General features: G+C 50.5%; 2 protein-coding genes across 5 annotated transcripts; one reads left to right on the top strand and one right to left on the bottom strand.

Moving 5' to 3' along the window:
- Positions 1–2,217: 2,217 nt before the first annotated feature.
- On the top strand, positions 2,218–45,079 carry LOC128587948 (beta-galactosidase-1-like protein 2). 2 transcript variants are annotated; one of them, XM_053594481.1, is made up of 19 exons: positions 2,218–2,424; positions 13,887–14,084; positions 15,506–15,574; positions 16,127–16,222; positions 19,884–19,992; positions 23,886–23,978; positions 27,893–27,974; positions 30,581–30,651; positions 33,662–33,746; positions 34,943–35,080; positions 35,626–35,706; positions 36,088–36,197; positions 36,751–36,891; positions 37,162–37,233; positions 37,505–37,583; positions 39,273–39,360; positions 39,665–39,767; positions 40,091–40,207; positions 40,493–45,079. In XM_053594481.1, the coding sequence occupies exons 1-19, from the start codon at positions 2,339–2,341 to the stop codon at positions 40,577–40,579; spliced, it is 1,905 nt and encodes a 634-aa protein (XP_053450456.1). In that variant the 5' UTR covers positions 2,218–2,338; the 3' UTR covers positions 40,580–45,079. The 2 variants fall into 2 exon arrangements, with proteins under 2 accessions (XP_053450456.1, XP_053450457.1); XM_053594482.1 differs by having other exon boundaries at positions 2,271–2,424; positions 36,091–36,197.
- A 32-nt stretch (positions 45,080–45,111) lies between these two features.
- Positions 45,112–71,585, bottom strand: B3GAT1 (beta-1,3-glucuronyltransferase 1). Of its 3 annotated transcripts, none has more exons than XM_053594478.1 (7): positions 71,158–71,585; positions 52,819–52,931; positions 52,539–52,685; positions 48,815–49,323; positions 47,882–48,178; positions 47,278–47,378; positions 45,112–45,830 (listed from the first exon to the last, which is right to left on the bottom strand). In XM_053594478.1, the coding sequence occupies exons 1-6, from the start codon at positions 71,262–71,264 to the stop codon at positions 47,292–47,294; spliced, it is 1,260 nt and encodes a 419-aa protein (XP_053450453.1). In that variant the 5' UTR covers positions 71,265–71,585; the 3' UTR covers positions 45,112–45,830; positions 47,278–47,291. The 3 variants fall into 3 exon arrangements, with proteins under 3 accessions (XP_053450453.1, XP_053450454.1, XP_053450455.1); XM_053594479.1 differs by lacking the exon at positions 71,158–71,585 and adding an exon at positions 70,108–70,834 and having other exon boundaries at positions 52,836–52,931; XM_053594480.1 differs by lacking the exon at positions 71,158–71,585 and adding an exon at positions 70,108–70,248.
- Between the last annotated feature and the right edge of the window lie 32,899 nt (positions 71,586–104,484).

The raw sequence follows: 104,484 nt of genomic DNA, 5'->3' as shown, positions 1-104,484 counted from the left end.
AAATCTGTCAAAAGTCAGATATAGTATATTTAAAGCACTAACACCGTGCCCTGAAAAAATGTTATGTGAATGACTGCAAAACTGATCTATTAACATGTGAACAACCAATGAGATTAGCGATTTTTCTTGCAGGACTCCACAGTGCTGATTCAGAATGACTGTGGCTTTTACTCCCCCGTGTGCCTCTTTGTGTATCCCGCCCACTATTTGGAAGAAATGAATTCTCAAGGAAGGAACCATGCCTTCGGAGTCAGTTTGAGCTTCCCCTTAGAACGGCGGGTTGAGGCTAGCATAGAATGTCATTTCTTCAAAAAGTATCTCTTGTATTTTCCAAGCCCTTGGCACCAGAGGCGGGAAGATGGTGATTCTTGTGTGTCCAGGATTCATTACCAGGTCAAGCACCTCCCAAAGCACTTTGTTTACGTTGTTCTCATGCCTGTTCATTGAAGCTATAGCTTCTGTTCTCAGGGATTTGAGTATCTTCATTGTCTGCTTTGGGCTAAGATCATTTTGGAAAGGGAAACTAGAGTATCTTGCTAATATTTCAAAGAATGGAAATCAGCCTCTTAGCAAATTGCATCTTCGTAGTGCATCTTTGTAGCCCTCCGTGGTATCATTAAGCTTTGATAAAGTAAAGTTTTTCTTTAACTATGAAGTTAGTTAGTTAGAAGTTAGTTCTGGACTTCCCAGAAGGCTAAAAAGGTGATTTTTTTGGGCACTAAAGTATATATATTTTTCTCATACAAATAAAAATGAGGGACACAAGAGAGGCTAAGGAGTTTGGGGTTATTATAGCTGATGCTTTTACTAATATCTGAAAAAAATGGAGATGCTAGTGTTGCTAAGCAACTTGAGAATAACCTGATGTTGAATAGATTCTGAACTTGCTCAGCAACATGCCCAGAGGTGGGGGGTGAATGTGGGGGTGTGTGTCTTTGGAATGGTCTTCTACAGGCAGAAGGGGCTAAATTGTGACACTTTCTCCACCCATCTTATGGGCTAGCTTTTATCCCAGTTAAACCAGAACTTTTTCATCAGAGACTTAGCAAACATCAAGCAATCATATGCCTTAAAAAGTGGAGAAAAAGATACTGATTTTGGTGAGTGTGTTCAGGGGAGCTACTTCTCTCTCTGCAAGCCTTGGGAATGTTTCTGGCCCTGCTGTCAAAAACTTGTACTGTACAAAACCTCAGCTTACCCTTTCTAATTCTGGCAGGTTTTTTTCCTCCTGTTTGTTTTTGCCTCTTTTTGGTTTAACTTTTGCTACTCGAATAAATATTTGCTTAATGCTAGACGAAGGACGCTTCACACCAAACTCTGAATGTTTTTGCTCCAAGAACTAAAATGTCCTTTTGCTCCTGTAGCTTTAAAAGTCTGAAACTATGTACACATAAAGGAAATGGCTTTAAAACATGCAATGAGGGAGAGAGTCCAGAAACTCTGAAAAAAACATTTGCTTTCCTATAGTTTCTTTCACTTTGATATTGAGCTTTGATACTGAGAGGAGGTGGGTTTGTGATTGCTACAGAATTTAAGTTTCACCAAATATTACATAACGTCCTTTGAGATAAAGCTCTGTGCCAGAATAAGACTTATATTTGTCTATTAGTAAAAATGAGGGTTTCATCTCGACTTTTTAAAAATAAAATATTGAAAGTGCTTGGAATCAGGGCCAGAATAAGACCTGTGGAAACTAAAGACAGAAAATATTTTGTTTTCCCTTCCACCCTTTTAGACATGAACCACACTAAAATATGTCTACAGAATATTCTTTAAAATACTAACTTTTTATACGATGAGTTATTTCAAATATTTTTTTCTTTAACATTTGTTTTAAAAAACTGGGGTGAATGCCCTTGCTTTGTAGCTGCCTTTCAACGTGCTCCCTAAAGTAGCGCTGTTGGGGCTGACCTCACCCCAGCGTCCAAGGAGTGTGCAAGGACTGGACAACACGTGCCCAATATTCGTGCACCTGCAGGATCACGTGCAGGAAAATACCTTTTGAAACCTAGAGCATAGCACATCGCTTCTGTCTGGCCAACCGCCTTGCCGGTCAGCGGCTCCGCCCAGCCCCACCCCTGCCCCGCGAGGCCCCACCCCTTCTCCGCAAGGCCCCACCCCTGCTCCGCGAGGCCCCACCCCTGCCCCGCGAGGCCCCACCCCTTCCATAAAGAGGCCCAGCAGACGGAGGCGGGGCGACGAGCCGCAGTCAATGAGCGCCGGCGGGCCGGTTGCCTGGGCGACCGGCGCGCGGCCCCGCCCCCCGCGCGGAGGCTCCGGAGCGCAGCTGAGTGCGGGCTGGAGTGGGAACCAGGTCCCTGCGCGCCGCGAACGCGCGATGGCCACGTGCAACCTCCGGCGGAGGCCGGGCCGGACCCTCGGACTCCTGCTGCTGCTCATCTTGGGCTTCCTGGTGTTCCGCAGGTGAGAGAGAGAGTCCCGCGGGGCACCCACCGGCCTTCCACAACTCGGGCTTTCGCCTCCCTCGATCCGCGAATCCTAAGTTCCCACGGGGAAGAGGCCCAGCCTCTTCTTGGAGCTTCCCAACACCGCGGAGCGCCCCTGCGCCTGCAGGCACTTTGCTTTTCTGCCTGGAGACCCAGGCGTCTGGCTGACACCAGGCGCTGCCCCCAGAGACCGTGGGCTTCTGCCCTGAGCGTCCCGGTCCTGTGCAGCCTCCCGGGCCCCCGGGCGGGTCGGCAGAACTGGCCTTCACATCCTCTCATGAGCCCGGTCCCCAGTACTCCGCGGGGAGAGGAGCCCCCTTCTGCTCTTCTCCTAGGCCTGCACGTTTCCTCCCCAGCCTGCAGGGAGGCTTCTTATTCCCAGAGGCCAGCGCTCTAGGCTCACGCGATGGTGATTTAGCTTGCCCAGCACGGTCAGAAGAACACTGCCCCAGGGGCCTCCAAGGTCCTCGCCAGGTTTCGTTTGCACAGTCCTGGAACTGACATGTGGTCTCTCTCCACTTTCCCACCATTCACCGGTTACCAGGTCACGCCTCTTTATCCCCCGTTCACAAAATGCTGTTGACAGCAAGTGATTGGGTTCAGAGGTGGAAGGATTTACTCACAACCTGGGTGAAAGTTTTCTGGGTGCCCTAGCCTAGAATTTTTCTAACCTGTATCTATTTATAGCATCCTGCTCCCGTGTTTCAGGCCAATGCCTGGTACTTTCCATATTCAAAACCTCCAGTGGGAAGCAGACCAGGGGTATGGGATGGTTGGCACTGGGAGTTGCTGGGGAGCTGAAGGCTGAGCCACTGGAGCTGGTGGCAGGCACACCACTCCTTTTCCTCATTTGCTTCTTCTCTGTCCCTCTTCTTAGTTTTTCCAAACTTACCCTGGGAGATAGGGACGTCTTTCGATGATGATAAAGATCTGGATGTTTCTCCTGCTGCAAGAACACATTGGAAGCACTTTACATTTATACCCTTTTTGTTGTTGTTTATATACGTTCATATGGTCGTCTCCTTGTTTGTAAGCTAGCGAAGCGTGTTATGATATTGTTCGAGAGAAGGAAGTGGTTCTCTTCTCACTTTGGTGCCCAGAAAACCTAAGAGGTATTTCATTTCCCTAGTTGTTCCCAAGACTTTTTCCATCCTGTCTGATCTCTAACCTACTCCTCTTTGAAGACTGGTCCTGGTTCTTGTGAGCAGGTTCAGCTTTCCGCTCTGTGCAAGGGTGATGCAAACCCCAGAAGAATTACTCAAAGCCTCCTGTACACAGCGGGTGTCAAGGAGCCTGAGCTCCAGAGAGAAGGCCTGGATGTGTGCAGGTAGCATGCTTTTTGTCTGTTATTAATGTAAGGACCCAGGTGGGTCACTGTGAGGGACAGTACCGAGGGCTTGAGGTGGGCCCCTTGGCGGCACACCTGAATGATCACGAGATAAAGGTACAGGAAGGAGGCTGGGTGTTTGCTGTCTGGCAGGACAGAGATGAGGCGTCAGCAGCTGACTTAGCTGTGAAGAAGCCTGCACCTCTCTCAGGTGAGTTAACTGTGTCCCCACACAGTGGCATGGCCATAGTGGGAGTGACATGAAAATGGCAGCAGAGAATCAGAGCTGGGACTCATGACTATGGACATAGTTGGACATGCTCAGGAAAGTCGTTGTTTTTCCCGTCATCCCTTCTTTCTCAGCAGGTAGGACAGAGGCCAGAGAGGCTCTGAACCATCTCTTAGGATCCTATGACATATGCGTCTTTTTGGTGTCTTTTTAATTTCATCACCCTCAGGTTCGCTTTCTGCACAATTCCTTCTGTTCAACTTGGGCTGGACACTAATGATTCTGTGCTGCCTGTATACCTCAGGAGGCCAGAGGAGAATGGACTCTTTGTCTTCCCTTGCTCCTCCCTTGCTCCAGCTGTGATTGGGTCATTGAGTGGGAGGTGGGAGCGTCTCCCAGTGGTTGTTGGTGAATGTTGATGTGGCCCGTGGAATATAGGTCACATGGAAACTGGCTATTCAGCTCTCAGGTTTGTGGAGCTGCACTGCCAGGATTAGCTCTTTCCCTGTACCCCAAAAGGCATGTATTTGGACTGCAGTAGGTGTGGGGTGGGGGTGATTTGCTATAACTTTTCTTTTTTCCATCTTTGTTTCCTCAGGTGGGTTTATGGGCAATCACAGCCTTTGGGTTACATCATATCTAAGAGCTAGGATGACCAGGTTGACATTTGGGGAGGATTTCAACCTTAGTTGTGTGTGTGTATGTTTAACTTAAACCATGGTCTTTCTTAAAAATTTCATTGAAGTATCATTTCATGCAACAAACTTCACATCTTTAAGGTGTACAGTTTGCTAAGCTTTGACCATATAGTGACCTGTGAAACTTCCATCATAAGACAGTGAAAATATCCATCAGCCCTAGGTTTCCTTGTGCCTGACTTGGCATCTCTCCTTCCAAGCTTCCCTACTCCCCACCTCCAAGCGACCTCTGACCTATTGCTTCCTGCCGCCATATATTGGTTAGTATTGTCTAGAAGCTTATATAGAAATGTAGCCCTAAAGTGTACACTTTTTTTAGTTTTCTTCTTTCACGCAGCACATGATATTTTGAAATGTATGATGCGTGTATCAGTGTGAACTCTGTCTTTGAGATAGTCGCCTTTATTTTCTTTCTTCCTCCCACTCCGTGATCATAAGAATGTTTGCTTGATATTATCAAAAGCCTTGGTTCTCATGACTTTTCCCCTTAATATAAATGCACCACTGAGAAAAAATGCAATCAGCGCTATATCTCTCATGGCTGAAATTTTAGCTGGCCAAAGGTGGTTAGCCAGCATTCTGCTTCTAACAGGCAAGTTCATTTCTTCTCTCAGCTCTGTCCCTCCCTGTTCTTGCTCTGCCATTATCTGGATTCCAAAAGGAAGAGAAATTATCAAGCCCCTTCTCCTGAGTAGAGGTGGATAATAGGGTTATCCACTTTCTTTGACCCACATCCTGGCTAGTCAAGGGTATGTGGACAAATTGTACTTCTCTTCCTGTGTGTCTGGGTGGTAATTGCTTTTATGAGCTTTGCCTATTCTAGGAGGCGTGCTTGAGGTATGTGTCATAGGCCCTGGAATGTTCACACCTGAACGGTATCCCTTTCATCTTCTTTCTACTAGTAAAGTTTTCAGCATCTGGGAAGTATTTCTTTTGACAATAATCACCTGTCTGATACAGGTGGTGAGGCAAGGTTACCTGGGCAGTGGCTCATAGTCAGGAAGAGGTGGGATGTCTGAGCCACCTTGTGCTAAGAAGATGGAGTTGGCACTGGAATTTTTACAGGATTATTCTCGCCAAGAAGCACAGGAGATCAGAGTTGTCTTGGAGCATTAACAGTATTGGTGTGATTGTGAGTTAAAGGACTGAGATACCCAGATGATTGAGGACAAAGAGCCTTGGCATAGCCGTGGTGGCAGAAATATCAGAAAGTTGGCCAAAGAGTTCTTGCCACCTTAAGTCAGGGAAGTGGCAAGTGAAATAAAAGCACTTAGTCTTGGATGGAATGATACAGATTTCGGTTAGGTCACCTCTCATGTTCTTCTGTAGAAAAATTGAGAAGATGCTGGAGCTTGGGGAGAAAGACATTTTAGCCTGTTGGGAACCTGAAAAGGACTCTGGAGCCCAGGTACTACATCCTTCCTTTCTTGCCCGCCATCATCTGGTAGAGGCAAAGTTCCTTTGGGGTGGGGAATCTTTGCTGCTTTTTTTTCCGCTCAGTTTTTACTTTTGCTTAAATCTATTGCTCTGGATATTAAAGACCACACTGAAAAAGAATTCTCATTGCATGGGAAGACTCCTGGGATAGAAGCCAGGGGGTCTTTTTAGAGGCTCATGGTAATGAAGCGGGTATTACTTGACTCATGTCTGCCCATTAGAGACTCTGACACTCAGCAAACAGTGAATGGTCTTATTCCTCTCATGAACAAATTGTGTTTTTCTTTAAAAATTTACGTTATGAGTAGGTAATATAGGAGCGCAATGAGATATTCAGACTTTAGGGAATGTTGTGGGAAAAAAATTGCCTGCTCTAGGCAACCTCTCTCGAAAAGAGGCAATGCTGATGATGGTTTCTTTTGAAGAATTCTGCACATGTTCAGGAAGATAGCTATTCATTTCTTCCCATTTGAGCATTAGACACATAATTAATTCGAACAGTCCTTTATTGAGGGGCAATGACGGCTGGTAATCTTTTAGCTACTGTGAACAAAGATGCAATGAATAACTGTTGGATATGTTTCTATACCCAAAATTGATGACCATAAGTGATATTCATTTTAAATCATGATAGACATTTCCAACATACCGCATTCTATTTCTGTTGGCTCAATGTAAAGGAGATTCTGAGCTTAACTTTATAGGGGTAGTATCGATTCTTTGTGTCTTTTAAGAATTAGCTTATATCTGGGCGGCGCCTGTGGCTCAGTGAGTAGGGCGCCGGCCCCATATGCCGAGGGTGGCGGGTTCAAACCCAGCCCCGGCCAAAAACTGCAACAAAAAGAAAAAATAGCCGGGCGTTGTGGCGGGCGCCTGTAGTCCCAGCTACTCGGGAGGCTGAGGCAAGAGAATTGCGTAAGCCCAAGAGTTAGAGGTTGCTATGAGCCGTGTGACGCCACGGCACTCTACCCAAGGGTGGTACAGTGAGACTCTGTCTCTACAAAAAAAAAAAAAAAAAAAGAATTAGCTTGTATCTTATATATCTTTGTACCTAAGTCCCATGTGATCAATTAAAAAAAAATATTTAACATAGCTGTTCTCTATTTCATAAGATTGTTTCATTTAGGCTCTATAAGCATATCCAAGACCAGAGGCTTGTTATGCAGAGTAGAGCCCTTTAAAGTTACTATAATAGAGTTTTCACATCTCTCTACGTTGATATAATACTTTTTCTACTTATGATACCATCCTAAGCAGATTTCCCCAAAGTATTATAAAAGTAGAGCATCGCATGACGTCGGGACACTTTCTGTTGTTACTGTTGTCATATGGTTGATTACTAATGAGGAGTTCTGTTGTTTCATTATTGACTCTCAAGGTTTTGGTCTAGAAAATTCTCTTTCAGGTATTCACTTCCTACCATATTTAGAAAGTGTTGCTCTCTGAACAACCATTGTTGTCCTTGGGTCAGAGCCTGGGTATTAGGCCAGGGTCTCTGGCTCACCTGGGAGGCTTTTGGAGGGAGGGGCTGAGATGCTAGGATGGCGGGAGAGCTGTGGCCCTTTTGCTGGGAGGCTTGGATCTCTGCAAAATAGTTGAATTTGCTTTGGAAGTGGAAGTCCCAAGCTGTTTGGGAGTATTTTAGTGACTCTCACAGCAAAACAGGAGCCCACAGCATTGGGCCTAGACCAAGGAGCAGACCCAGGAAGCACAGGGACTAAGTTCCATTTCCTTGAGATTGAAGTTCTTGGGGCCTAAAGATTCCTAGAAGCAATATTTTGGAGTAGAGTGTTCAGGGCACCAGACTGGGCTTCTTCTTTAGGCCTTGAAGTACCATGCTGAGGGCAGAGAGAATGGGGCTGCAGGCTTGTGGGGTTGAAATATCCCCAAATGGACAGTTTAAGGCAGCAGAAATTGGAATCTTGAGAATGTCAAGAGAATTTTGCATTTTAGACCCAAGTGAGTTGGCTCAGTGCCTGTAGCACAGTGGTTGCGGTGCCAGCCACATACATCACGGCTGGAGGGTTCGAACCTGGCCCGGGCCAGCTAAACAACAATGACAACTGCAACAAAAAAATAGCTGGGTGTTGTGGGCGCCTATAGTCTCAGCTACTTGGAAGGCTGAGGCAAGAGAATTGCTTAAGCCCAAGAATTTGAGGTTGGTGTGAGCCGTGATGCCATGCTACTCTACCAAGGGCAACAAAATGAGACTCTGTCTCACAAAAAAGAAAAAAAAAATAGACCCAAGTGAGGAAATTTCTATGTGTGAAGATGTCTCACGGGCAGTGAGACATATCTATCATCATATCAACATATCTCTCATCTAAACAATGGTCTCTACTTGGACTTTTGCCTAACAAGTGCAGACCTATGTAACCTAGTTATTTATACCCATATATTAATCTGAAATTAAAAAAATGAATAATGGTCTCTTGCATGGCCACTTGGATATAGAGGCGAGTGTTTAATTTGTCAGCATCTTATTATGATGCCCTGGATCATATCCAGTTGAAGCTTAGCTTAGGGAGGCCCTGGTAGGGTCACAGTGTACCTGGAAATTGAATTCGTAAGCTGTCATCTAAGATATACAAGTATGTATTATGTACACGTGTAGTGCCAGAATAGCCAGCCCTCAGGACCAGCAAGGACTTATGTTCTTGGAATTGAAGGGCTGTCACTGCAGACCCTATCTCAGGTCCCCTGCTGGCCTGCACCCCTGGCCAGCGTCAGATTGCCCGAGTGCTCCAGGTGCTGTGTCACTGCTGGATCCTGGCCCATCTGGTCATACTCTGCATGGTAGAACAGACCATTGACCAGAGATGACTGTGCCCTAGGGAGGCCTCCCAGCCCCACCGATTACTGATGGGTATTTGCAGAATCTACAGGTGAGGCGAGTGTGCCTGCAGGAATGGCAAGAGGCATTTCAGGGCTGTCCTGATCGGCACAGTTCACTCAAGGAGATCCTTCAAGGAGGAGACTGGGACTGGCTCTCCTCCCACCCAGCTGCCCTGCAAGACCCTCTCTGAAGCTTTACAGTCAATCCCTGTAGAAGAGATAGTGACCTTGCACCTTGCATCTGCCTTTTTCCATCCACACACGTCCACCCCGGGGCATCCTGCCCACTGGAACCTGCCCTGTACCCTCTGTCCTCATGCTCCACGTCAGTGATCAAGAATAAAATACCATAGGTGGCTGCAGCCTCTGTCCTTCCTTACCAGCCACAGCCGGTTGGCAGTTCTTCACCGCAGGTGCAGCAGAAGTCAGGACCTGCGTCTTCATTGCAGTTGACATTTTTCTATCTGTATCTTGCACAGCCTCCTCCACCATGTGCCCCATTTCCACTTGCCTAAAGGAATTGGTGGGGATGAGTGTAGCGGGCTTGTTTCATTGTGTGAAGCCCCATCAGAAGTCGTGACACACATGCCTTCTTCAGCAACATGACCTCAGACGGTGACATGGCCGCTTTCGTCACCTGGTGGAGGAGCAGAGCAAACCTGGGCACTGAATTCAGGTCCGTGGTCTGGGGCCTGCTGTCGAACACCAAGAAGTCTCCCTAAAACGCAGCCCAGATGCAAAGGCAACAGAATTCCATAAGCTCCCACTTGAAAGAACACAGGTGTCCCTGGTTTCACAAGGAATGAGCCGCTCACTAGGAAACGCGACAGAAACACAGCTGACTTCCTTGGGATTTGATTGGCTTTCTGGTGTCAAGCCAAAATGAGGAGTCAACTCTTTCTGACCTTTAAACTAACCAGATACAACCACACAGTTGATACTGCCTTTATTATGACTGAGTTGCTCAGAAAATTATGGGAGTTATTCTTAATATTCTGATCATTAGTGTTAATGATGATTATTAGTTTTAATAACCCTTTGCATGGTGCTTTGTTGTTTGTGAAGTTCTCACTTAAATCATCTCATTTTCTCACCGTGAATTCCTTGGAGAAACCCAGTATTTCTCAACCTCATTTTCTTAGTGAGTTTATCCCTTTTATTATTGGATTAACAACGTGTCTAGTAATCTACCAGAAAATTTCCAGGAAGGAAGCAGTTGAATTTTTTGAGAATTTTGAATTTGGTAAAAGCTAGACTTTTTTTTTTTGTTTTGTTTTCAGTGTTTATTTCATGCCACTTGATAAACATTGAGAAAAAAATTGGTGTCAAAAATTTAGAAAATGGTATCAAAGGGAAGGCTCTACCTCAGGACAGACTGTGTACACGCATTGGAGGAGAAGATACAGATTGGCTTTTCTCGAGCTTTAACTTTGGGATCTGGTTGAAATGCACATTTTGATTCAGGAGGTCTCCAGGAAGGCTGGAGTTTCTACATTTCTAATAAATTGCAGATGAAGATACTTGTGTTTGTAGCTGCCCCTGGAGAAGCCACCCTAGGGGCAGGTTTCCTGATGATTACTCAGGGACAAGGGACCAGATGAAGAGTGTTGGTTACTAGCAGGGACTATATTGGAATCGGGGTCCTGGAGACTCCATCCTGCCTGCACCTCTGCACTTAGCAGGTGAGGGGGGGCTATCACACACAGGGAGAGAAATTGGGATCAGAGATGTGCACTTTGGTAATTGGAGATCGTGCTGATGAAGTTTGGGGCAGAAAACAAGGATTGCTGCCCAGTGCAATAATCACTAAATTCTATTAATACTGTCATAAAAACAATAAGAGGGATTGTGTGTGTGTGTATTTTCACAAGATTGTCAAAAGGCCCCTATTGTTAAGAAAAGAATCTGTCTATCGAGTCCTTGCTCGTACTAGCCTGGGGTGAGCCCTGCAAGTACGTCAGAGAGCCTCAGGAACGCGGGCAGGGGAGCTGGTGAGTGCTAGGGCAGGAAGGACTGTGCAGGAGGCAGAGTGTTCTTAGGAGCGGGTGTGGTCAACATCAGGGGAGGCACAAACTTTCCTGTGTCTGAGGTGTGGGGAACTTGAGACAAAGCCAGGACAGTCAGGAGCTTATGGACAAAGGGAAGAGCTGGATCAGACCAACTCAGAAGAGTCAAGAATTTATAGAGAAAGGAAAGAGCCAGGTAAGGGAGGAGTGTAAGGGTAAGGAAGGCCCAGCGAGAGGCCCAGAGAGTGGCCCAGAGAGGACCAAGCAATCCAGGGCTTCATCTGCGACAATGGGGGTGTTTTTTTTTTTTGAGACAGAGTCTCACTATGTTGCCCTTGATAGAGTGCTGTGGTGTAACAGCTCACAGCAACCTCAAACTCTTGGGCTTAAGCGATTCTCTTGCCTCAGCCTCCGAAATAGCTGGGATCACACACCCACTACAACGCCTGGCTATCTTTTAGTTGCAGTTGTCATTGTTGTTTAGCTGGCCTGGGCAGGGTTTGAACCCACCAGCCTTGGTGTATGTGGCCGGCGCCAAAACCACTGTGCCACAGGCACCAAGGTGTTTTCAGCTTTGCAGCTGTACGGTCCCTGTTGCAAACCATTTACCCACGCCCCGGTGCAACTGCAGGTCAACATGTGGGCGGTAGCATGCCAATAAAACCCAACACTGAGCTGTGAAGTTCATATAATGTTTTGTATCCTGCATATTGTTCTTCTTATTTTTTTTTTTTTTTTTAACCCCTTAAAAATGTGAAAAGCATTTTTTTGCAGGCTGCACAAAGACAGAAGGCAGCCTGGATTTGCCCACCCCTGGCCTAGGGGCTGGGTTAGTCTGATAGCATGCCAGTGTACAGATTCTTTCATTGTAAAATTTTAGAAAAGGCAATAAGCTGACTTGGCATAAAGTTTAGCCTGTAAAATGTAGGTTGAAAATGAAGGAACTGGAAGGGCCAGGATCATTCCATATTCAAATAAATGTATTTTGAATACTGATAAGATGCTTTCATCGTGCATCATGGGGTATTTTGTTTCTTCCTGGACCTCACGACAGCCTTTCTGAGAAGTTGGGAAAGGCATTAGCCCTTCTGCCCTCAGAACTGATGTCATTAATCCAAGGTGACAGTGCTACCAAGGGTGGGCTGGGACTCACACCCAGAACTCCCTCTACCAGATACTGTTTTTGTATTCTTCCCATATAGGTCATCTTGTGGAAGAACTGTGTCCTAAAATGTCATTTGTAAGTCACACATTGGAACATGATCCCTTTTTTTTTTTTTTGAGACAGAGTCTCATTATGTCACCCTCAGCAGAGTGCTGTGATGTCACAGCTCATAGCAACCTTGGGTTTAAACCTCGTGGGTTTAAGCGATTCTCTTGCATCAGCCTCCCAAGTAGTTAGGACTACAGGTGCCCGCCACAATGCCCAGATATTTTTTGTTGTTGTTGATGTTGTTTAGCAGGTTTGGGCCGAGTTTGAACCCACCAGCCCTGGTGCATGTGGCTGGTGCCCTAACCACTGAGCTACAGGTGCTGACCTGATCCTTTTTTCTTTATAGAAGGAAAAGCATGCCAATTGGGTTCCACGGATGACCCTTCCATCTATAAAGTAGAACTTTGGTTCTATAGATTCAGTGTGAGCTATAAAACCCAAGGGCTGTCTATGAAGAGTAGGAAGGTGTAGGTAAAAAATAATTTTCTTGGGGTGGCCCCTGTGGCTCAAAGGAGTAGGGCACCAGCCCCATATACTGGAGGTGACGGGTTCAAAACCCAGCCCTGGCCAAAAACTGCAAAAAATAAAGAAATAAAATAAAATAAATAATAATTTTCTTTGTCCGTGAGTGGCCCTAGACAGAGCTCCTAAATGGTCACTGAAATCTGTGCCATTTGCCCTGTTGGCACCCTGCTCTTCCGTCTCTGGCCATCTGGGCCCTCAAACTCACCCCAGTCCCTCCTGCAACACTCAGGGTGGGGGGCTGCTTGTGCAACGCCCTCTAGTGTCAGGAGCTGTACGGGGAACGGGTGGGGCACCACTGCCACCCCACACTCATTAACACTCTTATTTTCTGTCTCCAACTTTCCTAAACTTTCTAGCTGGAAATTTCCACAGGCCCAGGTCCTCTCGCTTTCTCTCACGGCCATCAGGGTATTAGGTGGGAAAGAGGGAGAAATTCTGTGGGCACCGAGTCTTTGGGATCAAAGTGGGGGGCTCCCCTCAGCCAGCCCGTGAGATGCCTGGAAGTGCTTTTTCATGGACTCACACTTTCTGGTGGCCTTCCTGGGTGGGGACTGTCTGTCCCGTTGGGTCATCTCTGGGACGATGCTTGACCTTCTGAAAATAATTCAGACGTAGAAATCTGACCGATGAGTAGATGTGGTTTAACCCAGATGCCTCTTTCCAGATATCTTCACCTTGAGTCTGCGTTGGGCAGCTGTGGCCGCGAGGGGGCTCGGAGGTACTGTCCCGAGTAGGCGCTGCCTTCCTGTTTAGTTCAGTGGCCGGGCAGAGCTGGCCGTGGTAGCCTGTGCAGCACCTGCCCCCCAGCCCGCTAGACAGAGCCTCCCAGCTGTCTGAGAACACCCTTCCCGCGCAGTGTGACCCGCCTCGTCCTCTCTCCTCTTAGCGCACCCGTCTCCATGTTGAGTCTTGTATTTCTCTTGTCCCTGGCTGTGGCGTCCTCTTGTCCTTCCCCTGCAGCGGGGCGCAGTCGAGGGTACCGCGCTGAAGGGACACCCCTGCCCAGGTTTGCGAGTCGGAGGGTGGGCGCCTTCCTGGACACCCTGGCAGCAGGCCTTCCTTAGAAAGAAACGCTGAGGGCCTGCGAGGGAAGCCCGGCTCCTCCCTGGGCCTCCAGCCTCTGCTGCTGGGGAGCCCCAACGCCCCAGAAATGCCTTGTCTCCTTCCAGGTTGAACTGGAGCTCTCTGATCCCTCCATGGCTCCGACAGCGGCAGCTGGGGCTGCAGGCAAAAGGCCAGAACTTTATACTGGAGGACGCCCCCTTCTGGATCTTCGGGGGCTCCATCCACTACTTCCGGGTGCCCAAGGAATACTGGAGGGACCGCCTGCTGAAGATGAAGGCCTGCGGCTTGAACACCCTCACCACGTGCGTGCCCTGCCCCGACCAGGCGCCAGGCCTGGTTACCAAGTTGGGTGCTTGGTGTCTGCGAGTGGTAGGAGGAGGGAGCCCAGCCCTCTGCTTAGAGCTGAAGGAGCAGGGTCCTCCTCCTTCCTCGCCCCCACAGAACTCCCTAGTCATGGGCATGAGGGGACATGGAATAGACACGGGGTCTCTAGAGGGACCACAGAAGCAGTGTATGAAAGGAGGGGGTGATTCAATGACAGCGACTAATGTTTTTCTTTTTCAACAAGCAAACTCCCCCACCCCCAATTCATATACAGCGTTTGAGTGTAGCCTTCTTCAGAATAGCTACCTGGGAACTCTGTGCATAATTTTCAGCACTTCTTTCCTGGAATAGTCTTCAAAAAGCGATAGTTTACGTGCCAGCCCCTGGCATGGGGGTGGGCATGTGGCAGGCACCCCCTGAAATGTCGGTGTGCATCATTTAAAACAATATGCTCAGTTGTGAATGATCAGGATATTTTTATGGATTTTCTTTCTTTCCCAAATTGCCAACAGATACTTGGTTCTAAGTCTGTAAATTAAAGTGGGTTACCAGGGTGGGTTATTCTATTCTTGTGCAAAAATATGTGATTACAAATCAGGGAAATGGATTTTCTTGGGTGGTCTGTGAACTGATTTTGAAGACAGTTCCTAAAAGAGTTACGGGAATGTTTTGAGTATTGTTGGGACCGATGTGTGTGACTTCCCAAAAGGGCTTGTGAAGGTGTAGGGATAGGGCAGGGGAAGCATAGCTTTCTGCCTTACAAAAGCAGGCCGGCCTGTGTTTGCTTAAATACAGAACTCTTGCTTCTGAATTGGAGGCCAGACAGTGGCCCCCTGCTCTACCTGTGAATGTTAGGACAGTTGGAGGGGGCACCAGCAGAAGCCAGCAGTGGGTGGGGAGAAGAGCTGCTGTCATCACTGTTAATCCCTTGAGGGGTCATCCCTCCTGCCTCAGTTTGGGCCCTTCCAGAGCTTAGTTCATCTCCTCATTGTCTCTTTAGAGTTAGACCCTCCATTCTGTTGCAAGTTTTGAAATTTTGGATGCCTCGGTAATGATAGGGATAACTAAGCTTTCCTTTCACCTACTTTGAGCTGTTTTTCTAAAAATTTCTAAATAAAATTATTTTTTCTTCTCTGATAGGGGGTGGGGATGGCAGGCAGGCCTCTTACAAAGCACATCTTCCTTCACCTTCCTTCAACCTTGTTGAACTTCTCCCCTTCTCCTAAGGGACATTAGCTTACCAGGGCTGGCCTAGACTGTTCGGTAGGCTCCAGTCCGGAAGTCATTGAGAAACACATTGGCAGCCACCATAGTGGGTTTTAAGGATGAAGAAGGCCATTTGGGAGGTGAAGTGGAAAGAATGACAAGCTCTTGCCTCTAATTGTCTCTTCTGTTCCAGCTATGTTCCCTGGAACCTGCACGAGCCCCAGAGAGGCAAATTCGACTTCTCTGGGAACCTGGACCTGGAGTGCGTGGTGCTGCTGCTCTGTGACCCGGCCTGGGGAGGGCAGAGAGGAGGCTACTCGGGTGGATTAGGAGCCAGAGAGAACCCGAGAGGGACCTGGGTCGGGAGCCTTGTTCTCAGATGCTGTGAGGCCCTGCAGCCAGGACCCAGATGCTCTCCAGACATGGCCTGTCACCTGCGGGGCTGGGCCTGCAGCCTCTTGGGCCCCACTCTCTGTGGCAGCCCAGAGGGGCTGAAGACCCCAGGTGCCGCCCACTCTGCAGGGGAGTCCTGCATCTGGGCTGAGACTGGGGATGCCCCTCTAGGGGAGCAAGGTCGCTGGGTTCATGTGCACTGTCTAGACCCCTGTGCCCTGATTGACACACTTCCTCCTCAGGCCCCAAGAGGCTGTGTGGATGGTCTGGGGCTGGGAGCAGCTCTAGCCTCAGGCCTGGTGTGGGATTCCCTGCTGTGCTGGGGGGGCCTCCCTCACCCCAGTCTGCCTGGTTGGGAGAGGGAGGTGCAGAGCCTCTGCCCTGGACAGTCCTGACAGGTATTGACTTGTTTACTCCCCAGGGCCTTTGTCCTGTTGGCTGCGGAGATCGGGCTGTGGGTGATTCTGCGTCCAGGCCCCTACATCTGCAGTGAGATTGACCTCGGGGGCTTGCCCAGGTACATGGGATGTGAGGGGCTCCAGTGTGGCTTGAGGGACCCGTGTAAAATGCTCACAGACATAGATCTACTTTTGCTTTTAAATGACACTTTCCATTCTGTACTGAATTTCCCTTTCAGAATGAGTGGTACCCCAAGGGGGTCATTTTGGATGACGTGGCAGTTACTGCCCTCGTAAAGTCTGCTCAGATTTGGGATTTCGTTATGTGGCAGGCAGGAGGGAAGGGCCGTCCTGTGACATTTCATTCTTCCTGGCTCTGCTGGGGCTGGGACCTTGGGCGGGTCAGCTGTCTGCTTTGGACTTCACTTTTCCTCTCTTTACAAGGGGAGAAACCTGACCTGCTTTGTGTATTTGTTAGGGTTGTTATTAAGAATACTTGAAAAGTCCAAGTATTTAGAGATTATTGCTTTATCTTTATATCCCAGGCCCATATTCTCTTGCTGGGTATAGTCTTGGCTGATGTTGGAGTAGAAATCTGGTCAGGGGTCAACTTGGGCCCAGTCACTCCTCACCCTCCTCATTACTGTCATGAAGATTTTCCTGTTGACAGGCATAATCTTTCCTAGTCTCAGGCTGTTAGACCAGGCTCCCCACCCCATGCTGCCCCAAGCGGGGAGAAGGCTAATCCCGTGGGCTTCTGGGACTGTGTTTTCCTCCTTATTTCCAAAGTGACCTGTCCTTTCCTGGGGGGCACAGCCTCTGCCTGTACGTCCTCCATACCCAGGGCTAGTTCTTAGTGCATGAAGCCCATGTCCCCTCCCTTCCCGGATTAGGAATCTTTGTGCCATGGTCAGCAATTTCCTCAGGCTCAGCTGGAGCCGGGCACAGGAGGATGACAGGGTTTAACAGTCTTAACTTAGAAGCAGAGGGGAGCTCTGTCACTCAGACACCCCGCACACACCTGCCCATTCTTGAGTACCTGGGGAGAAACCTGCCCCCTTTGATGGGAAGTGAAAGGTGGAGGTGTCAGTCTGGAGGAAATAGCTCTCTCCTCATCCATTGTTTTACCAACATAAATCGGATAATTCCCTGACCCTGTTAAGGATTCCCAGATCAGGACCAGAGTGTTTTCTTGAACTTCAAATGAGCAGGGTAGGAGGGGCACACCTTGATTCCAGCTTGGGAGCTGCTCCATGGTGTTTGTTCCTCTGGGGAGTTTGGGAATCACAACAACAGGTTGGAGAAAGAATTCGTCCTCTTGCTCCCAGGCTGCTCCCAGGCTGAGCTCTGCATAGCTGACGGGGCTAATGCCATGTGTCAGTAGCACAGAAGCTGGACCCTTGTCAGCCACTTGTAGTCTCTACATCAGGCGTGTGTTTGTGGGTGACACTGGAAGGTTGTGTCCATGTCTGTCTCCAGCCCCAGTGATTCCTAACCCTTTTAACTTCACCCCTTTATGATGGGATCAAAACATAAATGATTGCAAATTAGGCCTGTGAAGAGCTTTTCTCACTGCCTGGCAGCCAGGAACTGTACCTGTGAAGCTGGAAATGAGCTTCCCCCAGGGCTATGTCTTTGGGAAAGAAAGCCTGAAAGCTGCAGGAGTGCCGTGGGAGTGCATGTGGGAATGAAAATGAGAGTGTGCAGGTGGGAGTGAAGGTGGGGGTGCAGGTGAGAGTGTGCAGGTGGGAGTGTGCAGGTGAGAGTGAAGGTGAGTGTGCAGGTGAGAGTGTGTAGGTGGGAGTGCAGGTGAGAGTGTGTAGGTGGGATTGTGTAAGTAGGAGTGCAGGTGGGAGTGCATGTGGGAGTGAAGGTGAGAGTGTGCAGGTGGGAGTGTATAGGTGGGAGGGCATGTGGGAGTGTGCAGGGGGCAGAGTGCAGGTGGAGTGTGCAGGTGGGAGTGTGTAGGTGGGAGTGTGTAGGTGGGAGTGTGCAGGTGGGAGTGTGCAAGTGGGAGTGTGTAGGTGGGAGTGTGCAGGTGGCAGGGTGCAGGTGGGAGTGTGCAGGTGGGAGTGTTCAGGTGGGAGTGTGCAGGTGGGAGTGTGCACGTGGGAGTGTGCAGGTGGGAGTGTGCAGGTGGGAGTGTGCAAGTGGGAGTGTGCAGGTGGGAGTGTGCAGGTGGCAGGGTGCAGGTGGGAGTGTGCAGGTGGCAGGGTGCAGGTGGAGTGTGCAGGTGGGAGGGTGCAGGTGGGAGTGTTCAGGTGGGAGTGTGTAGGTGGGAGTGTTCAGGTGGTAGTGTGTAGGTGGTAGTGTGCAGGTGGGAGTGTGCAGGTGGGACTGTGTAGGTGAGAGTGTGTAGGTGAGAGTGTGCAGGTGGGAATGCAGGTGGTAGTGTGTAGGTGGGAATGAAGGTGGGAGTGTGCAGGTGGCAGGGTGCAGGTGGGAGTGTGCAGGTGGCAGGGTGCAGGTGGAGTGTGCAGGTGGGAGGGTGCAGGTGGAGTGTTCAGGTGGGAGTGTTCAGGTGGTAGTGTGTAGGTGGTAGTGTGCAGGTGGGAGTGTGCAGGTGGGACTGTGTAGGTGAGAGTGTGTAGGTGAGAGTGTGCAGGTGGGAATGCAGGTGGTAGTGTGTAGGTGGGAATGAAGGTGGGAGTGTGCAGGTGGGAGTGCAGGTGGGAGCACAGATGGGAGTGCTGGGCATCGGCTTGTGCATCTTGAAGCTTCCAGGCTTGCAGGCAGAATGGGGAACAAAGACCCCATTTGTGGCAAGGGAAAACACCCCCAGAAAAAGGGAAAAACAGAGAAATAAGCTTAGCAAGGTGGAATAAAAACAGGTTAGCAAGTTTACTTTTAAATCAGCTGCAAAATTTCTCACCTGAGCAGTTCCTGCTTTTCCTAGAAGCCTGGCCTGTAGGGTATTCAGCTTACAAACACCCGGGTCTGTAAACCCTCTGAAGAAACAATGGCCGCAGAGAAAGCTACCTGCAAGGCCTGGCAAGAAGCATTAACTAAGCTTTTTCCCGTCCAGTCAACAGCCAAAGCAAATACCCATTGTGGGGATTTGTGTTATGGCTGGGGCAGAGATCAAGGGAACAGCTCCAGCCCTGAAGTGTGGGCAGGAGAACTTTTGTATCCTTATTAACAGAGGAAAAAGCCTCTTGCTTGGAGATGAGAGGAAAGTTCCTCTTTCCCACCGATTCTTCAGAGGAGACTGACGCCAGTGGCGTTTTACTGCACAGTGAGCTAGTGGTGAATCTGTGTGTGTGACCAAAGACAGGAGGCTGCCCCCACATAAGGCTCAGGTTTCGGATTTCTCAAGGCTATTCAGACCCTTAAAGTTAATGATTATAGAAATAATAGGAGCTGACACGCTCACTAGAGAAACTGCTGATGTTTTTGTTCCCTTCCTCAGCTTACCCTCTGGGCTAATGAGGAACTAGCCTTTAATAAAAGCTGAATGGAACAAACACTTGGGGCCATTCGCTGGAACCCCACTAGTGGTGATGGCCCCTGTGTTTCCCACCTTTGAAAATTCTATTCTGCGTGTCCTGTCTTTTTATCTCTTGCTGTTTCTAACTTTACTTTTCTTCACTCGACCTCCTCCAGCTCCACAGGTCTTAAAGGACCCTGCCCCTGGGGCGGGACCCCAGCACAGGCTGAGGGAGGTGGGGGTGGATGAGAGGTGCCCTGAGCCCTCTGAAGCACCCCCTTGTCACTCCTCCTGAGCCATATAGACCCTCTGACAGTGACTTTGCATCCTCCTTCCCCTCTTTTCACTTCAAGCTGGCTACTCCAAGACCCTGGCATGAGGCTCAGAACGACCTACAAGGGCTTCACCGAAGCAGTGGACCTCTATTTTGATCACCTGATGTCCAGGGTGGTGCCGCTCCAGGTACAAGCAGCCTGACTCTTCCTGGATCTTCACCTTTCTTCCTACTAGGGTTCTCCTTTCTTTTCATCCTAGGAACACACTTCCCCATGGACTGAGATTTATAATTGGTGAGGGGCTTGCAGTAGTTGTCTTTGAAAGACCTGTATGTTTCAATGTCTCAGGCGGGCTCAGGGCTGATAAGGACAGACAGGTGGAGCCTGTGGCTTTATGCAGTGCTGGAGCTGAAATTGTGATGGGCAGGCAGGGATGTCTTGATAGCCAGGAATACCTGTCTATTACTGTCCCTTTTATCAGTGGACACTTGGGCTGCTTCCATGTTTTGGCACTTAGATGTAAGCGCTGTGGTTTACAGCAGCAAAGTGGCTCAGTTTTTCACAGAGAGGGCCACAGGTAGATCAGTTGTTGTCTACAAGACACAGGACTTTGTGTAAATTCTTCTAACAAATTATAAAATTCCAGTAGATGACTTTTCAGGGTGTTTTCCTCTGCTACCCAAAGGGTGCTGCCTGGTACACATTTGCTATTCAAAGAATATGTGTTAAAATAAATTTTAGGGGGAAGTATTTTAACATTTTGTGTCATAATTGGAAGCAATAATAAAACCGGCATGTAAAAAATCAACCCAATTGCTTATGTAAAAATATGAAGAATGACTTTGAGAAATTGGTACATCAATAAAAAATTTGTGCATTGGTACAAATTTCTCTGAAGCCAGTGGTTTGGGATATTCACAGGACACATACATCAGAGGGAAGTGCCAGGTAAAACACAGGATACCCAGTTAAATTTGAATTGCAGAGAAGCAAGGATTAATTTAATCCTCATACTGGGGGTAGGGAGAAGCTTCGGTAGTCTATTCCCATGTTTGGTATTCTATACCCCAAGTATTGTATGGGCCATACTTATACTAAAAAATTATGCAGTGTTTATATAAAAAGTTATTCATTGGAAATTTAAATTTAACTGGGTGTCCTGTATTATTATTAAATCTCGCAGCCCTAATTGGGAAAGAATCAAGAAGCTGGGAAGTAACTAGCCAAGGTTGTGCAGGGGAGGTGGGGTTGCTCACACGATTCCGCAGGCTGTGTTGCCAAAGGTGGGTGGGGAACAGTGGGCAAGACCACCCCGGGAGGAGGCTCAGTAGACGTGGGAATAGAATATCAAAACTTCCCCCACCCCAGTATGACATACTAATTTAATTTAATTTTTTTATTGTAGTAAAGACTATATCACATAAACTTTGACATTTTAACCATTTTTAAGTATACAGTTGAGTGGGATTAGGTATTTCACACTGTTGTGCAACTATCACCACAATCTTAGTTTGGGCTACTCTAATGAGGCGCTGTGGTTTACAAATAACAGACATTTATTTCTCACAGTTCCGGATGCCGAGAGTCCAGATCAAGGCACTGGCAGATGGGGTGTGTGGGGAGGGCTCTCTTCCAAGGTGCGGATTGCTATCTTCTTGCTGTTTCTTCTTCTCATGACAGAAGCAAGAGCTCTCTGGGGTCTCCTTTTTAAGGGCGCTAATTCCATTCATGGAGGCTCCACCCCCATGATCACTTCCCAAAGGCTCCACAAATTAATACCATCATCTTGGGGGTGAGGATTTCCATATATGAATTTGGGGAGGAACACTGACATTCACTTTATTGTAACCACTGTCCATCTCCAGACCTTTTTTTATCTTCCCCAGTTGAAACTCTATACTCATTTAAACTCATTTTTTCTCTTTTTGTAGATTCTGGCAACGACCATTCTACTGACTATCTGTATGAATTTGACTGTTTTAGCTGCCTCGTATAAATGGAATCACAGTATTTTGACTGGCTTATTTCACTTAGCATAGTGTTCTCAGGGTTTATCTATGTTGTAGTATGTATCAGAATTTTCTTCCTTTTTGAGGTTGAATAATATTCCCCTGCGTGTGTACACCCCACTTTGTTCATCCATTTCATCTATCTGTGGACACTTTGGCTGCTTCCATATTTTGGCTACTTTGAAGGATGCTGCTGTGAACATGGATGTAAAAATACCTTTTCGAGTATCTGCTTTCACTTCTTTTGCACGTACACTTAAAAGTGAAATTGCTGGATCAAATTGTAATTTTATATTTAATTTTTGAGGAATTATCCTACTGTTTACCACAGAAGTTACACCATATTACATTCCCACCAGCAGTGCGCAATTCTACTAGGCGCTTATCAATCCTCGTTATTTTCTGTTTATTTGATAAGAACCGTCCTAATAGGTGTAAAGTAGTATCTCACCGTGGTTTTGTTTTGTGTTTCCCTGATGGCTGTTGATGTTGAGCATCTTTTCATGTGATTATTAGCCATTGTATATCTTTGGAGAAAAATTTATTCAAATCCTTTACCCATTTTTGAACATTTTTTTGCTGTTGTTCAGTGTTAGGCATTGTTTATATATTCTGGGCATCAACTTCTTATCAGGTTTATTATTTGCAAGTATTTTCTCTCATCCCATGGGTTGCCTTCTCTGTTGGTAGTGCCCTTTTATGCACAAAATTTTTTAATTTTCATTAAGTCCAACATATTTATCTTTCGTTGTTGTTTCGCTGGTGGTGCCATGTCCAAGAAATCATTGTCAAATCCAGCATCACTTAGTCTTTCTTTTGCCTTTTTGAGTCTACAGTTGGACTCCTCTAGTAGATTAGCAAATTTAGATGTTATGATTTTCAGCCCTGGATTTTCTGTTTGGTTCTTTTTTTTTTTACAATTTCTGTTTCTTTGTTGATATTCTCATTCTGTTCATATATAGTTTTTCTGATTCCCTTTAGTTCTTGTTGGTTTTTGTTCTTTAGCTCTTTGAGCATATTTACAACAATTGCTATAAAGTCTTTTTCTAGTAGGTTTAGTGTTTGTTTCCTCAGAGACTGTTTTTGGAGGTTGAGTTTGCTCATTTGATTGAGTCATGTTTCTCTGTTTCTTTGTATGTCTTTTTTTGTTGTTGTTATTGAATGTTGGGCATTTGAAAAACAAAAATGGAAACAGCTCTTTTAGTCTTTGTAGACTGGCAGGGAAGACTTTCACTAATTAAAGGGTGCCTGAGCCTGGAGATCAACCTAGTGTAAAGACTTCAGATCTCAGATCTTTTATAGGCGTGCATCCTGTCTCTACCTGTGTATATAATTTTTTTTTTTTTTTTTAGCTCCTGTATGCTTTTAAATGACTTCAGTTTCCCAAAGAATCTCACCCTCGCTTCTTGTTGGGTTCTTAGATAGATGTTCATCATATTTTTATGCACGTAATTCCTTGCCCCCAGCCTTCTTCAAGTTCATGGACCCCAAGCAGTTACCCCAAGTTGTGGTCTCTGCCACTGCCTTTGCAACTTCCAGCCTGATGTCCAAATTATGCTGCTGTTTCCTGTCTGAGCTCCAAGTCAGGCAAGACATAGAGCTGTCACAGACAAGCCGGAACATTGTAAACAAGTTCCATTTTGTGCTTTACATCCTGAGGGAGGGAGTTGGGAATTGGGACACTTCCTCCTAGCTACACCTGCCTGCTATACCAAGGGGGGGGGGGTGGGGCAAGGGCGAGTAAAAACCACCATAAAGTTTCCCACTGTTTTTTGCATGTGATTTTTGTTTTGATTGGGTATTCGCCTGTTTAGTTAGATCTATGACTGGTTGCCAGAGCTCTTATAAAATTATTTTGGTGTGTCTGTAGTTGTTTCTTTGCTCTTTCCATGGGAGAATGAGGCCTGCTGCTTCCTACTGCACTGTCTTACTGATGTCATTGTCAGTTATATACCACACCTTTTGAGACTTTTGTTTTCAAATGGGATATTCTGTAGTAATTGGTGATAGGTATGGTGAAGTTAGATCATACCTCAAACTCAGCTTCTGATTGCTTATCTCTTCTGCCCAGTACAAGCATGGGGGACCCATCATTGCTGTGCAAGTGGAGAATGAGTATGGTTCCTATAACAAAGACCCCGCGTACATGCCTTACGTCAAGAAGGTAAGAGTCAGCTCGGACTGTTGGTTTATATTCCTTTCTCTGGAGTATATCACGGGCTATATGGTGACATGTGGGTCTAATATTTTTCTCATATTAATAGCACATCTTCTAACAACGTATGTTGATCACTGAAGTTTTCTCCATTATCTTATTTCAACAGGGTTATAACTTATTTACCCCTTATTGACTGTGTTTAGTTTGGTAATATCGTGTACACTTGGTGTTTCAGGGGCCAAGAATAAAGGAATTGGCTTGACTGAGCAGTGGTGGTTAGGGAAGGCGTCCTGAAAAGGCCGTCCTCGTTCCAGCATTTAAAGCATAGTTTCCCAGCTGTGGCTGCTCTTTGGCTGTACCTGGAGAGCTTCAAAGTTCCCTGTACTGCGGCCACATACCACCCCAATTAAATAAGAACCTCTGGGGTGGCCTTAGACATCCAATTCCAATGAGTGAGGGAAGTTGAGAACCAACGGTTTAATATACAACAGATCAGGGAAGGGCAGAGTAACACTTAAAAAAAAAAAAAAAACAGACTAATACTTAGATCTGGTTTCTGTCACTTAGTAGCTGAGACCTTGAAAAAAATGCCTTGATTTTTCTAAACCTCTTTTTTAAAGTGGGACTAATGAGAGTATCTGCCTCTGTGAATTGGAGTATTATGTGGGATCAGGCAGCTCTACTGTTTTAGGTACACAGTAAGCTGTCAATAGATAAGCCTTTGATAGAATCAGTGACATTAGTTTAGCACACTTTGGAGGTCTGGCAGTGGTGTGAGTTGAGGACACATTAAGTAGCCTTGGTGAGATTGAAGGCTGGACGGCTTTGTCCCTTGATGGCCTGAGCAACATCTCTTATGCTGTCACATGAGGATTCACTTTCCATTCAGAAGCTATTTTGTTTTTATGGACAATACCAAGGCTCAAACACTCCAGCTTGCAGGTCCTTATCCTTCTTATCACCGGCAGAAGGCCCTCTCAGTGGGGAGTGAGGCTGTGTCCAGAAGGGTGGCATTCCTGAAGCTGGGAAGGGCAGCAAGTTCAGTCCTGATGGCCAAGCCCAACCAGAGCTGGAAGGATGGCACACCCCCAGCTTCCTTTTGTCTTTGAATTAGCTAGAAAGATCCTACCCTGGGCTTGGAAGTCAGAGCTTCTCTTGCTGTACCTAGTTCCCGCAGACTATCTCTTGGGCCCTGGGGCTTCTGCAGCAGTTGTCAATTACTTAGCTGCAGAGAAGGAGAGCTCCACTGAGCAGACAGAAAGGAGAGGTGGCCCCTTCAGGGACCTGGTCTGCTCGGTCATGCTTCCCTGGTGTCGGGGCAGTGGTCCCCATGTGATACAGGTAGAAAAAGAGAAGCAGCAGTGGCAGCCTCTGTCACCCTGAACTGCTGTGCCCCTTTTCTGGGGACATCAGTATTGGATGGCCTTGGGCATGTCATGCCCTCTTTCTGAGTCTTAGTTCATCATGTGCACAGACAGGACAAGAATGCATTTGTCTAAGGCTGTGTGAGGACAGTGCGAGGTAACAGAGCCCCCGAGGGCTGGGCAGACTGGTGTACTCAGGAAATAGTGTTATCCCTTACGGAGTAGATTCAGTGAGTGCGTGCCAGGAGAGGTCAAGTGCACCGCATATAGCAGGAACCTGTGTGAATGTGTGTTAAGTGTCACTATCAGATTAGTGTAGTGACCAAGGCCCTTTGCCCCTGACAGGTTTGCCAAAAAAATCACTGACATAAGGCAGGTTGATGAATAGGAAAAAAGCCATACAAATTTATGTGTGTACGTGGGAGTCTTTGGAATGAAGACCAAAAGATACAGGGGAGATTGTCCATTTTTATTCGTAGATTCAACAAAGTATGGGCATCTGTGTTTTCTATGTATTTCTTATGATTGGGCAAAAAGAGCACGTAGGACTTATTGCTAACGGACTAAGTGGGGAAGCCCAGTGAGGCCTGTCTGTCTGCGTTCTTCTTGGCCTCTCTGAGCAGCACTTCTTCCTTCTGGGTGTGGGGTAGGGCCCTCTTGGGAATGGGGGTCAAGCAAGGTAGGTATAGTGGTTTTTACAGCGCAGAAGAATTTTACATTTTATGGTGAGGAAAGGGGTTCTGACTTCTACGGTCCACCATGGGGAAGAGGGATTCTAGTTTCTATGGCCTTGGGGGAGAATAGGACTGAGAGGCAGGAAGGCAGGTCAGAGAAAAACTTTTGCTTCTGAGGCCTTCATCCTGGAGTATTGTTTTCTGAGCCCCAAAACTTAGTGAGATAGTGGCAAGGCAGCAGATAGATCTAGGGCTTTTGATAAAAACCTCACCTGGCTTCACAGTTAAACTCTGCCCCTAGTGTCATGCCCGAGAACTGCAGCTAACCCTTTTTTTTTTTATTATTTCACACCAGTTTGTAGAATTAGACATGAGTTTTGTTCACCCACCAGACCACCAGATTATCTCTCTTCCTCCATAATTTCCAAAGAATTCAGTCTTGTTATGTATCTGGAGAGAAGATTGTAGAGGGATCCCCTTTGTTGGCTTTTCTGCCGCAAAAGAGCCCAGAACCCCAGAGTGGAGCCTTTGGCGGGGGGAGGGTGGATTTGGGGTTCAGGCCCATGGTCTCTCATCAGCTCTGTAGCCTGTGATACCTGATTCAGCCTCCCTGAGCTTCTTCTGCTGTGTTATTATGATACTAATGAAGACTGAATAGGACGGTCCGTGTAAAGTGCTCAGCAGAAGGCCTGGCATGGTAGGACATTCTCCATAAATGTTAGCAGTTATTCTGAGTGGTAACAGTTTGCTAGGGCTGGCTAGGTGTGGACGATCCCCAGTTCTTGGCTCCCACTGCTGAAGAATGAGGACCAGTGCCCAGCTGATGACAGAATGATCACAAATCCAAAGCAATCACATACGTGCACATTTACTGCAGAAGAAAGTAAAGTACAGGGAAAATACATCTCAAAGAGTGAGAGGGGTCCTTCCGTCACTGAAGTCTGAGCACACACTGTCTTTTATATCCTCACTAGTTTGTCCTGTCCTTTCCTTGGCAGGATTGGCTGTCATTGCCTGCTCTTGGGGTGACAGACAGGTTGAGATTCTATAACAAACGCCTTTTATGCCCGGGCCTTCCCCAACCATTCTGAAGAACCCATGCGGGAGCGGTTGAAATCTGCAATGTTAATTGCATGGTCAGGAGTCCCAGGTCAGCTGGAGCTCCACTGTTTGTTCCTACTAGGAACAGTTCCTAGCCACAATTTTGGCTCCTCGCTGTAATTCAGTTCCTGCTCTTTGTCATTACCCATTTCTGGGCCACCTGTTTACCCTCCACCAGATCTAACAAATTGTCATTAATGCTTAAGCATGGTGTGTTTTTCCCACTTCTTTGTCCTCTGATTTACAGCCTCCAAGGAATGCTTTCTGCCGTGCTGGGTTTGGGCAGCACTCCTGGGCATGGGCAGCACCCCTGGGCACACGAGGGCATGACCATTGACTAAGCCCATGCTGGCTCGTCATGGGGTATGGACAGGCTGCTTACTCATGATGTGGGTCAAGGGAGGATGTGAATGTTGTCCCAGAGGCCTGATCCCTTGCTGGAGCCCAGCAGGTGCTCGGGGATAGTATATTAGTAGGCTTCTCTGAGCCACCTTTGGAGTGGGCCTGTTGAGGAACAGCAAGCCTCGCCAGATAGGGAGCCATCAAGCCAGAGCTTGTCAGCCCTCTCCCCTGGTGTGGCTGGAATTCAATCTATTTTGGGTTTTGATGAGAATAGTGGGCATGGATGCGGTGGGTTTTTCTGTTTTCCACAGAGGAATAAATGCCTTATTTAGAATCTCTCCTCCTTCCTCTTCAGACTTCCCCGTCCCCAGCTGTGTGACACTGCAGAAGCTCTGAAGAATGAGAGCACATGTTGACTTCTCTTATTTCTTCCCTGCAGGCCTTGGAGGACCGCGGCATTGTGGAGCTGCTCTTCACTTCAGACAACAAGGATGGCCTGCGCAAGGGCGTCATCCGCGGAGGTACCTGCGTGGAGGCTGTGCGGGCAGATGGCTGCTGCGGGTGGATTGCTGTTCTGGCCTGGCTGTGTCTGTTCCTCCAGGCAGGGTTTGAGGCACATGCAGGACTTTCTCTGGTGCTCTGGGCCGCAGAAGGTTGGAGGTCCATGCCAGAAATTGAGGTGGCCTCACCAGCCCTGCAGCTGGGCCCCCACCCTGCTGAGCACTCGGGGCGCTTGCTAACAGCCTCTGCAGATGGCTGCCCTGCTCTCGGGCTTCCTTCAGTTAGAATAGGACAGCTGCTTTCCCCATCTGCGCTGGCCCCAAACCTTGTAGTCTCAGCCTTCCGCTGCCGTGTGCCCAGCACACCCGCTGTCAGCACCTCCTTTTCATCTTGAGCTTTAACTTCCACGTACATCTGGAATCCAAACATGTCTCTCCACCTCACTGGTGACATTGTCCCCACTTGCATCACTGCAGTAGCATTTGGGTTGACCTCCCTTTTTTTTTTTGTGGTTTTTGGCCGGGGGTGGGTTTGAACCCGCCACCTCTGGCATATGGGACCGGCGCCCTACTCCTTGAGCCAGAGGTGCCGCCCGGGTTGACCTCCCTTTGATTCAAGGACTCCTCTGCCTCTGCCTCCCAGAGTCCAATACAACAACAACCTGTGTGTTGTCATCGGGATTGTGGTATCCCCAGCTCACAGTGAAGTGTGAGTTCTGAGAATGAACTGGATGGGCCTCCTTTCTGGCCAGGAGAGCTCACCTTCTGCTTCTCCCCCTTTACTCACTCTGTTCCACCCTCCCAGCCTCCCTGCTGTTCCCGGCATACATGGGACTCCGCACTCCTTCCAGAGAGCAGTGTGGTGCTCTCAGAGGTCATTTAGTTCACAGCAAGGCTTTCCCTGAGCGCCCCGTTTGTCATAGCACCTCCCCCTGGGGCTCCCCTGGTCTTCTTACCTGCTTGCCTTTTGCCTTCTCATACTCGAGGTAGCTTGTTTATTGTCTGCCTCACTGCAGTAGTGATCCCTGCGGGGGCTGGGGTGTGCCTGTCCGGTTGCACTCTCACACATGGCCCCAGTTTGTGGTCTGAAGGACGATGCACCTGCCTGGCGGTGTCAGCAGCACGCTCCTGACGACTCCGCACCTGTGCCATGGCGCTTTGTTGGGCTCCTTTGCATTTCCCTCCATGGCCTGAGCTGCTCGAAGGCAGAGACTTCTACGTCTCCATCCCTTCAGCAGTGCCTGGCATGGGCTCAGGCATTAACTGTTGGAAGAAAGGGGAAAAGGCTCTTGTCCTCAGACAGCACAAGTTAGTCAAGAACCCAGACCCTGCGTCTAAGGGCCGGACAAGGACCAGCTGCGATTCCCACTCTGACCACACGGTGGCACTGCTTCCCCGTGGCTGCTTCCACAGCCCGCCCAGGTTGGAGCCACTAAGGCCATGCCCGGGGAGACACCTGTGATGAAGGGGAGACACCTGTGATGCTGGTGCACGGTTTTAGCACTTGGCAGTCCCCTGATTACAAGCCCTGTGAGGAGGAGGATGCTGGTATCTCCTGGAGCTGGCTGCTTTCTGTGTGTCCTCTGCCTCTCTGCAGGCACTGCCCTGTGCCCCTGGTGCCCCCTGCTGCCTGAAAGTTTTTCATTAAAAAAATGAATTAAAGCCAGATACTGTGGCTCACACCTGTAATCTCAGCACTCTGGGAGGCAGAGGCAGGTAGATTGCTTGAGCTTGGGAGTTTGAGACTAGCCTGAACAAGAGTGAGACCCAGTCTCTACTAAAAATAGAAAAACTAGCTGGGCGACGTGGTGGGCACTTGTAGTCCCAGCTACTTGGGAGGCTGAGGCAAGAGGATTCCTTGAGCCCAAGAGTTTGAGGTTGCTGTGAGCCATAATGCAACAGCACTCTACCCAGGGTGATAGAGTGAGGCTCTGTCTCAAAAAAAAAAAAAACAAATGCATCCACATGGGCTAAAAATTAATAATAGAAAATACAGAGAAACACAGCATTGCCTGCTTCGCATCCAATTCCCAGAAATGCCCATTTTCAAGCTTCCTGACTCCTTAGGTATCTTCTTTCATATTTCTAAACAATGTGCACACAGAACTCAGCATTCCTTGCTTTCAAATTCTGCCTGTTGACTTCTTGTTCCAGAGGATGACTCAGTTTCCTTGGCTGCTCTCACCCCTCTTTCCCGCCAGCATAGCTGTTCACAGGTTTGATTGGTTCAGGCATCCTGGACACGCTCAGATCTTTGCCCCAGGCCACTGCTGTTGTTACCCTGTCCTGGCTGCTTGGGGTGCTATGTATAGATTAGGCTCTAGTTCCCACAGAAGAACAATCAACAGAAGCCCACACTCTGCTTGTGAAACCACAGTCCATCAGGGCCAGGTGCTTACGGAGTGGCTGCTAGGTCTGCTCTGTGCTGAGTGGTGGCATTGCCAAGATGAGAGAGATACGTCTCCTGGCCTCAGAGGCACGTCTCCTGGCCTCAGAGGCACACTGACCTCTAGTTGGAGAGGGGACGGTGTCCAGGCCATGGTGCGGGTGCCCTGAGAGGGGCCCGGGCTGACAGTCACTGGCTGCCAGACAACACTCAGTCTCTCTCTCCTCCTTTTCCCGGCCAGTGCTGGCCACCATCAACTTACAGTCACCCCAGGAGCTGCAGCTGCTGACCACCCTGCTCGTGAGCATCCAGGTAAGTCAGGCCTAAGGGCAGCTGTTGGCCCTGCTCAGCTCGTGTGCAGCAATTCCTAGTGCCTGGGCTCAGGGCTCCCCTGAGAAGCCCCTCCAGGGTGCTGCTGGGTGGCCTGATGCAACAGCACAAGATTGACGAGGTGGGGCCTGGGGGGAGTCTTGATGGGAGGTGGGGGGAATCTCAACTAGGTTTTTGGACCCCACTAGCCCCAGACTTGCTACCAGGGACTGGAGGGGAACAGAAACACTTCTCCGTACTGTGCCACACGGGGGTCTGATCTCAGCCTATAGGGCCCCTCCGATCCTAGAAAGATTATTGTCATTAGCAAGACAGGAAGCCTGGTCCCCTCAGGTCAGGAGAGAGAGAAGAGTTTCTGGATGTGTGTCTGTGGCTGTTGGGTTGATGGGCACTCACAGAGCCCCTGTTCTCACTGACCTTTCTTGAGTATGTATGTGTCTCTTATGGAGATGGATGTGATCTGGGCTAAGCTGCAGCCTTCCCACAGAACTGAGAGGCCCCACCTGTCACCCTGGGCCTCTGAAGGCTGTGGATCCCCCCAGATCCACCCCCACCTGTTGCATGTCCACATTGTTCCCCAGACCTAGAGGGGAACTGTTAGGGAGCCCGTGTTGACAGAGCACAGATGCCCGTGGAGGTTCTGGGCTGTTTTTTCCATTCTAGCTGATGGCCCCTCTGAGAGCTGGGGTTATGTCTTTGGGGACCCACGGGGAGTCACCATGTCAGTGTGAGCCCATGTAGGAGGAGGGCCATGTGTGTTGATGTCACCACCACTGCAGTGCAGATGACATAGGGGACAGCTAGGATGGGCGGGACGGGACCCAGGAGAAGGTGGCACGGGGTGGGACCTGCTGCCAGTGGACTTCTGAGCGACAGACCAGGCAAGCATCAGGGGGTCCAGATCGGATCCCGTCCTCTGTCCTTCCTTCTTCCAGTGCTCCCTGAGTGCCCCCCTCATGTTTGCAGTGGTGGTGGGACCTCTTGCGCTTCATCACTGGGGTGACAGAGATGACAGGGCTTCTGTCCTCATGGGGGGTATGACATATTTGGAAACAGAGAGATGTATGATACACAATTGTCCCATAACTAAGTTGAAATGAGCCCGAGCATGGCCAAAGTCCAGGATGCCGTGAGCTGCCCCTGTAGCCACCTGGCCGGGCTGCAGCATGTGGCGGGGGCAGCTACGTAAGCTCTGTTTGTCTCTTCTGCTGGGGCGGGTGGTGAGAGTACCAGCTCACAGCACCCACTCAGAGCGTTGCTCGGGGCTGTGAGGAGGTGACATTGGAAAGTGCCCAGTACAGCAGTGGGTGCAGCTGGCCGCACATGAGCCACATGTGAGCTTTCCCAGGCTGGCTGTCCTGTTAACGGAAGGCGTCTGTGTGCAGTCCCAAGGCGTCTGTGTTTTGTGAGGAAGGGGACCTGGATACTTCCTTGTTTAAATCAAGGGCTCTTCAGTGTACAACTCAGGCCCCAGGCCGGCTGACTCTGGGCTGTCCACTAGCACCTTGCTAGTCCGGAATGTCCCCACCCAGTGTTGGAGAGAATTACCCTGGTGTCTCTTGGGTGCTTCCTACCTGCAGGCACCATGTGCTAAGGGCTTTGTGGGCCCCATCTCATTCCGCTGTCCCCTCACCAGGTGGGCTGGCTACTGTTATTACTATTGGATGGTGAGGGAGACAGTCAGGAAAGGGGTTAGGAATTCTAGCCCCATGTACTTGCAGAGCTCAATCCCTTAACGTTACTGTGCAGTGAGCTGGGCCACAGAGAGCATCCACTTTTTTTGGCCCTGGCACACTTGAGCCAAGGAGCCCACTTCTGGCCCTGGAGACTCCTGAGATGTGGGACTCAGAATCTGCTTCTCCCTTCTTAGTGACTTAAATGTGGCACAGTCTGCACCCCTCTTCTTGGGAGGTAGATGGCTTGGAAAGAAAATCCCAAGCCACTAGTCTTGTTAAAAAATTATCGGGACCGGGCAGCACCTGTGGCTCAAGGAGTAGGGCGCTGGTCCCATATGCCAGAGGTGGTGGGTTCAAACCCAGCCCCGGCCAAAAAACCACAAAAAAAAAAAAAAAAAAAAAAAAAAAAAAATTATCCGGACCACTTTAGTTTTTTTACCCAGGTGTGGCTTATCTACCCAGCAGATCATAAGTTCACCCCCTCACTCTGGAGCAAGTTTGGTTGCTGTGCATACAGCTGCCTTGTAAGTGTGAGGCCATTACTGATAGGCGTGGACTTGGTACAGTTACTGAGGGAACGAGGGAGGCTCTCCAGTGCAGGGCGTCTTAGTCCTCACACCTCCCCACGTGCCCTGGGCCCTTGGCAGACACGGTGGAGCAGGGCACGATCCCAGGAATCATCTCTGCCTCTTTGGGGCCATCCTGTGCCAAAGTCGGAGTTCTAAAATGACACTTGTTGAGTGTCCCAGCCAAGGGATGAGTCCAAATGGGGCCTGCAGAACTTGTGCAGTGAATGGCTGTGCTATAAGGCCCTGATTTTTTTCCGTTCAGAAAATTGCTGTAAACTACAAGTAAGCCAGACCTCGGGGAGGGCCCACTGTGGAGCCTCTGACTCTTCTGGCTGAAGTCAAGCATCCCCGGAAGGGTCTGTGTCCCTGGCGGGCCTCTCGGCGTCTCTGAGTTATCCTCAGAGTTATCCTGGGTAGAACATCCTCCTTCCCTGGAAGGGGATAGGCAAAGCCTGGCTTGATCTGGAAAGCAAACCAATGTCTTCTTCCTAGCATGCAAGCAACACTAAAACCACATCAAGCCACAAAGTCTGTCGCATTGACTTTGGTAGGTGCTGCTGCTCCGTGCCTGCAGGTGCGGAGGCCACACAGGGTGGGTGAGCTGGTACAGGTAGACTGACTGTCGTCTGTGCTTCTGAAGGTCTCTAAGCAAGGGGCGTGCAGCTGGGGAAGAGTCGGGGGGTCTTGGGGCATTCTTTTTCTCTTTTGGTCAGCCTGCCCTCCTAACTATCACTTTGTGGTGCCCAGGGGGTTCAGCCCAAGATGGTGACGGAGTACTGGACCGGGTGGTTTGACTCATGGGGAGGCCCTCACAATATCCTGGATTCTTCTGGTGAGTATTCTGCAGTGCCCACATCCAGTGTGTGTGTCGGCCTGAGAGGGAAGAGGACGTTTCAAGCAACCTGCTAGTGGATGAGACTCGGCTGTAGGGCGTAGTAATCAGCTCTGATATTCCCCAGTCATTTGTCGTCATACTTAAAATGGTAGGATTTTTAACATTGCTTTTTAAATGTTTTTGTAATGAGAAAAGTGATGCTCACCCTATCGCTAATGTTCAGAACACGTGAAAAAATGAATAAAGAAGAAGAAATACAAATCTTAGAGCACAGGGGAATCATTTGCCTGTAAGCCAGTGGTTCTCAACCTTCCTAATGCCGCGGCCCTTTAGGTTGAGAACTGCTGCTGTAAGCCATGCGGACAGTTGTCTATACCTCCCTACCTATATGCACCTACAGGTGTGGTCCCGCTGTGCCGCGTGCCAGCTAATGACACCTATGGACGGCTTTCTGTACTACTAAGTGTAGATTTAACCACTGTTTAGAGAACACAAAGAACCCTATTCTAAACCACAACGTATTGGCCCAGCGTCCTAGATTGTTTCCAGGGGTTTTGTTAATTGAAAGCCAGTTCCGGGGGACCTTGACGGTGTGGTTTTGCACACTTGGCATATCATTTCCCTGTGATAAGCAGTCGACTCACTCTGTTAGTGCAGTTCTGGTGTATTTACCAGGCTGCTCTCCAGAGAGACTGTAGCAATGTTTACTCACCATCATCCAATGAGAAAACCACTTCCCACACTTGTCAACACTGATCGTTCAGATAATGTGTAATATTGGCCTGTTTGCTATGTCATCTTGAGTTTGCGTTTCTTTGATTTATATTCTTGAGACATGTACTTATTAGCCATCCATTTTTCTCCTTTGATATTATCTTTTCATATCATGGTTAATTTCCTAGTAAAGGAGGGGTGTTGGTCAGAATTTGATCTCTGCTGATGAACCCCATCTCTTGGTGTTTGTTCTAAGGGAGATGCGAGGGGGAGCTGGGTGCCAGCTGGGCAGTCCGGGGCGGCCAGGGCCTGTGACTCTGGCCCATCTCTTCCTTCCCCCTCCTCGTCTGCAATTGGGGTTTTACTAAGTGAATGAAGATGGGGGCCTTCAGGCTGGAGGGGGATTTGGGAGGACGAGAGCAGCAGGGGTCAGTGGCTCGCTCAGATACTAAGTTCTCGTGTGCCCTTCTGTCCTGTAGAGGTTTTAAAGACCGTATCTGCCATCGTGAATGCTGGCTCCTCCATCAACCTCTACATGTTCCATGGAGGCACCAATTTTGGCTTCATAAATGGAGCCATGCACTTCCACGAGTACAAGTCTGATATCACCAGCTACGGCAAGTACCTCTCAGTGCCACCTCCCAGCCCTGCCCCAGCGTGTGCAGAGTGGCCTTTAGGGATCACTTCCTGCACCCTGAATGTCACTGGCTCTAAAGTACGCGGGAAGATACAGGCCTGCTTTGTCACTTCAGATGTCCCGGGCACTGAGAGGTTTAGGCCGGTCGCTGCTCCAGGAGCCGGTGACTCTGCCGAGAGTCCTCTTGGAAGTGACAGAAGGCTACCCAGGGTGGCAGGAGGGATGCAGCCTCCTCCCCTCTCCCCGAGCCCTTGAGGTGGTGTGACCCTACCCACCTTTAGGATGACAGTCCCCAGAAAGTAGAAATTCTACTGGCCGCTAGAAATGTAGTCCTGCTGGGATCTTGGGCAGTTTTTGTCGCGTTGGGTGGTGTTTGGCATTTAGAGTATTCGGACTGAATGGCTATTTTGCCGCCCACGCTCCTGAGACGAGGCTGCTGCCCTCCCCCAGCCTCTCCCCCTCCTGTGGGCTGCATAGGACCTCCTGGGGACAGGCATGACCTTGGCAGGGCCTGGTGTCTTGCAGACTATGATGCAGTGCTGACAGAGGCTGGAGATTACACGCCCAAGTACATCAAGCTTCGGGACTTCTTTGATTCCCTCTCAGGTACCCAGCAGACCCTGGCTTCTGCTCCAAGACCCCTAACGAGTTCCTTCCTTCCTTGCCATCCCGCCTCAACCCTGGCCAGTCTGTGTGCAGGAACGTCCTGGAGGAGGACAGGAGGGTCTGAGAGACTCACTGTCCCATCTCAGTGTGTCCTTCCAGCTCCCCCTCTGTACTTGTGGGTGTCCAGCCTCCTTCTTTCACCTGGAGGGTATGAGCCCTCCCCCTGCCCCTGCCTTCCAGCGGAGGCCTAGGTGTGTGCTCACACCTGCCTGTTTTACCTGTTGGTACGAGGAGGGGGCACATGGGGCCGTGGGTGGGTGGGTGGCGGGTCAAGTGGGCAGCAGCAACCTTGGCCACTTGCCTCACTGTGTGTCTCTGTAGCAGGTGGCCCTCTCCCTCTCCCGCCTGACCCTCTTCCCAAGACTGTGTATGAACCGATGGTGCCGGTTTTCTACTTGTCCCTGTGGGATGCTCTCCAGTACATGGGGGAGGTGAGTGCTGTGGGGCAGTCAAGGGGTGCTGGGAAGAGGGAAGCCAACCCTTGGTAGCTTTCAGGTTCACTCTCCATTTTAGAATCACAGGGAAGGGGAGTAGTTTATGCGAGAGTGTGAAGTGGAGAGAGCAAAGGAAGTGGGAGAGGAAAGGACAGGTGCGGGTGGGGGCATGGGCTTCTCCCTTCTCCAGCCTCAGAGAGGGGGGCAGGGGAGCAGATTTTTGGCTTCCTCCCCTGTGGAGGAGGGATCGGCTACAGCGGGCTCACGGGGTATCCTGGTGCAGAAACAACGGTGGCTCCAAGAGCTGCAAGGCCGTTTGATTGCAGCTGTCTACCCTGCGTCCTGTCGCTCATGCCTGTGACCCTGGAGAGCCATGGGCTTAGAGGGATGAGAAGTCAGAGCCCCCTGCCTCCTGCCCCGTGTGTCAGCCCCTGGGCAGGGCCTGCCTCCACGCTGCACCCCGGAAGACGCGGGAGGGGGCTGCTGCCTCTGCCTTCCCGAGCCTGGCCCCGAGCTCCTGTCTCTGAGCTCCTGTCTCTTCTGTCCGTAGCCAATCAAGTCTGAAAAGCCCATCAACATGGAGAACCTGCCAGTCAACGAGGGGAACGGCCAGTCCTTTGGGTATGTTCTGTACGAGACCACCATTACCTCGTCTGGCATCCTCAGCGGTCTTGTGCGTGACCGGGGGCAGGTAGGAGCACCTCTTCTTAGCTCCTGTGACCTCCTAATTATCAGCTCTGCAATGTACATCTGCTTCCCCATTAGAATCAGTGGTTCCCAGGCCTGTTGGCTGTGCGATCCTTCTCAGCTGTGCGCGTGCGTGTGTTGGTACTCTCCCTGGCTGACCCCTCCTTGGCCTGCACGCACTCTGTGCTGTCCCCTTCTTGGCTTAGCAGAGGTCAGTCACTCTCACCTCCCCTCCTGCTGACCCTGCGTTCTCTTCCTCTGTTCCCTCTGGCAGGTATTTGTGAACACAGTATCCATAGGATTCTTGGACTATAAAAACACAAAGATCGTCATCCCCCTGGTCCAGGTTTGTTATCCTAGGAGGGGGTGATGGCTGGCCCCAGTTATTTCTGAGGGAGTTTGGTGGGAGCCACATAGAAAGGGCTGGAAGACAGGAGGCTGCTCAGCCACAAGCTGCAGATGGAGAGGGGTGAGGGTTGCTGTCTGAGCAGCTGGGTGCTCACTCGCACCCTTGGAGTGCAGGCGAGAACTGGGCTCCACAAACAAGTCCCGAGGTGCAGCTGGGACCATCTGGTGAATAATCGGGCCATCATCGTGGGCCACTGTGTTCCTGGCAGGGTCACACCGTGCTGAGGATCTTGGTGGAGAATTGTGGGCGAGTCAACTATGGATATAATATTGATGAGCAGCGCAAAGGTGGGTCCTGGCACACACAGAGGAAAGGGCAGCCAGTGTGCATGCTGCTCCTGTGGCCGTCCTGTTTCCGTGCCAGTAAGCCAACAGGCCACGGCGGCCTGTGGCAGGAGGTGGAGGCTGTTTGTCCTGTACTTGAGGCCAGGTCTGAGTGGGCCAGAGAAGCCCAGGGGGGTCTGGCCTCTTTCCCTCCAGCACTCTGCACGCACACTGTCCAGACCTCCCGGTGAACGTGTGTGAATATGGCGAACCCATGTGAACACGTTGCTGCTGCTCCCTCTCTCCCTGTGTAGCAGTCGGCTTCATCAAGGATGTCTGCTCGGGGGTGGTGGTGAGCAGTCAGGAGCGGGACTTTCAGGAATCCAACGCAGGGCCTGGGACGCCTGCGTTCTTGTCTTTCCTGGATCCACAATGGGGAACCCTAGATTATCTCGGGTGTGGTGGAGAGGAGGGAGGAAGACACAGCCAAGGGGATGCCTTTGGACAGCCCCCCCCAGGGATGTCCCCCCAGTTCACTGTGTTTCCTCTGGCCAACAAAATCTTTTATGCCTTAATTTAGTTCTCCCTTTTAATAAATCTGGGTGAGTGGTTTTCAGGTAAGTTATAAAAAAAACTCTCTCAGACAAAATAAATCCTACTTTGGGGAACAGAATAATGACCTCCCAGTTCTCTTACGGGTGTTTGTCTTTGTAATGGAGGAAACTGGCAAAGCTCTTTGGTTAGAATTTCAGCCCAGAGCCTCTGGTAGCCTGTCAGGGAAGCAGTGCTGCTCAGATTTGGGGCCTTCTGCTGGGTTCTAGGGGATAGACTATTCTCTCCAGGTGGGCTCAGAGGGTCTCAGAGGGCTCTCTAGGTGCCTCCCTGCCCTCAACCCTGTCCCGTACTCCTCTCTGGATCTCTCTGCCTTCCCGTGAGCCCCCACCCTGGGCCCATCCTCAGGTCCTTCCTTTGTTCTCCTGGGTTGGAAGGAACTGCTGGCCTCACCCTTGTTTCTGCCTTTGTGTCCTCACACCCTCATCAAGAGTGCCCTGGACCCTCACCGGAGGGTCCTGTCCTGTCATTCACTGTCACACACTTCTAAGCCTTGTGAAGCCTCTTCATGTTCCCCAGTCTCCAGATTCCCACTGTAGCAAATCAGCAGCTCCATGAGCAAGAGGGCCGTGGGGGCAACTCTGGGAGCAGCACAGCTGGCCCAGTCCTCAGGGCAATAATCAGTCACTAGTCAGTGGCACAGGACCTCGGTGTTGGCTACCAGTAGTGCCATCCGCTCACAACACTTTAAAATACGTCTTCAATCCTAGGTGGTGTAGAGGATTTCTGGCTGACCTGTTATGTCTATTGAGAATTGACCCCATCAACTGAAACTGACCCTACAGTTAGGCCAGAATCCCTGTGACCTCTTGGTCATCTGGAGCATCCCTGGGGACTGGGGACTGTCCTCGCCCTGTGACACTTCTGCTCTGTCACTGACCTCATGTCCTTCCTCCCAGCAAGCCCTAAGGTCTTTACTTTCATCCCCTTTGGGCCTTCTGGGAAGGTTTGCCCCAAGTGAAGAGCTTCTTGGCCAGTGGACGTGTCAGCCTGTACTTCAGTACCTGAATTTCCTGAGAACTTTCCAGGTGGCCTGGGCCTGGCCAGGACAGCTGCCCCTGCCTTAGGGCTTGCTGGTGTCTCCTTGCCTCCCTTTCACAGGCTTAATTGGAAATCTTTATCTGGATGATTCTCCCCTGAAAAAATTCAGAATCTACAGCCTGGATATGAAAAAGAGCATCTTTCAGAGGTAGGCTCCCGCCTTGCCCATGTGTGAGCGCACAGTTGACGTGCAGCTGGACGGCTCCTTCCACCCCCGGGGCCCTGCTGTGTGTGAACAGACCCACAGGCCAGAGCAGTGTGCCCAAGGGGAGGGGTGACACCAGTCCTAGAACCCCCGCAAGCAGATTAGGCACCCCCATCATCCCACGTTGCTGCCTTCCTGGACCCTGAGTAAGAGGCAGGAGGCCTTGGAAGGGCAGAGACATGCTTTGGGAATCAGGGGTAGGGCTGGGAGCAGATCTAAGATCTGCTGTCCCTTGGGCTGTTCTCAGGTTTGGATGGAATTCTCTCCCAGAAGTGCCTGTGTTTCCTGCTTTCTTCTTGGGTGGCTTGTCAGTTGGCCCCTCGCCTGCCGACACCTTCCTGAAACTGGAGGTTTGTAGGTCCCCCCTCTTACCTGCCAGGTTCTCCCCTCTCCCTCGCTGAGGGCCCTGAGCTGAGAGCCACCTGTGCACCCCGGGAAAGGGCTCAGAGCAGAAGAAGCACCTGGTGTCTCTCAGGACCTGGCTTCCAACATTGGTCTGAGCCTGGGCACCCTCCCTGGGAGGCTGGGAACTAGGGGGACAGGTGACAGACACCCTACCCTTAGTCCTCCCGGTTTGTGTGAGGGCGAGTGTGTGTGTTTCTCTGCCGTCCTGTGTGCCTGTGTCTTTGGTGACTCTGGTGGTAGACTGATTCCCTTCCTACTGTCTTTGAAGGGCTGGGAGAAGGGGGTTGTATTCATCAATGGCCAAAACCTTGGACGCTATTGGAGCATCGGACCTCAGAAGACCCTCTACCTCCCAGGGCCCTGGTTGGACAGAGGAATCAACCAGGTGGGAACATGCTCAGCCTCCTTCCCTTTGCCCCCGAGACTCCCTGCCCATCCCTGCCCTCCCTGGCATCAGAGGGTCTCCCCAGGAGCCTTTGGTGGGGGCCGGGGGAGGCAGAGCTTTACAGAGCCTCTTCCTCCCTCTTTCTTGGTACTCATGTTGGTCCTGGGTCCTTCCAGCCTCAAGCCTAAACCCCTCGCTTCCCATCCTGCCACCTCAAGACAAGTGGCCTTGTCTGGCTCTGGGGACCACCTCAGCTGTTCTCACACCCAGCCCTTCTCTACTCAGGTCATCGTTTTCGAGGAGATGATGGCAGGCTCCATGATACAATCCACTGAAACCCCCCACCTAGGCAGGAACCAGTACGTTAAGTGAGCAGTGCCGTCCAGTACCTCCTGCACCTTGCCTGGGGACACAGGAGAGTGCCACCTGCGCGAGGTGGCCTAAGCCCTGGTAGGCTGCCCCCTTGCACGCTCCCCTGCAGGAGCAGCTCCTTAAGTAGCAACCTCAGGGATCAAGGGGCTCCTGTCTGCCCCGCCTCAGTTCAAAACCCCGAACCTGAAGAGAAACGTGGGGCGGCACAGAGGGCCCCCCTCACGCCCAGATGGTTTCTCAGCCTGGCTTTTGTTCATGGTACTTCTCCTACTTCCCTGCTCCTCTGGGAGAGGGATGTCTCCATGGGGGTGGGAGCGTTTAATCAGATTGTCAAGGGCTCCGTGCCTGGGCCCCTCAGAAAAGGGGCTGAAACTGGCTGGGCATCTCCCCCTGGCCCACTCACCCCAGCCCCGCCCGGCACTCAGGTGAGCGCTCTGAACGCACTCAGCAGGCCTGGCCCACATCTTTCCCAGCCCCTTGGTGTTCCTGAAGTCTTGAGTTTGTCACCGTTTGTAGAGGATAGGAAAGAGGGGTGTCTCACCTGAGTTGACTTTGTTCTTTCTTCACAACCTTCCCTGAGCCGCCTTTGGCATTCTCAAAGAAATGCCATTTGAGAAACATGTGATTTCCTCTCCGTTCCTACTCTTGCTGCATTTGACAGGATGACAAGCTGAGCTTGAGGACCAGAAATACTCAGCTGCTTCTTTTCCTGAATTAGGGAGTATTTCCAGTTTTACTCACTGAAGACAGGCATCAGTGCAGGAGTAAAGGTGGAGCCCAGCAGAGTGTCTGGGGAGGGAGGGGACAGAGGCCCAGCTCAGTGCTGTTGGGCAGGTGGCCCCAGGAATGCTGGGGTGGCCACAGGACCACAGGCCTTGCCTCCAGCTCAGCCTCCCACTCTCTGCACCCCCATGTCCCCCATATCCATGCAGCAGGGAGGTGAGGCAGCCCTCCTTTAGAGCTGTTTTCATGCCCAAATTTGAAACTGTCGTTCTGGAGATCAAGCGTAATGTTTTGCCTCCTCTCCCTGTCCTTGATTGCAATAAAGCAAAGTTACATGAAACCCTCGTCTCTGGTTTTGTCTGTGCTGCCCTAAACCAGAGGAGAGGGCAGTGTGTGGGTCAGGCTCATGTGGTTGAGGGTGCAGATGTTGATTGGCCCCAGTGGAGGATGCTGTGCACCCCTGACTTCCTGCCACCCCTCCTCAACTCGCTGGATTCCCCTTGAAATGTCACTGGATTGGAAGTGCCCTGGAGAGGAGAGGTCAAATAGAAACCCATTCTTGTGCTGGTGGGCAGGGATAAGAATCTGCCAGGCAGCCAAGGGTGCTACAGGTAAGTTAGCTAGTGGAGGGGAGGTGGTGGTGGTGAGCTTTACTCCGCAAACTGCACAGACATCTAGTGCCCCAAATGAACCATCTTCCATCATAGCCAGCATCAAACAGCACCCACCTCTCCAGCACGGTGCACACGCTGGCAGCCCAGCAAAGGCTGGAGAGGGATGCTGGCTGTGGGGCTCACAGAGCCAACAGGCTTGCATCCTGTGTGTGGCTGTGCTGGGGGGCCACCTGTGGTGTGCAGCCACAGGGTCTAGGGCTGAGCAAATTAAGGGCAGATGGTCATGCTGGGGGGACCCATGTGCCCCACTTGGCACAGAGATGATCTTATCAGAGTAGAGCTTGTGGACAGTGTCCCTGATTTTTCCCAATCTTTCCAGCTTTTCCAGATCTGCCCCGAACAGTAAGTGTTGAGCTAAGATGTGGATGGGCCCAGGGTTACATGGGTGTGGCCCGAGCCAGGGAGCAATGAAAATGTACTTCTGCGAAGCTATGCGTGAAGTTGGATTCTGTTGGAAAACGTGACAGGGCGCTGGAATTTAAGGGCATCTTACTGTGAATCCTTTTGTAAAGCCGAGAATCCCATTGAATTACACTTTTATGCAAACCTGAGCAGGAAGGCCCTTTCTTAGGATGAGGCCTTCCCTCACCAACTTCTTATTCTTATCCTTATCTGACAGTTAACCCTATGGCCTCTCCAGCAAAGCACTTCTTGGCGGAGTTTATTCTCCAGGGTTGACTAGATTTGCCCGTAGCTTCTGCACTGTGTGGCCTCTTCTGGTCCTCCTCATACGCCAGCCTCTGAATGCTGGGGGCCTCTGCCTACACTCATGCATGGGGGTCTTACCTGGGACACCTGTGACTTTGTAAACAGCCTTGACACTAATGCCCCCGATGCTGGTCCACATCTGAGCTCCAGGTGTGCAGGCAGCTGTCCCCTCACCTGCTCTCCTGCACATGTCTAGCAGGCATCTGCAACAGATTTTCTCCATGTCACCCCTCCTGTCCCACCCTCAGGCAGTTTTGTTCTGTGTCTCAGACTATCCTTACCTGCCACGTCCAACCAACTGGCAAGTCCTCCTGGCTCTACCCCTTAAACACATCTAGAATTTGACCATTTCTCTGTGCCCCAAAGCTTGCACGCTCACCCGCCTACTGCCGCTCAGTGCCAGGAACATTGCAGATACCACCTCCCCATCCCGCCTGTGTCTGCGCTTGGAGCTGAAGCTGAGGGTAGATCCTGGTTCCCGGGCTGATGTGTTCTGGCCTCCCTCTCCCCCCACTCTCCATCTTCCCCATGCTACTTCCTCAGCCCCTGCCAGTCAGTTGCAGGCACATGGGCCTCTGTGCTGATCTCTGAGCATGCTCAGCCTCTCCTGCCTGGGGGAGCCCTGGGAGCTCTGTGTCGGGTGTCGGTCAGATGTCACCTCATCAGGCAGGCCTCTCTGGCCTCGCTACAGGGCACTGTCTCACCAATGGGCTCCGTTCTCTTCATGGCAGATCACATCTGAAATACATTTGTTATTATCCATCTTCTCTCATTAGGTGACCTGTTTGAGGATGAGGGCTTTGTTTTTCCACTGCTGTGTGCTGGCTTCTAGAATAATGCCTATTCCTAACAGGCACCTGATAAACATCTGTTGGTTAAATTAACAAATAAAAATAAGGTAGGGCTGAAGAGGATTAGGACTGTTAAAAACCATATTTGACTTTTAATTTTGAAAGCAAATTAAATACAGTTAAATTAAAACAGACCAGATGCAGCTGCCTGGGCTCCACCCTCACCCCTCAGTCTCTTTTCTCAGAACTCCTAGCCGCCCCTGGCCTCTCACTCTTTTTGGTGGGACTTGCCATAGAAGGAGCAGGAAACACACTGGGTTTAGAAAACAATGGTTGTCATGGACCCAATTCTGATTTATAACAAAACTCATTCCCAACAAAGATGAAGGCTGCAGTCCACCAGGGTTATAATTATAAATAAATATACATGCAGCTAAAAGAGGATATTAGGTGAAAATAATTGACTTGGCATCTGCCAAAAAAGGTCCCCATTTTGTTGTTCATTATCGATTTCCTAAAAATTAGCCCTGGGTTTTTGGCTAAGGTGGCCTCAGCCCAGCCAAGCTGACCTTGGCATTCAGGGCTGGTTTCCATGAATGAGGCTTGTGCCTGGACATAAACTCACTCATCTGATGGATGCCCTGTGCCCACCTCCTCCCTTCTCTCCCAGGCCACCCCACCTGATTCCAAAGGGCTGATTTCCAAAGTGACATCCAAAGTATAAGAGGTTGGGGAAAACGTCCTGTGAAGGGGTTCAGGATCTGATTCCATCAGATGGTTTCATGAATACTGTGGGAGGTTAACTCTGTTTGAAAATAGGCAACCAATGCTATATTTTGAGTGTTAGGTCTCTGGACTGAGTCCCACCCACCCACTCCCTAGTGGGTTCTAAATGGTTCTCAGACCTGTCCTGTGAGTTTAATGGAACGGGGGCTGTTAGCAGTTAAAAAATAAACACCTCTTCAATGGGCTCAGGCCCTTTCCTTTTCCTCCACTTGGGAGGAAAATTGTGCTTCCAACTTGCAGGAGCATGAGTGAGATCACCTCCATCAGAGAGCAAGGGACCCTCCCAGTGGCCTGGGAGACCCAGGGAGGAGCTCTTCCCTAGGGAGAGGGAGCAGCTCATGGTGCACTGTTCTTTCTCTGGGGTGGAAGGGGGGGATGTGAGGCCACTGGCTCTGCATGCTCCCAACTTAGGGAGAAGTGACATTTTCATTCCCTTTTTTTGTGTTTAAAATAGAATGATTTCCAAAGCACTGTGTGCTTGGGTCTCTTTCCCCTCTGTGTCAAACTAATCCCTGCCGCCCACCCCACCCCCCACGTCCCTCTGCTAATCCAGAGCTTGCTCTTCCTTAGACTGGGGCAGGAAGGAGTTGGGGAATTGCCCTGGCCTCCCCACTCTATCCAGACTAAAGGAGAGCTCTGCTTCCCCCTGACACTGGCCTCCTCCAGCCCTGAGGTCTGTGGTTCTCAAAAACTGCAGGAGGGCACCTCCCCTCCCCAGTCCAGTCCAGGGGAGGGGCCGGCAGCCCATGTGGGCGGTGGGGAGGCAGTGTGTGGATAGTGGGGTCACGTGGTTCTTATCTAGGTCCCGTGGTGACCTGTGCTGGCTCTAGGGCCCACCTCCTTGCCAGTGCTGGAGGAGAAGGCATGAGGGAAGTGGGGCCAGAGGAAGGGACTCCACTCCCGCTACAGCCTGAGGTACAGGGAAAGCCTGTTGGCACAGCCAGGCCCCCGATGTAGGGCTGGGTGCCTGTTGGGATCAAAGACAGCCTTATGTTCTGTAAACATGAACCAGAGGAGAGCCAGAGAGGTATGTCTGATTTTGGAGCAGCTCTGGAGAAGAGCAGGTGCTGAGGAGGGAGTGGGGCATTCCTGATGCCCAGGGTTGCGCTCTGGTCTTCAGAATTCCCTGGCTGGGTGTCTTGTGTGGCTGAGCTGGGCCCAGGTGCAGAGGGCTGGGGAAGGCCACGCTCCACTTGACTGCAGGGTCTTCTCGCCACCCCCTCCCAGCCCCATGTCACTCCCGGGCAGACATGGATGTTGCAGCAACTGTTCCTGCAGCCCCGTTGGCGCGGGCAGCTCCTGGGGAGGGGTGCTGGGGCACCGGCTTTGCCGGCAGCTGCACCCCCACCCGCCCTTGGGTCTCTCAGGCCCTGGTCACGTTGGATGGAGAGAGCAGTTCTGGTATTTCTGTGCTTAAATTCTCTGTCCTTTGTCCTGGCATGAGGCTGGGTGCTCTCACAAGCCCCCAGTATAGAAAGGAGGGTGTTGGTGATTCCTTAGAGTCTGCCTTGGAGGGACCATCGCCGTGGGGGAAGGATGGAAGGCCGAGAACAGGGTCTGAAGAGGCTCCTGTGGGGGGAGAGGAGGAGTGAGTAAGGTGTGGCCCAGGGAAGGGCCACCAGGCACTCACCGAGCCGCTGAGGGCAGGTGGGGAAGGTTCTTTCAGTGGTGAGAACCCCTGGTGAGGCAGGGAGCGGACAAGGTTCCATACTGATGCATTCTAAGTGGCCTAGCCAAGGTGAAGTTTTGAGTTCAGGGTAGCAAATAGGCAGAGTGATACCCTCTGGTCTCCTGTGGTTGCAAACACGATACAGAAGCTGTTGTTTAGCTTCAGGGCCAGAGGACAGATGTCTGTCCTGCTGTCTGAACTCCCACTTTTATCTGGAATAACCTAGAGCAGGGAGTCAGGAGTAAAAGGTGCTTCTCGGAGGTATGATAAAATCACAGAAAAGTGTCTCAAAAATTCCGGGCTTTAGCTGGGCTTGGTGGCTCACATCTGTAATCCTAGCACTCTGGGAAGCTGAGGCGTGGATTGCCTGAGCTCAGGAGTTTGAGCCCAGCCTGAGCAAGAGTAAGACCTTGTCTCTACTAAAAATAGAAAAACTAGCCAGGCATTGTGGCGCACACCTGTAGTCCCAGGTATTTGGGAGGCTGAGGCAAGAGGATTGCTCAAGTCCAACAAGCCGAAGAGTTTGAGGTTGCTGTGAGCTACGACAGCACCGCATTCGACCCAGGGGTACAGAGTGAGACTCTGTCTCTAAAACAAACAAACAAAAAATTCCCGGCTTTCCTCACCCAGCACAATTCACTGGTGCCAGTGTGTCACTTTGAAAAAGTCACTCAGCTTTCCTGAACATCATTTCTTTACCTGTGAAGTGCAGATAAATCCTACTTCGATAGAGGAATTAAAAGAATCAAAGTAGCAAGATTTATACAGGACTTATTACGTGTCACAGGTGCATCATGACCCATTTTATAGCTGAGGAAACTGAGGCACAGACAAGTAAAGCAAAGCCGGACAGTGAGAGGTGGCAGGCCTGGGAGCTGAAGTGGGCCCTGGGCCCACCCTCTCACTGTGACCTGTGCTCACTACGGAGGGCCACGTTCAGTGGTGTGGAGCTGTGAGCTGGGCAGTCCTTGTCCTGGCCAGCAACGAAGAGGACAAAAGGGAGAGAGGCAATTCAGGGAGCTCGAGCAGGTGAGTGGTCTAAACAGTAGCCCCCACAGTGGCCCAGGTCTTGTGGCCAACATGGCAGTAATACTGACATTGGGCAAAGAGGCATAAGGACGATGCCTTCTGAAGCATCTGGTTGACAAGGACCCCGCTGTGTGGGTGAAAGTGGCCCCTGTGGACTTTCATTTGGCACAATAGGAAGGGGACTTTGGCTGTACCTCTACTTTCATCCATCCACATTTGCCCTATCCTCCCACAATTTAATACCCAGAGGAAGAGCTCCAGAGCCTCCAAGCCTGGCATTACCTTGCCAGTTCACGGCCCCCCATGTCTTCCCTGTACCTGCGTCCTGAGGCTCAGATCTCCACCGAGGGGTCTGTGAAGCCCTTCTTCCCCTCATTCACCAGCACTGGCTTCTCCGTCCGTGTGTGCCACACCAGGATCTGTGTGTCCAGGGACACAAAACAAAGTGGGGCAGTTCTCTGACCTCGCCCAGACACCCGACAGCTCCCTGCTCCCTCCCACACCTGCAAGTATTTCTCCTGCTCCTCTCTTTCTGCCCTGTTTCACTGAGATTTTCTCATTTGTTCTTGATTTCTACCCATCCCGTGTTCTTGCTGTTTGCACGTGATGCATTCGAAGTACCAAGTCGAGAGCTATAGAAAACAGACGTCTCAAGATTTCCCAAGTGCTTGCACATGTGTGTGTTGTATGTTTGTGTGTGTTGTGTTGTGCGAGTGTTGAGTGTGTGCATTTGCACGTGTGCTCCTACGTGTGGTGGGTGCATATCTGCCCAGCAGGGGCTCCCAGAGCACTGCTCTTCTGAAGGAGATTGTGACCCCCATCAGCTGCTGGAGGCCGCCCGCGGTGCCTTCCAGGAGGGGTTTCAGAAAGGCGAGGCTATCATGAGGTTACACTTGCGTCACTGTCATCAGGGGGGTCTTACCTTGGTGCAGTTGGCTGCCTTGGGCTCAAGGTCATTGAGGGTAACAAGTTCTCGAAGAAGGCTGCTTTCCTGATAGCCTCCCTTCACTCCACGTAGCTTGAAGTAGGCCTGGCTTCTCTGTAGAATGAGCCTCAGGTTGACTGCAAATCCAGCCATGTCTATTGCAAAGGGTCGGTGGGGGTCGAACACTGTCTTCCAGCCGACCACCTTCCCTGCCCCATTCACCCGTGGGGCCTCATACCGCAGGCCGCCGACGAAGGCCACAGGCCACACAGACACCCTCCTGGTGCTCCGCATCTGCAAGTGGGAAATCCAGAGTCAGGACGCCCCCTGCCCCCGAGGTGAGATCAATAAATTCGGGGGCGGGGCTGCCCCGTCTGAAGCCATCTGGGGCCATGCAGTCCAGCCCCGCCCCTGGGCACGGCTCGGTGATGGGCACCTGCTGAGAACCTGTCCTAGGCAAGACCGCACCTCTCAGACCGGCTGATGATCTTTTCCACGTGACCCTGCTGCTGTTCCCTTGCACAAAACCTCTAGTTTTTTCCCCTTGAGAATCTGAAATGACTCCTCCCTCTTCCCCAGACTAACAGACCAGTAGATTCCAAGGGAGCTCAAGCTATTTTACCAATAAGGTTTCTGTAGCCACAAGGAATGACCCCAACCCCATCCCCGACGCCCAAAGCCCTCATTCCGAGAGGGTCTGTATGGCCAGGACCCCGGCTTAGGGGCGCCGACCACCGCTCGCGTTCCCTTATGGGCAGGGGGCGCTGTAACCTGCAGCGCCGTCTCTCATCCCCCCTCCCTGACGCTCCGCGGTCCGCCCCGCGGCCGGCCTGGCGCCCCCTTCCGAGTTTCCTCCGGTTTGTGCGTCCTGTCCCCAGGAAGGCCGGCCGCTCCGCCACCAGAGTCCCCGCGCCCACTGCCCTCGCGCACCTCCTCGAAGAGCTCCAGGCTGTAAGTGTTGTCGTCGTCGGCGAAGTACACCACGCCCGGCTGGGTGGAGTTGCGCGGGAAGGTCTCGCGCAGCCAGCGCAGGGCCAGGTTGCGCTGCATCGTGCCCCGCGGGATGCGCGGGTCCCGGGCGTCGCCGCGCAGCTTGTAGTTGCGGGGCGTTTCCACGTGCAAGTGCGTGTAGTTGAGGCCGGTGTCGCGCAACAGGCGCGCGGTCAGCGGCGTCCGGCGCGGCGCGTCCTCCACCACCAGCCAGTGCAGGTTGGGCACGTGCAGCAGCGTGTTGGCCATGCGCGTCAGTTCGGCCTTCTGCACCGGTCGGCTGTAGGTGGGCGTCACCACGTGAATGGTGGGGAGAGTGTCCGACCACGGCGGGGGCCGCGTGTACACGTACTCGGTTCGCACCACCTCCACAATGTCGCGGTCAGACATGCAGTACTCCCTGGGGTCCGTGCCCGGGGGCGTGTCACGCCGGGGGTCACTGCCTTCATCTGCATGGTTGGGAGACAGGAGTGTGGGAACTGGAGTGCCGGCCTGGCTCTGATCACACCATGCAGGGCTCAAAGCCACCCCTCCTGCCAAGACCATGTCCTTTGCAGTATGGGCCTCAGGCCCCTGTCTCCTCTGCTCTATTAGAGCTAAGGTTGAAATCTTCATCCCTGGAATTCTCCCAGAGATTTGCCTGCTTCAGATGCCAGGGATGATACAGAAATACTTCTTATTTTTTCATACATAAAAATAACATTTGGAGACCTGTAGTTATTTGAGTGCAGCTGGCCGCTGGCCATATTTCAAGTTTGCACCCAGGGTTCCTAAACGCATGGCACTTTACGTGGCAAAGTATGCGGATGATCCCCGCCACCCCACGGCCCTCCTCCTCTGGCCTGAGCCTACCACACTGCTCTGCACAGGGCTGGGCTAGCACAGCACATGGTGGGAGTCCCAAAGGAGCCTGAGGCTGGCTTGCCCTAGATTTTCACAAGCCCTTTAGTTAAGTGAGGCCTCTGCCCTCCTGGCTTTATATAATTAATTCTTTGTAACTTGGCGCAGAACTTCACATTTAACCTCTGCATTTTATTCCAGTGGATTTTGCTCATAGTTGTTAGGATATGTGTAACCTAATAGTCCCATCAAGATGAGAACTCATGGCCATGGGTATTCTTGCTTTCAATGAGTTCCTTCTGTTCAAGTTCTTTCTGTTTGAAGGACTCATGTACCAATGATCATTTGGCTCTCACTGCCTCATCTCAGTGGAGGGTGGTAATGGTCAAAGGTCAGACCTAGACCTCTGAACGCCCAGGTTCAGACCATGCCCAGTTCTGTTGCTAACTATACGTGCCTTTGAGCAAATTAGTGTCTGGTGCTTTGATTTCAGCGACTGTAAAATGGAGCTAATAGTAGCATCTATCGAGTTGTTATATGGATTAATGACTCGACACCCATCAAGGGTCAGACCATTGGCAGGCACAGTTCGGGTCATTTTGTCATCTGTGGAAGGGCAGGGATCAGCCCCACTTCCTCATGGCTTTTGGCCATGAAGGATGAAATGAGCAAGTCACATGAAAAGAGGTGGCGCATGGTCTCAGGGATGATGCTGTGCAGCACCCACTCTTTTACCTCCCTCTGTCCTGACACTGCCAACAGCAGCATGCAGGTGTGGGGTGCTTGTGTGAGGCACCTGCAGGTGAACCCAGAAGGAGGCAAGGCTAATGGCACATTAAGACACACGGCAATAGCTGGGTGCCAGGGACCCAGGCCCGAGACAGGATGCTGGGAGGGGACGGAGACCAGCACATAACTGCCAGCCCAACTGCAGTTATTAAAGGAAACTGTTTGAGGGGGTTTGGGGTCCAACTGTATGAAGAGAGCAGAGCTGACGAAAGAGGGTGGGGTGCCCAGGATTTTGACTTGGATATAAGGTTTAATTTATGCTGCAGTCAGTAAGGCTTTGGAAACCAAGGCCTGGGGAGGCGATTTAGAGGCATTTTGCCCAAGCTGTCTGCCACCCAAATCGTTCCAAGCGCGTGGAAGACTCATACCCTTGGAAAGTGCTGCCACCTGTGCCCTGCCCTTCCCACTGGCCTCTGGGCTCTGCAACTGTGAGTCATAACAGCCTCCTGGTGACCCTAACTTCATTTCATGGCAGCTCTTATTCGGTCCCTCTTGGCATGCTCTGACGACACAGAATGCCAAGTCCCTATCCTTAGGCACTACTATCCCCGCTTAGCAAAACAGCCTGATGTCTTCAACCCTAGACTTCTGCCAAGAATGCAATCAACACAGTATTATGTCACTTTATATATAGTAGTGTTAAGCCCTCTAGAATGTTGTATTTGCAGGATAACCATGATTCTGAACTGACAGGCATCAAAGAGAGGTGTTGGGGCTGGAAGGGGAGGGTGATAAGTAACCTGACATTTGACTGTGTGGAGCAGCATAGCTTCAGGCTGTGATCTTTGGACACTGCCTGCATCTTGGGGTTACAGGCCACTGTGGATTCACAGGTGCTACCCCAGATCCACTACCTCTTGTGCTGGGGTGGGTGAGGGGGCCCCCCTGTGTTGTTATGCTCCCAGGTAACATGCACCCCACAGTGGGAGGATGCCTGTCCGAAAGCCGTGAATCTTTACATGATGTGAGGGGCAGGGGGCAGAAGACAGCATGAGACCAAGGGCTGAGGACTGAGCAGCAGCCAGCGGTGGGGCACGTGGAAGGCTGGAGAACAGGGAGCTTGGTGCGAGAGGAAAGGAAACCTCAGGACTCAGAGCCAGGGAAAGGTGGCTCTATTTACGATTCTATTAGTTCTTTGTGGGACTTCCTCTCTCTACAGGCATATTTCCGCCAGGGAGGACTAGACCAGGGCTTCCTGAATAGGAAAAGGAACAAATAATATACTCTCCTGGAAAGGCTTTAAAATCCTATCTCACCCTCTCCCCTGCCCCCAGCCAATGCTAAGTGGTCATATGCCTTGCACATCATGAAATTGTTGTGTGTGCGCGTGTGTGTACCAATCATGTATGTTTTAAAAAAAAATCTGTCTGAAGTCTGTTAATGCTGTAACATCTTGGTGCCTTTCAAACCTGGGGAGGGACTGCCCCTTCCAGGGCTAGCTAATTTCTAGAAACAGTGAACACCTTGCCTGCAAATATACCTTTCACATGGAAACTAACCAATCCAAAGCCCACACCCCACTACCTGCTTTGTGGACCTCTCACACCCAAGCCAATAAATCCCCCTCTTCCCTGAACCACCCTTATGCCCTAGATCATACCCAAATTATTCAAATTTATCTAATTTTGAGCCTGCCCAGCTGCTTACTGTGCCTTGCCTTTTCTTTCCTGCAAATCTCATATCATAGGGTTTGTCCATGCCAGCCCATCCCTCCTTCCACCTCCTGGCTGACCCAGTCTTCCCTACGTGGCCCCACGTGGCATGGAGAGTCCTCTTCTCCTGGGAGGTGAGAGGAGGAAGCTCTTCTGTCAAGACAGTTGACTTGGTGTCTGTCAACCTACTAACCCAGGCATCTCTTTAAGAGTAGGTAAAGAGCCTTTTCCTGGCTCTGAATCCTGAGGTTGCCTTTCCTCTCACACCAAGCTCCCATACAACACACAAGGTCATGGCCCTGATGACCCTGTGGCTCCTCCCTGCTGCTTAGCAAGAACATGAACTCCTGCATGTTAGCTGTAACCACTCTGGGGCGGCTCACCCTTGTGCACAGTGAGCAGGGGTGCGAGGGTGCTCTGGTGCCACACGGTGATGAGCAGCGTCCAGGGCAGCACGATGAGGACGATCGCAAGGATGTCCCGTCTCTTCGGCATCTCCAAGGCTGGCTGCGTCCACGGCTCCTCATTACCTGAGTGGTGGTAAGGTCAGAAGAGGGATGGCCACAGGGCGGTGGCAGCACAGGGGAGAAAAGAACAGGCATGGCCCGGGCTGACCAGGCATGGAGACAGCAGAGAAGCTGAATGTTGGCAAGCAGGTCTTACCAGCGCTCACAACCCACCCATTGCGGAAGCAGGTTTGGAGAGTCCCGCCTGACTGGAATCTAAGAAGGGGTCGCTGTTCAGGGGCAGGGTCAGGAGCCCTGGGAGGTGGACACCTGCAAGAGAGAGCAGAAGAGGATAGCCAGAGACCTGGGCATGGGGATGGACGCTTGCTGTATCCCCTCTCCAGATGGTTCTGGTGTCTTCTACTAAGGAGCACCCGTGGTCTCCTGGGCCAGCCAGCATCCCCCAGCCCACCCCTCACCACTAAAGCCCACTCTGTCCCCAGTTCTCTGGGGAACTGAAGCCTCATTAGGGTGAAATGTCACTCACAGGCAGGGCCCTATAGTGGAGACACAGGAGGAGCCCTCATTTTGGGCTATGGGTGCTTTGTCTCCTACAAACTCCTCCTTTCTTATCCAGCAAGTGACAGGGCCCAGTGTCCCATGACAGGAGGCTGGCTGAGTCTTGTGGGGGAAGTAGAGTGACATCATGTCACATGCCTCAGATCTAGCCCCCATCCCTCCACACACGGGGCTGCACAGGACTCCATGTTAGGCCACGTGTTGGCTGGCATGATCTTAGGCCATGATGAAGAGGGATGGGGACGCTAGGGCTTGGCTAGGGCTGCCAATAAGCCAGAGAAGAGTTCTGTGTTCCCAGAGACCCTTGCGGGAGCTTTCTCAGATCCTTGCTTTGGGTAAAGGTTCTAGTCCCAGAAGGGAGAGAATCCAGGGTAGAAGGCAAGCGTCATGCCAGCTCAGTGCACGGAGCGAGCCCAGGCACCCAGCATGCTCCTGCTCTCCCTCTTTTTCCTCCTGCAACCTCTTTGTCCTGCTCCCACTTTGGGCACCTCCCCATCTTCTGTCTGTCCACACAGGCTGTCTTTACCATAAAATTGTTCTGCAACACTACTGATGTCCAAAGGTGGCGCTGGACACTTCACATAGCCCTGCCCAGTGCAGTGCTCACAATGACCCTGTATGGTGGGCAGCACTGAGATCCCTGATACAGCTGGATTCAGCAAGGCCAGAGAGGGTGAGTAACTTGCCTGAGGAGCCAGAATCCAATCAGGGCCATCTACACTGTCATCAGGAGTGTGGGATGGGAGGTCCCCAAGCCCCCACAACCTGGACCAGGTGAAGGTAACCAAGGGGCACATGCAGGCCAAATGCTCTCTCTGGCCTGGACTAGTACCACGTCAGAGCCACTCTCCTCTGTGACAGCTGTCTCCGCTGCAGGGTCCCAGCACCTGCCTGGGGGCTGGAGCAGGAAAGAGGGGCAGGAAGGAAAGGATGGAGGCACAGGGGCAGGGGCCGAGCATTCTGAGGCCATCCAGTCTTTTTGTCAAAACATCTATGAGAGCAAAGGGAGAGGGAGAGAGGGAGAAAATCTCTAAAAATAAACTTAGCAATAAACCCGGTTGTGCATTAATTACTCTGGAAGCCATTATGGCTTGAAAACCTCATAACTTTAATGGAGGCTATTATAAGCATAGTAGCAAAATCGAGGAGCTAATTACCAGGCGGTTATTAAGCAGAACACAGAGCGCCCCCCCACCCCGGGGAGAGCCAGCTGGCCAGCAGGGGGCAGGGACGTGGGAATTGGTGTGGGCAGGGCCCTGCGAACACCCTGATCTGTAGCCAAGTCCAAGAGGGGCTGTAAGGATGACCAGTGTCAGTAGTGCCTGTCTGCAGCCTGCACCTGCCTGTGGGAGAGGCTTGGCCACACCCAAAGAGCCCAGGGACAAGACCCCAGGGGACAAGGGGGGTGGGGAGAAGGGGGTGCTTGAGGAAACGTGGGTGTGGGCAAGCAGCTGTGTGCAGCTGTGGATGAGCGGGGCCTAGGACTGCTGTGGTCACCACTGCTGCCCTGACACTTGGCATTTGGGTCTGTGACTGACCGCCCCATCACTGGCATCTCTTGTACTCAGCACACACCACCTACCCAGGAGAGCTCACTCCTGGGTAGGTGGTGTGTGCTGAGTACAAAACATCCGAGATTGTCTGTGCACACGTGTGTGACTGAGATTGGCTAAAACAAGCTGAGGAACCATTCAAGCCACTCCTCTCTTGAGGATAATAAAAGCTTTTTTACCCAATAAGATCAGGATAGTAGCTAACTGATTAGTCAAAAGAGTCCGTTAAGGTGAATAATCATTCTAAATGATAGATTCATGTTACTCACATTTCAACTTAAGGAACTCCAGAGAGCCAGTTGTTCAATAGATGATATTTCCCCACGATTGCATAATATTCAGTGATTTTCTCAGAATCCAAGCTACCCATTGCTGGCTGGCTCTCTGCACTGCTACCTTATCGATGAAGGGTCGGGAGGTCTGTGCTGACCTTTGACATCAGCCTCACCAGAGCACACTGCCTGCAAGCTCCATTTTTTTTTTTTTTTGTAGAGACAGAGTCTCACTTTGTTGCCCTCGGTAGAGTGCCATGGCATCACAGCTCACACCAACCTCCGCCACCCAAACAGGTGGGACCGCAGGAGCCCGCCACAACGCCCAGCTATTTTTTGTTGCAGTTTGGCCGGGGCCGGGCTTGAACCCGCCACCCTTGGTATATGGGGCCGGCGCCCCACCCATTGAGCCATAGGCACTGCCCCAATTTTGTTTTCTCTGGAGTGATTCAAGAAGTGAAGGAGCAATCTGATGAGTAGAGTACGCTTTAGAATTCTATGACTTTTACCCACCAATCTTTACCCAATCCAGAGAACTTTTACCACACACTTATTTCAACACACTATTTCAGCAGTCTGCATACTATTCCATGATGATGTTAGCAAGCTTGCTTGTCCTAAACAGGCCAGAAGCAAACATCACCAACTCTGGAGGCAAGTGCCCCAGCAATCTGAGGAGTGCCTGACATCACACAGGCCCTGGCCAGTGTTCCTGACCAGATGGAGAACATGAGGAAATTTGCTAAGTGGATTGAGGAGAGGCTGCATGAGAAAGCTTCTGCTGTTCATCCCCGGGAGCCTGTGTGCCCTAGAGAGAGGGAGGCGCAGACTTTGTCCCACAGATCCGCGGGAGCCCCTAATGGGATCAAGGGATTAGTATTGATTCCGCAGGCACGGCTCTGGAGAAGCTCCCAGCGGCTCAATCTATACCTCATTAACTTAGCCCCGACCCTCTAGCCCCCGGCACTGCTGTTTCCCAGACCCACCACAGCCCTGCTTGGGGGCAGGACACAGGCATGGACCTTGTGCACACATGACCCCTGGAACACACGGGGGTGTCCAGGGAGCTGCTCTGCTCAGGCTCCTGCTCCTCCTCTCCCCTTACCCCAGCTCTCCAACAACGGAGGGGACGGGGCCCTCTAACAGACTCTACTCCGAATCCTACCTGCACAGTTAAGATTCCTGTTCCTATACAGCCCAGTTCTCTGATCTTTACAGCAGCCCTGTGAGCCAGGCAGGGAGATCTCAGCCACATTTTGCACATGAAGGCTCAGAAAGGATGTGTAATTGGCCCAAGGTCACAACATCAGGTGCCGGCAGAGCTGCTCAAACTCAGGCCTTAGACCTTGGATCCAGCATGCCTCCCAAGCCCATACTGCTGCCCCTGCAGACCCAACACTTGCTTCCCCATCATCCTGGCCCACCCTTGAGCTCAACCACTGGGCACTTCTGTCCCAGGGCCATGGCTCTCTGGCCTTCCTGGGTCTCTCTGCACTGTCCATCTTGGTGGTCAGGCTGTGTGCCCCCAGATAGGGGCCCCCCTTAACCTGCTCTCATGGAGCAGCATGGAGCAGGAGAGGAAGGCCAAGCCCAGGATGTCCATGTGCTGCCTCGAGCCTGGCCCATGGCTGGTACACACTTGTGGACACTTCTGATAGGAAGGGCAGCATGGATTCCAGGTCTCATACCACCTTGTTCCCTTCTAATGGGAAAACCAAGCCAAGACTCAGGCAGAAGCGTCAGTTCAGTTCATACTTGGCATAAAGAATCCTTTAATGCCTTGGTTTTCCTCCAGCATCAGAAGTGTAATTCATTGATTTTTTTTGTAGGTAATCCTATTGTTTTTCTTTTTTGTTTTTTCAGAAATAGCCCTTGATTTAGTTTAGTACTTTGCAAGTGACAGTCCATTCTGGTTCACTGCAGGAATTTGAACAGAATAGGATATTGGCCCCAGCTGGCTTCACTAATTTCCCTGACTTATGTAGCTGTGGTCTCAGGCAAAAGTTCAGCCCCCCACCCCAGGGTTCCCACAGAAGGCCCTGAGAGCAAGAATCAGATGCTTCACTGTGGTGACACCAGGAGTTGCTGCTGTCTGCGGGGGCATGCTCAGATGGGGCACGTGTACACACAGGACCCAGTGCTTGGCTCTTCAGGACGAATGAGAGCGGGGGAGGGAGTGGGCAGTCAGGTAGATGGCAAGTTGGGGGACACAGGCCTGATGATGTACTGTGGGCATTTGGACAATGGCTGGCTGGGCTTCTGAAGGCCCCCCCTGGGAGAAGCCACCATGCAGCAGGTTATGGGGATCCTGGAGCCAGGCAGGGGCCGAGCAGCTGAGGGCCAATGTGGCCCATCTGCCGTACGTGGGGGACACTCTCAGGTGGTGAGTTGGAGGCCAGTCCCTGGTGCCTGGTGCCCTTGCCTTTGTGTAATCTGCCCCATGCCGTGGACGGCGCTGTGACGAGCTTCCAACCAACAGAACCTGGCAAAAGCAATGGGCCATCACACCCATGACTACGCGGTATTATGGGAGGGTCTGTCTGTTAGCAGACTGGCTCTAGATCTCTCGTTGCAAGCATGATGAAGCAGGTAGCCCTGTGAGAGAAACCCAGGTGGCCAGGTTCCCCAGGCAGCCCCCAGGAACAGAGACAACCCCAGCCAGCAGGCCACAGAAGGCTCAGCCCTCAGTCCTGCAGAGCAACAGATTCTGCCACAACCTGAGGGAGCCTGGCTGCAGAATCCTCTTCAGTCAACCCCCCAGATGACTGCCCAGCCAACACCTTGCAGCTTTGTGTGAGACCCTGCACTCCTGTGGTGCAGCAGAGAGCAAACGAGTGCTGTTCTAAGCTCTAAGTACGTGGCAATTTGTTGGACACCAATAGAAAATGAGTATACTTGGTTTGGGAGTAGTGATATTCCCCTCCAAAAGGTGGCCTGGTGTTTGGAATGGGCCTGGGGCAAGGAGGAATGATAGCAAGGAAGAAGGGCCATGGAGGTGGGGAGGTAGTGACTTCCAAGACCAAACCGCTCCCTAGCCCTGAGCTGGACTGCTGGGCTCTTTGTGGGAACTGCTCCCCAGTCTGACCAGCCCCAGAGATGGGCACAACCCTCAGTAAGTAGGTCCCCTACCATGCAGGAAGGGGCCAAGCAGCCTGGTGCCATTCCGCCACTGTCCTGGCATGGCCAGCACATTCCGGCTGAATGCCTTCCTCTCGCTCAGCCACGGAGCAGCACCCATCATAACAGGGGAGACCCGCCACAGACACAGCCTCTGGCCACTTCCCTCCCAGCCCTTTGCTCTCCCCTGCCCTGGAAGAGCAGTTTGGGCCCTAGAGTCCGACAGCCACGTCTTCCCTGCTACTTTTTCCTCCTCTGCGGGTGACTTTGGTGAGTTGACCTCTCTGGGCTTTGGCATTTCCATCTGTACAATGGGGATAAAAATAGTACTATCCCTCACTGGTTTGTTAGAATAGGGAAAAAAATCAGTGTAAATTGTCTGCATAGCCAGTAAAGTCTGGAAAGGGCCGTACTTGTCAGTCTTACAGCCTGGAAGGGGCCTGGGGGGGCCTGCTTGCCTTGCTTCCCTCTGACTGCCTCTAGCTGGACGCCTGGCTGCCGTAAGCCACAGACCCTGATAGCCTCAGGTCACCTGAAAGCAGCGGCCATGAGGAAGAGAGGGCTGGCATAGTCAGAAGAACAGCTCCTCGGCTCGAGGGCTCACCTGCGCCTTACCACACCCTGTGAGGACCCCAACAACTCCCCTTCATTTCTTTTGACCTCAGTTTCCCCATCTCTAGCATGGGGCTGCTATGCCCCTTTTGTTGTCTGTCTGGTACATCCCATCATGACCTTAAAATACAACACGTCTAAGATCAAACCACCATCCTTCTTCCCAGAGCAACCCGCCGCACGCCTCCTTTCTGTCATCGTCTCGGCGGCCAACACAGAAACCTCAGGCTCGTCCCTGCTCCCTTCCCCCAGCATCAGCTGGGCCTTAGCTCCTCTGTGACTGCCCCAGGCCTGGGCTCCATCCCTCGACACTGGTCCAGGTCAGATCTCTGCTTGCAACAGCCCCTGTGCAATCTCTCTGGCTCCTGCCTTTCCTCAAGTCAGAGTCTACCTACTGCCACTGCCACCACACTGACTCACTCATGCTCAGAATCCTTGGGTTCCTCTGCTCAGCCTGGCATGCAGGGCTTGCTAGCCTCGGCCACACCCCACACCTGCTCTCACTGCACCCCTTGTCAGTCTCTGCCCTGTACATGTGTACATTCCGGCAGGGCTCCCTTCCCGTCACCTTGCAGTGAAAGTGATGCCTCGTTCCCACCTACAGCCAGGGGCAGGGCCAGACCCACAGAGAGGTTTTTAAATTGAGTCAAGATGGCCAAAGAGCAAGCCAGGCCTGGCCCGTGCAGGCAGACTTCCACATCACTTCCTTCCAGCTGCCAACCCGCTTCCTCACCATGGCCTCTGAGCCCCACCTGCTCCTCTGTGTCAGGCCTGGGCTGTTCCCCGGCATGTGTAGGGATGTGTACTTGAGCCTGAGAGGCTGCCTCTGTGGAAGTCTAAGCATTAGTTCGGTCACCGTGCTCGACTCCCCTCTCACTCACCACCCTCTTGAAGCTATTGGTTTGGGAGATGTCAGTCTGGCAGAGGCGATGCAGACTCCTGCTACCCCGGCCTCCTGGATGTACGGTCTGGAATCTGACTCAGGAAAATGGCTGGAGTTGAGTGCTCCATTCTGACAGCTCATCCAGGCCATCCTAGCAAACCACAGAGCGCCCCCTCTGGGTGACTTCACAGGGCACACGCATGCGTGCACGTGTGTTCAAGGCCAGCACCCTATCTGAGGGCGTGCACGTGTGTTCAAGGTCATGTGTATGCATACCCTTGAATGTGGTGATTGCTTCTGAGCTCTGTTGGCAAGTCCCATGATTGGGTCCCTGCTCAAATAAAAGATTATCTCATGTGCCCTTGGCACCCAGCGGCCTCCAGTCCTGGAATATAGATGGGATGACGCAGAGGCCAGCTCGCTCTCTGCAGTGCTGAGGCTGAGGGGGCAGCCACTGCTAAAACCACTGATAACACACTGCCTCTTGCTGCGTAGTGCTTTGTGGCTTCCACAATGATTCCACACTGGCTATCTCATTTAATTATTAAACCCTCGTAACCCCAAAGCTTTGTTCTCGTTTTACAGATGAAGGAACAGAGGCACAGGGAGTTGAGGGAGTGTCCCAGGTGTCCTTGGTCCAATTAGGAAGCAGTGCAGCCACACCCCTACCCTTCTCTGGGCAGAGGTGGCCACACAGGGGCCCTGGCAATGCTCTGTCCCACCTCTCTGGGCCGAGGGATGCGGCTGGGCATCTCCAGGGCACTCTCCTTCCTGCCTGTGGGATTTTGCTAGTGGGGTGAAGCAGCGGGGCAGAGAGGGCTCAGCAAATTCTGCTACCAGACCAGCATCAGGGTTGGGTGGGGTGAGCCATGGAAGCTGCCGCCATCAACGAAACAGTGGCAGTAAGGGTGGCCTGACCCCATCCTCTGCCAGGCTGCTCAACAGTGGCAAAGAATAGTGCAGAACCAAGACAGACCGTGGTGCCTTGGAATTATGGACTCCGGAAGCTGGGAGGGGCATGGCCCTTACCTCTTCCCACCCTCTCTACAAGGGCAGCTCAGCAAGGCTGAGCCACAGCCTAGGGAGCGCTCTGGTTGGAATGAGAATCTCTCATGGTTGGCTGGCTGAGCCTGCCCATCAGCAGCATGGACAGTGGTGCAGGTCTTGGTGAACGGCTTGGCACCTGCTTGATCCTGGTTAAGACCCAGGGACCAGAATTGAGTGGGCTAGGTAACTAGGTGCATCTTGCCTTGGGACTGAGTGTGGAGGTGTGCATGGGCCAAGACAGCTGTGTAGGGCCTCTCACGACCCAGGCAAGACTGGAGTGTCCCAGAGGGAGGGTGTGGACAGGGGCAGTCTGTCCCTGGAATACCGTCCTTCCCACTTTCGTGTTTGCCAGGCTGCTCTGCCTCAGTTTCCCTCAGTGCTGGCGTCTGTGTGGTTCTGGGTAAGGGTTCTGGTGCGACGAGCTTTGTGCCTCTTGTGTTCCCTCTGCCCACTCTGAAGGCTCTCCTGGCCTCACCCCTCCCCAGGCCTGAGCATTCAAGGTGCTCAGGCCACCAGATGTCCGGCCCTGTATCATTTGACCCCTAGCCCTGAGACACGCTCTCCTTTGGGAGACACCAAGCTTTACTTACATCTGCATTCCTGACCCAACCGACCTGCATTCCAAGGTCCGAGCCTCGGGAAGCCTCCAGGGGAAGCTTGACCAATATCTCTGTGACACAGTTTCCTCTCCTGTAACTCTTACAGTGGCATTTAGGGGTCAAATGAGGGAATCTGTGGAAAACATGTAGTATAGGGCACAGAGGTAGCACTATGAATGTGAGAACACATAGAAAGGTGGTTATAACCACCACCATCATCATGCTTTAAAACTCAGCTGAGTCCAAGTGCTGGGATAGCAGGGGCAGCGGCCTTGGCTTCTTCTCTGTGGTCAGCACCTCCAGGCACTGGCAGCTTTTCTAGCAGATACCTCCCTCCCCAGGACAAGGCAGTGCTGGGGCTCGGAGTCCCTGGAAACCAGGCACGCTGGCATGCAGCAGTGTGACAGACAGGGTGGCCTTGGAGGGCAGGCAGCCACACGTGGAGTCTGGTGCTCTGCCCCTCACAGGCCTGGCACAGTCTACAAAGCACTTTCACCTGTATTTTCCTGTGACGGCCTCAGGATAGTTCCCTTAGGTGAGCACTGCTCTGTCACCCTGCCTTTTCATGTTGGTAAACTGAGGCTCAGGACTGAAAGGCTGTGCTACAGTGGACAGCAGGGTTGCCCTGGTGCTGACACTTACGGCTGCTGCTTCCCTCCCCAATCCATGCACAGGGTAGTCCTGTTCCCCTGCCCAGTATTCAGAGAAGGATCAGGGATTCCATTCCAGAAGGTCACATGTCCCCTCTTCTCTTGCCCGCAGAGCTGTCAGAGCACTGAGACTTGTCATCTAGGGTCCAGGGCCAGCTCACACTGGGCACCGTCACTTCCTATCCCTTCTCCCTGGATGTAGTCTTGGGCTCCTGGAAAACTTATCTCTCACCACCTCCCACCTCGGAGGCTCCACCACCTCCCTCTGTTCTGCCTACCTATCCCTAAGATCCCTTTCCTGGGACACCAGGCAGCCAGCCCACTGCCTGGGCGAGAAACAGTTAACAGACGGTGTTGGAGGGGCTTGCTGGGTGAGTGGGCACAGCCTGAGAACTCCCGAGAGCCAGTGTGGGCAGCATGTGCCCCCCAGCACAGCAGCTGTAGATGTGACAAATGGAGGGCCCCTAAATCTCAGTCCCTCCAACAGTAGATCATGCTGACACTATCTATAGGTTTCCCAGGCCATTTATTACACAGCGAGCAGCAGGCTACGGATCACCAACCAATCGTTCGCCCAGATGGATCCTGAACATTGCAAAGGCACATGCTTAAGGCAGGCTTGCCAAATACCTGAGGGGCTCTCCAGGGTCTCCTGTCTCCTAGGAGATTTCTCTCTCAGGGCCCTGGGAAGGCAGCAGGAAATGTGTCCTTTCCCTCAAGGTCCCTCCAGCCACTGAGGACCAGGCCAGGTACCTTCATCCCGGAGGTCTTTACCCATGAGGCTAGGCACCCGAGGATGCTCGGGCAGCACTGGGCAGAGGAAGGTGGCAATCAGGGGCTGGACCAGACCAAATGATAAAAGGGCTCTTCCCTTCTCTGCTCCCGTGTGCCCTGAGCTCAGGCATCCCTGAGCGGAGGGACAAGGGCAGAACACCCAGCACACTTTGCTCCGTGGCCTGGCATCAAAGAACCCGTCGACTGGATGAATGGATAGAGAAAATGCGGTACACACGTGCAATGGAGTATTATTCAGCCTTACAAAGGAAGGAAATTCTGACACATGCCAGCAAGGTTTCCCTGAGGATGAATCTCTAGGACATTATGCTAAGTGAGATAAGCCAGTCACAGAAGGGCGGATATTACAGGATTCCTCTTACTTGAGGTATCTAGAATAGTCAAATTCACAGACACAGAAAATAGAAGGGTGTTTTCCTGGGGCAGGGACGAAGGGAGAGTGGGAGTTCAATGGGTACAGAGTTTCCAACTAGTAAGAAGAAAAAGTTCTGCAGATCTATTTCACAGCAATGTGAATGTACTTAAACACTACCGAACTGTTCACTTGAAAATGGTTAAGATGGTACATTTTATGTGTGTGTGTTTTTTTTTTAATCACAATCTTTTTTTTTTTTTTTTTGTAGAGACAGAGTCTCACTTTATGGCCCTCGGTAGAGTGCCATGGCCTCACACAGCTCACGGCAACCTCCAACTCCTGGGCTTAAGCGATTCTCCTGCCTCAGCCTCCCAAGTAGCTGGGACTACAGGCGCTCGCCACAACGCCCAGCTATTTTTTGGTTGCAGTTCAGCCGGGGCCGGGTTTGAACCCTCCACCCTCGGTATATGGGGCCGGCGCCCTACCGACTGAGCCACAGGTGCCGCCCAATCACGATCTTTTTTTAAAAAAGAGCCTGCCATTCATCCAGAAGGTCAGTCTCAGCACTGTTAGTGAGGACTCAAGGGACTGGACTCTGAAGAAGGGGCTCAGAGAGCTCTGCCTGCCGTGGGGTGGGGTGGCACCTGTCTGTGGGCATAGGTGGCTGCTGTGTGTACCCTCAGGGGGCTGTCATTTGAGAGTGACCAGAGGTTCTGGAGAGCTGCTTGGAGGAGGGGCATATGCCCTCCCTTACTCATGGCAGCCTACGGGTCCTTCTCCCCCTGTTGGGCCTGGGGATCGGTAAGGCTGAGAGCAGCTGGGACACTTGTTCTGAGAGAGAGATTTATGTGTGGGAGAAGAAGTTCATATCGACAAGTGATGAGTTAGGAGAGTAATACTTCAGCTTAAGTTCAGAAGCTCTCTGACAGAGAAAGAAAATAACATGCCCAGAGGCTGTATGTCAACCCAAGCAGGCCGGCTGGCGGTCGGTCACGGTGCGGGCAGTGGCTGGTGGGTCCCGTGGCCACTGCGAGCTCAGCACTCTCTACCCCCCATGCAAGAAGGTCTGTGGATAGAGGGAAGGCCAGGGAGAGAGACCTGGAGATCCAGTGAGGGTAGGTGAGTCATGTAGGAGAACTGAGCATAAGTGTAAGCCCATAGCCCTGCTTCTGGGGCTGCCTTACTCCACCAACCCTCCTGGCAGGGTGCACAGCTCTAACACGTCTGAGAGTCAGGATGGTGGGGATGGGGCTGTGGCCGAGGATGCAATCCCTGGCTTTCCTTGGAGTTAGGAAGGTACCTCCCAGGGGACCCCAATCAGCTGTGGGGACCCACAGATCTTCAGGTCTGGGCTATGTAGGAGCCAGGCAGCCCAGAACCCAAGTCTAACCCTCTCGGGGCTGCTGAAAGCTCAGCCTGGTTATTTCCTGGCAAACCTTATTCCTTTGGTGAGAGCATGCATGGACACATGATAGCAGGTTAATGATTCACTGCCTTAATTAAAGTCTGTACGTATTTTTAATTTGTGCCTATGGCCTGAAAGATCTGACCTTCCCAAGGGCCCTGTCAGAGATAGTTTAGGTTAGTAGTTCTGGCCCCAGCTATCTCAGGAAGAAGAGAGAGGGCCTGTCTCTGCCTGGGTGAAGGCCCCCGTTCTGGGGGAGGTGGCTCCTGCCAGCCCTGCACATCTCTGTCTGCCAAGAGGACAGGCAACTAGCCAGAAAGGAAGTTGAGGGAGTGGGCACTAAATTGCTGTGTGGCCTCGGACAACAGTGGGGTTCTTCTGGGCCTCTGTTCCATCTCTATGAACAGAGGAGCATTGCCCAGAGTCACAGAGTCCTGGTTCTGGGAGGAGTCTCACAGGCCAGTTTGGGTCCCCTTTTGCCCTGGCTTTTTCCTGGGCCTTTTGTGGAGTTTCTTCAGGAGAGGAGTGGTGTGATTTCCCCAGGTGAGGTCCAGGCCCGTCCTGTGTTGGACGGGGAAAGGGAGCTGCTCTCGAGCCTGCCACACAGTGAGTTGCTGACACAGCTGCACTTGGGTTTCTGGTTGGCGCAGTCAGCTGACCCCAAGTCCTGAAGCCCAAGAGCCCGCTCCCGCTGCTTGCCTGGGGCACAGCCTCCTGGCTTTCTTGTCTCAAGACCACAAAGGGCAAGCCCAGGCCAGGGCCCCTTAGGTTCCTTCCACCACCCCTGGCCTATCCCATCCCGGTTGTGGCTGGCTGTTGTCTCTTCTGCTGTTTTTATTTTGAACATACTACATATGAGGGCTTAGCAGATGCTTTTTGGGGAGAGTGGTCCCTATAAAACAGAATTGTAGTACCGTACTCCCACTTTCAAAAACGCCAGCCCTCCGTCACTTGGCAGCCTTCATGTACGTCATCTTATCTATCTCACTAGTATTATCTGGCCACCTTCCCATCCCAGGTGAGGAAACTGAGGCTCAGGAAGAGTCAGAGAGGTGAGCAAGGTCAGGTGCTGATTGTGAACAGCCTGGCACGGGGGTAAGCTGTTCCATAAGCATTGAGGTGAATTGTTAAATAAATGAAGATTTTGATTTTCAAATGAAAAATAAAAAAGCACTGAACTATTGCAGCTGAGTGATTAGCATGATTAACTGTAATGACTCACTTCCTCCTCACCAATGTCCCATTATTACCCTCATTTTTGAAGTGAGAAATGTGAGGCACAGAGAGGTTAAGTAACGTCTCAGGGCCACATAGCCAGTAAGCAGCAGAGCGGGGATCTGAATCCAGCCAGCCTGGCTCTAGCAGCCATGCACTTAGCACTCTGCCAAACCATCTGTGCGGAGGCACATCTACAATAGCTCTGTCCACTAGAACTTTCCATGCTGCTGAAAATGTTCTGTGCCCAGGCTATCCAAGATGGTAGCCACCAGCCACATGTGGCTGAGGGAAGCACTTTAGATGTGGCTGGAGTGGCTGAGGAGTTGTTGAAGGTGGGGAGCCAGGCAGCCCCTTACACCCGGGGCTCTGATAGCCAAAGGAATAGCCAGAATCTAGTGCCTACAGAGAAACTCACGGCCTTAGAGGCCAGACTGCTCCCTTGCCATAGAATGAAGGAAGATGGGGAGAGGTGAAGGAGCAGAGCCTGCCGCACAGAGCCTGCCAGGGAGGACAGGCAGAGCCAGGTCTCCAGTCCACAATCCTCATTGCCTGCCTTCACATCTCTGTTCTCTCCTGTCCTCCGTTCCTCTTCCCTCTTCTGCATGTGAACAGATAACTGGTTCACATTCTGCCCATATAAGACGAGCGAGATTCTGCCCAGCTTCTGCACACTGAGCCCTGGAACCCACGGCCCCATGGGCAAGGTTAGTCCTCAAATCCAGTCACCTCTCGATCCAGACTTACACTCTCCACTTGTGGGCTTATCAGTGGCAAAGCCTTAATCCCCACCAGGCTCTTGGCGCTGGGGCTGCCTCCTGCCCTGCTGTCAGCTGGTGTGTGCGCAGGGAGTGCAGACTCATTTTAATATTGGCTGGAGCTAAACCTCATTAGAAAAGTAAATTTGCTGTAGCTGCAAGAAAAAAAAAAAAAGCAACCCACATAACCCTTCCAAAGCTAAATAGAAAACACTAATTTTGGATTATTTGATGTTATTTGATGCTTCATGCTTCCAGCACCTGGTGCAGGGACTGGAACACAGTAGGTGCTCAGTGAGTGTTGGTGCCAGTAGCTGAATTTGCAGGATCTCTGATTGCCCTGTCTCCTTTCAGCAGGGATTAGAAGAGGTCATAGATTTTTTTTTTTTGTAGAGACAGAGTTTCACTTCATTGCCCTCAGTAGAGTGCCGTGGCATCACACAGCTCAGCTCACAGCAACCTCCAACTCCTGGGCTTAGGCGATTCTCCTGCCTCAGCCTCCTGAGTAGCTGGGACTACAGGCGCCCGCCACAACGCCTGGCTATTTTTTTTTTTTTTTTGGTTGCAGTTCAGCCGGGGCCGGGTTTGAACCCGCCACCCTCGGCATATAGGGCCGGTGCCCTGCTCACTGAGCCACAGGTGCCGCCCAGAGGTCATGGATTTTAAGTTTTTTTAGTTTCATCAACTTTTCTTCTAGACAACCATTTGCTGATAAACTAGAATAATTCTATTTAACAATAATCAGACATGAAAATATTGTTGTTGGCAAAGACACTCAGAAAATCTGAGGGGTGCTAACTGAGGGGTTTCCTGGGTTCTTTGTGCCTGGATGAGGAATAGCCAGACCCAGCCCAGGCCGGGAGGTTAATCAGACAGGTGAGGGTAGGAGGTGGGACAGATTGCAGCAATCCCAGTGGGAATAGCTCCAGGGCTGGCCTGGCCAGACAATTGCTACTCTAAATTCTAGAGCCAGCTAGACCCTGGAAGAAAGGAGGGAAGGGTGTATAAAATAAATAAATTAAAATTCATCTAGCATTTCCTCTAAAAATCATCTGGTGGGATAAAGGTTCCCCAGTTCATAGACCTTCAGGAAACCATGGCTCCAAGGGTTCAGTTTTTCCCAAAGTCCACTAGCCTGGCCATCAGCCCCACTTCCATGTCCCCTTGTTGGTTTTCTGTAGGTCCCCAAAGGTCTTGCTGGGCAGCCTGGGGAGGATGTGCGTGAAGGAGGTATCTCTTTTCCTTCTCTTTAAATGCCAGGGTTCCCCAGAACCTGAATCTTTCCCCACCACACTGCATTCCAGGCCCAGGAGGGGTGGGGAAGGGGCCAGAGATGGCGAGAGTCCTCAGTTCTGTGAGGTAGGATGGTTGAGAGAAAGGGGTGCCCTGAAAATCCCTGCTCCTGACCTCCCAGGCTGCCCCTCTTTGCCTTTGGGGTCTCCTGCTGAAAGCCCCTGCATTCGTCACAGTCGCGTGAGAGAGCCTTCCTCAGGAGAATGTCCACCTATTCTATGGAGGGGCTCTTGTAGGCACAGATGACTGCTGACACGAGAATTGGGGGTGGTGGGAAGTAGGACCCTTGGCTCATGCCCCAACTCACTGCTCCGCACACCCTGACTGGTGCCTGTGTCTCTCGTCTCACTCTGCCTCCTTCTCTGCTGTCTGGGGCTCTCTCTGATTCCTTCTCTTCCTGAGTCCCTGCCTCTCCTCTCCTCCAGCTCTCAGAAGAGAGGAGCGCTCAGCCATCTCCTCCAGCCACACTTGACCACCATGCTCACCTCTCCGAGCCTGGGCTCCTGCTCAGCGCATCCTTCTTCACATCTCACACTTGCAAAGCTCCCAGCCTGCCTCACACCCTGTGCTCCACAACCAGGTAAAGTATACCTGATGTGGACGCCTCACCCCCCAGAAACTACTGTGGGAAAACCCAGGTCTCTCCAGAAGCCCAAACGGGAAACATCTTCCCCTGGAGCCTTTGGTCTCTTCCCTGGGCTCCAAACCTGTTCCTGGACCTGCCCCTGTCACCCTGGCCCAATTATTGACCTGCCCCATGCTTCCGGGGGAACAGTTAGTACCTGCTCACCCAGAAACGTTTGTGTACATATTCACCCAGGCACGAGGGAGCTTGTAGCCTGCCTGACTCTGGAGCTTTTCTCAAGCATCTAAGGATCAGGTGTAGCAAGAGAAAAAACAAGACGCTGACCCCAGTGCTGAATGAGGCACAAATACGTGAACTCCCTGTTCCATTAACCTCAACAAGCATTTTCACTTCCATCAAAAGGGGCAGAGGGAAAATGTCATGCAGTTCCAGAACCTTTGGGGATGATAGGCATAGACTAGGAGACTAGAAGTCTCCTTGAGGGACTCCTGGGAAAAGGGTCTTCGTTCCTTGAGCTTGATACTTGGTCCAACAGGGCCCGAAGTGGTCATTAATTAAGCAGGTTCTGGGAGAAACTGTCTCAATCTATGGCTGTTGGTGGAGGTAGCAAGATAGAAGGCACAGAAGACAAGTCTTAGAAAACCCTAGAACAACAGTCCTGTGCAGCTGCATGCCCCCACAGCCCTAGTAACTTATGAAGCTGCGTGCCTCCCATTTCCACACAAATGCCCAGTAGCCTCGCAGTGCTAGGCACCAGCACATCCCTGTCCCATCACTGTAAACAGTGCGTGCCACACACCCCAAGCTCAGGGGTGCACTGGGGACCCCACCCACACTGTTACCCATGCAGACAGAGCAACCCCCACCAGCGCTGGGCTAGTAACTGTCAGCAAAAGGCCCCTTTCAGAGTCTGCAATAGAAATGTCTGGAGTCCCTACAAGAAGCCACCCAGCAAGTGCATGGCTGAGACCAGGCCTCACCAGAGGGCAGAAAGGGGAAGGTGAAGGCGTCAAGAACCCCCTGTGTGCGTGAGGAGGGCCTGTTGGTCTCTTAGCTGCTGGCTTGGTAGGAGGTTTTCACCCCCCTTCCCTGGCACTGTCCGACCAGTGGCGTCTTTCTTTCTTCACTCCTGCCTCAACTCTCAGCTTCCTTTTTCCGAAGTTGTATATTCTGACTTCGGAGGGATCAGGACCTCAGGCCTGAGACAGGCGCAGGGAGGAGGATGGCAAACCTGTCATGCTGCCTTCCTCCTTGCTACAATGGAGATTCCACAGACCTTTGCAGCTCCGGGCCCCTCTGCATGCCCCGCAGAGCTGGGGTCCCCTGAAGTTAACTTAGTGCCCAGGAGCTGCAGGTCGAGTGGGGATGACTGTTGGGGACAAGAAGGGGCGGCATATGGTGTGGGGGAGGGGCACCAGAAACCACCTGATGAGGTGGCCGGGGACCACAGGCTAAACGCCCAGAGCCAATTACCAGAAGCTGCTAAGAACCAGTTTTTCCATTAACCCCATCCGAGGAGGGCGGCAGTGCCCAGGTTTTGTCCCGCAGCCTCTCGGCGGCAGGGCCCCCCAGCCCAACTCGGTTCTCGGCCCGGTTTCCAGCTGCCCCCACTTCGCGCACAGAGCGCACACACACACATACACACACACACACACACACACACACACACACACGAGCGCGCGCCCGGGAGGACATGGCGTGGGTACTGATGCGGACGCATAAAGGGGCTCTGTGCGCGGCGCGGAGCCCGCTGGGGGCGCGGGGCGCGGGGCGCGGGGAGCACTGACCTGCGACAACGAGTCCGGATCGTCCCCGGCGCGGTCCATAGCGGGCGGCGGTCCCTACAGCCCGGCCCCGGCGCCCCCAGGCTGCTGCCCCGGGCCACGCGCGCCGCCCTCCCCGGGTGCTCTCGGTCTTTGGGCCCCCGGGGGCCACTTCATAGCCGCCGGTCCGCGCGCCCGCCCGCCCGCAGCCCCGCCCGGCCCCGCCGACCCGGCCCGGTTCCTTCTGGGCGCAGCGAGGCGGCGGCCGAAGCCTGGGAGCGCGCGGGAGGGCGCGGGCAGGGAGGCGCGGGGAGGGGGCGGGGAGCCGGAGAGGGAGGCGGGGGGCGGGAGGGGGAGGAGGCGCGGGGGGCGGCCGGCGAGGCGCGGGGCGGCCGGGGCGCGCGGCCCGAGCCCAGCCGACCGGGCCCGCGCAGAGTCCCCTCGGCCGCTGGTGCGCCGGTGCCGCCGCGACTCTGACAGCGCTCCCGCCCCGCCCCCACCTCCGCTCCGCGCCCCCGCCCCCGCCCCCGAGCGAGCGCGAGCCGCCGGCGGGACCCGCACCGCTAATGGTCTGTACCAAGCGGGCGGGCTGCGGCGGGGGCGCGAGGAGGAGACCCCCCCCGGGAATTGGTGTCACCCCAGCCCCCCACCCCCGACGCACACCCTCCGGGGAGGAGGAGGCACCAGCTTCAGGCGCCGGACTAGGGGCTGCGGGCGGGGGCCGAGCGCTCCAGGCCTCTGCTCTGTGGAGTTAAAGCTCGCCCGGCCTTGCTGCACCCCCATTCCACCCCGCCTCCATCCTGGCTGTTCCTGGCGCCCAGCTTGGCAGCCTTTCTCAAAGGGTGATTGTTTCCGGGCTGGGCTGTTGGGGGGCGGTTCTCTGGGACTGAGAGGCATCGCTAGGGATCTGGTGGTGGTTGGGGGAGGGGGCGCGGATGCGGTTCCTTCCTTCTCTTTAGGCACCCCAGAGTGTAAGGTGGCTGGTGGGGCGGATGGTACCTTGCCAGCATACAAGGGTGTTCGTGTAGGGTGCGGGTAGGGGTCTTCAGGCGCGGGGCAATGGGGCGGCCCCACCTGTGTGCACCTCTGCGCTGCTGCCTTGTGGAAGGGCACGTGGCAACTGCTGTCAGCCCTCTCCCCTCTACCCCGCTGGTCTCGCTCCAGAGCAGTGCACCCGGCATTCCAAAGAGAAGGCTGGCAGACGGTGCGCTGGATGGAGAGCAGCCGGCTGTCCGAGAATTCCCCTGGCGCCTCTAGCCTGTATGTGCGGGTAGGCTGGGGATGTGGTCGGCAGCGGGTGTGTGTGTGTGTGTGTGTGTGTGTGTGTGTGTGTGTGTGCGCGCGCGCATGGATGTATGCCGGTACACATATACCGTGGCGTGGAGCCATCTGCGGAGATATTTCCAAATGCTCTTCTGTCAACTTGCCAGAGCCTTAGAAGCTATCCTTGGACTTATTTTAGAACTTTGTATCGTCCCTGCTGGTCTTCCTGGACACCTGTGGTGAGCGCCATGTCAGCTGTGTCCTCTTCACAGCCCCAGAAAGGCAGCTCCCGTAGCTGGCCAGAGGCTGTCTCGCAGGTCTGGGTCTGCCACCTCCTTCCCTGTGACCAGCGTTCACACAGTGACCAGCTCTGGACCGCTGCTACGGACGGACGGACTGCTGCATCAAAGTTATGCCACCCATATCATGAGCTGAGGCCGAGAATCACAGGCCTCCTCTTCGTGTCACTTTGTGTGTGTGGAGAACAGGGAGGCAGAGGCTCCAGAATCAGCCACCTTGCGGTGAGGAAGGGGGCCCACATTTGAAAATATAACTAATTATTCTCTCTCCTCCCTCTTGTATTCCTATGCTTAATAGCCCTCTTTGTCAGCAAGAAAGTTCCTCCAAATCTAACCTGAGTACCGCCTGCTGCAGTGCAGAATCAATTCTTCCTTTTTAAAATGAAGCACGAATCACAGCAAGCCCGCTCTGCTTTCTCCTGTTCCTATTGGAATAACCTTGCTCCTTTGGCCTAAGAGAAGCTTTCTTGACACCATGTTTTCCTTCTGATATTTTCTTTGCCTCCATACCCTGCTCCTCCTCTGACTCCACACCAGCTGGAGGGAAGGAAAGGCAGGTGTGGGAGCAGGATGGGGCCTTCCCAGAGAGACAGAGGAGGGGCCAGGGCATCCTGGATGGCAAATGCCTTTCTCCTGTGCTGAGCCAGCAAGTGCCAGTCCCAGGATCACTAAACAGTAAGGTAGAAATGACCTTGGAGACTGTCTGGTTTCACCCTCTCATGTTACCAATGGTGAAACTGAGACCTGCAGAGGGGATCACCGTGTGAGGGGTCAGACTCATTTCCAGGCTCTTCCCCCAGGACATGGCCCAGCTTTCATATGGTGAGCTCAGGGAAGATGGCCATGAGGAGGGCTGCATTTCAGGCCAGTTTTGAAGGCATCACTGAATGCATTGTCCAACGACATCTGTCTCAGCCAGTCTCCTCAATAAGCAGACAGGGGCTGGACTGTGGTCTCGTGTCCTGTCTGGTCCTGCCAGGCTGTGGCCTGTGAATGCTCCCCGCAGGTGTCTTCATGGGTGCTGCCTCTCAGCTCATGGGAGCTCAACCAGATGGGACAGGAGGAGTGACAAGCTTTACGTCCTCATTCTGGTGAGAACAATAATGATAATAAAACCCCTTTCCGGGGATCTGTCTTGCAATTTAGCCCCAGGCTCTGTTTACAGAATTTTTTAATATTAAGTTTTAGAGCCAACTTAAAACACTAATGTGAGATTAAAATTAGCATGATAAGGCTCAGTGAATAGACAACAGCCTGCCATGAGTTTCAGTGGGAAATTTTAGCAGCACCCTAAGTATATGGACATATGCAAATGCACAAACATCTATGTAGACACGTTTCGTCATGGAATCAAATATACACGCAAACACACCAGAATGAAGGCACACAAATATACGCTCATGTACCCCATGTGCACATATAAATGCACACCCACCTGCACCATGCAGACTCGTACGGATGCACACAAGTACCCCAGTACCAGTACGGAGACATCTCTGTCCCTTCCTATCCCTGTTCTTGGGCTTCCGATTTGGCTCCTGGTGATCTGTGCAGTCCCTTCCACATCTGGACTTGGTGCGTCCTAACAACTTGGCCCTTGTTCCAAACATCTGGAGCAACCTCTAGGTCTGAATGATTGATTTTTTTCCCTCCCCACAGCCTCCCTGGCTCCCCTGCCAGGAATGAGCCCCTCTTCTCAGAGGCTCCCAAAGCCTAGCACCAGAATGTTTAGTATGCAAAGCCAGGGTCTGTCCTCTGGGACAAGCCGTTATGTGTTTATTGTGTAGTTAAGCAGGACGGGAGCCCTGCCCCCGCTCTGCGACTGGCCCAGGTCCCACAATCAGAATCCCAGAAGAGTCCCATAAAACCATCATCTGCAATGCAAAACCCGCAGAACATCTGGGAGGGTCTGTAGGTTTTCTCCAAATCACCTGTGCCCTAATTTAATATGAATAACAATTAGTTTACTCTTATCAGGTAATTGTTCCCCTCGTGGGTTCTTTCTGCCTTGGCCTGTCTTTCAGCAGCAGTTTTGGTCTGCTCCAGACTCCTAATGATGCTTCCTTTTCACACCAGCCTTCCTACTCAGCTAACCAACCCGGACGGGTAACGCAGCTGAGCAGCTCGCTGCCCTCACCCTGGCAGTCTTAGCTGTCTAATCGCCAGGGCCTTCATTTCTAGGGGGCCATCCAGTTTTCCCCACTGGGAATCTACAATGGTGGTTTTGCTGATGTGCGCGCAAAGCTCTGAGGAGGAATGCTACACCACACGGGGCACATGCTCACCTGTCATTGCCCCGCAAGGCACCGCAGACACCACCAGCCGGGAGGGAGCGGGAGAAGGAAAAGCTGCCCTCCCCCTCAGCACCAAGGTGGCTCCCAGGGGACCCTGTCATGCCTTGCAGTGTCTGGCAGGCACATCTGAAATGCTCAGGCAGTGGCTCCCGGCTGGATACGTGTGAATGTGTTGTTTTGGGTGGTTGAGTTCATGGCCCAGACAGAGAAAGGGAAGGAGACCTTTGAACTCTTCCCCTTCATTAGGAGGCTTCAGTCCTTCCTTTGGCTCTTGGATACCCTGTTAAGGACCAAATGTCTCAATTCCCCCGTCCCCTCCCCTCCTCTCAGGCAGTGCCAACATCCTTCCTGACCCACATCAAAGGGGCTCACCCCTGTACCCTCTCAGATCTCTGCGTCCAGGGCAAAGGTACAGTGCATGGCATTGAAACATTTAAGGCATTCAATATTTGTTTTGCTTTGTTTTTCCTGTGGCTGAGTGAGGCATGAGAGGCTATGGCAGCAGAGCCCTACTGCTTGGGAGAGCATGTTTCTGGTCCTCTTTCAGAAGGGAAAATGACTCATGTGGTCCCTTGACCTCCAGGAACCACCTAATGGCTCCCTGGAACTCTCCCACCCATCCAGGCTCTCCAGCTCTCATTTCTTCCTGGCAGACCTCCTGACCGCAGACCTCTCCGGCAGTAAGCTACCTTCCACCGCAGCACTGCGTCCAGGCTCCCCTGGAGGAGCTTACCCGTGTCTTCTTGCCTTAATTTGTTCAACTAGTATTTGAGCTCCTTTTATATGCCAGACACCATCTTGGGCACCAGAGATATGCAGTGAACAACCACCGGGAAAGTTGACCTTGATTGGGCCTTTTATGCACATCAGATGATGTTCTGAGTCTTCTTGTGCATGAACTAATCTCATGACATAAGGTGTTATTTCTGTGGTACTGTGTATGAGAAGGTTGTATATAGTTTCCATTTTATAGGTCAGGAATCTAGGGTGTAGTATTTAGGTAATGTAATCAAGGTCACATGCTCAGTAAGTGACAAAGCTGGCATTCAGTGCAGGCAATCTAGTTTCAGGACTCATGGTCTTCATCATGACGGGCTTGTGTGCCCGTGGGTCCGTAGACAAACACACACACAGAACAAACACAGGTGTGGGTGAGATGTAGGAAGGAAGGGAAGAGGGGCCACAGCTACGGAGAATCCTGGGAAGGCGGGATTAGGGAAAGGAAGCCTCTTCGGAGAGGCCACATTTGAGCTGGGACCTGCAGGAGGAGAGGGGCTAGCCGCATGCAGGGCTGGGGGTGTGGGGGCCCAGACCAGAGGAACAGCACTAGGCGAGGCTGGGTGTCAGCACGAGGCTGGGTGCATGTGAGGAACGGCAGAAGCACAGCAGTTGAGCTGGAGTGTGGTGAGTGAAGAGACAACCATGAGAAAGGCAAGGACATTGTCTCTTCGGAGATTGAGGGTTTGTGTGCCTGACTGATCTGTGCTAGTGTCTTCCAGAGAGTAGCTGTTCGATAAATATGATGGATGTAGTTGTTTAATTTCCTGCCTAAATGCCCCATTCACCCAGGGTGATGGGCAAACATCTCAGACCTTTGGGTGTTAGTAGAGCTTCAGCAGAAGTGACGCCTCACTTTTGCTTTCAGGATTTGGAAGACAGAAAGAAGGTGCTAGGAGCCCTTCCTCATGGGTTCTTTGATTTCACTCATTCATTCTTTTTATTCATCCCAATCTCGGAGAGCCTGCTCTGGCTGGCAACTTTGCTGGGGGCTGAAAATATGGAAATGGAGGACCAGCTCCTTCCTGTAGTCTGGAGGGTCATGAGCGGGGGCAGATGGATACCTGGGCAAAACCTGGGTGGGAGAGGTGGGCAGCAGCCTTCACATTCTTTTTGTTAACCACCCAAGGGGCTGGAGGTACAATGACCTTTTTTTTTTGGGTGGGAGGAAAGAAAAAGAAGACAGCAGCAAGAGCTTCAGACTTACAACCGTGGCTTTTTATTAGGCACCTTTGGAAAGAAAAGTTTTGTACTAAAAAGTTTGAGAAACATAACAGTATCAGAAACAGATCTGTCCTCTCTTTCAAGAATGCTCAGGTCTGTGACTTCCTTTTTTTCCCCCACTGGAGCCAAGAGGGTGGTAGAAATTGAAAGGGGGATTCTCACAGATTTTGGTCATTGATGTTTGTCCAGCCTGCACAGTGGCCTGAACTTTGCATTAGCCAGGATAGGACACAAGAGAACTCGCAGTAAATACTTCCTGACAGGCCTGCTGATCATGGGAAGCCGGCAGAACTGAAGAACATCTCCCTGTTGGGTTTATGAGCCAAGCAAGAGTCTGTCAGGATTTCTGGGAAGTGAGAAAGAAGAAATATGAACTCATGAATTTAGAAAGCAGGCTGAATGTTAGGCACGGAGCTTTTCCTTCATAAGACGTTGAGAACACATGGTGGAGCAAGGCCATGTAGAGGTCTGGACACTGCTCTTCAAAACATGAAGTTGGGATGGGCGGAGGGAGGGTAATTGGTGGGATTACACCTACGGTGCATCTTACAAGGGTACATGTGAAACTTACTAAATGTAGAATATAAATGTCTTAACACAATAACTAAGAAAATGCCAGGATGGCTATGTTAACCAGTGTGATGAAAATATGTCAAATGGTCTATAAAACCAGTGTATGGTGCTCCATGATTGCACTAATGTACACAGCTATGATTTAATAAAAAATAAAAATGAAAAAATAAAACAAGCATACAAATTGGAAAAAAAAGTACAAAAAAACAAAAAACATGATGTTGGCCCTCCAGAGATTCTGTAGTTTGAAGTCTTGGGCCTCCTGCCCAGGTAATTAACTCCCAAGCCTCTACATCTGTACCCATGCCTGGGATAGGGAAGACCGCATTTTTATCTGATGACTTCTTCCTGGCTGAAAGCACTCAGAGTCTCTGCAGGGGAGCTGCGGATCTGTCCTCACACAGCCTGGTGATGCATTAAGGGTCTGGAGAGTTAGGGAGAGCTTTAATAGAACCCCCCTGTTTGAGCACACATCTGACAGTTCTAATTCTCCAGTTCTGTTTTCTGCAAACGGATGGTCATTTTGGGCTTTCTGGTCTGTAATCCCTCATTCAGCAAAGCAAACACCCTAAATCCTCAATAATGTAGGTTTCACAGACTTGTATATACATATCTATGTTTCAGCACCGAGGCCAGCGCCACTCACGGGCAGCATATGTTCTTGCATCTGGACCTAAGTAGTGTCAGGACTCTGGAAGCCTAGCCTGGGCTTGGCAGGATGTCATCACGTCATGGGGGCCAGGCTGACAGCCATGCCGAGCCCTGTCTCCAGACCCTGTAGTTGTGTGTCTTTGAAAAAGACAGGGCCTTTAAACAAGTGACAGACAGCTAAGGCATACGAGTGGAAACAGGGTACTCTTCAGGCGAGGATCAGAGGTGGTTAGGAGGGCTCATATTCCTACAGGGGACTGGGCTAGATCACAGCAGCGAGTCCATTTTATTTTGGGTGCTGATTTCAGTAAAGTGGTTGTGGATGCGTGAGGTGGTGCAGTGTGCTGTAGGTACATCTTTGGGGAGCAGGGCAGAGAGGCACAGCTCATTAGAGATGTCTCCTTTGAGTGGGTGGCAGGGTATACAGGGTGCCCATATAGTTGTATATTTTAAAGCGCACATGAACTTCATGGACACCTGTATATTAGAGAGGGAAAGAGAGTGCCATTTCTGATAACTAGGTGATAGCTAAGATTTCTTTAACTTCTAAAATAGTATGTCTTTAAAAATCAATGTTTCTCTGTATTCTGTTTGAGATCTTTTCTTTTCTTTTTGTTTACTCATTTAACCATTTATTGAGTGCCTGCTGGATGTTTGCTACTTGGCAGTGCATTTTACTTCCCTCAAGGAGCTTACAGTCTAAAAGGGAAAGGAGACAACTCAAGAGACACAATGTAGGGGGTGGGACGGATTGTACTCCAAGATTGTACTCTGTGGGACAGATGGCCTAGTCATGGTACAGACCAGGTATGTGGAGTCCTGGCCCCATGGATTCGCCAAATCAGGCCACGGTTGCCTCTATGTGATGGTATTCCCACTGGCAGGCTTTGAAAGTGGGATTTCCAAGAGTCAGTTCCAATATGCAGAAAAGAAACCTCAAGATCTGGGTTTCTTATCAACCTTTGTAAGACTTTGTCAAGTGAGATTTGTGTATTGATGCAGCTAAGGGGGTCACAAAGCCCTTTCCTAGGCTTTGCCTTGCCGTGACCATCCACAGACCACCTAGAAGAAGTCCATGTTGCTCTACAGAAACTCTGAGCAGATCCCAAGAGTGAAATCACCTTTAGAGCCCTTTAGAACAAAATACTGTTTTGACAGGGGACTGGAATGTCCACATTCTAGGCTAAGGATTAGGGGACGAAGAAAGTGTCCTGACAATGTGAGCCCTAGAGGAGACTACTGGAGATGCTTCTAGAAACACAGCATGGGTGATTGTAGGTAGCCCTAGGACAAGCCATTTGTAGTTGACTATTCTTTTTGTTCCCTGGTAAACCACTGATATCACGTGAGTCTCAGCAGGTTGACTTGCAATAAACCAGGCTTGAGAAACCTTAAACAATGGGGAAAGTAGACAGGCTAATTTTACAGCTGTCCACACAGAGACCCAGAGAGGAAAGAAAGCTGCTCAGGCCATGCTGCACAGCCTAGCCCTCCTCATCCTCTGATCCCAGCAGGCCTGGACAGCCTGGATGTAACAGGGTCAGGGGCCCCCTGAGGCTGGACGTCCAAACCTTACCCATTCATCCCAGTGGTGAGCAGTGAATCTCTCTGCCTCTCTTAAAAATCTCACAATTAAACAGGCAGAGAAATGTATTTCATAAAATATGCATATTGTTTGCTTCCTATAAAAGCGTTTTAATCTCTCTTAGCTCATAGCCAAGATGAGCAATGAGAGGAACAATCTTTTACTGCATGTTTCAATCAGTCACCAGCCAGTGGTATCTTCCAGGGTGAATGCCTGTCATTGTTATCACCATCATTTCAACAATTTGTGGTCATTGTCTAATTGCACTTGAGTTTTGTGGAAGTTCAGAGTGTGTGTTGTATTATTCATTGAGTCCACTCTTTCACCTATCACAATGTTTAGGACATGACCGATGCTTACTGAATAGCAGATATTGGAAGGGTTTAATAAAAATTACTGAATAAATGAATGAAGCTTCCCATAAATTATGTTCTTTGTTTTTTTGATAAGTATTGCTCTGTGAGATGGGCTAGGGCAGGTGTCATCACCACCCAATTACAAGTAAGGAGACTGAGGCACAGACAGGAACATGGTCTTCAGAGGGGCCCTGTGTTTTGATCTGACCTCATAGAGATGCACCGTCCTGTGCTGGTCAAGTTTTTTTCCAGGAGCAGAATCTGACCAGTATTCTCCCTTCCCCTCCCTCTGGTCCTGGCCTGGGTGCCTTCCGTGGGGCTGGATGCAGCCCTTCATCCATTCAGCTCCTGTGCTCCATCACTCTAGCCGCACTCCCATGGATAAAGGCTCTTTGTCAGCACTAGAGTCCGAGGAGCAAATTCTTCGTTATTGCATGGAGCTGACATGCAAGAACAATTGGACTAAATTGATTGTATTTTCCAAATCATCACCCAGCTTCTAATTCTATCTGCAAGATGGACTAATTTGGATGAGAATTAGCTTTTAAATTGAGGATCCAGGTCCTTGACCAGGAAGGGAAAAGTGGGCCTGTGTAATCCAGCGGGGACGGAGGTTTTTAGGCCTGCCATAGGCCCAGTAGCCTTCCCAGAAATGGTCTCCGGGTGAGTAGGAGATAAAGAAACCCCCTGCTGGCCCCCTGCCGTGCTCCTCTGCTTTACCCTGCCCCCTCCCACCATCACCTCCATGCTTGGTAACGGTGATGTGATCTCAAGACCAGTGAAGTAGAGTAGTATTCTGGCTCCTCTGCTACCCTGTTTGAAATCAAGGCAATGGGCAGAGGTAGAATTAAAAACCTTCTAGCTCAGAGTTTGAAGGGCACCCACAGGCTGTCACATCCACACTCCTGCAGAGCTCCGTTCTCCTGCACAGCTTCCCCGAGAAATGTCTGTTTTATTTATGGTTGAGCCCAATGGCAGAGCCCCTACTGCCTTCTGGAAATCCCATTCTAGCTTTGTTCTGTTCTCTTGAGTAAAAAGTTCTTTATATTGAAACTGGAACCTGTCTTCCTTTGACTCTTTGGGCCATGTCCCTGTGGGCAGTGACTCTCAATCTCTAACTAAGGAACCTTGTGATTTTATCTGGAGTTGGATTCACGTGTGGATTCTGATTCAGTAGGCCCATTTCTAGAAAGTGTTAAGGTGATGCTGACGCCGCTGGCCTGCAAAGCTCATGTGCAGTCCCTGCTCTAGGGTATGAGACGGGTCTCAGTCTGAAGGCAGTGATAATGTCCATCTTTTGATTTCACCAAGGTAAAAGTCCTATATTCCATTAAATTCATAATAAGCAAGTTTTATACGTTCATAGAATGTCAAGTCTAGATGAGATCATCTTCTCCAAAAGGGATTTGTCTCTAATTTTACTCATTTTACAGAATAGGAAACTGAGACCCAGGAAGGTCCAGAGAGATGCCTGAGGTCATAAACCTGGCAGAGTGGGGAACAGATTTAGACAGATAGAATTCAGGTTTGCTGAGCTAGGATCTTTACCTGTGGTCCCTCAGCTCAGTGGGAGCAGGAGCAAAGAGGGGTGGGCCTCTCAGTCACACTCCCAGGGTGGTGAAGAGCGAGGTAGCAGCCGCCAGGAAAAGGGGGGTGGAGCCAGACAGATGGAGAGGAGAGGAGAGGGAGGTGGGGAAACACCCAGGGAGAGTGAGTCAGGGAAGAGGCAAGGCTCCCAGCAACTCACTCACGTTGAATGGGGAGAGTTAAACGGGGGTGGAGAGAGGAAGGGAGGAATCAGCCCTCTTGACATGGGTCTGAGGCACGTGTCTGTCCCTCCTGTCCCTGCAGTCCTCAGCCCTTGCCCCTGGATGGTACTTGGCCTTCCGCGCAGTACTCCTTGTTAACTTGTATGCTTTCCCACCTGGATACAATAAGCATCTCGAAGGCAGAGGGCATGATTTGTTCACCATTATTTCCCAAGGACCTAACCCAGGGCCTGGCATACAGTAGGTACTTAATACGTATTTGTTGAATGCCTGAATTCCTGAATCAATAATTAGAAGTAGAAAGTTAAAATTCAGAACTGTACAGAATAATAAGAAAATCTGATGACTGTGGACCCAGCAAATATCTTGATAGAAAAATGTGGGACTTGGACCTGGGATAATCAAGAAGACGTGGGGGTTTGGAGTGTGTTTGGTGAGAGAAGCTGAGGACTCGAGGATAACCCCAAGGTTTGGGCATTGGAAAAGGAGCAGAATCGTGGGAAGGAGAATCAGATTTCTTAGGAAAACCTGAGTTCTGTTTTGGATGAATATTAGATATTTGGGGGAAGATTCTAAGTAACAGTTGGATGTGAGTAATCTCCCTGGACCCAGAGAAACTTCTGGAGGCTGTGGGGTTGGGCGTCATACCTCCTTGCCTCTGCAGCTGAGAGGATGTTGCCCCTGCTGCCACAGGGTGAAGAGGGGGGCTGGTGGCTGACCACCAGGACCACAGCTATCTGGTTGACATTGTTCACAGAAACTCCGCAGCCTGCCAAGACCAGAGATGTTGGCATGGATGTGGAGAAAAGGGAACACTTCTACACTGCTGGTGGGAATGCAAATTAATACATTCCTTTTGGAAAGATGTTTGGAGAACACTTAGAGATCTAAAAATAGACCTGCCATTCATTCCTATAATTCCTCTACTAGGTATATACCCAGAAGACCAAAAATCACATCGTAACAAAGATATTTGTACCAGAACGTTTATTGCAGCCCAATTCATAATTGCTAAGTCATGGAAAAAGCCCAAGTGCCCATCAATCCACGAATGGATTAATAAATTGTGGTATATGTACACCATGGAATATTATGCAGCCTTAAAGAAAGATGGAGACTTTACCTCTTTCATGTTTACATGGATGGAGCTGGAACATATTCTTCTTAGTAAAGTATCTCAAGAATGGAAGAAAAAGTATCCAATGTGCTCAGCCCTACCATGAAACTAATTTATGGCTTTCATATGAAAGCTATGACCCAGTTATAACCTAAGAATAGGGGGAAGGGGGAAAGGGAGGAGAGGGAGGGGAGGGAGGTGGGAGGATGGGCGGAGGGAGGGTGATTGGTTTACACCTACGGTGCATCTTACAAGAGTACATGTGAAACTTAGTAAATGTAGAATATAAATGTCTTAACACAATAACGAAGAAAAAGCCAGGAAGGCTATGTTAACCAGGGTGATGAAAATGTGTCAAATGGTCTATAAAACCAGTGTATGGTGCCCCATGATCGCATTAATGTACACAGCTATGATTTAATAAAAAAGAAAGAAAGAAACTTCGCAGCCTGCCAGGATCCACAGGCAAATAGGAAGGAAAATCACCAGAAAACCAGAGTGGGGGACACTACTCACAGACACAGAGAAAACATCCTAACTATGGCAACTGCAAAACTAGAACACCCAGGGAGATTACAACACAGCACCACAAATACTTCCTGGAGCTAGAAGTCCTGTTTTGCAAGTTGAAAAATTTGGTAGCCGAATTAAAGGAGATGGCAACTCTCAAGAAATAAATTAACGACATGGAAGATCAAGTGGAAGAAATATCTCAAGAAGGCAGCAAAAAATGAAGCGTTGGAAATTGTGAGGAGAAATAAGATAGTCAGGAGACAGATTTTGGCAACTTCGCGTGTAAATAGTAGGAGTTTCAGAAGGAGAAAAGGGAACGGGCGGCAGCAAGAAATAAAGAAATAATACAGATTTTTTTTTTTTTTAGGTTTGCTAAATACTTAAGTTTGGAGATTGAAAAAGCGTATGGAGCTGTAGGTGAGACTGACAAAAATGTCCCACTGGGAAGTATATTGGAAGAAACATGCAAAAAGCGTGTCTTTATCTTTACCACATCTCCCTCTATCCCAGAGACATGTGAATCTTTATCCCAGCACATTGATACCTTTAATACCTGCGCTGAGAGGGGCTTTGGGGGAGGCTCAACAGGTCTCATCATTAGGGTGAGGGGGTGATGGCAGAGACTTCGTGCTCCAGAACACGTCCCTGCTGTGAGTGGCTGGACGCGGGCTTGATGCCCACAGCTCAGATGCACATCTCAGGAGTAGGTGGGCTGGGAGGTTTCAAGTCTAAGCTTGGGGGACTGAGCGAAATAGGCATAAGGCAGACACCTGGGTCCTGTTTAGCCAGAGTGCACACACGCTTTTAGGTGCATAGGTGTCAGTGGCCTCGAGTGGCCTAGTAACAGATCACGGTGCTGCGGGCCAGGCGTGGTCAACATGCCGTGATTCTGCATCAGTGGCCTCTCGGGATTAATGTATTAAGACAAAGACATCACAGCATCAGCTTGCGTCTTCCCTGATACTAAGGTACCAGGCTGAGCTCTTCACAACAAAACTCATGGGGACCACAACAAATTCATCAAACAGAACAGGCCTCTATCAAATGTGCTCGCAGTGCTTTGGACACCCTGAGAGCGATAACAGACCAGCTGAGGTCTGTATGTTCCTGCAGCCCCACATGGTTACAAGTGGAGCAGTGGTCTGGGCTGCAAGTGTGCAGGACGTTGGAGTTACATGTGCAGTGAAAGGATCATGTGGTTGGGGCATTTAGAGATGTCGCTGCAGTCTCTCCACTGGGAAGACTTGAGTCTTCAAAAGGGGGGGCTCCTGTTGTGCTCTTTGCTGTGCTGAGAGCGTGAGAGCAGGTGGGGTGAGTAGAGGAATAGCGCTGTGCACTGGTACATGACTTGGCCTTGTGACATAGATTTGGGGAACTCAGAGAGGTTGTCTGCTCTGTCCCTTCCTCTACCTTTCTGAGCTCATGTTCTCAGAATAACAGTCATATCAGCTAATGTATACATCATCCTATAGTCTTTAGAAATCACTTTCAGATACATTACCTTGTCACATCCTTGCACTGGGTGGAGATTACTGTGTACCCATTTTACAGATAGGATAATTGAGAACCAAGGGTCTTTTCTTAAGGAAGAAAATAAGAAACTGGGAGAAATAATTGGCCCCAATTCTTTACCCTCCTTTGACTCCGAGCCTGTGTGTGTCATCTTCTTTGGACACTGAGTGTGTGGGAGTGACATCTGGCCTCAGGAGGCTGTGTGTTTCCATGTTGGCTCCTTCAATCTTTGCCACATCTGTGGGAAGAGTTGTCCTGCCCTCAGCCAGGCCCCCGGGGATGAGTGGATGGGGAACAGATCCCCAACCTCCCCCAGCACTTTTAGGCCTGTGGCTTGAACTCGAGCTCTGTCTGTTGAGCTGCTCATCTGGGAGAAGAGAGAGCTATTGTTTCATGCTGCTGAGATTTTGTGTGTTTTTGTTCTGTGGAATTATTATAGTAAGAGCTAAGTGATGCTCTCAGAGACAACATGCCACTGAATATTTCAAATTTTGGGTGCAAAAGAATCACCTGCAATTCCTGTTAAAACACAGACTGATAGAACCCCAGGAGATTCTAACCTACCAAGTCTGGGGAGGGCCCAGGGATCCCAATTTTAAGTTGGTATTTCATGGTTCTGTAAGAGGTTGTTGCGTACTGCACATTGGGTGGGAAAAGCTGTGGCATTTGTCTCTCATTCACCTATGGCTGGGGGTGGTGGTGGAGTATGGTGCATTTTCAAGCCCGGGGTGTTTGGCTTTCAGGGTCCAAGTATTTCCCCCACATCTCAGCTACAACAGGTGGAGTGCGAGTTGGTGGGGGCCTCGTCTTCGTGCTGGGGGTGATGTCTTTCTAATCTCGCAAATTGTTCCGGGAACTTGCCTGCTGCTATTCCTGAGCTGCTCACAGCTGCATTTCCTTGAAGAGCACAGCCCCTCCCTACACACGCAGGCACAAGTGCGCACACGCACACACACACACACACACACTCACACATATGCAGGATGGCGCTTTTCTTTCTGCAAAGATCAAATTGGCCTCCTTGTTGTCAGCTCAAAGCAGCTGTTTATTTGTTGTTTCTGTGTTTTCAACTGTTGTGATGAGGCTTGCTTCCTTCTTCTTTAACTGAATTACGTGTCATTTAGCTCCTCAGCGCAGGCTGCAGATTGGGCTGGAGCCTTCTTCATGCGGGGCTTCAGATTCCTCCTGTCCTACAGTCCAATTAGACCAGCACAGCCATTGGGTACTTGTGCCTGGAGCTCCCCTCACGGGAAAAAGCCAGAAGCCTAAGGTGTTCCTCTGGCTCAGCCAGGGAGTGCAGGGAGTGCAGTTCTTAACTGAGGACCTGGCTGGCAGCCCGGGTTGCCGACAGGAGCACATTCCCACACTTGTTCTCAGGCCCACATTCTGTGGGTCTTCAGGAACTCAAAAGCCCAGACGCCTTAGTGTGTGGGTCCACTGGCAGCATTCTGTTGGGCCATATTGGTTGAGTATGTGGGAAAGCGAATAGGAACAAGATTGCAAGAGAGACTGCAAAGATGTGGAGATGGTTGGCGGCAGCGCCGTGAACCAAATGCTTTCAGAACCTTTCTTTAACTCTTGGTACCCAAGTTCCATCAACACTGACCCGGAGGGGCAGAGAAGCTTGCCATCGGCCCTGAGGTCCTTTCATTTCCTGGAGTGAGCGCTGGTGTTCATGCCTGCCTTTTAGTCAAGTTCTGCCCCTCAGACCAGCTGTTGGGTGCAGAGAAATCAATATTGCTTTTATAAGTGATTGGCTTGCTGTGTGACTAATGGCAATCACTTGCCCTCTCTGAGCTGGAGTCTTTTAAAGTCTGAAATGAGGTAGCTGGGGTGGGTAATCTAGTTCTAAGATTCTTGCTAACTCTGTAATTTGCGTGCATGTATCTAAACTTAGCTACTTCTTAGTAATTCAGCAGTGAATTGTCGATTTAGAATCACTGTGATAAGAACCCTGATCCTAAGGTAGATGAGACATGGTGACAGATTCAAAGGGAACTGGGCGGACTCTGGACCTGAGGCCTGTAAGGGCTGAGGTTTACTTGGCGGCAAGCTCACCTGGGAATGCTGGGGGTCCAAAGGGCTGGGAATTGCAGGGCAGCCATCAGGGGAGGTTTTAGCAGAAGGGATGCCAGTCAGACAGATCACAAAGGCTGTGGAAAGTTGGGGTAGGCTAAAGGTCAGCCTGGCAGGCAGCTGATGCAGGAAGATCTGGCAGCCGCAAAACAGGGCCTTGCTGTATGGGCTGAAGTTGACTCCTCTGGGGAAGGGTTTTAGTAAATGCAGAGAGGTGGGAGGGAAGAGGGATTCCACCCTCAAGGAGGGAAAGTGCCAAATGGGGAACGGAGACTGGGCCTCACCTGGGAGGAGGAGGTGAGAGTTGCTGCTGGTACACGCCTTGGGGCCCGCAGCTCCCCACATGCTGGTCACCTACCCTCCTAAGCACGGTTAGCTATGGGGACCTCGTGCTCTCCATGACAAGGACTGGGCACCTTCCCCTGCTGGGTGTTTGGCAGCCTGGGAGCCCTTCATATCTCGCCCTGGGCTCCCTGGCGCCCTGCATATCTGAGGAACAGTGAAGTGTCTGCTAGGAGCCTGGAACCCAGAGGCACGACTCGCTCCTCCAGAGCCCCTCCCAAGTAAATTGCAGCTCCTCACAGCAGGATTGGCTGGAAGATGACAGGCGTTCTTTTCGTAATTAACACCTAAACAGAATTCTGCACTAAGGGATGTTACTTCTTTTTTTTTTTTTTTTTTTTGTAGAGACAGAGTTTTCACTTTATTGCCCTCAGTAGAGTGCCGTGGCGTCACACGGCTCACAGAAACCTCCAACTCCTGGGCTTAGGCAATTCTCCTGCCTCAGCCTCCCGAGCAGCTGGGACTACAGGCGCCCGCCACAACGCCCGGCTATTTTTTGGTTGCAGTTTGGCCGGGGCTGGGTTTGAACCTGCCACCCTCGGCATATGGGGCCAGCGCCCTTCTTAGAAGCAGGAAGCCAGTGTTCTCTTCTCCTGGGAGGGAAGGATGGAAGTCTATGTCCAGGGCAGGGATCCTGTGTGGCCCCTGACTCCCCTGGGTGGGTCTTGGTCCACTCCGTGTGCTTAGTACAACCTCCTAGGGACGTCCTGCACTGCATCGAACTGATGTCTAGCCAACCGAGCGGGACCCAGGGAAGATGAGGAAGCAAATTTCACTGGGAGGGGTGTCCTCAGGAGCCGTTAGCTATTCATGTCCCCACTGTCCAGGGCTGGGCTGCAGGGTTGCCTGGACACCTCCCAGCTGGCAGCCCTGTGACCACTGTGCAGTACATTAACCAGTGGAGCACTCTCTGGCTTTGCTTAGGATTATCACTGCACAGCCCACTGAAGCTCAGCACCCATCTCCCCCAGTTCCACGTAGAAGCTTTCCCTGGCAGTGTGGCACAGGTGCTGGGTTTCGTAAGGCTCTGTTGATTTCTCAAGATTGTATTCATTTAGGTAAAATGAATTCCTTGAATAGGATATCATTTTCCAAATTTTACTTTAGAAAATATGGCCACTATAAGTAGAAGAAGTCAAAATTCAGGATGTTCCTGGCCCAAGCAGGGCCTCTGCCCACCCTTGAGGTGGCACCCAGGGTGAGGTGGGCGCCCCTAAGCTTCTCTCCCTCCCACTGTCCTTCTCACCCCCAAAATTAGTCCTCAGGTGGCTCCAGGGCCTGGGCACATGGTCGTTTGATGGAGTTCAGATCTATTGAACTCATTTTGAACCGAGCACCTCCTGTGAGCCTGCCCCTGGAGGTACAAACACAGGCAGGGTGCAGCCTCTGACCTCAGGACCTCACAGTCAGGCAAGGAAGAGGATGTTGAAACCGAGTCCATATGGCGTGGTGAATTTGGAAGGAGAGACGTCTAAGCCTGGAACTGAGTCTCAGGGAGGATGAGGAGCCCTCCTGGAGGGTCTGGGAGAAGGTACCCTCCCCACTGGGAATGGCAGGCGCTGAGACGCAGAGAATCAGGCGGTGCATCTTCAACCCGTGATCCTGTTTTCCTGGAAAATAACATTACAGTGAAAGAACACCATGCCAGGAGAGTCCCCTGTTCCAGCCCTGAGGCAGCTGCCCAGCTGTGAGAGGCAAAGCCAGGCCAGAAAATAGCTCATCTGCTGGCTGCCCGGTGATGAAGAGCACCCCAGGGGGAGGTTAGCGGGAGCACCGTTGTTAGCATCAGCAGACAGAGAGGCTGCTCTCCAGACCCAGCAGCCTGCCGGATCTGCAGTAATGATGGGAATTGGGCGCTAATTACCGTGAAATGACCCCTCACACCACCACACAGCAACTGCCGACTCTGGGGGATCATTAGATAGGTTCTCGTCTCCAGTTTGTAAAAATTGCAGTTGGACCTCACCTTTTTACAACACTTTTCAGTTGGTAAAGGATGTCATGTCTACCAATCCATTTGCTGTGAACATCATTTCTGTTCACTAGTTAAAAAAAAAAAGATTTAAGAGAAGATTTCATTTACGTCATTAACAAATGGGGAAGCTGGGATTTGAAATTGTTTTTTCATTGTATCTCTATCTAGTTTCTGGGTTGGGGGAAAAGGAAGGAAGAAAATAACACTCACTGATTACTTCCCATGTATGAGGCACGGTGGGAACTCATTTGATTAATTATACCTTTTATAGGTGAAGCAATGGAGGCTCAGAGAGGTTAAATAATGTGCCCAATATTGCACAGCTGGTGAGTGGTGAGCTGAGATTTATCTTCAGAGCAGTCTGACTATGCCTTTCTAGATACTTCTAGTCTTGGGACAGGGACAGGGCAGGGGTCCCTATCACACCTCTGTGGATCCAGCTGCTTATCTAGCTCACTTAGTTCTGTACAACTGAGCCTTGTAGGGGAGTCAGTGACTTTATTTATTTTAGCCAGCGCCACATTTGGTGGGCCCGCTGCAAAACCTTGTCTCCCTGGGTTGGTGTCAGAGAACGAGAACTCACCCCTGCATCAGCAGGCACCTGGGGAATGGATCTTTCTCCTGCATCTATGCGCATATCTGACCGTAGGCTTTGTAGGGGCATAGAGGCTGACTCTCAGAGGCCACCAGTGTCCTTGCAGGGTCCACAGCCAGGGCCATCGTCAGCCAGCCTTGATCCTAAAGATCAGTAGCAAATGGGAGGGTCTTCAGATTCTGTCTTCATGTTACCTTAACTATTGGGGGAAAAGCCCCAGGAATCTGACTCAGGGTCTTACAGGTGTCTCATCTCCTGGAAGTCTGGGATATTAGGTTCGACTTTCAAGTCACAGATAGTGACGCAGAAATTAAATTGTATTTTATATAACTGGAATTTGGGCCAGTGAGTGAGAGCTGCCAAAATTTGCTAATCAGGAAGCAGATGTAGGCGTGACAGTCTGCAGATTGGCTGGTAGGACCTCAGAGAACAAAAGGAATTTCAGGACTATTCATAAATGCAAAAACTGAGGCCCAGAGAGGAGAAATGATGTTTCTGTTTATCTACATATAGCTAGTAAGTGGTAGGGCCGAGATTACATTCATGCTTATAGGTGCTTTTTCCCCTTTCCTCTCCTCTCCCCTCCCCTCCCCGTCCCTTCCCTCCCCTCCCCTCCCCTTCCCTTCCCTTCCCTTCCCTTCCCTCCCTTCTTTTTTTTTTTTTTTTGTAATATGCCATGCTGTTGCTACTTTCTACATCCTATTTCTCATCTTCGTTTTGGCCCAATTTACCAAATTAATTCAGATGAAAATGTTCATTCGGGCTGTAAATTGGCTGAATAATTGCTATATGGGTCTCATAGCGGAAGCTGTGTCAGCGAGCCGGGCAGCCTCGGAGTCCTCAAAGCCACTGTGGGCGCACTTCTGCCTCCAGCAGAGAAAATCCTGGCGGAAAGGACGGGCCCAGTGCCAGCTAGAGCCGGGGTGCCTTCCCCTCTCCCTGCCCTCATGCCCCCTCCGGACGAAGCACAGCACGTGCCGGAAGAGGCTTAATAAGAGGACAAGGAGAAAACTGGAGTTCATGAACTTGGGAATTCTTCCCACGTTAACCGTTTAACTTTTCCCCAAACTCTGACTTTTTCAGAGGGAGAAGAAAGCAAAATAATTGTTAAATTTATCTGAATTAAAAAAATTAAAAGTATCTAAGAATAAGACAGAGGAGTGAGCGAGGGGGCTTTACACCATGTTAGAACAGGTCGTAGATCGTTACTGACCTAGATGGTACAGCAGCTGATAGAGAGAGACCTACTGTGGGGGAACAGCCCAATAGGGATCCTCGTGCAGGTGGGAGTGTGTATGCGTGTGCGTGTGGGTTTCTGAATAAACACTGCTGGCAAAAATGGCTCGTTCTCTCAGAAAAAAAAAAGCAGTTTAGAACCTTGCTTTATACCAGCAAATATGTTAATGGGAGAAAAGTCAAGCCATATTAAAATGAAAACTGAAGTAAGTCAGTGCTTGTCCCTAAATGATAAAGGGCTTTCTAGGCATAAAAGTGATGAAATTAGTAGCAACAGATTCGCTATGTGTATTTTTAAAAACTTCAGTACATCAAAAGGATTCTACAATGAAACAGCAAATGTTCCAACTATCAAAGACCAAGAATAAAGGATCTGAAGAGCTTGTATCTACATAACGAAAATATTAAGAGCCCAATAGGAAAATGGACAAAGATTGTAAATAGACCATTTGAAATATCAATGACTAAGGAACACATTAAAAATATTAAGGAAGATAAATGTAAAGTAACAAAAATGAGATAGTATTTTCACTTACCAAATTGGAAAAGATTTAAAAGATGTCCTTTGAATGTGCTTTAACACATCAAGGACTACTAATAGCCTTCTCCCATGGTGACTGCTGATGGAAGACTGAATCTGTAGTGCTATTGGGACACATGTATTAGAAGCCTTTATATATATGTTCAAACCATTTGACCAAATAATTGTGTTTGTTTGAGATGCATGCACAGTAATGTTTATCAGTGTTGTTTATAATGTTGATCCATGGGAAACAACCCCAACGTTCATTCATTCTTTAAATCATTTATTTAATAAATATCTAGATCTGTTGTGCTCTAAATACTGTATTAGATGTTGGGGACACGTTGGTGAATGGAAAGTAAGTGACTTCTGCTTTTGGTGGAATTTACAGTTTAATGGGAAAGACAAGCAATTAATGAGTTAACAAACAGTGAAGAATTGTGCAACAGTGGTTGAACAATGGCATTATATTATTATTCAAAATGTTTAATGATGGTATATCCTTGCAATAAAATATTATGTGCCCATTAAAAGTAATGTCTATAAAGAGTGATATCCATTTACCTAACAAATATTTATTGAATACCTCATATGCACCAAAACCTAGGGGAGGCATGGGGGATACATGCAATTGTCAAAAGAGATAATTTCTGCCCCATTCCTCCCCCCGGTCCTCATATAACCAGGAAATTGGCTGTCAGTGAGGACTGTGATGGAAGTGCTGGATTAAGGCAGCCCCTAGGACAGGTGTGTGTGATGGGAGGTCAGGGAAATCTTCCTGGAAGAAATGCCATCTCAGCTGAGCCACCAAGGGTGAGTCGGAGTGACTCAGGTGAAAAGGTGGAAAGGGCTCTGGGCCTTTGTGCCTATGGTACTTTTGCTGACAGTCAGAATGCACAAGCGTGCACACCGTGATATCAGTGCTATAAACACTAACACATTCCAGAAGGAAATGCATTAAAGTGCCAACAGTGGCTGCTGGAATACGTGATCTTCATTTCCTACTTTATTCCTTTCTGCTAAGTCAGGCCACAGGTTTTTTGAATGCTGCTGCTGTCTCCTCCCTGATCTCCCTCAGCAACCACTGGGCTCAGCCACCCAGCAGTTGGCTGTGGTCACACAAAGCACGAGGGGTGGTCGTCTAAGCTCCAAAACCTTCAGTATCTGCTCTGAGCAGTGAGGGAAGAAGATGGGAGCCCTTGCCACCCACAGAGAGAAAGTGGAAAATGGTATTTTCGAGATAAGCTGTGTTTTGGAGACTTGATGTTTCCATTTTTTAAAGAAATTTTTATTTTATTTATTAGGCTCCATGAGAAAAGGACAATGCTACTGGCAAACCAGCCCTAAACTAAGTGTAGAACAAAGGAAAATAGAAATGGACTTCATATGTTCCATTTGCTCAACTTGCTCCTTTGGACAACCTCCCCCTCCATACTTTGTTAAAGCATTGTTTGGGAGGGTACTTAAAGGGGCCACTTTCTTATAGTTTGCTGAAATGTTTATTCCACCCAGAAAATGTCCAGTTTTATTTTTGTTCGTTTTTGAGACAGAATGTCACTCTGCCCTGGGTAGAATGCTGTGGTGTCATCATAGTTCACAGCAACTTCAAACTCCCGAGCTCAAGCAATTCTCTTGTCTCAGCCTCCCGAGTAACTGGAACTACAGGTGCCTGCCACAGTGCCTGGCTGGTTTTTCTATTTCTATTTCTATTTTATTTTATTATTAAATCATAGATGTGTACATTAATGCGATCATGGGGCACCATACAAGGGTTTTATAGACTGTTTGACACATTTTCATCACACTGGTTAACATAGCCTTCCTGGCATTTTCTTAGTTATTGTGTTAAGACATTTACATTCTCCATTTACTAAGTTTCACATGTACCTTTGTAAGATGCACCACAGGTTCCATTTTGTTTTTGATAGAGAAACCTGGGTCTTAGTAAAGAGCAGCAAACGTCATCCTTAAGTGTCATCAGCGGACTGTGGGAAGAAGGGGGCGTTCTACAGAGCTGCAGGGAGAGGAGACCTCCCTCCCCAGGCTGGACGGCCTGTACTCCCTTCCCCACATCGCCCACCCCACTGGCCCAGAAATGGACCCTCTGACTTGCTTCTAGTAGGGCAAATGCTCCTTTCTTTAAGCCTTTCCCTCCCACCTAACATTTCAAGGCAACCCATTTCCAAGATTAAACTCCTAAGTCTGGCCAAGAGTTCTGTGTGGCCTAACATTGGGCCCCTTTGACCTTATCCTCAATCTGGAACACAGTCCCCTTTCTGCATCGGCTCTAGGAAAGCCTTTCAAAAGTAAGATTCTGTTCATGACCTCCCTTCTCCCTGTACTCTTCCTGATCACCCAAATCCAAACAGGCCTTTTTCTCTAACTTGCCTGGCATTTACTGTCAGAAATACACATTTGACATTTATCACGTTTTGCCCTTTATGGCCAGTTATTTGTTACTGGGTTTGCAACTTTCCTCCCAAATGCAATAATATTATTATCCTTATGTAGAAGGCTATCTTTTCCCTCTTCCACCTGTTAAACTCTTGCCGAAGACTCCCAGGCCTCATTTAGAAGTCACGCCCTGTCCTGGGCATCCACAGTGGCTTTCTGGGCTTCATTGCTTGTATTTGCCCTCTAAAATGCATTCCCTGTGAGGCTAGATACCGCATCTGACCAGTCCCAGCGTCTCTCGGGTGCCTTCTGAGTGCTGGGGTCTAACTGGCTGATGCAATTAAATGCTGAGTCAACGCGTGAATGAACAGAAATGAGTGGAGAGCTTTGTGAGGACTGTTCAGGGGTATTTCATGTATAGGTTGGCTGTGTTATGCTTTTTTCATGTTACATTGAGAGTACTTTGCACATAGCACGTACTTAATGAATACGCATTGCTGTATTAATAGCCATCTATGTATTGGTAACTTCACTGAGAACATTATTGTTGCATACTGTTATCCCTGACAGAAATGTGCCACTCAGAGGCAGGGGCTTGACCCATTTCCCTCTCATCCTGAGGGAGAGAATTTCCTTCTGGAGCTGTTCCTGTTCTCAGAGGAAGGCCCTCCTGGTCAGAACATAGCCAGAGTTAAATGCAATCCTAGTCTGCATCTGGCGACAGGGCCCCTGACTTATCTGCAGATGCTCTCTCTGGGATGATGCCCCGACACGGGGTATAACTGCCATTCAGATTGTCATGCTGTGTGAGGGCCACCGGTGGCCCTGAGTCTGCCCACCTGTGTGGCACATCCATCTGTGGCTTGCAGAGACATCATTAGAACAGTGGTCAGATACCAGAATAGCCCTTGGGGGTGCAGGGCTGTTACCAGTGGGAACGTCTATTTCCTCTCTGACAACTGAGGCCTGGGGTCCACCTTGGTGGCCACATGGGCACTTTTCAGCAGGAAGCCGGCTGCCCCGCCCCTCCCTTCTCCTGCACAGAGGAGACGTTTGTACCCATAGAAGTTCCTTTAAGTATCTGAGCAAAGAGAAAAGGAAAAAACAAAACAAAACCAAATCCCCAAATCTCTAGCTCAGCAGAGCCACACTGTCTGACTGGCTGTATTTATCCTGACAATTTCTGCCCCTTGTTTTTTCCTCCTGAGTAAAGCTGTTCTTTTGATCCCAACAATTCTCGGGGAGAGGCTTGCCACAAAGATAATTATTTATAAAAGTTGCTGAGGCATCACAGCCACCGAGAGCCCCTGCCTCGCTGAGAGAGCAGATTCTGCTGCGAGAAATTCTTCTCTGCTTCCTCCTCCATCCTTGGTGCCTGCAGCCTGGCCGTGGGCAAGAGGCGAGGTGGGCACCAGTGCCCAGGACCTCAGGTGCTCAAGGTGGTATAGCCCTTGTCGTGTTCAGCTCTTGAGAAGGCCCTGGAGATGGGTTTGGGTCTTATGGCAGAAATATTTGTGGCTGAGTTATAAAAAGACCTGGGGGTAGGTCCAGGGTCACCACAGAAGGGCTCAGGGGTGTAGGGAAAGGAGACAGAGCTGGAGGTGGCTGTGACAGGTTGTGGGAGGAAGTGGTGTGAGTGGTAACTTTGAGTTGCTACCCACATAATTTCTTCCTATGTCAAATCCACAATCCTGGAGAGAGAAGCAGATGGCATAAAGTCTATCTGGGGTCAGGGAAGATTCCGGAAAGTGCAAATGGATTACAGATCCCCTTCCTTCCCGGGTATGTCAGGACAGGAAGCTGACTGTCGTTGACCCTACTTTGGACTTTACTGCCAAGAGCAGTTCTTCCTCAGGGGGTAGAATTTTGTATCCTCTACCATGGTTTTGGGACAGTAATAAGCCTTGGGGTCCCAAAGCCAGGTGCCCCACCTCCTCTGTTCCTGGGCCTATGCTCTTTCTACAAAGGTCACATAGATTTGAGGTAGAACATGGACTTGGTTGTTATGAGCTTGAATCTCCCTGAGAATTTGTTTCCTTACTTATTAAAAAAATGGGTTTAAAACTTTTAGCACCTAGTTACGTGAGCAAAGTTTCTAGTAAATCAATGGTGCCTATCAGGAATTTGAACAAATGATACACTTAAATCTGAAGCATAAATGACATCGCAGCTATTTTTTAAGCATCAAAAAAATGTATATTAAAAAAGTTGATGCTCAGGAAAGCCAGCTCAATTTTCTTACTTAAAGTATTTTGTGGGTTTCTAGAACTCTTTTATCTTTCTTAAAATTGTGTATTTTATAAATTTCACCAACCTTAAGTAATGTAAGAAAATGTAATAAACAGTTTTACCGAGTCCCATAGAGATGGCCCAAGGCCCCTCCACCTTGCTCCAGTGCACCATGCAGATATTATGATCTGTGTACACTGTGACAAGGAAAAGAACCAAGGAAGGAAACGCGGTGGAAAGGAATCAGAAGGAAATGAACACAGAATGATGCAGACGTTGTGGGCCTGGCCAGCCACAGCCGTGAGCCTGGAATAGAGCCCCAAGTAGGAGCCACATGATGGGTCCAGAAGAGGCTGCAGGGACAGGGACTCTGAGGCGCATGTGCCAGCAGCCAGGCCAGGTGGGGAGGGAGGCATGGAGGCCTGTGACCCTCCTGGGAGCCTGGATGGTGAAGGTCTCATCCAGGTAAACGCCTGGAACAAATGAATTTACTCATCTCCTCTCCCGCCATGGGACAATCCTGCCAGGCTTTTGCAGAGTCTCCCTTCCTGAGACATTATCATGCGTCTTGCAGATATAAAGGGTTTCCATTTTAGAAGCTCTCCCTCTCATCCTGGATTTCAATCTCCTGAAATGTCACTTTATTCTCTGTTCCAACTGCGACCATAATGTGTACACGTCAGCCTTGTAAATCATCCACCCACAGATGCCACGTCTAAACCTGGAAATCACAGAGTGGGAGATGGTACCAGGCAATGGGAAAGAGACTCAGGCTCTGTCTTCTTTGAGCCACTGTCCAGCTGGGGGGCCACTGGCTGCCCATATTTTTTGTCTGGCCTCAGATTATTCATTTTAAAATGAGAGGGTTTTACTCAATGATACTTAAGGCCTGTTCTAGCCCTGACATTTTTCATTTCTGAGATAACCAATATCTAAAATATTTAATTTAAATGCTGCTTAACATTACTGGATCAAAACCACTAGAATGCTATCTTCCTGAGGACAGGAATTATACCTGCATTGTTCATGAGTATTTCCATGGTGCTGAGAACAGACCCTGGCATGTAGTGGGAGCTAAATGAATATTGGATGGATGGACTAATAGACAAATGGATGGATGGATGGATGGTAGATGGATGGTAGATGTATGGATAAATGGAAGGATGGGTGGATTGATAGGCAAATTGATGGACCGATGTATGTATGGATGGATGGTAGATGGATAGATAGATGGACAAGTGGATGGATAGTCAAATGGATTCATGGATGGACGGATGGATGGACAAATGGATGGATGGATGAATGGACAAATGGATGGGTGAGTGAAAGGACAGATATATGGATGATGGATGGATGGATGAGTGGATGGATAGATAGCTTTCTAGCAACAAGCTGAAATCAAAGGCTCTATTAAAGACATCGTATATGTCACTAATTTGAAAACAAAATTCAGCACATTGTAAGGATTTAGCCCATCATGGTCCAAAGTAATTTAATAGAGGCACATTTAATATCAAAACTAAATTGAGAAAAATGCACTGGGTATGAATAATTATGGACGCATGCCCATCAGAAGTCTCCAACAATGGTGCCAGACAAGCTGTGGATTGTCACTTGACCAATTTTAGAAGACCTCTAGAAAGAGGGAAGATTGAAAACCTATTTGGAGGATAAAACTCAGTGTTGAGTGGTGGAGACAAGTAAACAGTTCACATTGAAGAAGCCACCAGAGGTAGGCTTGAGCAGGTAAGTCTAGGCCACGTGGAAGAGGCAACCAGGAGAACCAATTATTCAATTTCAATAGTCCAGTTGTTTGAATTTGATCAGTGTCTCAACATTCCAGCCTTAACTCTTCTCGTTGACTCTCCTCTGAGCCCTGATTAGGATGGTAATGCCCAGAATGTCGGAGGAAACCTCAGAGGCCACCACCTCACTGCAACCTCCCCAGGGGAAAGGCTTGCCTCCCCTAAAGTCAGCACAGCAGGCTGTTACACGCACCAGGAGTTAGTTCATGCCTAGCTCCCTGATCACCTTCTCCGTTGCCATCCAGGGCTAGTCCGAAGACCCCAAGTGACTTATCTGAGCAAACTCCTTAAGAATGGTCCTGTTCCTGGGTGGAATAATCAGCTGCATAGATGCACCTGCTTGCATCAAGAAATGACAGGTAGGCGGTGCCTGTGGCTCAAAGGAGTAGGGCGCTGGCCCCATATGCCGGAGGTGGTGGGTTCAAACCCAGCCCTGGCCAAAACTGCAAAAAAAAAAAAAAAAAAAAGAAAAGAGAGAAATACAAGTACGTCCCTCCACGTGCCCCCGGGAGACTTGGGTCCAGGGCCAATCACTGGAACTCAGTGAACTCTCTTATTTCAAAAGGCAACTCAGCTGGTGACCTCACTCTCTCTGTCACTCACTCCCAAGTGGGGAGAGTATGGTGGTCTTCCCCATCCCTAATCCTCTCTATCTAATGGACTCACACACCCAAATCATGCAGAGACCACCCAGCAATCGCGTTTCCTTCCTTGTGTACACAGATCATAATATCTGCATGGTGCACTGGAGCAAGGTGGAGGGGCCTTGGGGCATCACTATGGGACTCGGTAAAACTGTTTATTACATTTTCTTACATTACTTAAGGTTGGTGAAATTTATAAAATACACAATTTTAAGAAAGATAAAAGAGTTCTAGAAACCCACAAAATACTTTAAGTAAGAAAATTGAGCTGGCTTTCCTGAGCATCAACTTTTTTAATATACATTTTTTTGATGCTTAAAAAATAGCTGTGATGTCATTTATGCTTCAGATTTAAGTGTATCATTTGTTCAAATTCCTGATAGGCACCATTGATTTACTAGAAACTTTGCTCACCTAACTAGGTGCTAAAAGTTTTAAACCCATTTTTTAATAACCGTTTAGAAATTTGTAACAGTCGAAATTATGTGTAAGTCCTCAAATAGTTCTTCCTTTTCTTTCACTGAGAAAAGTAATATTGAAATTTCTTATAAGGGATTTCTCATTGGACTTTTTCATAGAAAGAATTCTGAAATAATGAATGTGGGTGCACTGTTAGAGGAGTCAGCATGCTCCCTCCTAAAGGGCACATTGGGTGGACACCAATGAACGGATGGACACAGGTTATGGGCATGTGAATATTTGGGGTCTCTGGGTACCCCAAATACAAATATTGAGGAGATGGGTAAATTCAGTTGTTCCTGCAGGTGTTTACCTGAGAATATTTGGGGTACACAGAGACCCCAATGTATTTGGAGTCTCTCTGCACCCAGCAGATGCCCCTGCCCAGCCACTATCAGGGGCTGTGCCTTGGGGTGATGGGACACAGACTCCTCTTGGGTTGACTGGGGGCCTTTCTTTGCTGTGCTGTGCCTGAGAGCTGCAGTGGGGCTGTTTGAGACTGGGGGGCTGATCGGGCTATCTCTGGGGCTCGTGTCTCCTGCCCCCCATGCCTTCGCCCAGCTGGGAAGCTCTGCTTAGCATATGGTTCAGGAGGTGTGTCCACATCCTCCCCACGGCCACTGAGCCCTCGGCATTTCTCCCATCTGCTGCATTTTAAGCAAATGACAGTTTTTTCCTACTCTACTGCAAAAGTTGAGGCTATTCAGCAGATCTCCTATCTCTCTTCTTTTGTATCTCAAATTCTCCACTCCCCGCCTCCCCCTCTTTTCTGCTATTTTCATTTGCAAATAGTATTTGCGAACCACCGTGTCTGCCAGACACCCTGTGAGGTGGCGTGTGTGGGTGGTGCAGATGAAGGACGGGATAGGTCTTAACACCACGGACCCCTCACATGGATTCTGTGTCTCCAGCACCCTCTCCTCTCTGCTGCATCCTCTGACACACTCCACAAGTCCTTCTGATCTGGAAAAATCTCTGCTGCCTCTTTCGTTACCGTGTCACTACTCCCTCTAATCCACTACCTGGTTTATCTGAAATCGGGCTCCGGGAGCTCCCTCTGTGCACTCCCTGTGCACTCAGCCTCTCACTGCATGTTGTCAGGATCCTGCGCGCTCCACACAGGGGCACCAGAGGAGGAAGGGCACAGTCAGTGTATTTTCCTGCCCCCCACGTGAGTGAGTGGATGTTGATGAGCCCCTTTGTTCTTGCCTCTCTCCTTCCTGCTTCCCGGTTTCCTCTTACGCTGCTGGGGTTTCTTTCTACCACTGCTGATCAGAGACGCCTGGAGAACTAAAGGTCAGTGTGGTAGGAGAGCAGGCGTGGACCCAGTGGCAAAGGCAGGGGCTTCAGTTTCCCCGCACCCGGGATTCCCGGACTTCCGTCCAGTTAACCTTGCAATCTTTGGATTCCTACTTTTTACCTCCCACCATTAACGGCATGAACAGCCTCAGGTGGCAGAAATGTGCTTTGTGTTTGTTTAAGAAACAGTAGGGAGCAGGTTAGGGACCAGATCCTGTTTTCCAGATCAGTAATTTGGATCAAATGCGAATCTTCAGAAGCAGCTCACAGCATGGGCTGTCCCTAAAGTCTCCAAGGCAGAGAAGCTGCACTAATCCGTCTGGCACTCCAAGGGCCCTGGTGTCCTGTCTTGGAAGAGGCATTGTCTGGACAGAGGAATCCTCCCTCTCCTGCCCAATAAATGGCTGTTGCTCCCAAGAGCCTGTGCAAAGCCCTTGTCTTCTGCCCTCTCTCTTCTCCCTCGGAGATTTCCCTTATCCCAGTGGCTCGGCCTTCACGTCTCTGCAGCTGGAACCCACATCTGTAACACTTAGGTCCTTGTCTCACTTAGCTTTTCCCTAAAACACTTCCAAAGAGAAGAGGTTGGATGCAGACAGTTTATTTGGACAGTGACCTCAGCAACCCCAGTGAGGGCCTGGGACGGTGAGCTGGGCAAGGAGACGGCTCTCCAGGGATGCAGGGCTGAGCTAGCCATTGCTCTGGCAGGGGGGCTCTGGCATAGAATGTGCACCAGAGTGTCCCCTGAAGGAGGGAGAGGGAAGGCAAGAAACACCCCCTGGGGCGTAATGTGCTCCCTGAGTGATTAGAGGGTTGGTTCTGGCCTCTGGGAAAAGGAAGGGTTGGAAATTAAGCTCCATAAAAACTCTTTTTTTTTGTGGTTTTTGGCCAGGGCTGGGTTTGAACCCGCCACCTCCGGCATATGGGACCGGCGCTCTACTGCTTGAGCCACAGGCGCCGCCCCATAAAAACTCTTGAATGACAAGATTTGGTGAACTTCCAAACTGTGGAAGAGAAGGAGGTGTACCCCCAAACCTTGCCCCATATACCTCTTCCTCTGTCTGTTCTGTGTGCTTTGTAATGGGGTGGATGTAAACCAGTGTCTGGCCTTTCTGACGAACTGTTACGTGTAAGCAAAGTATTTCTCTGAGTTTTATGAGCCATCCTAGCAAATTATCAAACCCAGGGAAGGGGGTCCTGGGAGCCTCTGATCTGGAGCGGGTTGGGCAGACACGCAGGTCACACCCTGGGGCTTGTGACTGGCATCTGTGGTTCAGGAAATCCTGTGGGACTCCGGGTACATAGTGTCAGAATTGAATTACTGGACACCCAGTTAGTGTCCTTGGCAGAATTGCTTGGCATGTGGGGACCCACCCCACATTTGGTTACAAAAGTGCTTTGTATTGAGTGTGAGAGTAGAGAGAAAAAAGGTTTTTTCGTTTTCTTTGCCCAAGATCTTGTTGCCAGGAGTCAAACCGAGGTCTCTGGTTCCTACTCCGGGACTCACTGGATCTGTTAAGAGCAGGCAGTTACAAGAGGGAGAGATGGGGCTGGGGTCCGTGGGGTGGCTCGTGCTGAGTAAGGGGTGGCAGGGCCCCAGGTGGGGGAGAGCACTGACACATATTCAGCGTGCTCCGTTCCGAAAGACCGAGGCTACAGCGTTTGACGGGCAGGCAGGCCAGGCCTTCGCTAGACACCTGCTAGGAAAGTGGTGGCAGCAGCTGTGCTTGGTTGGTGAAGACAGGGAAAGGGTGGCTATCCAGGCGCAGCCGAGACCTCCAGGGGCTCTCAGAAAGGGTCTGAATGGGATCAGAGATGACTGTGCCGAACATAGGCCGCAAGAAAGCTTTGCATAAACATCAAAGAAACACTCTGCATTGTCTTCTTGGCGAGGGAAAGCTGGACGCTGATGCCAGAAACCACAGCGCATCTGTACAGTTACCTGTAGAACAGACTACACATTTCCGATATTGTCAATAAAGCCTTGTGCTTTCCCCTAGTTGTCATTATACAGAGACATCTGGGCTCCAGACCCTACTAGGTCAGGGGAAATGGTCAATGGTCCGAGAGAAAATGTTGAGAATTTTAAAGCGAAACTTTGTGATGTATAAAGACTGTATTTGAGGAGGTGGGAAGGGATCTGCCCACCAGGCAGGGCCAGTGAGCGCCACACTCCAGCTTCTGGACACATGATGCTTACAGCCTGCTGGTCACAGGAAGGTTCGGTCTGAGACCTCTCCAACACCCGCTGTGCTCAGCGGGGACAGAGTTCGTCACTCTCAGGTCAGAGGGAGTCTACTGGTGATACTTAGCAGGTGACAGGGAGATACACTCTGTATCATTAGTTAGCAAATTTCTCAAAGCCCATTTGAAAGGCTTTTTGAAAGGTATAATATTTATCCAGTAACATCTTTGAGATCGATGAGGTTTTCATAATGTTTATCCAGGGAAATAAAACATTAATAATCTTTTTTGTTAGTTGAGACTTTGATTTTTTTTTCTACTACTGACATGAAGTGCTATCTTCTTTGGGGCAGTGTGTGCACCAATTTCCTCATCAAAGGACTCCCACGCCCAGAGACAGAAGCTGAGAAGCAGTCCCCAGAGTTCTCCGCGTGCGTGTGATGTTAACACGGCTTGTTTCAGACCCCATGTGCCAGATGTGGTTGTCATTTCACGTCATTTCATGTGGTCTTCATATGGCCCCACTTCACCCCATAGCAGCCCCATGGAGCGATAATGTTCAGAGACTCAGCGCAGCCAGGGTCTGGGGCTGGGGTGGGGTGCTCACTGCCTCAGACTCCACCCTTCCATTATAAGGCCCCCACTGTTTTCACATTCAAACTCCCCACAATCAATTTTAGCAGGATCATGAGATCTTTTTTTTTTTTTTCTGAGACAGAATCTCACTCTGTTGCCCTAGGCTAAAGTGCCATGGGGTCATAGCTCACAGCAATCTCAAACTCTCGGGTTTGAGCCTCCTGCCCCAGCCTCACCAGTAGTTGGGACTACAGGCACCTGCCAAGACACCCGGCTAATATTTCTATTTTTTTAAAGTTCAGATGAGGTCTTGCTCTTGCTCAGGCTGGTATCAAACTTCTGAGCTCAAGCAATCCACCTGTCTCGGCCTCCCAGAGCGCTAGGATTACAGGTACCAGCTACTGTGCCTGGCCTATAAGACATCTTCTTATAGGAAAACCCTTGAAGGGCTTGCAGGTTGCTACCCTCTCCTCCAAGAGGTGTGCAGAGCAAGAGCCATTGCTCTGATCAGACAGCCTTGGGTCACACCTGGCTTTACTGACTGCCTTGCTTCACATCTTGGGTCCTTGCTTATTTCATCTGTAAGATGGGATGGTAACAGCACCTGTTGTGTGGATTAAATGTAGTAGTGTGTGGGCTCTTAGGCCAAGGGCCACCACATAGCAAAAGCTCAATAACTACTTGATAGAAATGTGTTTTACTGATTTGAAATATACATTTCTTGCCCACATTTCAGTACCTCGGCCATAGGAATGTGACTTCAGCTAGGCATTGGCCATGAACAATGCTTGCTGCTGGTACACACCAAAACATCAGAACTCCAGCCTTGGAACTTGCAGACTGGGTGTCAGTGGCCTAGAAAATCCACCTAGAAAACCACCCAAGGGACAAGACAGGTGGATTTTCTAGGCCTGTAGGAATCAGATTGCTGTGGAGGATGGTAAATTAGGTATGTTGAGCAATATTCCCAAAGCAAAAGTAGGCTACGTCTAAATAATTGCAAAACCCACTTAAGAGCTCCCAGTGGCTTTTCTTTCGTGTATAGCTTCCCACAAAATGTTGCATCAGCCAAACTTGTGGGAGACAATATTTTGTGGAAAAACCTGAACATCACCAGCTCTGAATCAAAAGCAATACAGCAGAGTTGGATTCTGGATGTGAAGAAGTTTTACAAATATCTTACGCATTTTTTTTTTTACAGATATTTTTATTTTCACATATGTAGAAGAGCAATATATAAGAAAAAAAAAAGCATCACTCAAATAAGCCTAAATAGCTTTTTAAATAAATATAAAATAAAATTTTTCTAAGGATGCATTGTGTCCTAGTCTAATCGGCAGTCTTTTCTCCTTAATAAATAGTACATAATAAAATAATTTAATATTGGAGAACACTTAGAGATCTAAAAATAGACCTGCCACTTGATCCTACAATTCGTCTACTAGGTATATACCCCGAAGACCAAAAATCACATTATAACAAAGATATTTGTACCAGAATGTTTATTGCAGCCCAATTCATAATTTCTAAGTCATAGAAAAAGCCCAAGTGCCCATCGATCTACGAATGGATTAACAAATTGTGGTACATGTACACCATGGAATATTATGCAGCCTTAAAGAAAGATGGAGACTTTACCTCTTTCATGTTTACATGGATGGAGCTGGAACATATTCTTCTTAGTAAAGTATCTCAAGAATGGAAGAAAAAGTATCCAATGTACTCAACCCTACTATGAAACTAATTTATAGCTTTCATATGAGAGCTATAACCCAATTATAACCTAAGAATATGGGGAAAGGAGAAATGGAGGGGAGGGGAGAGGGGAGGATGAGTGGAGGGAGGGTAATTGGTGGGATCACACCTACGGTGCATCTTACAAGGGTACATGTGAAACTTACTAAATATAGAATATAAATGTCTTAACACAATAACTAAGAAAATGCCAGGAAGGCTATGTTAACCAGTGTGATGAAAATATGTCAAATGGTCTATAAAACTAGTGTTTAATATACCCATGGGTTTAAAAACCCATGATTGTATTAATGTACACAGCTATGATTTAATAATAGATAAATTAAAAAATAAAATAATGTAATATAATTGTAAATATCTTATATTCAGTATGGTGCAG

The sequence above is a fragment of the Nycticebus coucang genome, chromosome 6 (genome assembly GCF_027406575.1).
Source record: "Nycticebus coucang isolate mNycCou1 chromosome 6, mNycCou1.pri, whole genome shotgun sequence".
In the NCBI taxonomy this organism is placed as follows: Eukaryota; Metazoa; Chordata; class Mammalia; order Primates; family Lorisidae; genus Nycticebus; species Nycticebus coucang.
This window is presented reverse-complemented; position numbering and strand designations above follow the sequence as displayed.

Coding starts and splice junctions, on each gene's coding strand:
- LOC128587948 (XM_053594481.1), top strand. CDS start 2,339: ATGGCCACGTGCAACCTCCGGCGGAGGCCGGGCCGGACCCTCGGACTC. Junction 39,768..40,090: donor ACACCTTCCTGAAACTGGAG/GTTTGTAGGTCC, acceptor CTGTCTTTGAAG/GGCTGGGAGAAGGGGGTTGT. Junction 40,208..40,492: donor TGGACAGAGGAATCAACCAG/GTGGGAACATGC, acceptor TTCTCTACTCAG/GTCATCGTTTTCGAGGAGAT.
- B3GAT1 (XM_053594478.1), bottom strand. CDS start 71,264: ATGCCGGGTGCACTGCTCTGGAGCGAGACCAGCGGGGTAGAGGGGAGA. Junction 52,686..52,818: donor TGGGTGGGTTGTGAGCGCTG/GTAAGACCTGCT, acceptor ACCACCACTCAG/GTAATGAGGAGCCGTGGACG. Junction 49,324..52,538: donor CCTGCTCACTGTGCACAAGG/GTGAGCCGCCCC, acceptor CCAACCATGCAG/ATGAAGGCAGTGACCCCCGG.